The sequence below is a fragment of the Maylandia zebra genome, linkage group LG11 (assembly GCF_041146795.1).
Source record: "Maylandia zebra isolate NMK-2024a linkage group LG11, Mzebra_GT3a, whole genome shotgun sequence".
Taxonomy (NCBI): Eukaryota; Metazoa; Chordata; class Actinopteri; order Cichliformes; family Cichlidae; genus Maylandia; species Maylandia zebra.
In genome coordinates, this window is record NC_135177.1 from 10,952,784 (window position 1) to 11,096,962 (window position 144,179).

The 144,179-nt window shown below is 38.1% G+C and overlaps 5 protein-coding genes across 6 annotated transcripts in view; 1 reads left to right on the forward strand and 4 right to left on the reverse strand.

The window, feature by feature from the left end:
* Positions 1–22,005: 22,005 nt before the first annotated feature.
* nrsn1 (neurensin 1) lies at positions 22,006–29,491 on the forward strand. The gene is made up of 6 exons (XM_004565131.3): positions 22,006–22,133; positions 25,716–25,831; positions 25,995–26,087; positions 26,225–26,343; positions 26,613–26,800; positions 26,939–29,491. The coding sequence occupies exons 2-6, from the start codon at positions 25,733–25,735 to the stop codon at positions 27,040–27,042; spliced, it is 603 nt and encodes a 200-aa protein (XP_004565188.1). The 5' UTR covers positions 22,006–22,133; positions 25,716–25,732; the 3' UTR covers positions 27,043–29,491.
* A 2,255-nt stretch (positions 29,492–31,746) lies between these two features.
* Positions 31,747–53,010, reverse strand: LOC101475703 (doublecortin domain-containing protein 2). Of its 2 annotated transcripts, none has more exons than XM_004565130.4 (9): positions 52,570–53,010; positions 51,310–51,364; positions 47,470–47,546; positions 47,096–47,230; positions 46,316–46,465; positions 45,269–45,323; positions 44,665–44,842; positions 34,792–34,862; positions 31,747–33,437 (listed from the first exon to the last, which is right to left on the reverse strand). In XM_004565130.4, the coding sequence occupies exons 1-9, from the start codon at positions 52,587–52,589 to the stop codon at positions 32,733–32,735; spliced, it is 1,446 nt and encodes a 481-aa protein (XP_004565187.3). In that variant the 5' UTR covers positions 52,590–53,010; the 3' UTR covers positions 31,747–32,732. The 2 variants fall into 2 exon arrangements, with proteins under 2 accessions (XP_004565187.3, XP_004565186.3); XM_004565129.4 differs by having other exon boundaries at positions 52,229–53,010.
* A 6,378-nt stretch (positions 53,011–59,388) lies between these two features.
* slc6a3 (solute carrier family 6 member 3) lies at positions 59,389–75,254 on the reverse strand. The gene is made up of 16 exons (XM_004565128.4): positions 72,984–75,254; positions 72,232–72,339; positions 71,712–71,922; positions 70,653–70,784; positions 68,986–69,202; positions 67,460–67,598; positions 67,124–67,258; positions 65,710–65,813; positions 64,951–65,075; positions 64,588–64,700; positions 64,253–64,381; positions 63,956–64,055; positions 62,261–62,361; positions 61,438–61,605; positions 61,219–61,290; positions 59,389–61,120 (listed from the first exon to the last, which is right to left on the reverse strand). Exons 2-16 carry the CDS (start codon positions 72,286–72,288, stop codon positions 61,097–61,099), a joined length of 1,827 nt encoding a protein of 608 aa, XP_004565185.1. The 5' UTR covers positions 72,289–72,339; positions 72,984–75,254; the 3' UTR covers positions 59,389–61,096.
* A 1,587-nt stretch (positions 75,255–76,841) lies between these two features.
* LOC101475100 (lysophosphatidylcholine acyltransferase 1) lies at positions 76,842–96,016 on the reverse strand. Its single transcript, XM_004565127.4, has 14 exons — positions 95,554–96,016; positions 90,845–90,984; positions 89,536–89,750; positions 85,099–85,211; positions 84,911–84,971; positions 84,690–84,748; positions 83,299–83,333; positions 82,828–82,882; positions 82,629–82,711; positions 81,970–82,095; positions 81,478–81,631; positions 80,968–81,066; positions 80,468–80,609; positions 76,842–80,262 (listed from the first exon to the last, which is right to left on the reverse strand). The coding sequence occupies exons 1-14, from the start codon at positions 95,674–95,676 to the stop codon at positions 80,036–80,038; spliced, it is 1,632 nt and encodes a 543-aa protein (XP_004565184.1). The 5' UTR covers positions 95,677–96,016; the 3' UTR covers positions 76,842–80,035.
* A 44,659-nt stretch (positions 96,017–140,675) lies between these two features.
* Positions 140,676–144,179, reverse strand: part of irx4a (iroquois homeobox 4a) — a 6,719-nt gene continuing 3,215 nt past the window's right edge. The window contains exons 4-5 of the mRNA XM_014410793.4: positions 142,683–142,993; positions 140,676–141,836 (exon numbers count right to left, since the gene is read on the reverse strand). Coding sequence (XP_014266279.1) covers positions 141,130–141,836; positions 142,683–142,993 — 1,018 coding nt within the window. The 3' untranslated portion in view covers positions 140,676–141,129. The remainder of the gene's footprint in view (positions 141,837–142,682; positions 142,994–144,179) is intronic.

Genomic DNA, 144,179 nt, shown 5'->3' on the forward strand with positions numbered 1-144,179 from the left:
CAAATAAAACCTGGGACAGGGTGCCCGTAATCAATGGATAATTTCCACGTTACATGTCCTGTGGAGTTCTGTGGTGTCAGATGCAATCAAAAGTGTCAGAACCTGTAAAACTTCCTCTCACCTTGTGTGTATATAGGAGAGCGGGTGTGCTCAGAGGGTGTGCACATGTTGCCTTGCCACTCAATAACCACACTGTCGTGCACTGCTCTCTCAACAACAAATGGTACCAACCACTGTGTTGTGAATCCAATTTTCAACACCCAGTAGGCGTCATTCTGTACTTTATGTCAATAAAGCCGTTTCATTTGCATCATTATAAGTATTTATATTGATACTAAAATAATTTTACTTCTCAGAAGGCAGAGTGTTCCACCTGTGCTATTGTGCTATGGCTTTACCAGAACATAACTTTAACAGAGCATGCTACCTTTAAGATAACATTACATGCTGCAGGTGCATTAATGAGCATTTCAAACACGCTTACAGCTATTTGCAAAAAGCGCACATCGTAATTGCAAAGACTCTTTTATTAAAATACTGCTAGAAATTGCACAAAACCTTAACAGTAATGTCTTCTCTGACTTTTAACATTAAAACCTCTCACAGCAAAGGGTTTTTTGGTTGATTATTGACCTTAACATAGTAAGAATGTTATATTAACATAGTGCTATGTATCTGTCACTCTAAAAAACCATAATGACCAATTCTAATATTAATCATCAAGAGGTGCTATATCTCTAATAGTTATGAGGTGTATCTTTGCTTAACTCTTGGAAGACATAAGAATAAGAGAAATGATTAAACTTCTTTCCTTTTCCTGTGCTTGCTAATGGCATTACATCTCTTTGTTATGCCTTGCTGGTGCAGACAGCAGTCCCTCGGTAATTAAGTACAAATGCTAGAGAGAGAAAGAGAGCGAGGGAGGGAGAGGACGAGAAAGAGGAAGGCTCAGCTGGTTCCTTGAACATAAAAACAGGTCTAATTAACAGCGCTGGCTTCACACATGAGATTGACTCAAAGGGGAGTGAATTGCAGGCAATTACTCATACAGCAGAATATCATTTATAGACAGTTCATCTGGAAACTTCTCCCAGTTTATTAATTTTACTGCTATGATACTGGAAAATGTTAAGCATGGATGTATTGCAATTTATAAAATGATGTAACAATGTTAGAACGACCGAGAATCTTCTGTTGTGAAGACAAAAGTACAAATCTGTTTTCCGTACAATGTGGGCTAATTACCCCTCCTTATTTTGACTTCCGGATGAAGTTGTTCCCTTTTTACAATGTGGATGTTACCTGATGTGAGGATATTGCTTCGTCATCAGGTTTGTCTGACAAAAGATGGAGAAAAAAACCAACGAAAAAAACCTCTCCACTCTCCCTGTCTCTTATTTTCTTTTCACAGTGAGACATAATAAATGGCTAGTCAGCATCCCACCAGAGAATAATATAACTCCAGCTGTTGCTTTCTGTCCATGTCTTCCATGTCTACCTCCACCAGTATTTTCCTTTTCCCTCCACCTTTTTTTTTCTGAACATGTAGTCACTGGCAGACACTCCCCACCTCATCCCACATACACACATACACCTCCCACCCTTCACTCCCATCTTAACTCTATCAGTCCCCTCCGTTTGGAACACTCTCCTTTCCCTTGTACCAACCCTTTCCCCTCTCCTCCATCGTCAGCACTCAGCATCCTCCCCCACAGAACAGAGAGAAGCCAACATTATTCTAGCAGAGGAGCAGGTGAGGGTTAAAAGGCGACCATGGCCTAGTCTTTCAGGAATTAAAGGGAAAGAGCTCGGGGAAGCTGGGGATAAAGACAGGGCCTGTTTAAAATTCTGACACCTCTCTGCTATAAAGTAGGATTTCTGAGCCACTTGGGGCACAGGGAGGAGGAAAAGCGACTTAAGCAGATGCAGAGGGTAAATGCAGGGCTTTGTTATTTCTGACAAGCCCACAGAATGGAAATGTCATTAACTGACTGTAAATATTCAAACTCCATCTCTTCCATTCCCACTGTCTGATGGAGGTTTTTACAATGTTATTTTGTCTTTAGGCATTTGCATAGATAATACACATTGTGCACTGAGAAGAAATTCTCTTAAACCTACATCAATAATTCAAGCATATAGGTAAAAAAAAGGAAACAAAAAAAAAGATAGTAATATGAAAGCCTCCGTACAAGAATTATTCATTTGCATTAATTTTGTGTGAGGTTTGCTGAATTATGCAACTAAAAAAGAGGGAACAATGTCTTCCATAGTCTAGTTGCAGTGTAGGAAAATGTACAGTTTTGTGTAGGCAACCGTATTACATTTTGCTGAAACTGCTTCATAAGAATTTTATTCAATTTCTCTAGAAGACTTTTTGAGTCAAACTTTTTTCCACCAAGTGTATGTTATTTCATTTGTAATGTGTACTATTTTATTGACCTGATATGCATATATTATGTTAAATTATTTACTTTTAAAGATTCTATTTAAAACCTGCAAAAATTCAAACAACAAATCTCAAGATTCGGGGTTTGGGCAACTGTAAAGCCATTGCATTTAAGATCAGACATTGCTCTGTTCTTACATGGAGTAGAAGTGCATGTTTGCCTGTCTACCATAGCGTGTCCATATATTGCACAGGGCAACATGATAGTAATACAGATTTCCCCTAAGGATATATAACAAGATAGCAAGAAATACAGAAAGAGTGAAAAAAAGCAGCATAGAAGTGGGACTCCCAAGTCCAAACCAAGACAAGACTAGCCTAGGTAATGAACACAAACAAACTAGCCACAAAAGACAACCCAAGCAGATGACAACATTTGCAGCCAACACCTTCAAGGACAAATGGAATACTGCTGGCAGCCACAGAGCACCTCAGGGCAGCCAGTGGAATCACTCTACCACCAACAACATATATTTATCATTTAGCCCTTGGCAATTCAGCCTCCAGAGACATTTGGAATGCCTCATCAAATGATGCCGATGTTCCCTTTCAGTGGTTTTGTGTTGTTTGCCCAAAAGCTGCAAGGCACATTCATCTTTGGAATAAGGCAATCCCCTTTCTTCCTTTCTCCCCTTGTGGATATGTTGAGAAGCCTGCTGATGTGGGTTATTTGTCCCCCTCATACTGAACACAAGGAGTGAGTGTATTTGGGTTGATTTTGTTGCAATATATTCTACACTACTGCATGAGATGGTTATTGGGAGACTTAAAACAAAAAAGAAAATGAATGTTTTTCTAGCCTGTTTATTTATTTATTTGTTTACTTTGTAGAGTTAGTTAGAGATATCACTGCATCAGTCAGCAAGTGATTGCTTTGACAAGACTGAGAAATACCAGAAACTTTATCACTAGAAGGTTCTGTACAGTAATATTCAGCAGACATGAATAATCATCTGAATTTTTCTTTATCAAAACTTATTGTGTGGATTGCCATAAAATGTTATATTCAAACCCCCCAGCGAATGAATCAGTGACTTTTGTGGCTGTGACCAATGATAGACCTAGTTTTCACCTAGTTTTCAGTGAAATATCCTCATAAAATGACAGAACACTTTGACCATTCCCCTTACTATGTTTCCTCATAACTTTTGCAGTTTTGTTACTTCTAAGATTGATATTTTTGTTTTTGATGAAATAACTAATATCTAATAAATGCACTGCCTTGAAACTTGTTATACACACTCATGTTTCCCTGAAGATAACATGCATATATTAACTCATTCACTGCCATTGACGTCTATAGCCGTCAATGGCAGTGAATGAGTCAATGGGTTTAACTCATTCACTGCCAATGGCTGGCAGTGAATGAGTTAAGTGGTTCCTTAACTTAACTTACATGTCGAAACAAAAAGAAAAGAAATTGAGAATTTAGTATTTTTTAACCAAATACAAAAATTTCCACCCGACTTTGTCCTTCTTAAATAAATATCAAGTCCTACTGCCATTCAAACTCCTGCACTAACATGCTAAAGTAAGGCTTTAGCCTGTAAACTAAGATGACGAGGTTATCATTTTACCGGCTGATCAGCATGCATTTCAATACTAATGTTAAAATGTAGTACACTGAAAATTTTGATTATTAAGTATGACTCCCAATCATGACGTTACCTGCCTTTTATCTTATCTTGCCAAACCAGGAGAGTAAAAAATAGACAAATAAGGGTTAAAAAAAATCTTTATCTGCAGCAAGCAGACACAAAATTGTAATGAAATAGGCATGCTCATTACTCGTCCATTTAAAGTCCAAAGATATCCATTGTACATGCTGCAGTTCCCTGGAAGCAGCTCGTTATAAAGAATGGAAAGGTACTGAACATCAATAGCATGCATGACTTCTTTTATGAGCCTTGCACACAGTTAAATTGGTGACATTTGGCCTTTAATGGGCTGGCTGAAAACTCATATCCTTTCTAACTACTGAATGAGGACTTCTAATGAACACCCAACCAGCTAAGAGAGTTAGTGGCCAGTACTCAGTGAACTGAAAAACCAGGAAAGGCAATTATCAGTGCTCCCAAACAGCACTGATCGAGGATTGCTGCCCAGAGCAATGTTTTTAACCTTGATTTTAGAACCCTAGATTTACTGCAGCTGCTATGCAGCAATTTTTATTATTAATCATATAAAATTTAATTATACTCTTTTTGAGGACATACTAACAGCACTAAATTGAAATTTAAAAAAATATACAGCCACAGAAAAATAACTACTGCAGTATAATAATTATAATGATGATGATGATGATTAGAACTCCAGTTTGGGCTTATCGGTAGGTTTTAGCCTGTAATCATAGCATAAACAACTAAACCTCGAGATCAGCTAATTCATAAGCTGAAAGGTCACGAAACCCTAGTTTACTGACCCAGCTAAAAACTTGCTGAGGGGGAACATATACCATGTTTTATACTTCAGCATTACTTTTCATGCCTTCATTTCAAGCACAGGACTTTGCTATTGATCTATGAGCCTGAAGATTGGACGTTGCGATTAATGACCTTAGATGAAAGAAGTATTCCTCTGAGGTCCATTCCTTGAAATGCCACTAGATTACCTCCCACCTTCCACCAGAGCTTCATCATGAGTGTGAGTGATGCAGGGGCAGGAGGACTGAAAAAATGATGGCCCCTGAGTCGCAAGAGAGCTGTGTAAGTATAAGGTAAGGTAATTTTTGCGAAGAGCTATCTCCATCTCTCTTTTCGTGTCATTTACTCATTCTCTAAATTTTCCTTCTTCATCTTTCCTCTTCTTTCTGCCTTGCATCCTCACTCCCTCTTTTTACTCACCCCATCCCATTTTGCTTGGCTCAAGTCCTCAATTATTTTCAGACTGCCAGGCAAGGCAGTGCAGGGGCACAGGGGACCATTTTGACTTAGTACATTAAAGAATTCATGATTTGAAACCACCACAGCCCACGCTGACGACTCTATGATATGACTTTTCAGTGCCTGAAGCTCCTTCCTTCTTCCCCCCTTTTCCACCAGACTGGCTTTCATTCCCCCTGACGACTGACATTGATCTATCCTTGAGTCTTTTAGCTCCAGGACTCCCATACCTTAAACTTCTAAGTCTTGACCATTAAAAGAACAGAGAAGCCAATATTTATGAATCTGTCTGCAATGATTTCCTGGTCCGTTTCTTGTGTCACCATCTGTAAATTGGCTTGTTGGTATTAGGCACATACAGCGACAGACTTGACAGCAAACTGCTGAAAAAGTGATGAAATGTCTCAGGGAAACACGATGTAATGGTGTTAAAGAGAAGAAGGCATAACACAACACTGAGCAGTGTGTGCTGGACAAACAGAGTTTAACATATTTGGAAAAGGCAAAGTAAAACAATACAGGTCATATCTACTGACACATTAATGTTTTCATTTCTTTTTTTCTTTCTAATGATATAAGTTGAGTATTCAATAATAAACATTACACTCTAATAGGTTAACTTGAATGGTTTTGTATTAAGCATCCTGTACCAGTGGACTCAAACAACAACAGCTTATCAAAAAGAAAAGCAGGAGGGGGGTATTAATTTAGTCAAATTCACAAAATTGAGCTTTTTAAAGTTGAGGTTTGCTTGAAAAATGTGACTTCCTCAGGTTTATGTACACATTAGCTAAATTAGGGTTAATTATTGCACAAACAGTAGGTTTAACATTGTGTTCAGAGTGTCAACATCACAGCCAGTACCTGTTCTCTGCGGGAGAGACTTCAGATTTCGCTCTCAGTGGGACGGTGCTGACACTGCGCACATCTAATGTCGCTACTCTACTTGTAGTGACTTCATTCATAAACTGCAATGTGTGAAATAACACATTCAAAATATTTGTATTATCAGAGTCCCAACAATATCTAAATGCCACAGCTGTAAAATGTATAGTCTTTTACACACTTAGCCATTCACCCTTCACAATTTCATTCAAGCCCCACTGTGTATCCTGCTTTTAATGTTTTGTGTGTGTGTTTGAACGATCTGCTCTTCTGTGAATACAGTAAAGAGCATGGCGTGAGCAATGTGATGGGAACATAGTGCCATCTTCTGCCCAGACTTGTTACTGCTATTTTCTTGATTACACTGGTTCATGTCTGCGACATCTGGTTGCAGGGACATAATGTGATGTTAATCTCCTGAGACCTGGTCTTATTTTTACCTCAATATTCTGTTCAACCTGGTGCTTTTATTTACTTGTGTGGAATAAGAAGAACTCAGACAGACACCATCTCTGCTACGCACACCTAGTCAACATACTGAATGTCCTAACATGTGTTTCCAGACTGCAGGGGCATTCTTCCATTGCTTGGCTACAACATCCAATACCAAACAAGCCTTCCTCACTGTGGGCGGCATGCTGCTCACAGTGTGAGCTCCCTAATGGCTATAATGGAGGACAAGACCATTTATTATTACTGGCGGGATGAGGTATGTATACGGCTACAATTAAGGAGAAAAACATCCTGGTGCTTGTAAAGGGCAGTAATGTGACTCTGGGAGTGATGGATGCAGGAGGAATGAGTCTCGCAGGCCTGTGGGAGTATCTTATTATCTGAGGCAGGTGGGGGATCCGTCATTGAGGAAAATTAGAAAAGGGAGCCAGAATGAGCGGGAAAAGAAAGACATGGGGGAGAAAGAGGCTGGAAAGATAGGTATCTTGAAATTGGAGAGAAGGAAAAGGAGAGGAGCCAAGAAACAAAGTAAGAGATGTTAAAACAAGAGAAGGTAAAACACAGGTTTGCTCTGCTGGTCAGTTACATAGTGACAGTAGGCAAGATAAGTGTAGCTAAACTTGCTTTGAAGCAAATTCATCTGTTATTACAGATAATTGGAAGTCAAATTGAAGAACTGCCCTTGATGTAATGCTTTCCATGTGGAATTCACTTATTTACTATTCCAATAATTAGATTATTAGCAAAGTTACTGACGATCCTTTCAAATTGCTGGTAATAACGCCCCCTTCTTGCCATGTATGTGCTCTATGTGGAAAAGGATTTCTCTCTCTCTCTCTCTCTCTCTCTCATCATTTTTCCTATTCAGAAATCTGTTTCCTTAAAGAACAGGAAATATTGTCTATCCTGCATCCATTTGTTTATATTTTGGTATCACTGCAGATATAAAGCCATTAATCTACGCCTAAGAACACATTATTGTATGCATGAAAAGGACAGGCACCACTATCTGTGTGAATTATTACAAACACCAGGGTCCATGTTCACTACTAGCAAGCAAATCTCAATTAAACTGGCAGGTGAAAGTGAAATGCATAAAATACCGTGCTTGCAGAATTACAGCCAAATGTATTACTAACTGTAAGTGTGTTTGTTTCTGTATGCGCCTGTTCACATGGTCCCCTATTTGGGATGAACAGCCATATGCATGAATTCATTCTGTGGGGCAGCAAATGCCAATGAGCTGCCTAATAGCGCCATTAGGCTCTGACAAATGAAAAAACAAACTTACTCTAAAATGGAGATTCATACGTTTCAGTGCCTTTGGTTTCTTAACCATCACTCCTGGGTCGATCTTACAATTATCTATGGCTGTGACATTTGAACTGCAATTGATTCAAATGGAACATTCATGCCCATGGATCACTGTTATTCAAATTGTACGACAGATGAAATTGTAGAATCTAATGTGGACTGATTTCATTATCATTGGCGCTTGGAAATGTCCAGTTGGAATACTTAACATAATCAGACAATCAGGGAAGGTTAACTCTACACTGTACTTAGACTTTCAAATACCAATATTTTATTAAGCTATGATTGGCTGTTTGAGCTAAAATCAAACTGATAAAATAATGGGTGCACTGTTTCACAAATACTGCTACTCTTTTTAACTCTACATTATAGATATGTGTGAGTCAAATGCATTACAGAATTACTGCCTAATGTGAATTTTTACTAAATGTAGTAGATCGTCTGTGTATTCTTGAGGCTTAAATGCATGATGGGCAATAAAGATTATTGCATCACAGATTTTAAGAATTTTTCAATACAAATCAATTTTAAAATAACAGAAATACACACACAAAAAAGATATTTTCCAGTTGCTTATGTAAGAAAAATGCAGTTATATAATCTCAAAAAAGTAGTTTGTACACAAAAAGAAAAAGATGCATTCCTTTTTTTCCCTATCTTTTACTTATCTGGATAATCCGAAAATTCCTAAAACTGTCAATAAAATGTCAGGGTCCCCTATCTCATGTACATACTCCTGACATTTCGTGAGGATGTGCTGGAAACTTTATACAGTATATACCCCTGTCTGCGTGCACTGGGCTTGACTCTGTGTATGTGCACGAGTGTCGCCGTGCCCATGTGGACTTGTTAAATCGATTTTCTGGAAGATGTACGTGATTTGCAGTGTCAGTTGTACATATTGACAGGCAGCCTAGTCTAATGTAAAAATGGATAATCCCCAGCCTCATGGTGGATGCTCCATGATAAGAAATTTATTGTCATTTTAATGTGTTTTCATTGATATAATCATCTGCCAAAAGCAGGGAGGTGATATTGAGAGAAACAGAACAGCACAAAGAAACACATAGAAAAGCACACTGAGACAATTAGTCATAAAATAAGGCAAAGTGAACATGAGCAAGACTAAAAATCTATTTATTTATGCAGAAAGAAAAAAACTACAACAGTCAGACAGAAGGAGGAAGTGATAGAAAGAGGCAGATGGGGGACATTAAGTCAAAGTTAAGTAACCATCGTCTGCTTCTTTATCTCACCCAGATATGGTAATCCAGTGAGCCTCTGATATTTGTTTAACAGCCTGGCTTGTGTGTGTGTGTGTGTGTGTGTGTGTGTGTGTGTGTGTGTGTGTGCGTGTGTGTGTGCGTGCGCATATGTGTGAGATTGAGAATATGAGTGAGAAAAGGCCCAGTCGTGCTTTTTCATCTTGCTCCCAGTTACACCAGCTCAGCTTAGCCAATGTTGAATGAAACAGTTATAATCTCATTGTGATGGAAAAGTGAGTATAAACTACTTCTAAGGCATTCAGAAAAAACACAGCTGTGCATATGTGTGTTAAAGTAATCTCAGTAAACAGATATCTGCATATAAATTTGCAGGATCCGTAGGCAAGATACATGACTTTTTATTCCTGATGTGCTTTCTGATGTGTGGTTGCAGTGCCACTACTATTGAACAGTCAAGTCTGAGCAGATAGTAAAAATTCTACTCACTGGTCACATGATGAGTCTCTGCAGCATTTGTAAAATGATGCATGGAAATATCAGCCATTTGAACCAAAATTAGGCCATTGGTCCCAGAAGCCACATGCATGTTTTATCTAGGTTTGTTGAGTCTTCAGACACAGAGGTCTAAAGAGCTGACTGGCTTTTTTCAGCTTGCTCAGTCACCATGGTAACTTTTTTTCTAGCATTAGGCTGATAGTAATGTAAATTCTTAGCTGAGGAAAGACTTTTTGATACTGCAGACTTTATTTGTCTGCCAAGTAAACACACTCAACCTAAATTGTATCACACACATTTAGTTGTTGATGGTAGTGATTTTATGTAACTTGTACTTGATAATACATATAAATACACTGCGGTGAACACATTGCATTCTTGTCTTGTTCCTGGAAATATATGGGCATTTCCAGGAATGGTATACTGTCAATGAGTGGTTAAAAAATCTGAAAAATAAATGGAGGATGCTTAATTTTAAAATGGTACTTTTTTTGTTTGTTTGTTTGTTCTTTTCAAAACATATTCAATTTACATCCAATATATAACCAGACTTTGGTTATATTTCTTTTGAACCTAATTTTGTTTCTGTGAATCAAATTCATTTTTTATATCATAGGGCATCCATGAGAATCCTCCTTGGAACAAAAGTCAATAAAAGCATCAAAGTTAATAAACACATGTGTAATGATGTTTGATTTTCTGTTTTTAATTGCCAACTTGATTTTTCCTGTCCCAGGTCAGATAAAAAGTATGTTAAGTGTGAATGAAAAACCTACGCTTGCAGCTATAATGTATTGAGGGATTTCACAACCAATCCTGTTTTATTTCCATGCACAGATTTAACTATTTAGGAATTGCCTGAAGTCTAGAGCCCATGGACATCACCAATTGCTGATTTTTTTCCCTTTGAGATGCTCTGCTAGGCCTTTACTGCAGCCACCTTCAGCTTCTGCTCATTTGTTTGTCTCTTTGCATTTAATTTTGTATTTAATAAGAGCTATCTCTACTGGATTAAGATCAGATGAATGACTCAGAGTTTGAAGTATCATCATAGTCACAACACTACCGCCTCCTCCATGTCTCACAAATAATGTGCTACTGTCATTGTCAGGATATCGTGTTTGTTTTTTCCTCCTCTGTGCTTTGGTTTCCTTCTCTGGAGTTGGTTACAGTGGGTTCGCCTGTGGATGAGTTTGGATGCAGATACCATTCATTTCCCCTGGTCTTAAATGCAGCAGACTCACTGAGTTTGCTGTATTTAGGATTGATAATTGTCCCAAGAGCATCTTCACCCTTGTGGTGGTAGTGACTACTCTGTGATCCATAGCTCAGTAATAAAAATTCTCTTTCCGTTCCAGCTTGCCTTTTCCAAGCTTGGCTCCTCGATTCCAGCCCATTTTTGTCCGTGGTTCATCCTCAGTGCCTCCAGTGTGCTCCCCGCTGTCTCACTAGGATTCTGTAAGCTGCTTTCACTAACTGCTGTCCGCCTGCCCACTCTCCGCCACAGCTGCTCACCTAGCCTGTTGAGTAGATGTACCGAACCCCTCCCAACTTTGGATCCCCCTCACAGAAAAGTAAGAGTGTCTAAACTCACAAGGCAAACCTGTCTCTCAGAAAATTCAGCTAACTGTCTCCTCTCCTTTCCCAGCACCCCCTCGAGTCTCACTGGTTTCTATTAAAGGAGTACCTGGTACGTATCAGTCTGTTCGAGATGGTGTTCTGCTGCCAGTCTGGTAAATGGTGGAGAAGATTGGTCAGTATTATCGATGATGGGCAACAGTTTGGTCAGTAACTTTCTCTCGACCACAGCTTCAAAAATGTCTTGTTTGAAGCCAATCACAGACCCATTCCTAGTAGTTTCATTCTGTCTATTTTTGTCACCAGCGCCATCGCTGGTCTCCCGTAGACTACAGCAAAGTATGCTGCACTCGCCACAAATAAGTGATGAAAAATCACCAACATTTTGTGGACACAATGAAGCATCCCAGCTTCCTTAAGAAACAGAGCCTTCTCATCCTCTTTTCATCCACCAGTGCTCTGTACTCCTTCATAGAGTATTTCTCTAAATTGGATGACCCTAGGTTGTGCTGAACCTGAGGCATACAAGGTTGACATGAATGGAGATGGCATAGCCCCTTATGAAGCACTGCTTGTGCACATCACCAAATCAGAAGAAGATTGATCAATCTGACACTGGCCTGTCAGGAAGTCAGTAATCCATAAGAAGGTTGACATCTACACTGATATTTTCTGTAGCTTCTCTCTCAGTAGCAGGGGCTGGATGATGTTGAATGAGAAATCAATGGTGATCTTCATCATACAGCTGTTACTATCTTGATTGGAGAACAATCTCTGCAGCACATAGATTATTGGGTCATCCACTCTCATGTTTGGTCTATATGCAAACTTCAGAGGATCAAGAGATTTTTTTTTTTTACCTGAGACAGCTATGTGGGGCCAAGACTAATCTCTCCAAGTTGGTTGATAATCATTAAGTGAGGCTGACAGTGTTAACTTTTTTAACACTAGTATTTTCTCCTGTTTGAGTTAATAGTAAATGTGACAGAGGATCACAAACATTTGGCTAGCACAGGTCCTTGGAGCCTTGAGAATGATACGGTACCATGAAGCCCAGCAACCTTGCCCTTTATTCACATGTGTAGTGTGAGAGATCATTTGTTTTCTGTGACTTGTGTATTAGTGGGGACTTACAATGATTATGTGTATCCCATTATTGCATTGCCATAACAATTGGATGAATATATAACAAAGTTCAGTATAAACACAGGACCATTTCAACATGCTGTTGATGGCACACTTGCAAGTTCAGACATGGAAAAAGACCCATTCTTACTCACTGGCTTGCACATGTGATTATGGCCACACTCACCCTTTGCTGGCAAAATGACTTTTTGCAGGCCCTGATGGCTAAAGTGAATAAACCTCCATTAACTTTACCTTTTTCTTCCCTCTACAGTTCTCTCAGATTTTCTCCCATCTCTTCTGTTTATTTCTTAGTTCTTTCTTTGTCCCTTAACCCTCTTTTCTTTCTTACCACTCCCTTCTATCCATCTAACTCTCCTTCTGAGCCCTCTCTCTAATATCTCCCCTGCAGCCATTTTTGGGACCCTACAGGGAGGGAAGCAATCTTAGATTTATTTTACCTCCAATTTCCAATTTGAGAGACCCCTGCTGCTCGAGGCGAATCTTCAAAGGGCCTGATGTGAGTCGTACTGTTAAATTAAAGTCTGTAAAAAATGGCAAAAATATTTCAACCCCCCCCATGTTCCTAAATAGAGCAACAAGAACCAGAACATCATCTACACTCTGTACACAGAACAGCATGTATTACCTCCCTGAATAGTTTCTAGGGATACAATCCCTGGCAAGGAACATGACTTAAAGTGAACATGAGACAGAAATGTGCCAAAAGTGAATAATATTAATAGAAAAACATAAGTTGAACTGTAATCAGAACTTTTCATGTAAATAGTAAATCCCTTCAACAGGACAGTTAACATAACAAGAAGCATTTCAGCTACATAAATGACTTTCATGCCACTATATTAAATATCGTGTTGGGAAAATGCTATGTACTTGCAGTCAGTGCCACAGTGATACATTCAACAGTTACAGTAGGTGGCATTAAAAGACAAATTAAAGCTCTCCTGGCCTTATTTCATAGCTGATCCGACCCCATGCAAAATAAGACCCAAACTATTGCCCGAATGTCCTTTGATACGCCATCACCACTGAAAAGAATACAGTCTGCCTTGTAGTCTCCATATGTCAGTTCTCAAATCCTTCCACAAAAGAGCCACATACACGCCATTTTTGTTCTTGATCTCTCAGAAACACAAACTGTCTCTCTCCCTCCCTCTCTTTCTTTCAAAAACAAACACTCTCTCTTTGACTGGCCTATACACACACTGTACTCTTGCATTTACACTCGCGCAGCACACAGTCCTCTTCTCACAGTATAAAGCCTGAAGACAGGTGTTGGATTAGCTTTCTGGAAGAAAAGAGCTCAGCTCCTTTCATAGGAGTTGAGCTGGCCTGGAGAGCCGGGGAGGCAGGTGCACCATGAGAAGAGGGAACGGGAAAGAAGTGCGTGTATGCATGTGCGTTTGTGTGTCAGAGGATGCAGCCCAGTCATCCTATCTATTGAGAGGAAAAGAAGGGGCTTTTGGCAAAGCTGGCTCCTGTAATTGGAGATCCTGGCGTGGCCAGAAGTGAAGCGTGGTTGGCTGTTGCCACGTGGTGACAGTTGCTTGCCAGCCATCCTGTCTATACACATATACAAGCACACTTTCATACACACAGAGAGACAAATGCACACTTGGACGTTTAAACTTTTGAATGCCTTCCACTGACTAACAGTTGCTCTAATCTGTTTAGATTTTCCCCACAAAAATTGTTATGTTCATCATGAGAATCAGATCATTTCTGCATCATCTCTAAAATGAAAAACAATCTTTTTATTATTAATTGTAAATCCAACAATCATGCAATCAGGAACCTGGCCAACCTAGCAAATACTTACATTGCAGACTCACAGACTTTGCAAACATGCACAAGCTGCCAGCTTGTAACCAGGGTAACAGAGAGAGCAAAGGAGGCCTCTTCCAGATGCTTTTGTTCTTAAGGACAACCCTTGGAGACTGTCTGCCATATTACCATGGGACTCTAGCCCTCTCTCTCTCTCACTCACCCTCTCCCTCGCTCTCTCTTCTCTCTCTCTCTATCACCTTTAATCCTCCAATTTGAGGCTTTTTTCATTTAAATGACCAATTACAGAGATGCAGAGTAAAGGGGGAAGCGCAACAAAGTAGAGGGGGTTTGAGGAGGGGAGTAAACTGAAGGGCAGATGGAAAAGTACAAAAAGAGCTGAAGATAGGCAAGCATACTGTAGTGTGGTTGTGTGTGTCTGTGTGTGCATGTGTGTGTGGGTGGGTGGATGGGTGGGTTGTGTGTTGGTGTGTCATATTAAAACCCAGAGGAACCCAACCTTACCCTGCCAGCTGTGAGGCAGGTGCAAGGTTACATTCTACACTCAAGTTGCACTCCAAAAAAACTCTTGCATTTGTGTTTAGCAAATAAGTGTGTGTGCGTGTGTGTGTAGGTGTGTGTGTGTGTGTGTGTGAGGCACTTGAATTTCGTCTGAACATTCAAACAAAAAGTAAAGTAGTAGCTTTTTTTCATACATTTGCTTATCATAAAAGCAAAAGAAGTTTGGATCTTCACATTTACGGTAGCTCATGAAATAAAGTCTTCAGCATAGCGTGGCTCGTGTGATTTTTCCTGGTTTTTTTTGCATTTTGATCTTCATTTAATTGGGAATGGAAGATAAACTCAAAGTGCTTAAGGTAATAACACACAACCACACACTTATTAATTAATAACAGGTCCTCCTTTACCCCTGAATAAATAGCTGCAGATTTGAAATCATGTTTTTCCCTCCGCTGTATTTCAGCTATGGGTTGATCTTTTCATGTTTGCTTGCAGTGCTCGTTTTGCTACATGCTACGTGTTCTTCCTAAATTAAGAAACTTAATAAACCAAACCTTTCTGGGGAACTGCTCTATCCTTTTAAAAAAAAAATCTTATATTTATTATACTTTTTTGGCAGTTCTCAGTTAAATGGCTTGAAACAAGCGTGTGAGAGAGAGTGTGACCCTGTGGGGTGTGATTCAGCGTGATTAATTGTTGTTAAGTGCGCTTCTTATAAGAGATGTTGTGCCTGCAGAGGAAAGAGACTATTACAGCTGAGACCCATACATCAAGCCTGATAGACCAGTGAAAGACGACCACCATCAGCGCACATGTGCACAAATGGTACAATTAAAACAGCTAAAAATGTGGGGGTAGGTAACTACAGGGACATCAGGCTATTGACCCAGCAATCTGTGTTCATTATTAGTTTACTGAAAATGATGTGAAACTGATCCTTTTTTGGTCACAATACATTACATGGATGCCATTACTGAAGGGCCTGTGTCAGAATTACATTAGCATTTATAGATATGGGATTTCTCTCAATTACTTCTTCCCATATTACTGGCTTACAGGGCTCATGGCCCATATAAGAATGAAGCTAAAGATAAACCAATTAATTTAACCAAAGATTACTGCTCTATCTTACTTTTTTTTTCTCACCACAATTCTTTCCAACTGAATAAATGCTGCCTTGGTTTAATGTCTGTACAGCTATAACTTTGACAGCTTTCTCTCCAAAGAGAAAGATCACCTCCATCACAATGGCACTTTTGCCCCCTCCAGTCAGTGGTTTATGAAATACAGCATGGTCCAAGTCCAAGTGGAAAGTCCAAGCTTCCAGCCCTGGAATGGCAGATTGACTGAGGAATCAATAAGATGACAAATAGGCCACAACACCAAGGCTAAGGATTCAAGATGGATAAATCTGGTCTTCCTTCTCTCCATCTATCATACAATATAAGAGAGGTAGGGAGAGCAAATGCAATGCAGCTACGATCACTACTACAAAATCTTTCTTATCTTTTGTCTCACTTGAAAAAAAAATGACAAGAAAACATTAATTAGTTTCTGTGTAAGAAATCTTGAAACTTCAGTTCAGAAATGTTGAATTATGGATGCACATTTCACAATTGTAATAGCTTTTGCAAAGAATCAGCTTTCATTTCCTCTGTGCCTCCAATTCTCATCATAATATAATATAACAGGAAATAAATAAATCACATTATATCAAAGAGCTATTGCACAAGCCTTGGCATCGAGGAAAAGCTCCAGTTGCAGATTATTTTTATTTCATGAGCAGAATGTTTCAAGTTTTCATTGGCTGCACCGACATCAAATGCTGTAAAACTTTTTTAAAACTTAATTTAAGTATTAAAATCATAGTCTACCTTAAAATGACTGTCAAACAGTACACATAATAATATCAGTAAATGTTTGACGAATGTAGGTCAGTGTCTAGATAGTATGTAATGGTGCTGAGGCTAGGCTGAATTTGTTTACTGTTATTGCAGTTCCCACGAAGTCCAGTAGATGTCAGGCTTGTTAGCAGAAAGTTAATATTGACTGCAGTGTGGGTGTTGACGTCGGTAGATTGATGGCAAATAATGTATTGCCATGAGATGCTTAAATTATTTATCTGATATTTTCATTTATAACATCTCTGTCACCATGGGATTTTTTTCTTGTTAAGATTTAGTGGCTAATGGAAGATAGATTTGTATGTTGTACAGATAGCAAAGCCAATTGATTGAAATTGTGATTTTTGAGACTGGGTTATAGAAATATAACTGACTTGATTTGCTTATATTATGTCTATTAGATCAAATTATCCAGAATTATCCAATCATAATGAGCCTTACTGTGTAGTATAATTTAGAGCACACTAACAGAATAGCTTAAAGTGTCCCCCCCCCCCCCCCCCCCCCCCCCCCTCCCTACCTCTAAATAAGACTCAGTTATATGGGTGCTTAATATAGCTTTTAAGATATAGTGTATATAAATTATGGTGACATAATCAAATACACAACTCTCGAGGCAAAATAGCTTAATAAGGTGTACTTTTCTACCAATTCAATATAGATATTTATTTTAAATATGTGAAAAATATTTATTTAAGATTAGTGCCACTTGAACACTGCATCATGAAATGAATGGTTGGTAGAAAAAAAGGCTAATTGGACAACATTTTCCTATACATGACCAGTAACTTCCAGAGAAGGTTCACCATATAAATCAGAGTATAATGAAATAAATTTGCAGCGGAAGAACACAAGACCACAGACGAGAACAGGGGAAATCATAGAGCAAAGGAGAATAAAATGGCTTCTGTTGCAGCCACAACACTGAATCAGCCATGAACATCTCTGTATACCAAAGTACTCTAGAATCAAATGTGAGGCCATCTGTCCAACAGCTGAAGCTTGGTAAAAACTGAGTCATGCAACAGGACAATGATGCCAAGCACAGCAGAAAATCTACAACAGAATGGCCAAAAAGGAAAAGAATCAAGGTGATGCAGAGGCCCAAAGTCCAGACCTGAACCTTATTAAAATGCCTAGAATAAAACCTTAAGAGAGGTGCATAAACAAATGCCTGTAAACATTTAAAACAGAGGAACTGTAGCTTGCCAAGTGAAGGGACACTTCAGTAAAATCTTGTTAAAATGTTATTGTTCCACTTTCCCATGAGAAACAATACACCAGCTTATTAACAAGTGAAAGTTTATCTTGAAACATTTGATTTTTAACATGGTAACAATGACACCCTGCTAACAGCACAATATTATAGCTATGTTGCTGTTTTACTCTGTAACTAGATAATGAGAACTTTCCAAACTTTATTATTTATTTATTTATTTTTTTACATTTCATTGAAAAATTACACCCGTCAGCCGCAACATTAAAACTACTTGCCCAATATTGTACTGGTCCCTCACCATGCCTATCATGGTGTTCCGTTCAGTTTAGTTCAATTCAGTTTATAAAGCTGCCAACAGATAATATTATTGCCATGGGTTTGTGATGTGCAGCAAAATTTACATGGATGGTGGGTTTTCTCAGAGTAATATCATCATGAATGCCTGGACATACTGTAAGACTTCCAAACAGAATAATACACAGAGTATCACGCTCCATCTCCACAGCTTGTGTTCCTTCCTATCCTGCTACTATCTCAGATAAAAGAAAAAAAATAATTAAGTGTACCATGTTGCTATTAACATAATACACAGGAAAAAGTCCATACATCCTTGTTTGATTCTTTCAAGAAATGGGTGTGATGCTTGGATGCACAGTGTGAAGTAGACAAGGGTGTAACCAGTTTGCAGCTTTTCAGGCAACACACAGTAAGTGGTAATGCATATCTTAGAAAGCATTCTTCTATAACCAGCAGAAAGCACAAGAAAAAAGCACTGTCTGCTTTTGAAATTTAATGCTAATGTATATGCCATTATGCTTCCATGCAGCTTAGTTTTTTAATACAACATTTCATTGTATCTTATATCTGTGTCATGAAAATTTTACGGATAAATTTGAGCATCTAATAAAATGCACAATACAAACTTTACAAAACATAACCTCAGTTTTACTCTGCATGAGAAATGTCCACCTCAGTAGTACTTAAATCTGCATGCAAACCCCTTTTTATTTAAATAAACACAAAGTTGTACTTTTTAAAATACTGTATAATTACAGGGGATGAGGCAGTTAACCTTGAGGTGAAGGCAAACTCTGGAAGTCCCCAAAAGTAAAGAGGTTGATTTAGCAAACCTGTTATCATTACTGTCAAACCATTTCAGGGCTGCAGGATAGCTTGTGGTAAAATTGGAGTTTCCTTCATAATCAGCTGTCATACACTTATACACAAAAGGCATCTTGAGTCATAATGTACTCCGGCTGCAGCATCACTGCTAATGTAGGTCACAATGTCCTGCGGGTTGCCAGGTACCATCACCCTATATATCAGTTAACTTAAGTGATATGCCAAGAAGCAAACATGAGCAATATGAGATGCTTTCTTTCTTATATATATTTCTTATCCTATTTACTGTAGTGTTAAAAGCTATGTGCCTTCTATAGCTACACAACCTGCATCCATTTAGTAATTATTGTGCTGTATTTCACACTAAGTGTGTTGTAGGTGAACAACCTGTTAGCCAAACAAACACCAGACACACAGTATTTAAGTAGCATACCTTTAATATAAACATTTTATTATTTTATTCTACTGTGACCAATACTCGGCCCTGCTCTCTGCAGCTCAGTGCTGTCTCTCTCTAATGAGCTATGGTTTGCCATCAGTCATTACAGGAAGCCTGATTATCCAACTGGCATTCTGCACAGCTCACAGAGAACTTCCTGAAGGTGACCTTCTCAGGTTGCCATAGAAACCTCTCTCTCAGTGAGATAGAGAGAGAGAGTGAGAGAGAGGCAAAGAGAGCGAGGGACAGAGACAGAGCAATACAGAGAACAATAACAGAACATTTTGTCCAAATAAAAAAGCATTAGTATGCTGTGGTGTCATTGCACAGGCACATCATCTGGCAGTAGAGTTGTCTTGTTAACCAGTGGTAAACAGATAAAAAAAAAAATCCCCTATCATTATTCAACAGCCTTCCATTTACTTTATTTATTGCATTCATTACCTTAAAAATGTTACTGTGAAGGTTCATTATTTGTCATCAGGTTAGAAGGTGTTTTTTTTTCCTTTTTGTGTTTTTGGGGGTGACGTGTACACCTATACACCATGTTTATCAATGAGCTGCACCATAGAACTGAAAAACAAAACAGCTGCTGGAGTCTGGGGAGATGTTGTTGCCATTCTTGACTGATATATAACTTAAGCTTGTCTTCTTTGTCATATTATTTGTTTCATGATGTGCCAAAAGCTTTGATTTGATGAAGGGTTTGAACTGCACACAGGCCAGTTCAGCACCCAGACCCTTGGACTATGAACCTGACGCAAAAGATGGTTTAACATTGTCTTGCTAAAATGTGAAAGGCCTTCCCTGAAAAAGATCACATGTGCAAAGGAGCTGTGTGTTGCTTTAAATACAGGTTGCTGTTAATATACTTTTGAGCACTGATGATATCTTTTTCAAATGTGCAAGCTGCCAGTTTCATAGGCACTAATGCAACCCCATTCCATCAGAGATGCAGGCTTTTGAACAGAGCGCAGAAAAAAGACAGATGGTCCCTTTCCTTTTTTTTAGTCTGGAGGATGTGGCCTCCATGTTTTCCCAAAAAGAATTTCAAATTTCAATTAATCTGACCACAGAACAGTTTTCCACTTTGCCTCAGTCAATGATAAATGAGCTTTAACCCAAATAATCCAGAAGTGTTTCTGGTTCATGTTCACATATCATGGCTTCTTTTTGTTCATAATAGAGCTTTTACCTCCACATGTGGATTGCACAATGAACAGAGCCTGTGCATTCATTTGCATGACTGACCCAGAGTCTTTGGAACTTTATGTTGAGGAACATTATGCTGAAACTATTCCACAATTTCCATGCATTTCTTTGAGATTTGTGAACATCTGCCTATCTTTACTTCAGAGGAACTCAGCTTCTCTAAGATGCTCTTTTTATACACAGTCATTTAACTGACCTTTTGCCAGTTAACCTTATTAGTTTCAAAATGTTCCTCCAGGTGTTTCTTTTTGCTACCATCTACTTTTCCAGTTTTTGCTGTCTCTATCCAAACTTTTTTGATGTATTGCTGCCAGCAAATTCTAGGGGTTTTTTTTTTCAGTTTAAAAAACTGATGCGGTTCCAAGTCACTGGATTCTATTTTAATAATGCTGTGCACAGCAACATTTTTGCGATGCTGGTTGTACATGTAATACTTTGATCTTACATTATTACATTTCCAGTGCAACAAAAGCATGAAGGCAACTTTACTTTCCTAATACAGGTAAAAGAAAACATGTTGATTTGAAGCATAAGGTAACTTGACCTCTTTTTCAAGACATTACAGCATCACTTCATATATATCCAATGACTTTCATAGTGGATATTTCACTACCTTTCCACTAGAAAAACTTAAGAATTCCTTTACTGTGATTTGACTGCGGCACAGAGACTTTTCAGCGTGCACTATCAGTCATTCAAAATAAAGAGATTAACTTTCTCAGTTACCTTTCTGCCAAATCACTCTTTAAAATTTGAATGGTCCAGCCCTTGTTTGTTCTCCTGTTGTTTTTCTGCTCCAGTCACTTACAATTACGCCTTTTGACCAATAAAAGACAAATTTTATTAAACCTGTTCTGTCTTTCTCCACAACCAAGTCAACAAAACAAACAGTGACAGGTTTTCTTTATACAACTTAAATTCCAAAGCCTGTATCAAAAAAAGCTAACATTTTTCTAAAAGCTGAAATAAAAATGTCAATTACATTATTAAAGCAAGGCATGAGCAAGGCAAATGGGGAACTAAGTCTGCCATTCTTATTCTTTCTTTATTCCGCATGGACTTTATTTCTGAGGCGCAATATAGTTTGCTCTTTTAGATTCCACCTCCTTCATGATGATTGCTGATATGGTGACTAACACTTCCTTCAGCCATTTATGTCACCAAGTGAGCTAAAAATAGAGAGCTCTGGAATGTGACCAGAAAAAAATATATGTTTTACGTCACTCTGTACCATTGCATGTTCTCTGACTTTGTTCTGACTTGTTCCCCTTGAAATCTATCTATCTATCTATCTATCTATCTGTAAAATTATGAATGAAATTCTTTTTTTCTAATCCTTCCATCCCTCCTGCCTGGTTATTTATAATCGTTACTGAATCATATACTGTCATGGATGGAACGCCTGCGCAGTAGACAGCGTGAAAATGTGAATCATCGACAGAGAGAGAGGGGTGACTGTAGAGTGATGGGACCCGGCTAAGGGAAGAGCAGCGAATGATCACTCTCCGAGCTGGTAATGACAGGTAAATGGCGATTTATCATCATCATTATTATTATTATTTGGAAATATGGGGATAGTGCTGTAGCATCGGTGCGGGTTGTTGTTTTTGTTAGTAGCACACCGAGAACTCACATTTTCTAAGAAGACTCCTTCAGTCGTGTCCTCCATGCACCGCTGCACATCTGGAAGAAGCTTCCGTGTTGACAATGTCAAAGTAATGTTTGTTTTAATCACCGTGCATTCATTTGTATCTCATTTTTTCTATGTCGAGTATTTCTGTCTTACTTTAAACTCGTTTCGGGCGTTGCTGTCTTAATGACATGGAACAACGTTTCTCCAATACGTTTCTTCGGCGTATGTCATTTCATGCTAAAGGATTAGCTACTTTTTCTCAAGTGGTTACAATATCAGCCAACTTGATTTGGACGTTTTTTGTGTTGTTTTTTTACGTGAAGTCCACATTTGCAAGGTTAAGCTTCAACGGTGCAGTGGGTCTCAATCTCATAGGGGGTTGGGAGGGCGAGTGGATGAAGTCTATTTTCAGACTGGCGTCACATATTACGTCTGTGTGTTTTCCTGCTGGGTTAAGGCTGAATGATTTTCAGCACCACGGTCAGTGGTGCTGATATGTTTGGACCGTTATATCAAGACATTCCGGTTTGATTTGTCCTAACAGCTCTGATTTTTAACCGAGATGGGTTAAAATGTTTGTGTTTGATTTACTTTTATTTTTATGTCTTGTTTTATCTGTTGTAGAAAGGAAACACACAACAGCTGATTGAAGATTAGTTAAAGATTGGATGTTGTTTAAAGTTATTCAAGCCATTCTAATTAAAAATGTTTGTTTTCTTAAAAGCTATTATAACAAGTTCCCATTAAAGTTAACAGACTGAATTAAATTTGAATTACACCTTGTTGTTGACTCAACAACTAAAAAAACAGAAAATTAAAACTAACAGTCAGTCAGCAAACTCAAGCTTTCATTGTTCATTTTTCAGGTACATGATATATGAGTACAATATAAATATTCTTCTGTACTTTGTACAATTAAGCTGTGTGTGACAAAGGTAAACGTACTAGGGAAGAGTGTGCCTCATCTGTATGCAGCATTTCAGATAAGAGGCACTGGCTGGGTAGAGTAGCAACATGAGAGCTGTTGTTTGCACAGAGAGAGAATGTGTCCTTTATCTACTTACTTATAATTACATCAATGAAGACAAAGTGAACTAACCCTTTGTTGGTATTTGTCATATGGTTAGTTTACGCCAATTAAAAACTTTTTGAACTATTTTGTGACTATGGAGTACATAAATAAAACAGACAAAAGTATAAACATCATCAGGTCCACTGATTATGTAATGGTAACTATAAAAGCTAAGTAAAAATAAGCAAACCGACAGTTTAAACTAGAGTTGTGTAACCATATTAATAGCACTGTGGGTTGGAGGTTAAAAAATACTTGACATGTCCACTCAAATTTCCTCCTGTAGGACTCTTTCATATTGCACTATCACTGTACACTTTGCATTAGTAAATTGATTTAATATGATTTACTCTACAACTCATCCACATATAATTTGGCTGTAGAACTTTCATTTAAAAATGTTGTTTAGATATTAACAGTAAAGCTTCAGATTATGACTGATAATATTGTTTACTGCCTCTATTAACATTATTTGAATGACTATTACAAAGGTGAACATCAGGTTTATAATATATGTGAAGTGTAACAGGAGTTTGAACATTAAGATCACAATCTGTTTCAATTACTGTTAACGTTTTCTTCGCTAGATGGTTAGGTTTGGGCAGCTTAATGTTGTGGTTTACACCATTAACCCTGCATATTATAAATGTCCAGTGCATGCAAATGTGAGCAAGAGGTCTTTCATAAGAGGTTTGGATCACTGATCAGCAAATAAACCATTATTACCTTAGAATGATAGTGTCTAGGAATGATTAAAACCAAACTAGCAAACAAACAACCAATATGTTTTATAAAATGCAATGTGTGCTGATGTGTGTGAGGTGTTATCGTCTGACATTGACTATGATGTAATGCACAATACTATATTATTAATGATTTTTTAAATTTGATATCATAGAAACTGATGGAAAAAAAACATATTATATAAGATTACTAATTAGTTAAAAGTGAAGTTATTTAGTAATTTAGTTATTTAGTAATGTGTAATTAACTATGAATTTATATAGATGATTATTATATATTATTATATACTATTATTATTGTCATTATTATTTTATAGTATTGTTCTGTTTATTTATATCCTGCTGCTAAACTAAACTAATTTCCCCTTGTGGGACAATAAAGAAATTGAATTTAATTAAAAAAAATAATGTTTTTCTTTTAATAATAATATTGTAAATAATTTACTCGCTAGTTTGGTATAATGTGGTTCCAGCTACAAGAGGTATGTAATTTCATGTACTATTATGTCTGACATCTAACTGATGAGTTTTACAATATCAGGCCAGTGGTTTTCTTATGAGGTTAGACACTTAGTTTTTTTTTTCATTATTCCAACCACAATGCATTGTATACCAGTGTCTTACTGGAAAGAGCATGATCACATTTTAACATATATGGACTCAATATTTCCTTCCCACAATTAAACCCTTTTCTTATTGTAATTCAGTCCAGCAGAAATAGTCGATTTAGTATTAGCTAACAAAAACATGAAGCATAATTGGTTTGTACAGAGCAGAACTGTGCAATGCAGTTAGCTCTCAGTCAGTAGGGGATTAATGTTCATAAAATCTATTCACATATGGTCACAGATATTATTAGTTTTTAACTAACACCTAATAGTTACATATTTCACATATTTCACTGTTGAGGCAAAGTCCAATATGCAGTTATGTTTGTTAATAGTTTTTCTTTAAACATTACAAAAAAGATTTTTCTATGTATGTCAGCACCCTCTGCATTTAGCTGAAACATTATTGGATCCAAAGAGTAATATGTCACGCTTTATTTTATAACAGCAGACAAGCAGAATGCATCATTAAACTCAATGCCCTATGGCACCCATTCCTTCAGTACATTGTTACATAACAACAGTGACTACATGCTTATGTGTACAAAAGCATAAATGTACTGCACATGTGTATGCAATTATGCGTTTAAACAGTTTGTCCAGAAACTGTGTATGCAAACAACAACAAAAAATAAAATAAACAAACTGCCTTTTTTAACTCCTACTGCAAGTATGATGTATAAAAACAGAAATAGCCTCACCCATGCGGCTTTGGCTGTGGTGAGCAGAAGGCTGTACTATTAGGCTTTAGTAATGCCACTGATATCAGGCTGCTTTCACAGTAAGTCTAAATCTTTGAATATGAAGATACATCCCATTATATTTAAACCCACACTTTCCTTTTGACTGTCATTTTTTTTTCTTGCCTTGCTGAATCGAGAAGTTTTTGAGCTAGATTTTCCCCCATTGAAATGAGGTTTCCAATATTGGGAGATATGTACATTATATAATTAAGAAGAGGTGCAAGAGTTTAGTTTCCTCCCAGATCTCTTGAATTAAATCAGGCTTAAAGGTTATTGGAGATGTGTGTTTTTTATGTGTGTTCTCAGGTAGACAGATGTGAAGGATGACTTCTTGCTCAGAGATCTGTGGGTCAGAATATAGTGAGCAAGTTCAAACCGGTGGGAACTACCAGCAGTATGGCGTCCGCTCCTACCTACACCAGGTAACAGTGTAACCAGACTCAGCACCCACACAAAGTAAGACGTCTCCTATGAAACTCACAAACGGATAAAAGCACAAAATCACCAAACCTTCATTTCTTGTAGGTTTAGGTTCAAGATGTGAATTTTAAGAATGCCTGTACTTTTCTTTGATTCCTTATCCAGTTTTATGAGGACTGCACAGCTTCTATCTGGGAACGTGATGAAGATTTTCAGATTCAGAGATTGCCTAGCAGGTGGAGCTCTTTACTCTGGAAGGTCAGATTAACCCTTAGCTTGTTCAAAACGACACCAATATAATGGAACTGAAAATAAACCAAATTAACCAAATTATTTACAACTATAACAATATATGTTTTTGACTTTCGTTGTTTTTTGACTTTTTCTTTTCACAGGTCTGTCTCGCGTTCGGTACCTTGATCTTGTTTGCGGGCCTCATTGTTGTTTTGGTAGGTTATGCCACTCCAGCCAAGATTGAAGCATTTGGTGAAGATGATCTACTCTTTGTTGACAGGTATAGAAACAGTACAACGTACGAGTGGGAAAGAATTTAGGTAACCTTTGCTATTCTGAAATAGTAAAGGTTACATAGACTTACAATTAACAGATCATGAACTTTATTTGAAGTGTTACTTCTTAGTCTTGACAATAATGTCCAAGAACAGTGTTCTAGTAGGACATGCATATGTTTAAATTTAGAAATAACTCTAAATAGTTGTATAAATATTGAACAAAAAGACTTGGTGGCAAATAAATGATTGCTTTGAACTGTTCTTGTAACAGCCATGCCGTCAGTTTCAACCGTGCACTGGATGTTTGTAAGCTGACTGGTGCAGTGCTGTTCTGTGTGGGAGGCACCTCCATGGCTGTGGGTCTCCTGCTGTCTGCCTTTGCCAAAAGCTACTCCAAAGAAGAATTGTTTCTGCAACAGAAGTTTAAGGAGAGGTTGGCAGATCTGCAAGCAACAGTTGGTAAGTTTTCATTCTCTTCTTTCCCAGTATAACACGTTCAAATTAATGTAAGCAGAATAAATGTAAAGGTTGTTGAAATGGCTCTGCGTTTGTATATGAATATGAATATCTAAATCACAGTAACTGCTTATGCCACAGGTACTCCAATAATGAGAGCACCAACTCCCGGAGAAGGAAAGGTGCCAGTCACACTTACCAAAGTTCAGAACATCCAGCCAGTGACCACAAAGTCAGAGCCCTGATCAAGGCTAAGATCAAGGCATAAAGTGAAAGTTGTAAGAGGACCGGTGTGTGTATGTCGATCCATGTGTGCAGTTTATCTTTTTAAAAGGTCAGCTTACATAACAAATAGTATTGCTTCCTCATCTTATTTTGTTTGACATTAAAATGAGATTTTAAAAACTTAGAAAGGATGAACAAAATATAGGGGATTTATTTATCAGATGTTATGAAACTTTAATATTAAGAAAACATTTTTTTTTAATTTCACTGGAAAAGACATCTGCAGAATAGTGACACAGTGCAGTAATTTCCACAGAGCGTGTTTTCTGTTTGTTTACTGTTGAGAGAATTCTTACTTTTGTAAAAGGCAATGATGTTACTGCTGGAGGGCGATGGGCAGCAAGTGGCATATTTGAAATTTTTGTCCCCCATTCCCAGAAATGATCAAATGTACCACTTAACACTCATTACCTCTGACTAGTGACCATCAGGATGAGTGCATGTTTGGAATTATTAGCTGTTAAAAGTGTAAATGTACTATATTTACCTGAAACGTTCATCCAGGCTGACAAAGCACGACATCGTTTTATAATACCTTTTTTTTCCCTTTCTGATAAAGTAGTAACTCAAAGGTCTTAACCTTTCTAAAGGTTCACAGTGTCCTAACAGATTAGACATAAATGCAGATTAGAAGAGACAGTATGGGGAGATTCTGTGTCTATCTTCTGTCTTATTAGGCCAGTGACCTTGTTTCCTTCAGTAAATCTTCAGACAGAATCAATACACAAGAGCAGACAGGCTGATGAAAGTTACATTGAACCAGACAGAGCATGCAGAACAGCAATGATATGTCAGATTACTTCCAACATACAGCAAATAAGACATTCATCATGTCTTCTATCTTTATTTTTAAGTTTTTAATACCTAAACACTGGCTTAACCACCTTTTCCTTTCCATTGTTTCCTTTTCACCCTGTGACAAAAGGCTCATAGACACACACAGATCCATCAGAGCAGACGCTGTTTTGAATCAAAATGCTAATAGCTACCAGACATGAGTCAGTGCTACTCATGAAAATGAAGATGGGTGCATCGAGAGAGACAATGTGACACACAGGTTACATAACGGAGGGAAGATGAGAGCACGTTCAGCTCTCCAATGGGATCGCAGCAACATTGTATCTGACAGCACTAATGGATGAATTAAAGAGATTCAATAAATGCCTTCCTACTATCACACACAAAATTTGAAACTCAATAATTTATATCACAGTCAGCAATGTTTAACACCGGAGAGCTGTTAAATTCCAGGACCACATTTTTTACACTATAGAGAATTTGCTTATGTACTGGATGTGAAACTGAAGGAGTGATTATTAAGACGGTTCCTGTTTTATTCATTCCTTTATGCTATACAAGAATTCACACTGTAACTGTAACTTAGAAGCACAATAAGCTGGTAACGGCCATGTTTTTCTGCTTTTTAACACACTGTGTCCTCATGTGTTGTACATATATTTATTACAATTACTGTAATCCTACCCTATCACTTTAAAAGCTTGTTTTTGTTTGTTTTTCTTAACATGTATCTTTTGTTTCATCATTATAAACAAACCTGTACTGTAAAAAAAATCTGTACTTGGTTAGAACAATTCTACTGTCCAAGATACAAGCTTCAGTTTTTTTTAAACCATATCTCATCATCAAATTCTTGCAGCACAGCTTGTATATTTACTCTATAAGATGTTGATTTGCTATGCTGACTACTATTGTCAATGTAAGTTGACCTTTTCAATATTATTCTAATTACCTCCAATCTTCTTTCTACTAAGTCCTGGTGTCATTTTAACACATTTACTCTCAGATGCAACACAGAAGCATAGCTGTAACTACAAAAAAAACCAACCTAGTAATAAGCAAGGCATTTCATTTTCAAGATACACAGCCACTGAGCTGCGGGCCTTCAGTACATGAAGAAAAGCCAAGCTGTTAAACAAGCCATTACGGACAAACCTTCTAGTGCGGCCAGGACTTTAACAGGCAGTGCTGGTTTGTAATGTTATGCTGTTTCCTGCTGCATTACAAACTCTAATCCATAATGGATATTTTTTTTCTGCTATATATCAAACTTGAAGTCTTTCCTGATGTAACAGTGGATCATCCCACTAAATAAAAAACGATGCTACCCTTATTTGCGAACAGATCGGATAAAGAACACATATAAATCAGTGTCTACATGCAGTATGTCTATTTTTCGAACAGCACAATAAAACTGACATATCGGTGGATCGGAAATGTGTGAAAACTGTATTGCAGCACACTGTGCAGTAAACTGACAGCCTGGTGGCTTAACTGTTGATAAAACTTTATACCTCCCAACAGAAGTGAGAGGTATAAAGTGGTATAAAGTGGGAGTATAAAGTGGCATAGTTTATGTCTCCCTACAGAAATAAAAAATACTTCACTGTTGTCACAAGGGTCAAATGTTTTTGATCTTATTTTAATCTTTAATCTTCCCTGCTGTTTTCCTTTAATATCTCACAGTTGCCATCTATGTGTGCCAAACAACTGACACTTTTACTTCCTAAATTCCCTGCAGGGTTATTTAAATATACTGTACAATACTAGCTAAGCAGGACTTTGTGTTCTTTAAAATCTGGTGCCTTCCCTTTTTTTCTTAATCAAGAAAAAATTATAATTTTTGATTATTGATTCAAACCAATGTTTAAATAATTATAGATTTAAATTAATTCAAACAATATGTTAATAATGTTCATTTTTACATTGTAGAAGCCCCCCTTGTAATCAGTCTGGAGGGTGTGTTATTTAGGGCCTTACTGAACACACCCACATGCATACACACTCAGAAAACAGAGTAGCTGGTGGAGGAGATAACACAGAATTAATGGTGACGCCAGAAATAGCATCTTGAGGATCATCACCTCAACCAGGCAGGCCTTATGACTCACACACTTCTGCCCCCACCTCCTTTGCTTTCTGCGTCTCCTGCTCTTTGCTCTCTCGTTCTTCCTCCTCCCTCTCAGCCAGGTTCCTTATCTCTCTTGGGATGGTGACTCACAAACACATCGACTGCATGAATCCCAATTTGAACAGCTGCGGGGATGAGCGGGCAGTGGGGCCATCATACATACTGAATTAGATCAGAGTTCATATTTCCTGCCTGCAGCTGGTGGTTTATAGTGGATTTATGGAACTTTGTTTCAGGAAAAAAATGACAAATTAAAATCACTGAATGAGAGTGAGAAGAGTGGCTCTCCAAAAATATCACTTTTCTTCCTGTCAGGATGAAAGCAGCTAAAGACCAAAGTGCAGTTTCACTAAGACAGACTGAAGATCTAGATCTAATGCATCATGAGACATTAGTTATAGTAGGTCTCTAAGTCCATATTAGTCCATCTAAGTCTTCATAACAACAACATAATGACCTATGCCTAGAGTTTTAAGGGTTTTAAGAATGTTCTGTTTGGAAAATTCAACCAAGAGCGTCCCACAAAAAGTTGGGACGCTGTAAATAAAAACAGAATCTGATGACTTGAAAATCTCATAAACCGATATTTTATTCACCAAAGAGAAAAGAAAACATAGTTGTTTTACTATTTCAGGAAAAATTGTATTTTGAGTTTGGCAGCAACACATCTCAAAAAGTTGTGATGGGGTTGGAAATATAAATGCTACTGAAAAAGAAACAGCAGGAGGAACATTTTGCAACTAAGTAGGTTAACTGGCAACAGGTCAGTAAAATGACTGAGCATTTTACAGAGGCAGTGACAAATTGTCCAATTTGTAAAAAAAAAAAACATCTGAATAATGTCCCTGAATGTAAAATTGCAAAGACTTTAAATATCACATCTACTACACAGAGTCTGGTGAAATCTCTGTGCGGAAGGGACAGGAATGTGATATTTGAGACCTCAGGCAGCACTGCATTAAAAACAGGATGGATTCTGCATGGGCTCAGGAAAACTTCCAGAACGTGTTGGTGATCCACAGAAAAATCTACATCTGTGAACATGATCCAAATACACTGAGTCAAAGTGGAAAGCTGTTCCACCATGAAAAGAATTGAAATTTGAGATTCTTTTTGAAAAGCATGGACATCACATCCTCCAGAGTATAGAGGAGAGGGACCATCCAGGTTGTTACTGATACTTAGTTACAAAGCCTATATCACTGATGGTGTGGAGGTGCATTAGTGCCCATGCTTCTATGCAGATGGAATCTTTTTCAGATTGTATAAGACACTAAACTGCATACTGCATCTACTACAACAAGGCCTTCTAATAGAAAAGTCCAGGTGCTAAACATTTGGCCCATCATGAAAAGAAAAGTGAGGAAAGTAGGACTGAAAACTACTGAGCAGTTAGAATCCTGACCTTTTTTTTTCTTCTTCTTTTGCAAAATAGTTTTCTCAGTTTAAATATTTGATATCATTCTATGTTCTAAAGTGAATGAAAAACGGGCTTATGGGACATTAAAACGTTTAAATCTCTTGTATTTACATTTTACACGTACATCTCAACTCTTGTGGAATGGAGAGTGTAGTTCCATCTCAGTGAACTTTTTAAAAAAGCTTTACGCCTGCTGTGAAATTAATTTCCAATATCATACATCATCATCACTTTTTTAAATGATTTTATTTTTACTATTCCATTGACTAATGCATTTCATCACTGAAGTATCAGTTACAGAAGACCAAAAAACTGTCTTTTTTTCCCTCAGTTTAATTTTTCTGGAAGCAGATGGACATTGGCATAGCAGCAACATTACAAAATAATATGACATGAAACTGCCTTTAAAAATTAGACATTGAAAATATGGTTCAGTGACAGAAATCAACATTAGGCGTAACAGTAAGGTTCTGGGCCTCCACTTGCACTTGTAGACTGGGAATAATTCTGTAAGTCTCTGGAACTGCATTACAGGGATGAAACATCATTGTTATAAAAGATATTGACTATTGTGATGTGTTGATCCTGCCGTTAGAGGGGACTAAAAATATAATGGACAAAAATCTTGCACGAGTGTTCTGGGTATGTTAAATTTATATGATGCACATCACTTTGATGCTAACCGAATCATTCAGTAACAACTTTAGCCCTACAGATGGAAGCACTCATTTAGGAAGAAGATCTGAATTTTTTATAAATTAGCTTACCATTCAAAAACAAACAATAATATATGTCTCGTTAAATACATTTGTATGAGTTTCTATGAGAGGCATAACCATTCTTTCGAAAAATTTCAAAGGATATTATTATATTATCATTTCTCTGCATCACTCACAACAGTGCTCACAGACAGTGTGTAAAGAAACAATAAAGCAACCTATTAGTTAAGAACATTTTTAATGCAAAAATAAGAATATATATGGATTTTATATGTGTATTCTGTTTCAAACATGAAAGTTATAAAGTTTTGATCCATATGGTGTTTCTGTAGTTTAGCAGACAACCATTTAAAGATTTAGGTTACATGCTCAGCATTGCAAAACTGCTTTTATATTGCTTTGTTTTCTATAAATTTCTATAAATTTTCATCTGTCACTTTCATTATATAAATAGATTTTGTAATTTCATATTTTCAGTATAAAGAACTTGGTGTTTTTTCCTATCCTTTAAATTTTTCACTTTCGTCTTGCCTCTCTTGATCACCATCTTCCCCTGTGTGTGCACTCGGCATCTTTGCTGGTTCATTTTTTCTCATCTGTGTTGAGCTCTGCTTCACCTTCTACCTCATTATCTTCTCCACTGACCTCAGCATTCACCTTGCTCTCTTCTTCTTCACCTGACTCTTTGGTAGTGCCCTCTTTTGTTTCGTTTTCATCCTCTTCTTGATTACTGTTGCCTCTGCTACTTCTACTGCTATCGTTCTCTTTAGTCTCGTTATCTAACTGAGTCGTCTCTGGATCGTTGCCGTTTCCCGTCTTTTTCTGTTCCTCCACTGTGTCTACATCATTAGTGTGATCCGTAGTGCTTTTTTCCACCTCAGTGTGGTCTTTATCTTCCTTCTCATCTTCCACAATTTTCCTCCTTTCACCTTGAAAAGACATATTGTTTCCATCCTCAGTCTCCTTACTGTCTAGAGCCTTATCACTGCTAGATCCATACTCTTCACCATTAAACACCTTCTTATTCTTTTCTGGATCCTCCTTCTTTTCCTCCACTTTCTTCTCATTTTCTGCTATGTCTTCTCCTTTTCCATCTTTTTGTCCATCGATTTCTGTTTTTCCTCCACCTCCCCCCTCTTTTTCACCGTTTGTCTCCTGGTTATTCATCTTGTTTTCACTGCTAGGTAAATCACCTTCTTCTCTGCCATTTTCAGTGGCAACCTCCTCTTTTTCTTCTGGCTTTTCAACATTCTCCTCTGTTTCATTTGTATCAGTAGCATCAAGTTTCTGTAATGCAGTATAACCACAGAAGCAATTAATATCTCTAAATATTTTAACAGATGCAGTATGTTGAATTCTTTCTGTGATTTACACTGTTCTGTTGATGCTATGGTTCGTTGGTGCTATCTGCCTCTGTACACCCGCACAGTAGATTTTAAATCAAACATCAAGAATCAAGAAACGATAAACAGCAATCAATTATTGCCATACTGTAACTGTTTAGGAATTACAGTCATTTTTATACATAGTTTTCAGACGCCTGAAGTAATTGAACAGTTAACTGACAAGCAGTTTCATGCCCAGGTGAAACCAGTCCGTCCCCTCATAATCTTATCAAAAATTAAGCAGAAAAAGATCTGGAGATGAATCCAAGTATTTGGTATCTTTCCCCCCGAATTCTCAATGTGATGTCCCAAAGACATGAAAAAAAACAAAAACCTATGAGACCTATGCACTGGCCAGCTCAGCAAAACCAAAAGGGCTGGAACACCATCGTTTGTTGGTTACGAAAAAAGCCTTCACGACTTCTAGACCAGTCAAGAAAACTATCAAGGAGTTTAGTCTAAAATGAAGAGATGCTTTCATAAATGGAAAGAGAAGGTGCAAATCAGTGGTTCCACTGAAGAATGGGAAGAACATAGCAAATATCTAAAAGAGCCTACACAGTTCTGGAACAACGTTTTCATCTGTTCTTTGGTCAGATGAAATCAAGAATCATGGAAAGGAGCATGGAGAAGAAAAGGAATAGCCCATGTTCCGAAGCATACCACATCATCTGTCAAACATGATGGACATATGGGAATGTATGGCTACTGAAACCAGGTCACTAGTGTTTATTTATGATGTGAATGACAAAGTAGCAGGATAAACTGTGAAGTGTACAGGGTTGTACTCTCTGCTCCGATTCAGCCAAATGCTGCAAAACTGATCAGACAGTGCTTCACAGTGCAAACTGCAAAAGCAACCCAAGAATATGTCAAGACAAAAAAAATCTGATATTTTTCAATGACCAAGTGAGTCACCTGACCCCAATCAAATAAAGCATGTTTTTCAGTTAACTGAAGAAAAAGCAGAGAGACCCACAAACAAGCAACTACTGAATGTGGCTGGAGTAAAAACCTGCCACCTCAAGAAGGAGGAAGAACAGCATTTGGTGATGTCCATGGGTTCTAGACTTCAGGCTGTCAGTCAGGTAGACTAGACTACCACCACTGACTTTCATTATTAGTATTAAGAACAATCCTATTTAAAAATGCTTTGTTTAATAACTTGTGAGTCTGAAAATGAGGGATTATGTATAAAAATGACTGTAAATATATATGTAAAATAAAAAGAGCGAGTGAGTAGTGCATGTTTATACCGCTTCAGGTCCATTGTCTTCTAGTTTTTGGCAATCAGCATTTCCTTCATCAAACTTCTGTTCCAGTTCATCTAGAAAAACAGACAATATTAGCTCTGCATGCAAAATCAGAAGCTCATTTTACAGAGAGGTATTTGATTCCTTAAAGTACCGAAAAAAACAAAAAGCATGTTTTCCAGTTGTGTTCCATCCTAATGTGCAATATTGAATACTGAAAAGGCTTGTTGTGGCCAGTACAACATAAAGGAAAGGTAAATAAAGAGTGTCCTACTATCCTGGTATAGATGCAGTAGACTTAACTGGACTCATTCAGAAAAAAACATGTAAAATACAGTAAAATAATAATAATTGACAATGTTAATGAATACATGTTAAAAAAAAAAAAAAAAAAAAAGCAGATGAATATAGTGTCACACCTGTAAAAACTTGCCCTCAAATCTTGTCATTCTTTGGGCATAAAAGAGCCAAAGTGTTCCTTTATGTGCCCACTGCTCATCTTTTCAAGACCCTGAAACCAAAATTTTCACACTCACTGCAAATTAATTCATTTTACAAACCCAAAAAATCTGTCCCATAAATATGGGTGCTTTTATTCGTCCTTCAGTCGAAGTCTTGTTGAAATTATTCAGCTTTTATTCAGCAGATGTTGCCAAATTTGAATACATGCAGCACAAGAGTGACACCTGCTGGTCTAAAGGAAAAGCACCCAAGATAATTTGTTGCAAGTAAACAACTTTCCCTAGACAATGGAAGTGTGCAGGAGAGAGCCAGTAAGCATTTTATAAGCTCATTTAGTGATCTAAATTTTACACTGAATGTTTAACATTGTCTTCATCTTTATTATCACCACTGCAGCAATCATCCTAATCATCACCACAGGCATGCAAAGTAGATGGTTTTCTCCTTTAACCATTGCTTTTGTATGATATCACAAAACAAATATGATGACCCATGATAATCATCCAACAGACTAGAGGCCTGTAGAAGAAATCCTCCAGTTCCCCCCGAGGAAACACAAACAACTGTAAAGTGAGACTGGGAGTCCAGGAATTTAAATGAAGACATCGTACTACAACTCCAAACAAGCTCAGCTCAGCAAGGCAGTTCTGTTGGAGTGTGAAAATGGATACGGGGCTTTTCTATTTTCATGTGAGCATGTGCATCAAAGACCTTGGAGTAATTAACCCTAAACATAAGAGGAAGACAAGTATACGCTCTGATAAACAACATAATTACACACTTGTTTTGAAACATTGGATGAGACTGAAATTTCTAATCAGGAATGAAAAAAAGAACAGTGCAATTAATATCTTTAATATTAGTTTTCCTTTCTACACATACCGGTTAAGGAAGAAAAATGACTCCGGTAGAGATTAGAAGAGTTTATGGAGACATTTAATGCATTTCAAATGCAAAACTGATTGAAGTTTAGCCATGGTGGGAGATGAAACGTTATGGTAATAATAACAGACCTCTTTAAGAATATTTTATGGAAATCACCCCGCATTCATTAGGAGTGAGGGCCAAGCGATTCAGTGTAAGCAGTAAGCAGAGGAGGAGCTGCTATGACTCTAAACATCTTAACATGATTTAAGGATGAGGAACAGGCTCATGAAAATGCTAAATCAAATTAAATATGATATTTAGAATCTCCCCCTTCTTTCTCATTCCAGTATATCCGGAGAGTCTGGCTTTGCAAATGGTTGGACTGCTTTATGTATGTGTGTGCAACTGAGTGTAAAATGTGTCTGACTTTTCCTTTCATAATCAGGCAAACACACACACACACACTCCCTCCTCCACAAGGCATAAGCAGACAGAGCACACCCACATTTCAGATGATGTGCTGCATCCATTAGTAAGAAGTAAAATTGTATGCAACTGCAAGCAGATATAATTACTCATATAAACGACTCTTGCTGGCATTATCTTGGAAGGTAAAGTTACAGATGATTGTCGCTCCAGAGAAATGCAATAAAACACAACTCAAGATGAAGTGATAGGCTGGATAGATTGCACACGTGCACACACAAATACAGTCTGCTTTTAGCGATGCAGGGTTTTTTTGCTGATCTAAATCCTGAAATGCATTGTTAAAAAGTTGCCAAAGGACATTTCACCAAATTCAAGTCTTAGCACAGTAGCAAAGCAGGTATTTTATCATTTTGCCTACCAGATGTAAAGGATTGCTGAAATCATGTGATGTTCTTAGAAGGTGTAGTGAAGAGGTTAATACAGAACTTAATAATCAAACATGAGCAAAGAGATGCATTCTACAAGAATGTTTCAAAGATTTTCCACTCCTTCAGGAAGCACTTTAAAGTCCAATAAACTTCTCCACAGGACATTTTTAACCACTATTGCAAAGGAATCTGTGAGTGAGTGGTATAATCTACACTGTTCTTTTTGTTGTTCTGCAAATTTGCAAATTATTCTCTAATTTGTGTTGGGACTTTTTAGAAAACCATTAACCCAGGTAAAACTCTTCTTTACCTTGTTTTTTTAACCAGATCTTCCTTACAGAAAAAATAACTACTGTGCTCTGTCTAGTATCTGTGGATACTAGGTAGGATAGACATTTGTTATTGCAACATTTTCAGTGCTGATGATCACCAGGCATAATAACCTCTGACAGGGTGACACTTGCAGTAGGTTGTAACTCAGAGCAAAACAAATCACTGCTTTACACAGTAAAGCCAGTTTCTGCTGATCCCTTATTCACAAGGGGGTCACTCTGCATGTTTGATTTAGCAAGATGCCCTTCCTGACACAACCCTCGAGGGACTCGTGTCTCCTCTCAGGATCAAGCTGGAGCGCTTTTGTTAAGCGAGTGTGTAAACTACTACACTGTGGATGCACCACACTACATCACACACATGTGTGCTTTTATTTATTTATTTGCTTGGCCTCCACAAGCCTGGTCTACTTTAGCATTAACTGTACTGCAGCTAATAAATTCTCAAGTCTTGAAATACTACTTAATGGACCTGAATCACTTCACACATCACTCCTTGTATTTCACTGGACAGTACAGTAAATTGCATATTTACACCCAGATGATTTAATCCACTCAGCCTGTACCTGAGTTATAGTTGGGTGTAAAACAACATGCACAGTGATTTGGAATGCTGCCACTCTGCATGTGCGCTCCGGTCACTGACCAGGGTCCTGTTAAAACATGCAATGACTGTATGGCTACATGGGAGACCCAGCTGCTGCTGGCTTTACATAAATCTGAAACACAGAAAAGCTGAACAGCTGAGAATAAAAATGGTTGACTGGTCTAACTCTTTCATTCTGTGATACCACACTAACATGACTTGATACTTATAATGCTAATGATTTGTAAATGAAGATTTGGTGACTCATATGTCACTTACTCCAAATCAACCCTAAGGACTTTACTCATAAAGACAGCTGGAATCTCCCTTTGTTGGTATTATTAGAATGGTAAGATCCACCAGTTTCGGAGCTTGACTCAATACAATGGATCACTATCTTGGCATTTGTTGCCATTGCTAAATATTATTGTTATATAATGGAAGTGCAAAACCTTGCCATGTCCTTTTAAAAGATATGGTATATTGAAATGTCTAGCATTAAGAATAGACACAAGCTGTCTACACTGTGGCATTAAGTATTTCTTATGTATAGCCTTTATCTTTGAGATTTGTTTCCAAGATACATCTGGAAAAAAAAATGCCATGCACTTTTGCGTAGAAAATTCCTCATATGCTCTGTGCTTAGATAGCTTTGACATTAAATCAAAGAAAACCTTTGCTTAACAATGTTGCAACCAGACAGCCAAAGTAATATTTATAAAGGTCACAGCTTCTGTTAAATGTTTAAATAATTCATGGAGCTTTTTCCCCTGCACTGTTCTCAAAGTTGCCTGAAATCTTGCCATTGACCGTTTTCATTAAACAAAGGTTTTAATCTGAATGAATGTCTAAGTGCAATATGAACACATATTAAAATCTGATTTCTTTTCCTTTCTACATAACTGAAAAAAAACATGAGAGCATGACCATTTTATTCCAAGTTCAAGTACTTATGCTGTTGAGTTGTAATCATCAAATCTAAGAAAACACTGAACGCAATTCCTTTCTCTAATAATTCAAGCACTGATAGTCTTCTGTATATTTATTTAATTACTAATTGATTTATATCTTTTCTGATAGTTGTTCATGTTCTCTTTATCCTCTAAACTACATTATATGGACTAAAACTAGAAGAAAAGAAAGAAAAACACATTTTAAAATGCATCGTTGATGCCATTTGCTTGCATTCCTAAACCTCTCTTTAACAAATAATATAAACTTTAGATGGCCAAATGAAGAGAAATGCTAAAAAAAAGACAAGCCTGAAAAGTAGAGATTGAACCTGATAGACATGAGGAATATTTGTGTCAATAAGAGTGTCACACATCACCTTAACACATCACCATCACAGCCGGTGCTGTTGTATGTCACAGCCAAAACACTTGTTACCAGATGAATGTGGCAGATTAGTACAGCTTCCCTGCTCTTTAATCCAGTAATCCTGCATCAATGGGTCATGAAGAACCCTTTTCTGCTGTAGTGAAAAGGAAGGAGATGAAAGGAATAGAAGAATCCACGAAGAACAGACAAGCATGGCGGTGATGTCGGAAATTTGACATATGAGCGTGTGCACAAATGCACATAAAAACAGACATGTGTGCGCACACACACACACAGCACACGTTGTCAGAACTTAGCAAATGAAAAAAAAAAAAGTGGTGCCATCATTCATCCCTCACTGCTTAGCCTCTTTTTTGACACAGGCACACGATTTGAGATGCACACTCTCTTTGTGTACATGTCTCCTGCCTCCTAACACTGGGTTGAACCCTATTTCACTCTGACAAGCATTATAGATACATATGCTAACAGGGCTAATTCCCCCCAGCAGAATCACATTTTATGACACCAGAGGCTGAGGTTTGATCTGGTTGGTTGGCTTGTGCATACGCAAAGGCATGCAGAGACAAGCATAATCACACAAACACACATGCACACAAGCTCACTCACTCATGTCCAGCAATTTTTATTTCTCTCACATTCAACTTTCAAATAATACAAAGAATGGTTTTTGTTCCCTTTCTTATTTAAAACTGACTTCAAATCAAAGCCCTTTTGAGAAAATGTATGCTGTACATCCTTCATAAAACATACTTAAAATACAACAGAAATTCAACTGGCTTCTGCTACCTTCAAAAAGATAAAGTACAAGAAAAGAAGGGAGCCATGCTATTCAGACATGAAGGTTCTGTGTAAAGTGAATGCCCTTGAAGTATTAATGCAAGTGCAGAAATCATGTGTGTGAAATTCAACATCTCTAGATTTATATTTTTAAATAAAAGGCATGATGAACCATGTTGGAATATTGGCTGCTCTGTAAGTAAATAGAAGTAGAAATAGAAAGCCCATTTTTAGCTAAGCTGATGCATTTTTTTTTACCCTATTTCTGAGGGTTTCAAGCTGCAAAGAATCCAGATTTTCCACAAATTTTCCTGTAGTAACTTCCTATAGTAACTAACTACAAAGTGGAAAACAATGTTTGGCTTCCACTTCTAATCATTATTTGTACTGTAGCTTGCATTACATCCACTATTTATTGCATTGTGTGCTATTATTTCTTCCTACAAGAAAAAGCATCCTGGATTAAAAGTATTCCACAAATTTAATCACACAAAAAGTTCTTTAGGGAACAAAATAAACCTGACCCTTTAATTAGTGTCTCATCCACCCCCCACCAACAGTGTTAATGTAATAAGTAGGCATGTACACAGCCTGTAAAAGTTCAGATAATCAGTAGAACCCTGCTCTGCCTTTACCTTTCCTCTCTCTCCTCTTGTGCATACCTTTTTATCAGTAATTTCTTCTTGAAGTACAAGGCTCTTTTGTTGATTTTCAGAGCAGCAATTTGGCGCCAGCGAGGGGCCCAGGCAACTAAAAATCTGCTTTGATGACTCTAAATGGAGAGATTATCCAAATGAAAGGCAATTATCCAAACCCCACCCATCCCTCTACCCGTTAATATCTCTCTGAGCGTTTTTTTTTATTCCATCCAGTACTCATGCTTCATCATCCCTTGGTTATTCATCAAATTCACTGTTTGATTCCACCTGTTTTCCCTTTTCCTCCCTTCTCCACCTCCATAATGTTCTACTCACTTCATCATCTCAGCTTTTTATTCCCTCTTCTCTCCTTCTTTATCCCCAATCACCTGTCTAAACACATCCTTTTCTCCTTTTTCGGTTACGCTTTTCTTTGTCTCCCCTTTTGGTTCTGCTGCATTCCCCTTCTTTTCCCAGGAGAGCCATTAACTGAATTGGCCACAGAGGCCATTTAAGAAAGAGAACACTGATAAACATCCCATTTCTATTTTGAGGCTAGCAACAACTGCTAATTGCTTCCATTCAAGCTGTTTTTGAAAGAAAAGGCTAACACTGACTAAATTGGACCAATAAGTTTAAAAGAATAATAAAGACCAAACAACAAGCCATGTGTCTTTCTGGTTAAGTCTTTTAACCCACAGATACTGGTTATGTTTCATGCCTTCACAGTATAGTCTGGGTTAATTCCCCTCATATTAAGTGTGTTTTGAACTACAGGTCAATTTAGAATGTCTAAATAGCATCTCTGAAATTAACAATAATGTTAATAATCCTTAATTAATGTTTCAGAGAGCAGGAAGAATGTATCGTTTAGGCTACTGGATGGTATCTACCATCACACAGTAGCATGCCCTGTTTTACTCAACACATGAAAACATAACAAATATAATGAATTTAAACATATTTTATCAAAAGCGGAAATCACGAGAACATTCTGGAACTGTTGGGAGTTGTTATGCCTAACCACTAAAACCTTACGTATGTGGCATTTTCACATATGCTTCCCACATACTACATAACTGCATGATGCTTGATTTAAATATCCTCCTCTTTATATTTTATGACTTGAGAAAGGAAATCCCAGAAATACGACACAACAGGTTCTGGTGCAAAAATCTTTGAGCTCCCACCTCTTCCAAACAATCTTATCACTGCACTCTCAATGCCAAGAGTACTTTTTTAATGCCAAAACCCAGATGGCACTGGCATAAGACATTAGCAAATTTGACCTTAAGTCTCTTGGCTGGCTGGGAATACTTTGGTGAATATTGATATATATCCAAAATCAATTGCAATTGTATGGGTCAAATTTGACCCTGAACAGCCTCAGGGTACAACAATTTATATTATACAATACAATTTTTAAATACATCTTGTGTATTTTGGGTCACTTTATAAAAAGTCTTAAAATCCAGGTCAAAAGCATGACATTTAGGGTACGTTTTCTGCTGTCAAATGTCAAAAAAGGCTACATTTGACCTGAACAGGATGCAAGGGTTAAGCTGGGTCTCTTTGTTATATTAAGGTCAAATTCATGTCATTCATTCCAAGTTTGCTGCATGAGATGTCACACCTCCTCTCCCTTCTCTCTGCTCTCACTCAGCATTGTGTTCCCTAATGAAACAGCAAAGGTAAAGGCTTTACAATAGACGGTGAGTAACGGGGACTGGTGAACACACACACATAGACACACGCACTCAAAAACTAAACTCCATGTTGTAAACACAGTGAGTGCACTGCAGAGGGAGAATCTCCGGTTACAGGGTCACTCGGTCTCGTTTGTCTTTTTTTCCCGCTGTCATCGGCTTGCTTGTCCTTACAGTCTCATCCCTCATTCCAAAGCCATCTTTGACAAATACATTTATAATGAATTGATGCTTTTATAATCATATAATATCTTTTGTCTTGGTTCCAATGTTCCAACACATCAGAGATCTGAAGTGTGGGTTTCATGCTTTGTACTTTCCACAGCCTCTGCCAGTCTGGCAACCTTTTGGCTGTGTTCCTTTTGGCACCAGAGCGGGGTGTATTTACCTCATGCCCGGCCAGGGCAGGATTTCCCAAAGGGAAAATAACACCAAACACCTCTGTGCTGCTTACAATCACCATAAAAGGTGATATGAACACTGTGTTCCTGTTGCAAAGCCAAATACTAACACAACACTGAATTTAACCTACCTAAGATGGTAGGCTAAAGGGACATTTTTATTGTTGTTGTCGTTGTTGTGTAAGCCAGTATTTGTTCATGTTTCATTTGAGAACCAAAAAAACAAAACAAAACAAAAAAAAAAAAGCAATAAATAAAAAGAATAAAGATGTCTTTGGGAATTAAATACACTGCTTAGAGTGAAATCAGGACCATGGACAGAGACAAACACTCCGTCTTTCTATGAAACCAAACAAATAAGGAAAATATTGTGTCTCACTAACATGAAAGGACTAAGAAAGCATTGTACAGGTCAAACGGTGAGGACTGCATGAGAAAGTGAAATGTCCTCAAAGCCATTTAAAGATGTCTTATGTCAGATTTTGTTTTCTGAGATGTCTGTCTGTTAATGTAATTTTTGCTCAATGTCATCCAAGGGGACCAACAATGCAGTATGCTTTTCTGTGCCTGTAATATGACGTGCCACACAATCTGATACAGGCAATTTTGAGGGTGACATTACAGGCTGCAAATGCAGACATGAACATACCAACACAGAGAACACACACACACACACACACACACACACACACACACACACATTCCTCAGTTCTCTCGTTTGATGCAAAAAGCCACCTCCTCTGAACCACAGTCACAAATTCTCCATGCTCTTTTGGGGGTTCTGCTGTCAAATCCCCTGCCAGAGAGCCAACAGGCAAAATCTATTAAGAGCCACAACATGACGTAATGTGGTTCATACCACAGAATCAGTTATAACAAGGTCAGCAGCAGTCTGCAGAAGATTTGCTTCCCTTTGACTTTAAAACTGATAATCATAAAGACAATGGATGAATGGATAGATGGATGAATAATAATAATAATGAGATTAAGAGTCCCAGAGCAGCAAAACCTCCTAATTTCCAAAAAAAAAAAAAAAGGATGGCAGGTGCCAAACTTTCTGTAGGACATTATTATATACGTATCACAAGAAGATGACGTAATGTGTTTGTTGTAATAAAGGTTAATGTCATCATGTTAGACCTACTTTTAATATTTCATGGCAAATATTTTGCAGAGCAACAGTGCCACTGTGTGGACATTTATGAATGCAGCAGGTTACATAAGATTCCAGTGACAAAGCATTACATCATATTTTTGTGTATGTTAAACTCTCAGCAGCACATAAACACCACTTGTGAAACATGGGATGGCAAATTCTTAAAGAAGTAGATTATTCTGATACCTTCCACTTGCACACATCTACCATACTCTATAGATGAAAAATGAATACAGAAAGTGGTGATGATGATGACAGAATCACAGGAGCATGAGTGTTGCTAACTATTGGTTATTGGGTATATTATTATCCATGAACTAAACTATTTTAGTTCTTGGGTAATAATATGTCAAACAAACTTTGATTAGATTCCTTTTGTATGATTTTCCTTCACTAGCTCATTTTTATTAAAATGTGACTTTTTTGACGGTGTTGAAACAAGTAAATACTACTGATTATAACTCTATGTTTAAATATATATTACAAACAAACTACTTAAGGATATAATTACAAATGCAAGCCCCAGAATAATATGAGCAAGAGCATGTCACTGCTATATTGTTTATCCAGTGTAGTCAAAGTAACCCTTAAATATAAACCTATACTATATACAGTAGCAATGCTTTCCTTTCTTTGACTTCGGGATGAATACAGCCCCGCTGAGCTTAATAGCCACCATGAAAACAAACAGGTGTAGATATTAAAATTTCACTTCTATTCACGGTGATCTTTTTCGTGTTTTTGCATTACCATTGTCAGATGCACCAGGAGTCAAGCTCTGTCTGCTCTTAATCTTCTTTAAGGAGAGCAGTCTGGCCTGAGAAATCTCTCTTACAATGGAGGACAGGTGTTCCTTGTTGTGGCTTGGAGGCGAGGCCTTAGGAGACTCTCCATCTCCACTGTCACTGCTCTGGACCATCGACTTACCCTGCAGAAAGTAGCAGTCAGATTTAGTTAGTAAGAAACTTCTCATAATCATGATGATGGAGAGTAAAAAAAGACTTACATCTTGGGTTTGCTGCATCAGTTTATCCAAAGGTGGGATTTTGAAATGAACCATAACGTTTTGTTTTTTTTTTTTAGAAACATGACTAAATATTTTATATTCACAATGAAATACAATTCTGCAAGTCCACTTGATCCTAAATTTAATTCAGGCTTAAAATTTAGGACTGGGGAGTCTAGACCACCATGTTTTTACATCATTATTTGCTAGCCATCCCTAAATAATTAAACCAGCAGAATTTTTCAGAGAAAATCTTTTCTCTGTGCTTTGCATGTTAAAGAATCCTGGAAAAGTTTTGGATTATAAAATATAAATAAATAACAGCTCACAAAATATTGGACTACTGACATTTTCACTCTGTTTTGAGAACCTGTAGATGGGCGGCAAAGAATAAGATTTCATTCTGTGAAAAAAAGAAAACAGACAAAAAGTGTTGACATATATATTTGATACTGCAAAAATGATTAATGAATATTGACTTACATACATGAAACCCATACATAAAGGATTGAAGTGTAATACATTTGAACATGACATGTGCAGGTATATTTAGTGTGTACGTGTGTGTGCATGTACATGTCTATGCATAGGAATAGTAGTGGTAGAAAAGTTATTTTAAGCTATATAGTTTATGTCTTGCATATTTCCACAACCATATCCATAATCACATACTGTGTATGCTACCATTGTATATAGTGCATTATCTTACTTCTTTTTTATTTGTTTGTATTTTATTTGTATTTTTTGTATTTTCCTTCTGATATCTGTACTTGAGCTGAGGTAACGCAAAAATCTCCCCATCGTGGAATCAATAAAGTCTTGTCTTATCTTATCTTAAATAACATCTGTTCACAAACTTCCTAATATCTATGTTTGTTTTTTAGTCCGTCTATAATTAAGCTCTTCATAGTTGTGTGTACGTGCCTATAATATCTATCTGTAATCATAATCATTTCAAACAGAACACCTTCATACAGATGGAACATGCGTGAGGATTGTAGTTTTCAAGGGAATTAAAAGCAGCTTTGTAGCCCTAAAGGAGTAATTAGTTGCCCCAGTGGAAAAGATCTAAACACAAACTGTACGGTTTCCAAGAAGCATCCCTGGTCACCATAGTATTCTATTTTTAAAGTTCCACAGCTCTTCATGAATGACTCAAGACTACACATAGTGATGGATATTAACGGTGTTCATGACTCACTGCTATTCGTGTGCAATTCTATTGTAGAAATGCTTGTGTTTATTTTTAATGCAGGCTAAATCAAATGCAAAATTTCAAACCTAATGACATCATTTTGCAGATCTTAGATGTGTGACAGTTTGGTAAATGTCAAGTCTTCATTTTTGTTTTTAAATCAAGCACTCAGTGTTAAGATAAAGTGTTACTTTCTTTACCCTCTGACTCGCCTCGTCCCTCTGGGTTTGGTGAAGAGCAGATCACTGTAAGGAAGCTTCTTAAACTTTTCTCTTCCCACAGCCACATAAAGCTGACCACTCTCTAGCTGATTCCCCTCAGTCACCTGTTGGCCTTCATAGGTAAAGAGACTAGAACACACAAAGAGAATCAAAAGCCTTATTGTTTACATCATGTGCTGGCTCCATGTGATCGTTTATTGAGCTGGTTGAAAAATGAAGCATACCGACTTTTGTTGTGCCAGTAGAATGTATGTTTCATATAGTGTCAGAGCAGATAGACTACCAGTTAAAAGTTTAGACACAGCTTCACATTTAATGGTTTTTCTTTATTTTTCTGACTATTTACATTATAGATTCACACTGAAGGCATCAACACTATGAATGAACACATATGGAATTGTATAGTAAACAAAAAAGTTAAATAACTCAAAACATGTTTTATATTTTAAATTCTTATATTTGGTGTCTTTAGCATATGCCTACAATATAACTGAATGAGAAGGTGTGTCCAAATTTTTGACTGGTAGTGTATATTTTTACTTAACAAAAGAAAATCCGTTTTAGCATCGGTAGTAAATACATTTTGAGATCAAAAATCAAATCAAAATTCAATAATGCAAATATATGAAATTGGGAATAATGTGCTGTAACGGAAGTGCATGTGTTGAAAGTCTGATGCAAATTAGTTTATATAATAAAGTTTGCAAAGAAATGCAGTACATTTATGCAGTTTTTTGTTTTTTGAAATTGTCCACCTACCTTCTAACTCCCCCGAGGACTCTTAAACCCATCTTCTCTGTAATCATTTCTAGTATCTTGTCAAACTGGCCCAGTATCCTCTGGTGGACCAACAGCCTCACTGCGGAGTTCAATATATCACCATTTGCCACCACACTATGGAAGGGAAATGCACAGTTAAAAAAAAAAAAGGCAGAACTTTGGTGCAAACTGCTTCAGTTTCCATTGTCAAGTCCAGTTTTTCTTACACTACCTATCTACTACATCTACTTCTTTTCTATGTCCAAATTGGTCATATATTTATATTGTGTATTTAATCCAAAATAATGGGACAATTTAAGAAGATTTTTTCCCAAAGTGAAGTTAAAAACTTGAAAAATGAAAATTCAGCTTACAATATGGTGCATGGCTCCTTGATGGGTTTCAGGAATCGAGCTGACACAATGAATCTATTTGGTGGAAATGGTTTAATCTAAAAAAAAAGAGAAAAAAAGAAACAGTCAAAAAGTGTCAATAAGTCTATATCAAACATACAGCTGTTAATTAAATTTATCTGGAAGAAAAAACCTATTAGTGCAGTTTTTAATAATGCATTAAGCTGAATGAGTAATGTTGATGTTTTGTGATAACAGGACTAAGTTAAAAGCTTATTGGTGAATCACCTTGTCCACATGGGATCTGGAGGCTCAAAACAACAGACCTGTATAAACTTTAGGGACTTTGCAGACCAATGCTCATACTGTAGTCCAAACAAAATGGGCACTTTACTAACCCTTCATCCTAAATACTGGATACAAAAGACTCATCAGGGTTAATAATAGCATGCAAGCTCTAGAGTCAAAACTAGCAACAACAGTTTGACAGTAATTAAATGGCTTTGTAAAATCATTTTAACCATACAGGGAGTGCAGAATTATTAGGCAAATGAGTATTTTGTCCACATCATCCTCTTTATGCATGTTGTCTTACTCCAAGCTGTATAGGCTCGAAAGCCTACTACCAATTAAGCATATTAGGTGATGTGCATCTCTGTAATGAGAAGGGGTGTGGTCTAATGACATCAACACCCTATATCAGGTGTGCATAATTATTAGGCAACGTCCTTTCCTTTGGCAAAATGGGTCAAAAGAAGGACTTGACAGGCTCAGAAAAGTCAAAAATTGTGAGATATCTTGCAGAGGGATGCAGCAGTCTCAAAATTGCAAAGCTTCTGAAGCGTGATCATCGAACAATCGAGCGTTTCATTCAAAATAGTCAACAGGGTCGCAAGAAACGTGTGGAAAAACCAAGGCGCAAAATAACTGCCCATGAACTGAGAAAAGTCAAGCGTGCAGCTGCCAAGATGCCACTTGCCACCATTTTAGCCATATTTCAGAGCTGCAACATCACTGGAGTGCCCAAAAGCACAAGGTGTGCAATACTCAGAGACATGGCCAAGGTAAGAAAGGCTGAAAGACGACCACCACTGAACGAGACACACAAGCTGAAACGTCAGGACTGGGCCAAGAAATATCTCAAGACTGATTTTTCTAAGGTTTTATGGACTGATGAAATGAGAGTGAGTCTTGATGGGCCAGATGGATGGGCCCGTGGCTGGATTGGTAAAGGGCAGAGAGCTCCAGTCCGACTCAGACGCCAGCAAGGTGGAGGTGGAGTACTGGTTTGGGCTGGTATCATCAAAGATGAGCTTGTGGGGCCTTTTCGGGTTGAGGATGGAGTCAAGCTCAACTCCCAGTCCTACTGCCAGTTTCCGGAAAACACTTTCTTCAAGCAGTGGTACAGGAAGAAGTCTGCATCCTTCAAGAAAAACATGATTTCCATGCAGGACAATGCTCCATCACACGCGTCCAAGTACTCCACAGCGTGGCTGGCAAGAAAGGGTATAAAAGAAGAAAAACTAATGACATGGCCTCCTTGTTCACCTGATCTGAACCCCATTGAGAACCTGTGGTCCATCATCAAATGTGAGATTTACAAGGAGGGAAAACAGTACACCTCTCTGAACAGTGTCTGGGAGGCTGTGGTTGCTGCTGCACGCAATGTTGATGGTGAACAGATCAAAACACTGACAGAATCCATGGATGGCAGGCTTTTGAGTGTCCTTGCAAAGAAAGGTGGCTATATTGGTCGCTGATTTGTTTTTGTTTTGTTTTTGAATGTCAGAAATGTATATTTGTGAATGTGGAGATGTTATATTGGTGTCACTGGTAAAAATAAATAATTGAAATGGGTATATATTTGTTTTTTTGTTAAGTTGCCTAATAATTATGCACAGTAATAGTCACCTGCACACACAGATATCCCCCTAAAATAGCTAAAACTAAAAACAAACTAAAAACTACTTCCAAAAACATTCAGCTTTGATATTAATGAGTTTTTTGGGTTCATTGAGAACATGGTTGTTGTTCAATAATAAAATTATTCCTCAAAAATACAACTTGCCTAATAATTATGCACTCCCTGTATTTTTAGTACACGAAAGTACAAAATAAAGAAAGAGCAACATCAAAGCTTTTACTTATAAAGAAAATCCGCTATTGTCCACACTAAAATCATCCGTGATGTCCATGACAGCAAAAGAATGAGCTCCCCTGTGATGTGAGGCTGCAGAGAGTAAGCTCTGCAGGTTTTGTCCCACAACACCTGTAACCTACTGTGAGACTTGCATCCTAGGGGAGAATGGGATGAGGGAGGAGTTATATTAAAAGTCTTCTGGTGTGTGTGAGTGCAACCTGGCAACTGAGGTGTGAAGGTCAGAAGTAAAATTAAAAAATCTTAGATAAATAAAGGGCGGTGCATGTTCAGTGGTACACCAGTTTTCAACAACAAGCCAACTGCACACTGCACACCGGGAGAAAATGCTACAACATACTACAGAGAGAGGCTTTGGAAACCACAGAAGATGATAAAACACCACAATCAAAAATCCTGAAATCTGCTGTTTGCTAGAGAATAGAATTATTTTTATTTATTTTATGTTTTTTGTTAGACCTAGCTAACCAATCCAAATCAGGAAGAAACCAAGCAAGGCAAGGCATGCATCAGTCTCTAGGGACATCGCACAAGTTTTTATTATCTATCGATTTGTTTATCAGTATCTGATCTTTCATTCTATAGTGGGCAAAAAGTCCCCACGGCTCGTTTTAGCGTCCTTGTACATAGTCCACTTGGCAGAAAAAAAAACAAAACAAAGGAAACTCCTTGTTCTTTCAGTGCATCATTTAAATGGAACCTCTGCCACATCACACACCTACTCAGTTATATCTTGAGTGTGCACTCGCTAGATACCAGTGAAGTAAACAACAATTAACAAGGTCATCTATAATGAAAGTTCTTGCAGCGGGTGATGAGACATAATCAAGAGCACGTTCTCTTTGAACGATAAACACGTTACAGTCAAGAGGAGCAGATGATGACAGCTAGTGTCTTTAAAGTTGTGGTCATAAGTTAAAAAAAATAAATTACAATAATTTTAAAAATGGGCTGCACACTTTTTAGAATACCCTGACAAAATTTGGAGTGCCCCATTATTTGCTCTGACAGCAATTAGCATGTCAAATTCTGCACCTCTTTATTTTCTGACATCTTGTCCATAATGCAAATGAAGTCAGCAAAATTTGTTATTTTGGGTTCTACTAGACCATTCTGTGCTTTCGCCAGGATACATTTTATATTAGTTTAAAAAAAAAATAAGGAGGTCATGAACCTGTGGGCTACCTGACTTTAAGCTCCTTTGGCTCTGACTTCATTGATGCATTAAAGATGTATTAAAAGGAGGGATGATTATGATCCATAAATCAATAATGCATGGAAACTGAGACGACAACACAGTGATTCCTCACAGAGAACAATTAGGGGGAATGCTAAACATAACACCTTTCTTCAAGGATCTTCATAAAATCTTTATGCTGTGAGTGTTCCCAAATATATTTTTCATTTTGAAGCAGTTTTGGATGTTAAAAACTGGACATAACAACTTTGTAGTTGAAATGTAGCCACTTCAACACACTAAAGTGTCTGAAACTAAATCTAATGCAACCTGTGGACTTGATGTAGTAAGAGAGCATTTGAGGAGTCTAGCTGGATTATTGGAACTGTAAATTATATAAACCATCTCTTCTAATTGCTAGTTTAAAGCCAGCTATAAAAAAAAAATCCTGGGAATTCCAGGCTGTTAACACTGTTACCCTATAACAGCGTGGATCTTACTGACTTTTGAAGCCGCTTTGCCATACCTGCATTGGAACGGTCTGCATCATTTTCTTCTTCCTGGAGCCAATCTGTAGATAACTAAAAACAAGAGATAACGTGACGTAAAGGTTAGGTTTCCTGTTCTGTAAGGTATTCTGCACCCCACACATGCAGAATAACGTTTTCAGTAGTTAGCAAATTCTCATCCCTAACTGCTGAAAGCTGTACCAAGAGTTAAACAACTAGAATTTAGCCACTTGTCGCATAAAGTCAATTACCAAATGTGCAGCTTTTTACTGCACAAAATTTAATAAGTTGTTATACAGAGAGTGTTAATTTCAATTGTTCCTGCATCATCACAGCTGATATTCCAAACATTTTTATCTGAATATTTAAAGAAAATAAATCTGCATGCACTTTCTCTGGTTTTTACTGTAAAAATAAAGGAGGATGGAGACAGTATGCAATCTTTTTGCATCTGGGATACATTAACTTCCCCTCTGCTGCTTCTCCATTGCATTCTATGAATAAGTGGCTGCTCAAATCTCATTATCTGCTGCATGAGGCCACTTATTTTTAGGCTAGGACAGAGTACACTTCTCTACAGTGCTGATCTCATTTATCACTGCCGTGAGTCAGCACTGGTGCAAAACTTTAAAGCCACGACTCAGCTCCGTGTCTGACAATTGGCTCGATTTGCGTACATATATATTTGCTAATGTCAGCTACAATGATTATGAAACAGTAGGGATATTTCAAAAGAAATTTGCATGAGTCTCGATTAACAATGATTGCTAAGGGCCAGCTTTCCCTCTTGAATGCATCCGCAACTGGTAGATGGTTTATTCCTGGTCATCTACAGCTGTATGCATCTAATGCTTATTGACGTCTGTATAATGACACAGCGTGAAAGCCTTATAAAAGTAGGCTAGCTTATTTGCCTAAACCACAATTTATGCTTACTCTAGCTTTTTGAATTTTTCCCTCCCAGCAGCGACGTACTGCTCCCCGCTCCTCAGGCTCTCCAAGCAGTCAACTTTATGACCTCCTCTCGGTGTGTAAATGTTTCTCACGGCTCCAAACGGGGCTTGTATGCCGCCCGTCACCTCTCTTAGCAAGGTTTCAAAGTTGCACATCCTCTTTTGGTTTATCACTATCCGCCGAGCATCGTAGTATGGATCGCCGTTTCGAAACATGAAAACGTTCTTCACCACGGGTTGAGAGAGAAAGTTTGGCCTCTCCGAACTCATCTTTGTGCGTAAAAGCGGGCGGAGAGGAAAAAAAACACGTTACAACAAACTCACGGTTCAGAGGTACGGGCCATTATAACGTCATTAGAGCTGTTCCATTCTCGTCAAATGTTCTGGGTTGAGTAAAAATGGGTAATGGAGGCAAATCTTCAACCAGCAGACTGGACAGAGAAAAATCCAGAGGAGGAAAAAACTGCTTTCTGCACTTAAGAAAGTTGCTGATTAAAAGTATGATGGAGCGTATAAAAGTGCTGACGTTTCCCTGCGTTACAAATGTCAGCTGTCTGCAGAATTCCCGCTCCTCTGCACAGGAGTGTGTGGAGTAACCGCTACAGCGTGTGCACCGCTATAAACCGCAGGTGATGGTAAAAAGCCCAGCGAGTCTAAGTAGTTCCCTACTCTATGTAGACTGGGTATCATGGGAGCTCAACTGTTGGGATGTATCTATGGGAACAAGCCGTCGTCCCCTGGCCGATTAGAAGGGACCTTGCACAGCCATAATCACCAGGTAGTCAATCATTAGCTGATGAGATGGAGACCTAAGTGTTCAAATGCGCCCCGTCAGTGTGTGGGGTAAGATAACAGCATAGGCCCAAAGAAGTCCGTGATCAGAGAAAAATAATAATAATTAAAAAAAAATTGTAACCAAATACTCCTGGTGGGCAGGTGAGAACGTTAATGAGGCACCATGAGACCAGGTCGAAGCCGGGTTGCTGGTGACATCCTGAAAGCGGGGCGAAAAACATGTTTGTCTTGTGAACTGTAATTATTCTGGAAACGCAGCTTCTAGATATGTGTACCTTATGTACTTTTGCTCAAAAGTGAAACGCCAAATGTATTCATACAAGTCAAAAGACCCTGATTCATTTTAATTAATGAATGCAATGTTTCCATTAGAACCAATACTGATACTACTAATAACAAGAAGAAGAAGAAGACGACGAACAACAACTATTACTACTAATGCACTGTCTGTGGTTGATTTCTGTGAAGTTCTAAGCTTTCCACCTTATTTTTTATAATTTTGCTGAGCAATCCGCTTGTTAGAGGTCCGTCAGATAATTCAGAGCAAAAGTTCTACACAAGTAATTATAATAAATATAACTAAATGTAATAAATATAGCCACTGTGGTGTACTTTTTTGGAGCCATTTCGGTGACATTATGAGCGTCTGTAAGTGCGTGAATTACCTAGAAGATGATGCATAAAGTGTAATTCATTTACAAAGAGAATTCACGCCTGGGCCAATAATAGCTTACACTAGTATGATTATTATCCGAATACTGAAATTTGAAGTGGAACAAAAAACCACCAAGTTTTGCATCATATTTTTAAACACACCATAGTAGACAGGATATGAGGTCAGTTATATTAAAATGGGTTAGGTTCTTTATTTGAACTCTTCATAATGAGTAAGCTCTGTGCTCTCTTCTTTTTTTTTTTTTTTTGGCAACCGAACTGTATATACAAGTAACCTTGCATTGATGGGCTGCTTATAGTGGCATATAGTGCCCTTTTCCAACCAGTAGAGGGCAGTGGACACCAAATAACGGATCATAAACACACACCTGCAAGATAAGAAGCCAAAAGAAAGTATTTTTATGCAATAAAAAGTAATTTGTGTACTTATCCATTCACAGAGGGTTGCCTCTGTTGGTTCCGTGATGTCATAGTAGTACAATAGTATGGTGCATGAAAACGTGATGCATTTAGCAATACTCTCATGACATAAGAAGTTATAGAGTATTGTCTCAAATGTACAATTAACTACAGGCAGTGACCGCTTTGTTTATTTGTTTTCTGTATGCTATGAAATTAAATTGATTCGTTTATTCTTTGAACATAAAAGACCTCCAGTTTGAGACTGGGAGGAGATGCAAACCCAGCCTCAGGTGGTCACAAGCTAGTATACTCCTAATGCTGGTTCCAAATGAGAGGGCTGCATCAGGAAATGACAAACCTTTGGAAATAAGGGAGCAGCTAAAAGTACCTCTTTTTTAATTTGGAAAAATGATTATGTTCCTAGCATTTTTTTTTTCAAAAGACATGTTTATTTAATACTTTCAGTGCACAAGGTTTACACAGTTTCAGTTAAAGTGACTGGAAAGTTGCAGAATGTGTATATCCCATTAGACACAATATCAAGAATAAGCCCAAATAATATAAGCACAGTGCACATCAAAACAACAAAATTCCATTTTCTTCCACCTTTCCTTGTGTATATGTATGTCTTTTTTCAATCTCAACATCAGTGGCAAGACATGAAATTATACATAATTGCTGTTGTTTATCGGATGTGATAATGGCACCTTTTAAACCCTATCCCTGCACAGCCAAAATTGCTTTGCAATTGCCCTTGCTTGACAACATTTGGAAGAAACTTGATGGCAAATATCTGTCATTGCCTGATAACACTAGCGAGAAACTGAAGTCGGGTGGCATCATGAAAACGTAGAAATTCAGGTATATTAAGGATCTACGTCCATATCAAATAAAATGTAAATGTACAAAAGTGCTTGTTTGGCTAAAAAGGATCAGTAGAGATAGCAGTTGATACAAAAACAGTTAAGTGCTGTAACTAAGAAAAATGTGTGCTTTTATTTTGTAAACCTGGCACATTAAGGAATCATAATAAAATGATAAATAAGTGAAGGCTTTTATTTTTGAAAATCTGAACAATTTCTGAGGATAACATTAAATTTTTTTTAAGTTAATGGGAGTTTTAACAGCTGGGATAAGATCCAGTAACGTATGAAAGACAGTCCTGTTCTTGTATTAATCACCAGGGTATGTCACATAGAAAGAGACGAAAGAGGCAAAACTGTGTACTACAGATAGGAATACAAACTTTATTTTACTCTATCTAATAATATTACATTACTATTACATTAATGTAGCAAAAGGTTCAGCTAACTTTGCATAAAAATAGGTGGTAGAAATATTCTTCAAGGAGCTATTTCTACTTTCTTATTTTAAGTATGTTTCAGAGCCTGTACTTTTTCACTTCACTTGCTGTAAAAATCTGAAATCTTTGGATTGTAATGATATTGATATGATAGTGGTTAAAAGAGTCATTGAGGCTATTATAAAACCATACATCTGTAATTTATCATTTCAAACTGGTCGATTTCCAGACAGAATGAAAATAGCAAAAGTTATACTTCTATACAAATCTGGAAACAAACACCATTTCACCAACTACAGGCCTGTCTCTTTACTACCTCAATTCTCAAAAGTTCTTGAAAAACTGTTTAAAAACCGACAGTAAAAATTTATAGATAAACAAAAACTACTCACTGAGAGTCAGTACGGATTCAGATCAAGCAGATCAACATCATTGGCACTATTAGATTCAATAGAATACATCACAAATTCCATAGACAAAAAGCAATATGTGGCTGAGTTATTCATAGACTTGACAAAGGCATTTGACACTATAGATCATGATATATTAATAAGAAAACTGGAACGTTATGGTGTCAGAGGGGTAGTTTCAGATTGGGTCCGGAGTTATTTAAGTGACAGAAAGCAGTTTGTGAAAATAAATGGTTGTTCCTTATGTATGGACATTGCTTGTGGTGTACCCCAAGGGTCAGTTTTGGGTCCAAAATTCTCCAACTTGTACATTAACGACATCTGTAAAGTGTCCAAAGTATTAAAAATGGTTGTCTTTGCTGACGACAAACATTTTTTGCTCTGGTGATGATCTGCAGAATTTATTGGAGGATATGACTAATGAAATAAGTAAAGTGAAGTTCTGGCTTGATAAAAATAAATTATCATTAAATTTGAATAAATCTAAACTTATGTTATTTGGAAATAGTAGTTTAAATACAAATGCAAAGATTCAAATAAATGGTGTTGATATTGAAAGAGTCAGTGAAAATAAATTTCTGGGGGTAATAATAGATGAAAAACTTAACTGGAGAGCTCACGTAAGATATATTCATTCCAAAGTATCACGAAGCATTGCAGTACTAAACAAGGCAAAACAGGTATTCGACAGAACATCACTTCATATTCTATACTGTTCACTGGTTTCACCATACTTAAGCTATTGTGCAGAGGTCTGGGGCAATAACTATAAAACCACATTACATTCACTTTTTACTCTTCAAATAAAAAGCAATTCGAATCATCCACAATGCAGGTTATAGGGAACATACAAACTCACTATTTTTGCAGTCTGAAATATTGAAAATTGACGATATAGTGAAATTCCAAACAGCACAAATTCTATTCAAAGCAAAAAATAAAGACCTGCCAGGTAATATTCAGAGTATGTTTTTTTTGAAAGAAGGAAGTTGTAATTTAAGGGGTTTTTGTAACTTCAAAACAATGAAGGTACGTACTACAAGAAAAGGTTTTTGTGTTTCTGTTCATGGAGTGAAACTATGGAACAGTCTGAATATGGAATTAAAGCAATGTCCAAACATAAAACTGTTCAAAAAGAGTTATAAAAATATGATCTTCTCGAACTATAAAGAAAAGGAAAATATTTAAATTAAGTGAATGTTGCTATTTAAAAAACAAACAAACAAACAGACAAAAAAACTCATGATGTGATATTATAGTATATAGTATATCAGAAATCTGTTCACTATTTTTATTACAAATTATATCAGTAAGGAAGCTGACTAAATATTAACTGATCATTTATGGCAAAGGGGTGGGATTAAATAAGTGTTTACTTCTTCCCACTCCCTTTCAACATGTAAATTAATCAGAACTTTTTTTTATGTAATTTGTATAGTATTTTTTTCTTTCTTATTTTCTTTTCTAAATGTACTTGTATATTGTTCACATGTTGGAATAAATTACCAAATTACCCAAATTACCAATTACTTGAATCAGCACTTCAGCTTTTATTGTAGTGTTTTTTGACACTGGTATCAAAAGTACAGATATTCTTTACTTAGTTCTACTCAAATAAAGAACATCTGTACTTTTGCCACTTCTGTCTACTACTCAGCCACTGACAGCACTTCAGCATGTCTTAAATACTCTTGAAACTGAGGAAGAATCAAGAACAATGTAAACGTCCTCCTTTTATGAGATGGTTAGCATGAGGGTCTGTGCAGACCTCCTTTTGCTCTACAGGTCCATATTGCCCTGCCCATACAGATGGTGCTCTCAAGAACCTAAATATCTGCTCTGGCTGGAGGTGTGGCTGAATCATTTGCCACCTGGGTTCAGTTACTACACCTGTTTCCCATCTTCAAATTACCACTGTGGATTTGAGGACCAGTTCTTACCTCAATTTTGCTGTCATACCTGCTAGTTGTCATTTACCGCCTTGTGTTCCCATGGATAGATGGCAATGTCATGAATATATAGTACCTGCTAGTATTTTATATTTTATTATTATCATTATTAGTAGTAGTAGTTTTCAGTTTATCCAGCTATAATGTGTAGAAGTTAATTAATACCAGTGATAGTGCTATTGATCACTACTTTCTTATGGACAGCAATGGATGATGATCTAGTTTCTTCATGAGCAAAAGCTGTTTGGTGCAAGTTTCAGGTCTGTGGTGAAATTGCTTAATGAACAGGACTTCTCTACATGCCTGAGAAAATAACCTTGAAGGCAAACTAGCCAAATTTAAATATTTAAAGATACATATTCTGATTCCCAGAACTTCTTCATTATGCTCAGTGTCCCATACATATTTATATATACACTCAGGGTAAGAATAAAGTGTACCCATTGTCGATTCTAAGATTTTACATATCTGGAATCATAAAAAGATCATCTGTCCTTTAGCAGGGTCTAAAATTGCATAATAACAATACATAACAACGGCATCATTTATTTAACAAAAACTAAGCTAAAATGCAAAATTATTGCATGAAAAACTGAGGTGCTTAGCTTTCACATGCTGTTTTTGCATTTTGACTTAGATTTTTTAAATAAATAATGACACATTGTAAAATGTCATGTACTCTCGTGATCTATTTCCTCATTTAAATGAATTGAATAATTTTAAAACATGCTAAGCTTTGATAAAACTATGATATATGATGCCTTAGAAATGAGGACAGATGCACTGAACACTAATGAAACATTTATTTTAAAACAACAACATTTGGGAATCTTTAACAAATGCAGAATGTAGAATGTTACATTAGTGCTTCCCATCATTAGTACACATCAATTAGCAAACTGTAAGTAACTAAGTAAAGTCTAATAAACAATGAAATTGCAGTGAATTAATCATCTTTTCATTCTGAATGACAAATCAACCCTTACAGTGTCATTTAATAACCAGGAAGTTAAACTTTTGATTTCTTTTGAGAGATCGTGCTTTTTAATCATCAATTGTACCCAAATGTTTGTCTTGGTGGATAAGGAATATTATGTTTCTGTGGACTGCCTCTGAAACCATTTGTCTAACGCACTTGTTACAGTAATGAACACCACAGAGTCTGGGTCACGCTGACCAATCTTGAAAGAGCTCAATTATCGGTGCTTTTCACAACATGCGGGCTGTGTTTATGTTTTTCAGTTTAGTGGTTATCTGTTTAGTTAGAATAAATCACTTGAATACAGACATGCCTGGAGGGTAGATGGCTAAAATGTCTCTTTTGGAATACCGAAGACAACGTTATGAGGGATCAATAAACCTTCTGGTTTTTGTACACAAAATTGTTCGAGTGGAACCCTGACATTTGTGCTCCTAATGATCATACCAGATTACATCATTTTTATTTAATATTAAAGTAATAGCTTCACTGATCAGCAGTTACTTAAAAAAATTATTTAGGTGCTAACTTCTATAAAGCCATCACAGTGCCATAAAGAAAGGAAAAGAAAGTATTATCGTTATTGTTGTTGCTGTTGGTTAAAAGAGAAAACAATGAGGTATATTTAAATTGAATTAATTATACTTTATTTGACAGTACAAAACAAAATTATACAGTTGTAAACACCACAAGGCACAGTACAGCAGCACAGGCATACAATTTGGGACATAGTGTTACATGTACCATAAGGAGTGATAACAAGTCATTATTGACCTGTTTGGGAAGGATTACTTGTTTTCTGATTAAACAGAAAGAGTTTGCAAGAGGAAGAAAATGTATGTAAATCTTATATGAATATATGTGCGTTTGTGTGTTTGCAGTTATTTAATATCATACAGTACAATACAAGGCTCTCTACATTACATTTACTTACACAGATATACCAGTTTGTTACATTACACACTATTTATTTGCAGTTCAATAAAAAGCAGCTTTCAAACTGTCTTGAAATACTGGTTAAGACTGTGTAAACTGTGAAATTAAAGCTTTATGCTTTCTGGAGGAAATGTGACAGTCATTGTCGCCAAATCACAACCTGAAACTTTTGAGGAAGGGGTGGGGACACGATTTGTTACAATGTGTAAAGAGTTAATGATCTTCTAAGATGAGCTGTGTACAGTTTAAAAGAAAGTACATCCCTTGGCAAAATATTCTCATTAGATGACGAGATATCTGAATTTTTTTTTTAACTCACTGTGCTCTTTGGTCGATTAAATCAGCAGCGTGGCTAATGCTTTTTTTTTTTTTTGTCTATCGGTACGTTCTTTTAAACTTTAGAATTGGCATTGAGCTCATGTGACTCCAGGGCAGCTGTAATAAATGACAGTTTTATCTTCAGCGTATTTTGTGATTTTTAACCTAAAGAATTACGTTGTGATGCGAAGTGAATGAGCTCAGAGTAAAAGCTCCTTTTTACTCTCATGTCATTTTAGTTTAATGAAATATTGGAATTGGAAATAAAGTAAAAACCTGGTGAAATATGCTCTGCAGGAATCCTAACTTCATAACAGTCTTTTAACAGAAACAGCAAACAGATATATAGCGACATTAACATAATATGGACTGGGATTCAGTAAAACTTTGAGCGCTCAGCATTTCAATTATTTCTGAGCGCTGAATATTTGAAGATTTTTCACCCAGAACAATAACAACAATAAAAACATAAAGGTAATGAAAATAAAGGCCACATGCTGTTTGAACTTTATCAGCTAACTGAAAATGAAACAAACCAACATAAATAAAACGTGACATTGTTTGTGTGTAGCACCTCAACATCTTCCACAGTTGTCATGTTGACAAATGTCCATGGGCATCTAAACATACAGCATTCATTTTCTTGGAGCTTTCATTGGTCGTTATTGGGAATGGCTAATGCAAAAATATCCAAGAACATTTCTCACACTGCTACTTCGCAAGCTGCATTCAGGGACCTTTGCATTTATGGAAAAGAACAGGCTGAACACCACATGAACTGTTTAACTGAATCCCATTCACTAGCAGTAATTAAATGGTGGAGATGTCCAATGCACAGCTTCACACAAAATTAAAGAACACTACGATTTCATTGTGTGTGTGTGTGTGTGTGTGTGGTTTTTTTTCTTGGCACTTTTAAACTTCCCACCACCATTATCATTGTTTTTAAATAAACTGCTCTCCTCTTCTTTGTTCCTTGGACACTTACTGTGCATGCATTCACTCAGTGTCCATGCAGTCATCCTCTCTCTTTTTCTCTCTCGCACTCTCTCTCTTTCTTTCTTTCCCACTCTCTCTGTAGCCCTCAGACCACCAACCAGTGATGCAACTGTGGGGGGGGGGAAAAGTGCAATGCGTCAAAGAAATAAATTACAGTACTGTGCTCCCGTACAAATTACCATAAAGTATGATTGAATTAACTCTTACAGTGAACTGCCGGACCTCCCCGTTGTCTACCAGATGATGCTCTGTCTCTGGGGTGATGGCATAAGCCAATCTCTGTTCAAGGGAAAAGAGTAATTAACTCTTGTCATACACTCCACTTAATTAATCAAGAAAGAGCTCCATCATGACAAAGGCAGCTAAAGATGGAAGATTAGTATGGATAAGAATCATCTGAAAAGATTTTGGAGCTTATAGACTTACGTCGCAAAACTTTCCAGGCAGTGTGCACAGTTTGTAGATGGCATAGAGAGGCACCATGGTCATTGATGACATGGCCAGACACCACCCAAGCATGTTAGCCCATGCAGGAAACATGTAGGAGCCATAGTTTGGGGGGTTAAATGTGGCAAAGCTCACCACAACCATGAACTATGGGAAAGAGATTTATGAACACACATGACCTGAAAAACCACTGATTAAAAGGAGGTAAGATTATTGCAAGACAACACTTGTGGCTGATGTTAAAATGGAAAGCATAGTAAGAAATGAACTCAATCATTCATTCTCATGATGAGTGAATCACATGCCTTAGCCACCCCAGGAAAGATGAGAGACTAGGGAATAATAATATCCAGTAAAGTTGTTTCCTTTGTGTACGTATTTGGAAGAAGATGCTGTAGTAACAGTGTTTTGCTGCTGACATATAGTTGTGTGAGTGTACTGCAAGACATAAGCAGAGGATATGAACAATCTGATTTATACTCAGTGTGAATGTGAATCAAAAGCTAAGCAGTGAGATAATGATAGGGTTAATGTATGGGGGTTGAAAAGCTACTTTATTCATTCAGCAGGTCTGTTGATTTTTTTAGATGCAAAATTAAACATGCTTTTTTATTTCTGGTATTGAGGTCACATGTTGTCTGTGGAAAACTAAATTCTCTGTTTAAAAGTCAAACTTTGTTTGGTTATCATGATAAAAAAAACACTGATGAGAGGAGAATCAGATCAAACTACAGTCTAAGTTTTATGCATCTTTTGATTTCACATTTTTTAACTTTCACTTGCTGGGGTTTGTATAACTCACCAGGAGGAAGCAGGGACTGACAAACTTCCAGCATAGCCTCCAGTACCTGCCTGGTCGGTGGCCAATCATCTCCTCAATGTCATCGCTGAAACGGTCCACTCCTAAAACACACAGAAATACTCAATATTACCATGACATGGTTAAAGAAAAGCAGAGTTACAGTACTGTATATTAGCTTGGAGCATAAGAAGAACAATCTCTCTGTCTTTCTCTCTGCACAATTCCAAGAGAAATTTTGGTATGAGCATTATCAACGCAGGGTGTGTGTTCATGCTCCATGTGTATACATTTAAATTGAAAGTTAAGTCTAATACAAAAAAAACTGTAATACCAGAGGTTATCAGGTATCAGTAAAAATAGCAAAAATACAGCATACCATTAAACTATTTGCATTAACCAACGTCATTCTGCAACGCTAACCATTATGAGCTGCTGCACCATTTTTCACCTTTGTCATGATTTTGCTTCTCTTATTCCTTGGCTGTATTTTGCCTTTTTGCCTTCCTGTCCTGAAGGCATCTCTCACCGCAGAGGAATAGATCCGGAACGACTGCCAGGTATTCCGCACTGCTAGATGTACTTATGCAGTGGAGTGCAGATCAAAAGACCACAGTGGCCGGGGTCAAGCATTTCTGTCAGCAGTCAAGAGTATTGGGGGGAAAAGAGCCAGAAAAAGGCCCCCTAAAGCCTTAGGCTTGATTTATCTGACTTGCCAAGGTCAGGACCCACCAAAGTGGGGCAATATGTTGACCTCATTGCCTGGGGCCTGCTTAGTATTTAGTCCTTTATGCACCTCTTCATAGTCATACTTATTAGACATTAGACAAGAAACTCAGTCTCTGACCTTTAAATTGTTTTTCTGTCTGCTGGTGTTTCCGGATAGGGTCTAGAATTTCCACTCAATTATTGTTTTTTGTTTTTTTTAATTTGCTTGTTTTTCTTTTAAGCTGTTATTGCTGTCGGTGAAAATCCATGAAAAAAAATCAAACACACATAGACTTACCCCTTCCCTCTGGGGGGGGGGGGGGGGGGGGGGGGGACCCAGATGGCTATCATTACTGCAATTATCTACAGAACCACAAGAGGTCACTAAAGAGCACACAGGGGTCTAATATTTGTCTTCATGAGCTCCTACCAAAACTAGAGGTGTCTTTCTATACAGTGCCTCTTACCCTGTAAATATAATATTTTTTTTTTTTTATTTTCTTCCTCTGTCTGATGTCATTCACAAATAATTTAATTTGTTATTGACAAAAATTATGTTAAATGGAGTATCATAAGAATCTGGCCACATGGAGAGAGTTTGACTTGCACACAAGAGCCTGCGATCTAGATATGAGGCAGCTGATTCCTGCCGGTTCCCAAGATACAATTTTCTTTACATAGTTCTTCATCACTGCTGATTGAGCACAAAGATTCACACGGGCAATGATTAGAATTCGTCTTCATCTTGCAAGCACCACAGGTACTGTATATGCTTGTGACTTGGGTAGAGATTTGGTCAGAGAGTGAAGTGGCCAGTAGGAATGGATTGTCTGGCAGCAATATTCTTACATCTAATAGAAATATGTTGCATTGAGGCACAGATGACTTATGCGAAAAGATTTCTCATCAAACCCTTAATAAAGCATCAGCTTTGTTGGCCATGAAAAAAAATCATCCCCCTGCCTCTTTTCTTTAGTCCATCTTTCTCACCATAGAACCACGCTATACCGATGGCTTCAATAAGCACTCCAAACAGAATCGATGTTCCTGCTGCAAAGTGGTCCAGCAGAGTAAACACATACATCCCTCCCTGGAGAGGAAGAGGAGAGAAAGAAAATAATGCCTGTAAGTTTTCTACTGTTACCTTGTTTTTAGACAGTTTTGCAGATATTATGTCTGTACGTATGCAAACACTAGAGTTTAACCACAGCGCAAGGATAAATTCTAACTAGCACACTAACGTGATGTGCATGCCATTAAACACAGACTCCTCAATAAGAGACTTACATTTGTAACACAGAAGAGGGAGATGAGAAAAGTGGAAACAACAATAAAGAGGGTGAACAGCTCTCTGTGCTTGTGGAGGAATTTGAATTCATCAATTAGTCCCGTGATCACTGATTCCATGCCACCCATCTACAACAAAAAACACAGCAGTTAGAAAGAAAGAAAAAGTCAGTCCTGAGCTGTTAAGTCACTGAAGAGGCCCGTCGATGCTTGGATAGTTACTGCTCCTAGACTATATATTTGAGAGTAATGAAAAACAGTAATTTGGCACAGAAAAGGTATGCTATTTGGCTGACCAAAGGGATGTAACTGTGAGTGTCTGTGTGGATACTCACTGCACTGTCAATGCCCAGAGTCAACAGCATGATGAAGAAGATAACTGCCCAAATTGATGACCCGGGTAGTGTTGCAATGGCTTCGGGGTAAATGACAAACACTAATCCAGCGCCTAAAAGAGCACAAAAACCATGAAAAAAAGAGCAAAGGTGAACAGCAGCGCAAAACAAAATGTAGTGCTCAAACTATTTCCCCTTCTAGCAAATATAAAATAAAAGTAAAAGAGGAGATAGAACAAAAATGGATGTTGTAGATTAGCCAAAATCAACAGCCTTATAGCCTTCCCGTCAGTTTTATGACATTTTAAACTCAAAATTAAACAGTTTAAAAAGCTTTGCATAATCAACAATAAACAATCATACCGTCTCTTGCAACTTTGTCTAGAGCCACGTTGTGCTTTTGGGACATGTACCCAAGGAAGGAGAAAACCACAAAGCCAGAGAAGAAACTTGTTAAAGAGTTGATGGAGCTGGTAATGATGGCGTCCCTGGATCAATAAAAGAAGGCAGAAACACGATAGTCCATAATAAGAATGTAAAACACTTTGTCAATATATCATCAGCCAGCAAACAGTCAATATCCACATAACTGACCAGACCAGCTGTGAATCAGGGATGCACTTAAAAAAAAATTATGTACAGGCTTGACATCAGCTTAGGAAACCTTTGACTGATCTAGATCTAGATAGATTGCTCTGTCAGATTTTCAGTATCTTGCATCATGTGACAAACTAGTGAGTTGTTCTTTTCATTAAAAAAAAAAAAAAGAACAAAACAGCAATAACCTTTTTAAGGTTAAATGGTACGTTAAAAGCGAGTTTATGCTTTTATGGAATCCTCGAAGTGTTAGTTATCAGAAGCATTTTTTTAAAGGGCAAAACGGGGGAGATAAAAGCCACCTGTGGGTCGCAGATGATTTTCAAAGAGTGCAACAGTTTTGATTGGTGTAACATCTAAAGTAGTCTGCTGCGCAGCTTGGTGTCAAAGACATAGAGGGTTTCAAGGAGCTTCAAAGGTTATTGTAATTCACCTGCTTATGTTGCATGTGTGCTTGCAGAATCAGCTTCCCCACCTCCGTGTGCCTCCGTGAATTCCCACCTGCCTCTCCCCGTGTATCCGTACCTGTAACAGTTGTTGCTGAATTTGTTGTAGCTGGAAAAGGCAATTAGCACACCAAACCCCACTCCCAGCGAGAAACAGATCTGCGTTGCTGCCTCAATCCAGACCTGGGGAGAGAAAGAACAAGCGCACTTGTGTGAAGCGGCAAACAAAAGGCACAGGAGAGGAAAAAAGCCATTATTAGAGATAATTGCAGGAAACTCATTCAACAGCAGCAGATGAAAGACGCTTGTGAATACGGGGGGTAATTTTGCAAATTACTGCTCCATGCATCTATCTAATCTAATTCTCCAATTGCTCCCGTGCATCTCTCAATCTCTGTCCTTGCTTTCGCTATCATAAATGAATCCTTTAGTCACGCATGTGGATTTATTGGGACCCTCAACACCTAGTGTTAAGTTAAATTAGATATTTATATTGTGATAGGAGGTTTCATGGATAAGAAAAATATTTGAAATGAGTGACACAAGTAGTTTTCTCAAATTTCTTTATTGCCTCCAGGGAAGGTAGCAATTAAAACAATGCTGTGTTTACTTGCACTAAAATAATTCCACATTCAGGCTTTTGGCACAATAAAATTAAAGGGTTAATTTAACAGTAGACATAGAGGATAGCAATAGTAGAGCCCAATGCTCTTGTTATGCTTCTTGTTTGTTAAGCAAATAAAACTTCATTATGCTTTTTTTCTGTTATCGCTGTTTCAGGTTCTCTTAATCTGTGGACTTGAGCTCAGAATTTTATGTGTCAACATTTTTTGTGTGTGAGCAGGTCTGTTGTCTAAATCACTCTTTGTGGAACCATAATTAAACTAAACTAGACTAAAATAAAATAAACTAAGATAAAACACAGATTTAGACTTTCTTTTATTGATGGCCACTTCCATCTTTTATATACAGCCTGTATTTTCTACCCTTTTTTCTGAGTTGTTGTTTTGTTTTTTTCTGTTTTGGTTATTTATCTCAGAAAATCCATAACTATGCCAACAAATCTACAGCTATAAAATACTTTCTTGGATTATGTTATATCACATTTTGGGTTGATAAGAATATCATTCATCAAGATCTAGGACTTTAAATGCTAAATTTATCAGCGTTAGTTGTTGCAGTATGTGTTGGTTTTGACCTATACACTGGCTTTGCATTGGATGTCAAGCAACAGGTACAAGTTACAATTCCCTGCCATGAGAACTCCTGTTAAGCACAGTAGTATGATATGTTAAAAAAATTGTTGTAGTTGTGCATTCTTCATTTTTTAGTATTGGAGTCTCTTTACATGCAAGTGTAAAAATTAAATACAGGAAATACAAGTGAAAATGTAAATAAAGCCACAGTATTTCCCCTCATACTATATCTTCTTCTTGTGGAACACTGTCACTCTCACTTCACTTGTGTCTCCTCTTTCTTCTTTTGGCGCTCACCTTGGCATCACAGAGTCTTAGGAAGTCCACGGAGAGGTAGGCCTTAATGCCATCAATGGCTCCAGGCAGGGTGACTCCGCGGAGCAGCAGCACAGTTAAGACCACATAGGGCATTGTGGCTGTGATCCACACAACCTGAAAGAGTCACACAAGGTACACACACACACTCACATGATACACACAAGAAAAAGATACATGCATGCAGAACAATCATGCATTTAAAGATGGTGCTGCATTTGACTGCTATGCTGTTAAAGTCACTGTGCACCATGACTCACTTAGATTTTTAGTTTTGCAAATATAACAGTAATTAATGTCTGCTATCTTATATGTTACCTTGCCAGAAGTCTTGACTCCCTTCCAGAGACTGAAGTAGAGCAGAACAATAACCACAGCTAGACAGGAAGTCAGCTGCCAACGTGGACGACCCAGGTTATCAATGCCGTTACTGTCCTGGATATGGAGTACTGCCCTTCTGAGAAAGGAGAACATTCAAGCAAGAGGCATGGTGACTCCTAAATCACCATTTAGTGTACACTGACTGTCTTGTATGTATGAGCACATTCAAATTTAGAAAGACTTCGCTTAACAGAGGTGTGAAGAGACAGGATGAGCTCAAGAATACTGGCCTAAAAAGCTGTCACCAGAATTTCATGTCACACATTGTTGACACCAATCCATCGTCTGCACTGGGCTTAACATTGTAGCTAATTTCTGAGTTTTTTAGTTACCATAGTTACTGCACTAAATCCAAAGGGTTCCCTTTTTTTCTGACGAGAGCTTAGCGTCTTAAAAAAAAGAATAAAAAGAACATATGCAACAGAAGGTAAAGCAACACCTCTGTTGACTTCTCTCCAGACATTTAAAAAGAAAAAAAATAACCTATTTTATTATTTCTGTCATGAAAATGTATCAACACCAATTAAATATATGTTTAAATATGTTCCATATGAACTACAGGACGTAAAATACCATTACTAAAACACACACATCTAAAGTACATACAGTACTGTATGTACTGAGTAGGATATTCAGGGTTCACTGATTCCAGATGTAATCATAATAACTGCTGCAATCAAGATAAAAATGACTAAAGTTCATTATAATATTATTATTCATATCAGAAACTGAAGTATAAACTAGGCTCCAGATACCCTTCATAAGATTGGCTTTACATCCAGTCCCTGTTTCTGAAAGATGATACTTGAGCTTCACCTAAAGGGAGATTTGAGACCTCAGGCTGTCTGACCAGATGCTGCACCAATTGTCGCTACATCTGTTGCAAGTGCTGAAAATAATGCATTATAATGAATTACATTATCACAAATGGCAGCTAAGATGGGAAAACTGCCTAAAGGTGACAACGTTCAAAGTCTACTTTATTCTAGATAGTTACCAAGCATGTGTCACGTTAAAGACTAAATTCAGTGGACATTGTTTTTGCCTTGATCCATAAATTTAGAGGCAGCCTAACAGATGAGACTAAATAAGATCAGCCAATTTTCAGCTGATATAGTCAAATTGTCTGCAGGTGGTTGTGCATAAATAGCCCACTGCCATTTTATCTAACGTGGATGAAATACTGCATCTGTCACAGCAGAACAACCCCTTTCACTTGCTGAAATAGGAGACACCTGGTCAGCTTCATAAAGGAAGGCAATATTGGCTAAATGCAGCCAAACTGTGCATTTCTGATTCTCTGTTATAATATATCTCAGCTATTTAGGCTGCAAAGGCATTCCATTACTGCACTCCAACCAAACACATCATACCTCATGCAGTAGACATGTGCAGGACTATCTAAGCAACCTTTTTTACTCCTTACAAATAGTGTGCTAAAGCTGAAGATCAGGCCAACTTACTCAAAATACTCCTGAGCCGGGGTGGCTTTGTAAATGTCACTGACTGAGCCGTTGTCAGCCCAGTCGGAGCAGTTTGGACTGTTCCACGTGTTGTTGCAATGAACCCACGGTAGCTCGCCGGTGAAAGAGGAGAAGAGGTAGAACATTGCCCATGAGATGATGACGTTATAGTAGAAACCAACATAGAGGGAGATGAGGATCACTGTAAAGCCTACACCTGTTGAGGGAAACATAAGTTATGAATATCATAGACACTAAGGATACAATACTGAAGAATATTACTACTAATACTAATAATATTACTGTCTTTCTCGTGACCAGACATAACATATTGTTAGTGCACACCATAAAGCACACTGTGAGTATACAGTAGCCAGAGTAGCCAGTGCTACATGCCTGCAGTCTCACAAAAAAAGAAACAACCTTCAAACGCTGCCTCTTTATGCCTTAATTATCAATCCATCTACCCTTTCTGTAAATCAGAAACAATGTCCACTCTTCTAAGGCTGTATTTAAATGTTAACCTTTGCTAGGAAGCATAACTGCAACTGTGCCTTATTGATTTCTTTGTAATGTGGATGTGATATTTGTCCAGGGAGCCACGTCTCTTATTAGCGCCACATGCGGCCGTGCTATCTCTCAATCTCCCTTCACCAACCCTTTCCAAGTCCTTTTTTCTTCAAATGGATTGATCCTGGGAGGAAACCAGCTTTTTGATCAGAATAATTACTGTCAATACGGGCATGTGTACGTGTATTTGAATAATTACTGTTATCCCCCTGCTGAGAGACAGAGAGAGAGTGAAGCGTGTGATTAGAACGTCAACGTACTCTGTGTGGTCCCTGACAGACGGCACATGCTCCAAGGAACACACATAGACGAAAAACACGAAGCAACACGTACACACTGCGGGCCACCTTCAGACCAACAAGGGCACGATGCCACACAAGACAGCCTTATGGCTTCTCACTGTGGAGCAACAGATGGTCTGCTGTTATCAGAGGTAACTTCTTCTAAAAAATCAAAGGGAATTCAGAGAAAGCGACGGATGAATGCACACAAATTAAAGCTTGTTTAAAAAGCGTAAAAAACAGAGCCAAGTAAAGTGTATCATTATATTTTCAACTCATGACTTTGCTTAGAAACGTGAGTCGGACTTCATGTTTGTTTCTCCATTAGTGTATGTTTGGATGGCATTTCTCCTGAACTGCGCTTTGCTTAACGGTGTGTTGAAAAGTACCCAGAACAAGCATCAGCCAGTGTTACCTGCCACTGGGTGACACAAAAGGATGCGGACAATCAGAATAAAAGTCTAAAAGCCCAATTTTCATTTGCTTTCCATGTGAGTGCCAGCAGAACCTGATGTTCCGGGAGGGATAAACAATGCCTGTCGCTGCTCAGCTCAGAGACAAGCAGACAAAAGAGACTGGCATGTGGACAGGCAGGCATGTGGGCAGGCAAGCAGACAGAAAGACACGTAGGGATTAAAGGGAGAATGTTAGCAGACAGACAGCCATGTAGGCAGATGGACATACAGAAAAATGTAACTCGTCCCATGATACATTTATTATATTCCTAAGAGGGTGTGCGTATATCCTCGAGTGTTTGCATATGTGAGCAAGGGTCTGTCACATTGGATTTTACCTTCATACATTTTACTTTCCTACCTTTAAATATGGGACATATCTTCCAGACTCCTGCTGCCCCCTCTCTGTTATACTGACCCAGAGCCAGCTCCATGTAGAAGAGTGGCATGCCTGCTATCACCATGAAAAACAGGTACGGCACCAGAAATGCACCTACACACACACACACACACACACACACACACACACACACACACACACACACACAATTTTAAAAATAAATACATTTATTTACTTATGTCTTGCAGACATGTTCACACATGTAAATTCAAAGAACAGCATCAGTTTAGTGCCAGTTTACAGGATCATATGCAGTGTCAACGCAGATTATGAAAATGTAGTATTTAGTATTTTTACATTTTTCTTTCTATGTCAAACTGCCACTGTACGATAGACAGCCCTCTTTACTCCAATAATTGACTATTCTAATAAAATGAAAACACAATTTTCAAAAGAGGGGGCTCATATATAAAAGTGTAGTTTGTCTTTGAAGATAAAGTTTATGCCTCTGACAGAACTTTTGTCATATTTCCTTACATACATATTAGACTTAGCGACGTGAAAGGCTGTGTGTTAGCCTTGACCATAGCTGCAGCATCATTTACAGCTCTTAAACATAATGAGAGCTCTATGTTAAACAGCCATAATTAGTGACACTGATTGTTAGAGCTAATCTATTCAGAACAGCTGTGGTGGTTTTTCCCCTATTTTGATCTCTGTAAAGGATTGAAATAAGACGAAAACAACGGCCATCATACACACAGATCTGAAGCACACACAAACATGTGCATGTAGTACATGCATGCATAAAGTACTCTAGCCTGTAACTAATTCCTCCTTTTCTCTGCCTTCTTCTCTCTCTGTTTCATTATTTTTCTTATTTGCCTTTGCTCAACACAGTCACCATGTTTATGCCCTCCTACCCCTCTCAATGTGGCAGACTAATCCCCTGGACTGGGGCAAAAGAAAGAAAGAAAGAAAGAAAGAAAGAAAGAAAGAAAGAAAGAAAGAAAGAAAGAAAGAAAGAAAGAAAGAAAGAAAGACACAGTTTCCTCACATCAGTCTCTTCATCAATCTCACCTCCTCCATTTTTGTAGCAGAGATAAGGGAACCTCCAGACATTTGCCAGGTCCACAGCAAATCCAATCACGGACAGGAGGAAGTCAATTTTCTTTCCCCAGGTCTCCCTCTCTTCCTCCCCACTGGGGTTAGTCTGAGTCGGAGTTGGAGTCACTAAGGTGGTCGATGTGAACTGAACCCCATTCTGTTCCTTTACAAGTATCAGCTCCACCTGAAGGGTCACCAAGTTTAAAATCAATCATGCATAATGCAGAATGGAATATTACAAACACATTCACCTTAAGAAATGTTATTCATGGTGATGTATTAAAAATGTACTGTAAAATACTATTATTTGTACTATTTTTACCATTTTTGTCATTCTTTAAAAAAAGCATCATATTTGTATAATGCTGATCTTTAGCACTTTATAGTTTAGTACAATATAATGAGTCACACAGATGAGAGAGCAAATGCAGTCATTTCATAAATTGAGACCTTTGCACAGTAACAGCCTTGTGTGTCTTAGATCTGTACCGACCTCTTTTGGACCCATCGTGTTGGAGGTGGGTTTTTCTGGGGCTACAACTGAGGACATCACGGTGCAAAATGGTAATAGTTGAAATCTCGGTAGGTAAAGCTGACAAGTCTTGAGCACAAAATGAGACAGAAAAAAATGAGTTTGTTTTTTTTTATTCCGTTTGTGAAGAATAAGGTTTTTGATTCAAGTATAAAAATCATCAAAAGGATCACTGGGATGAAAATTAAGGATTAAGAACAATATGAGATGCTTTTAAACACTGAAACTGTAGCAAAGATATACATATTTTTAAAAAAAATTAAATGTGGCATAAGAGAGAGAAAGAGAAAACACAACAGAGTCATTTGATTCAGACTGAGGGTAACAAGAAGGGATGGGGGAGCATGTCTACAAGGTCATCACAGCATGCTCGTTTTATTTCACAAGTGCTGATAACCATTTTACTTGCAGAATGGCCTAGTATGTTGATGATGCACACTATCTACCAACATGTTGTACTCCAGATTTAATTTTGGTTTAAAATTATGTCACAAAAATACTTTTTATGTGAAAGTGTATGTGTTTTTTTGTTTTTGTTTTTCTCTAAATCTTTTCAAAAGGATCACATCAAATTATTGTAATTAAATTGCAATTAATTAATTTTTCTTTTTTACTAACAACACAGGATATAATGGATATATAATGCTATTAATACAGGGAAATACAGAGTTACAAAGCACAAAACATTTTAAACTACAAAATGATATTCTTACCTTTTAGAAATAATAGCTGAACTCCGATGTCAGTTTGGATTCAATTCCAGTGCTGATGTTCTCTAGTGTGCTGTAAACTGATGCTGATCATATTTACGCAGACCTTCCTTGATAAGTTAGACTCAAAGCAAGAGATGTTAAGCACAAACAGAAGGGGGAAAAAAGATGATAATTAAGAGAGAAAAAGATGAGGAACTGGCAATCTATGAGTTATAGAAAGCCCTCCCACCCTCCTTGGCTCCACTGACAGACACACAGAGCCCCGAGCACCCTGTGGGTTTGTATGGAGATCTGTCTGCGGGACCACTCTTGAAATATGAGAAACAATCAACAACACCCCCCCATCACCGTCACTCTCCTCCCTCCCTCCTCGATCAAGCTTCATGTCTTCCTCCTCCTCTCTCACCCATCATATATCCATGTAAGTGTGAGGGGATAAAAAGCAAATACAATATTGCAACACTTATTCCCAGATGCATGCAGTTTCAGCATCGTTATCATCCTCTTGATTCAGATACATTATAGCTGTATAACATAAGCACCTAATCTTTTCTGGCCCACGGATAAGACAGCAGTGAGAGCTTAAAGCTTAAAGATTTCTAAAATAAAGTGCAATAAAATTTTTAAAAAACATAAATAAATTTAAATAATAATTTTATTAATTACATTGAAAAGCCTTAATTTTGCATCTAACCTACAGCTGTATTGGTAAATGGACTGATTCTTATATAGCGCTTTCCTACTCTCCCAGAGAACTCAAAGCACTTTATACGACATGCCACATTCACCATTTCACACTTTTATTCTTTCTATCCACTATTCACACCTTCATACTCCAATGGATGCATAGTTAGTATCTTGCCCAAGGATATTTGGCATGCAGACTGAAGGAAACAGGGATCAAACCACCAACCTTCCAATCAGTAGATGACCTGCTCTACCTCCTGAGCTACAGCCACCCTTTATATAAGGTAGAGTGGATTTGGTGAAAGCTGTTCATAGACTTTCTTGGTTTTATGTTCAGGGAACTCACCTTTAACAGCAATACAGTTGGCAGCAATTCATTGCAATCTCAATACCCAAAGTAATAAGGTGATAGAAGAAAGACGGTGGTAGAAAAAAGAGAAAACCATACAGCTCCTTCAACCTCCAAAATAAAACTATTCAGTAAATTAATTTGCAGTGGGTCTGAGGCATTATCACCAATATATGATTTGCATAAGCTGCCATAACAAGAACAATTTTAATATATAATTAGAAAAAATGTATTTTAATTTGTCTTAAAAAATGTCTAAAAAACCAAAATAAATACGCAAAAGGGTTGGCTTGGCCGAATCAGCATGAACACAGAATACCATTATGCAACAAACTGCAATGATTCAGTCTCTCAAAATCAAATCTCTAACTTGGTTTCACCTGAGATTCAAACTAGCTTATAACAATACCTGTCTCCTGGAGCAGCTAGCATTAGCGAAAACCCTCAAAAGAAATGAAACATTGTGAGCAGCAGCAAGAAAAGACAACCGTATCTAATAATAATATGCATCGAACCCTATCCCACTTGAAATCAGTGTCAGTCGCACAAAGAACAACACACACACAAACAAAATACTAATTGAACTAAATGAAACTTTGCTTTGGGGTTTAATAGTAAGAAGTAGAAGTAAGGTGTTCTGGGAGGTTTTAATAATTTTGCCTCTTATGTGTAAAACCCAAGGTTAACATCAAAGGTCTTTCTTAGTTGATCCCCCCCCCCCCTTCTACCTTTAAAACGATCTCAGTGACCAAGTGACACACCGTGTCCAAGCAAAAATGTCATTACCTGTAATGTTCAGCAGGCAAAACAGAATCAGCACTGACACTTAGACCCCTTCCATTTCAGATTTAACCACAGCAGGACCAGGGCATTGAATAACCCAATCAGCCTGCTCCCCTTGGACGGACGTATAACTCATGTTTAGAATGGCAACTTGTTGTTTGCAAGCCAATCGTGGTGATCAATTGTCCACCAACCCCAGCTCAACTGACACAATACACAACGCACACACCTTTAAAGTGCAATCATCCTTCAAGCCTCGTATCAGAAGTTGTTGGGTCGATGTAAGCCGTGCTGGAATTATGAGGTTTCCGACAGAGCTTGGACAACGATGAGTTGAACATAATCGAGTGTCTTGTTTTCATAAATGCAACAGCTGAGACCCAGAGGAGAAGGGTCACGAGGAGGAGGAGGGGAGCAAGCAGGAGCAGAAGATAGGCAAGGGTGAGGAAAGAATGGCAGAGGAGGAAGTGAAAGGCAATGCAAAAGGAAAAGAAAATGAGAAAAATGTTAAAATGGGAAGAAGTACAGTACAGTACCAGCCAGTAATACAGTATTACTGGCTGGTAACTACTACAACCTGAAACTTTCCTTTTCGTTCTAATGAGTTTTCTCCTTTGAATAAGCAGTTACATCTAGATGATGATTTGAGAGGGTTAGTAGATGCACAAGCCCGTTTTCTCCTTGTGAGTGCCGTCTGCTTGATCATGAAAGGAGGGAAAAAGAAACACAGGAGAAGGAATGAGGACAAATTCTTAACCCATTGAGTCATGAGCATAAGCACTCATTTCAGACAATAAGAACATTCCTCCCCTCCACAGACTAACCTATTTAACCTCCTGAGCATCACAGGGGGGGTTCCTGAAAGTCTAATTCAATAATAAATTATTTTTGAAACAGTTTTTTTTTTTTACTTACTTGTGTTCTCTAATTGGGAAAATGCCATTAACACTTTTCAGTTACATACAAAGCCTCTGGTAACCACAAAGGAACAATAATAACTCTTACATACAGTTATTGAGCAATTGGTTTCAACTGACTGAAGAATCTTCAGCCATGGTAATTGCTCAGGGAGTACATACACACTGAGGTTTTGTACTAAATGTTTATGCAAGCATGGTAGCATATTGTTGCTGGATGTTTTACAGAATGGCAGAGAGAATTGCCTAGTTTTGCTACACACTAGAGGTCACACTATAGAGGCCCCTAAGTAACAAGAGTGCATGGAAAATAAATTCATTGAATTACACACTTCTGGAACTAAAGGAAAAGTCAAGGGATGACCAGTATTGTTAGCATCCATCCCCTGTGAACTCTGAATGTCTGTGAGTAACCCATTATGTACATGGATAGTGTGTCACATGCACATAATTTATGTCAAAACATTTCACTGTGGCTCAAAGTGGTGGAACTGGGTGAACAGAACAGAGATTAACGTCTATAGAGAGGTGACCAAAGTATACCTGACAAAAAACAGAGCTGGAAGGAAATTAAATGGCTGAATATACTTGTGCAAATCATTTCATAAACATGACCTCAACGTATTGTGAGTCACATAATTTGCTAGATATTTAACTTAAATTGTACCATTATGGATTTCTCCTACCCCAGTCTCCGTCATGCAGCCTACTGCAGCTCAACATACTGGACTTGACTTAAAAGAAAAAAAAACAAACAAAAAAAAAAACACTGCATTTTCTCTGTGTTTCCTCAAGAGGGAGGCATTTCTGCAATAACAGGTCAAGAAAATAGATGACTGTATGAACATGTGGCCTGACTACGTTTCTATCAACCTTATAATTCATGGTTATAGATGTAAGGCATATATGGAAGATTAAAACAATTTAAGAATTGATACTGCAATTACACTTTCCTCAATATCTTTAACATGCGTTATACAGTAAAGCTAAATTCATAATTACAAATAGAATTTTTTTCACTGCAAAGGCTTTCTTGTACTGATGTAGAAGTCATTGCACCCCAACCTCACATAATAAAACCTCTGTTACAGAATGACCCAATAACACTGTGACAGACAGGAGGAGTGTTGATGCTTCTTTAATTCCATCGGCGAGTCACATTAACAAGTTATATCATAGCAGTCCTGAACAAATTCAAAACTCTCAATCATCAAAATGCATTAACAAAATAAAAACAAAAACTTATTCAGAAAAAAGTTTGAAGTAAAGCTACAGGAGAAAAGTAGTTCAGTTTCATGGTCCATATACAGTGAGCCATCAGAAAGTTAATATCGCTCTTTCAGAGTACACAAGTCTTTCGTCTTAGGCTCACTGTTAGATAAACTGTTTAAGCAGGCAGTAATAGCATACAAGTTCTCTCATAGGTTTACATTTTCTCAGACTGATACAAAGTCAGGAAAAACACTGCCTCTACTGAGGTACCTGAAATGAAAATATGTGAGTGGAGGGAGACAAAAAAGTCATGAAAGGAAATTTAAATAGTATTTTCATATAGCCCCAATGCAGAATTGTTCTGAATATAAATACTGACTATATAAAAAGCAGATCTTTGACTTGAATACATATCATAGTACATCATCATCCTCTGACCATCCAGTGGAGCTTTCCATTTAAAATAAAACTGCAGGAGGGGTTACTGTGGCTCAATAAATCGCATTCTGTCAGGTGCTGAAATATTGACTTCCTGTTTCAGCCGTAATTCAAAATAAGATTCCCCATTTATATACAAAAACAGTATGGTTTCAAACATACAGAGTGAACTGTTAACTATGCATTAGAAAAATCACATCACTAAGAAGTACATTTAATACTTATCCATTTCACGGTGCAAACAGGTTTAAGTCATTCAAATCTTTACACTGATGCCAAGTCCCAGAAGTTCACAAATTCAATTTCAGGCTACAAAATTTCCACAATCCTGAGATGTTGCAGAAAAGTAGGGCTAAAAAGGGAAGGGAGGGCAGCTTTCTTTGTGATCTATACTTTTCTCTGTGCTCCCTTTACTGTAACAAATACATGAGAAAAAAAGAATCACATTAAAATGACCTACAATACTGTTGTCTACAAATGCAACATGCTTTAGAGCAATGGGAAATATTTAAGAAGGAAAAGCTACTAAAGTGCAAGCACAAATCGATAAAACTTCAATGACAAAGTATGGAGACAATACCAAAAGATTGTCATGACATGTGTGCAGTCTGGAGTGTCTGTATGATGTGGCCCGTCATGTGGCGGTTCTTCACCTCAGGGCTCGACATATGTACACACTCACACTTTACTTAGTTCAACCTGCACACATCACACATTAGTAAAACAAGGAGGAAGGGGGGTGTGTGTGTGAAAAAGACAGAAAACAAAACTTTTGAAACCTTAATTCCTTAGGAAAATGTCCACTGGAGATCAGTGCCGAGTGGCTTCCAATTGTGACAAGATTGTCTATACATTCTTGATTTTCGCATAAAAATTCTACAGATTCAAGGCTATCATCACGAGTAGTAATAATATAGCAATAAACCTTTCATAGTGTAAGAGGAATACAGCACAAAAACAACTGCATTATTACACAAAGAAAAATAAAATGTGGCTCATTTATCAACAATAAAATCTGCAGAGAAGATCACAGATCTTTGTCATGGCAGTGAAAATAAAAATCAGTCATATACGTATATCAAAAATTCACAAAATGTCCTGCATTTGGAATATTCAAAATGCATATAAGAACTCTTCAAAAGCATACATCTTGAGAAGGCTTAAGAGATGTGAAATATTGCTTCACTGAAAGCCATAATGGGATACACATATACACTATGAATGATCACAGATGAGATGGAAATGTGATTTAAAATAATCTCCCAAAATCCCTCATTTTATTTGTTTCCAAAATAAAAAAATAAATAAAATAAAAATCTGACCAAAGAACTAAATGAGGAACTACTTAACCTTAATTTTTTATTAAATCCCTTCACTGTCATTAAAATTGAAATCACAACCTCACCCCCTTACTGAGTGACTAAATCAGACCCCCTGGAGGGAAGGGGGGGGGGAAGAATCCAAAAGTAAAATTACAGGCGAACATTTCAAACAACAGACTGGTCCCTCAAATGGGGTGTATGAAGCACAATGTTACAGATGACTAAGGAGCAAACTCCATCCTGGAAGTCATTAGGGAAGATTAATTGACAATAATATGGTCCTACAAGGATAACAGTGTAATGCAGAAAATACACTTTTGCCTTTAAAATATCCAACTAAGCTACTTAACTGAATGTGCTTTCAGTGGTCACGTACAGTGATGTTTTTCCACTCTTTTCAACATTACACAACTAGCTCAAAAGGACAGTAACAAACCTAGAAGGTGACGTGAAATCATCAAGTGCATTTTTGGTCCAAGTGTAATTTCTTTTAAAACATAAAAAAAAAAAACTTATGCGGGTGAGAAATGACCAAACTGTGGAATGTACATGCATGTGATCCATTGAACGCCAAAAATTGTGACATCATACAAGTTTTTCAATTTTGTCTCTGAACCCTGAGCGAAATCAAATATTATATTTATGTACAAATACATCCACACACACCAGGCTCATAGCAAGTACGACCACAAACTTGCAGAGACCCTAGTTAACCTCAAATGTGGCTATTGAAGCTAAATGCTTCAAGTAGTCCAACAGTTGTCACTGGTACCCTCAGGCCTTCCTTTTTCAGCACTTAATCCTCAATCCTGCTTAAATTAACTTGAGCCCATCCTTTCTGCACTTTCTACTCAAAAGGCAGCTATCATAAAGAGAGGAAATGGATAAAAGTTACAAATCAATGATAACCAAATACAGATGACTGGGGGCTCATTTTGTTCAGTTTCCCCTCATTTATATATTTAAAAAATAATAAAAAAAAATATCAAACAAAAGGACAGTCCATACTCTGTTAGAGGGAAAAGAATTTGCCCTAGAAATTTTAATATGTGCCTGCGCTTCAAGTATTCAAGTATTGTAACCCTAACAGCCATTGTTTGGCATTCTGACAAATCTTACTATGGAAGAGGAAAAAAAAGTAACAAAATAAACCTTTTAGAGGCTGAAAATCTCATAAATTTCACGGATACAATGGTAATAAAAGGTTATGGTAAACTTGATTTTTGTATTTGTGATTAATGAAAGATAGTCCCTTCTTATTCAGCAATTTACAGCTCTCCTTACACAACACTCCTCTCACCAGGAGAGGGGTTTGCTTTCCCCATCCAATTTCTCTAAACTCTTTTAGTTGTGTTTCTTGAGTCCATCTATTGTGCCATCGTGGTCGCTGAATTCGGGACAGATACCATTAGCCGTTTTGCTGGTGGCGGCGGCTCCTTTCACTTTCAGTGTCGACAGGCTGGGTTGGGTTTGGTGATCATTGTAGGGAGCACTGTGGAGGTCTGTGTTTTCTGTGTACAGGTAGTCGTCAGCAAAGTCTTGGTGGTGCTCCACAAAGTTTCTGAACTTGTCTGCGAAAAGACCACATGGGGGTGCCAGACACAAAGGCAGCATTAGGAAAAACTGCCAAGAGACTGAGGGCATCTTAAAATAAAGTGTCCTGGTTGTCAAATCTAATCCAATGCATGAGGGGGAAAAAAACTCACTTTGATAACTAATTATAGCTCAAAAGAATTCAGTGAAATATTTTTATGGCCGTTTTATTCGATCTCTTACCAAATGTGATCTTCCCTGTGTTGTCCACGTCAATGGCGGTAAACAGATGTGACACGCTGATGTGACTCACGCCTAAAGCTGTCTTAAGTATAACTGCTAACTCGCTTTCTGTGATGGCACCATCCTCCTCTGCCTCAAACATCTGGGGAAGAGGAAATATGATAAGATTAAAACATTCTCCTTGGCTTTGCTTTAGGGCCACTTGAACAGCATATAAGGTGACAGCCCTTGCTCAACTCAAATATCAAGCAAGTAAGAAGAGAAGATTATCATGCTCTTCTCACCTTACTTCATCAAGCTGATTTATAGATACCCAGAGTAACTGATCGGCTTCAGTGAAACCCTAAATGCACACTTCATCAAGCATTTTGAAAGGTTTTGAAATATGGGACAAATATAAATGTACTACCCAGAAGATGCGTTAATGGAGCAAATGTTATGCTGGTGCTTATGAAGCACAAAACTATTCTGCCAGTTGGTCAGATAAGCATAAATCTTACCTTAAAGGCCAATTTCATTGTTTCCAGAGTTTTGGCAGGCCTGCATACAACAGATAAGGCTATCACATATTCTCTAATATCCATTCTGTTATCTTCATGCTGAAAAGACAAGAGACCACAATAAAAATAAAATCAGACTGTGAGCAAGACTGCTATGTTTCACAGAAGCATCTGGCCGATAGCCATTTAGGTCAAAAACACATTGCAGCAACAAATCTTTTCTTGTTTAGGTTCCATTATGCAAATATGCACACTGAGTTTAGTTTAAAGAAAGCGCATACAATCCAGTTTTCTAGAAGCACTTTCTCATCAGACTACTTCAATCACGCCCCAAACTAGAACGAATATTGCTTCAGTTGTGCATTTTTCTAAAACTGCTGTTCTGTATCTGCATAATAAAAACTAAACGTGAAAATAATAAAACAAAATGCATTCAAGTAGCAGCAGTAACCACTGTGAAAGACTGCAGAGCAATCATGGTTATCAGTAAAAGGTCGCTGCAGTTTTTACCTCGTCAAAAAGACCAAACATGTCTCGCAGCATATCTGAAACTGGCACATCAAGGAAGTGTGCAAAGCCTTCCAGTCCCAGCTTCTGCCCCTCAAGCTTCCTGGCTCTGTTCCCATACTCCTGCAAAACCTTCTCGGAGTTCTGTGGTTTCAATCTGGGACAGCGATGACATAATAACATAAGAATAACAGTGTAAGCAAAGAGAGAGGAGAAAAAAATGAGAAGACTTGTGCTCCTGAGAATGAGCAAGCTATGACAACTCTATAGACTTTACAGTTATACTGTATAATATTTATGTGCTCCGTTCTACTCATTTGCATTTTCCCCCCCAACAAGCTACATGTTTTTCATTGTTTCGACTCTTTCATTCTCTGCTAGGCAAAACGCTAAATCCCTGCAGTGTTGGGAGAATATTTTGCCTTCCTCCCCCTTGTGCCCCTTACTTAGTCATCTTTGATAGGTTTATTGCCTTGGAAAGTTTGAATGACTCACCCCAGTCTCCTGACAAGCTTGGCAAACTCCAGCAGACAGGTGTCGACTGGCAGCCTCAGCTGGCCTTCTGCCATGGCCAGCTGGCAGTCTTCAAATGAATAATCTGTGATGGGTACCCCCAGGGCTCTGTGCACCACACAGGAGAGATAATGATGGGACATCAGTTTGTGCAAATCAATATGAACTTTGCTTAAGGCCAATAACGCAGAGAAAGTATCTGATACATCTACTTTGAAGTTGGGAACAATGTTCCAAGTTTTCTCCATGAATCTGCAGAGCTGAAGTTTCCCCATGTGTAGCTCAAAGCAATAATGCACAAAATGTAGTAATCTAATAGGCAAGTATAGCCCTTACACAGCATAAGACAATGATAACTAGGTGGTTCACATTCATTTAGGATTGTATTTTATATATAATTATTATACTTCTAAAGAAAAATGCAAAGTTTCTAAACAGTGTATACTTTATTTAATAATTAGATGACAATGGAAATCTAAAAGATGTGGATTAATACAACTTTACAGCTAGAGACATTCACTGCATTCACCGTTTTTAAATGAAGAGGCAAAATTGGAATTGGAATAATAACCTCAGTCAACTTTGTGTTGTGTACATAAATTGTTGAAATGTATATAATATGATCAATTATTTCAACATACTTAGCCATGATACGTCTCACATTGATGGCAAAGAGTGCAGGATTCTTCTTCTCCTCCTCTGAGGGTGTATAGATGGGAAGAAACTGTAGAAAGCCCCCCCAAAAATATCTTTTTTAAAATCATTAGCATCTCTCTCAGAGTCATATTTTTCATACGGGTAGATATGCAATTATCTATATTGACAGTAATGCACACTTACCTCTATCACAAACTCATTGTGTAACTGGCAGAGTGTCAGCCATAAAATTTGGAATCTGGATAATAACAGGACATCAACAACAACAACAAATTACAAACAAACAAACAAAAAAAAAAAAAAAAAAAAAAAAAAAAAAAAAGGAGAGCCCTGCACAGACAACACGTCAACTGAAAACCTCTTACATTTTTCTTGTTGTTTATTTAATTTTCTTAATGCACAAATTTTCAAACCCTTTAATATTTAAGTTCCAGCTGGGAAAGCTTAAGGTAACATGCGAGAATAAATTAATTAAAACACTGTCAAATTATCAAGTCATGTGAGATTGTGTGTAAATACTATGCAATTTCCATATTTGTCATTTTGAGTTTAGTTCTTTATTTATGTCTGATTTTGACTTAAAACAATGTTAGTTACAGTATGTAAAGAATGCACAAAGTGTTAAATTAAGAAAGTGTGAAATTCTGTACTTACGCTCCTGGGCCTTGCCATGTCCATGTGATTGAGTCCTGTTAAAAATAAATAAATAAACAAACAAACCACATGAAGAAGAGACAAATTATTAGTCTCTCAAACACACTTTTACTTTTTATTTCTTGGTTCAAGTGATAACTTTGCTCCAGCTTTCTTTCTCACAGGCAGCTTATTTTCAATCAGTTTAAAAATGATTACAGTGTAATTAGTTTATGGTAAGTTAAGTGTGCAATTAAATACTCAACTCTAGCACATTAAAATTCAGTTTGGACAAACATTTTTCAGACACCCCCAACAAGCATTTCATACAGGTTTCAATATGTTACAGTTTTGATGCGTTTACTCAGAGCGAAAACATGTATTAGCTTTAGACTTCACCTGGATACGTGCTTAGGTTTCCAAAGCTAAGAGATTCATTGTGCTAATGATTATTTATTCTTTTAAATTTTGGAAGGCTTCTATCCTTTTATGGACATTTCCAAAATAAGGTTGCTCCAAAAAAATGGAAATGCTATGTTTAATCCCTTAAATGTAAACACAGTAAGATAATGTGTGTCAATAAAATTCAAAATCCATTATGCTTCATGGCAGACTGAACTTTTTTTTTTATTACCATTATATTAAAAAGTCTACTGTTCTCACGCAATGACACCTATTAAATGCAAATGAGGCAGCCCAGGAATTAATATTCACACAGACTAGCTAGAAGTTATTAAAAATTGGTTTCTGTACTTCGTTCTAATGCTTTGCGGCTGAATACAGATGGGCAAAATGGGCATCACTAGCGTTTTTTCTCAGCTAGGAGTGATTTCATATGGCTGAAAAACTAAGTTCTTCTGGAATCGCTTTTAACTCTTTAAAGCTGTGGAACCCACCCCCTTTCTTTCCTCTAGCTGTGGACACCGACTTCATTTTCATCAGATATAATTTTCATATGTAAAATTATGTCTCAGAAAGCTGTTATGCTTTTGAATGACTAAATTCTGCAGTCATAGTAAGATAATTTGCTGTGATATCAGCAGATAACAGCCTTGCTGTGCATCATTGCACAGTTATTATCATTGTGCATGAATTTCGGCATCATAAAAGTAAAGCCAATAGTGCCATCATGAGGAAAAAAAATGGCAAAACAAATTGGCATCAATCAACAAAACATTTTGGGTATTTGAAAATTCCATAACAAAAGCATCATGGTTAACCAGTCAATTGGTTTGAGGAACAAAAAGGGCGATGAGTGCTTTTCCAAATAAAATGAATTAATGCCACAGGACACGATTCTAGATTTGTTTTGTTTTTTTTCTACATTTCACAGCTCCTATTTCTAATCTATCACCTAATGACAAAAAGGCTAAGGGGGGAAAAAAAAAACAACTTTTTGCCAATTTACTTACCAGTTTATTAGGGTAACGAATGACCACAGGCTGCACTGGTACAGCTGGGATGAAGGCCCCTACGAGGATTTAAAAACAACAACAAAAACAAGACAGGAGACTAGTTTTCATCTGTTATATTTGTAAAGGAAACATGCTGGTCTAAGAAAAAATTAGAATAGCAATTACACAGTTAAAAAAAGAAAACAAAAAAAAAAAAAAGAAAAAACATGGGTACTTACCTGGCTTAAAGGTGATTAGGCAGGATCTATTGGTGCACGTTCCCTCTGGAAAAATCATGATCTGTATGTATGAGAGGGAAACTAGTTAGTGGTTGATGTTTACTGCAATGTCTGGTAAAAACAGATCATGGCATTCATGCATTTAATTGGTGCAACATGGTGACTCTTGCATAACTTCACCAACTTACCTGAGGCCATTCTCCTCCAGAGCGGGCTCTGCGTTTGATCTCCTCCACAGTCTTCTTCCTGGAGTCCTGGTCTGACCGGGAAACGAACACCGGCCTGATGTACTTAATCAAAGCTTGAAGCAGAAGGAAGACAGTGGAGGAAATTCAGATAGAAATTACTTGAGAAGCCATTGCTGCAAACAACAAATACTTCTATTTCTGCAATAAATATCCCAATCGTAAATGTAGAACTGTCAAACATCAAAAGCACAAACGCTTCACTACACAGAATAATTTAATTGAGCAGAGATCTAATCTTTTGCAGGCACAAAACTCAATCAAAAGTCTAAAGTTTTTAACACAAAGGAAAAACCGTATCCAATAATGACTGGGATTAGATACATTTCAAGCAAAAACGCATAATTTTATGAAAATCTGTAAGATCCACAAAAAGTTTGCAGGATTAAATCATTGTTAAATATATCTTACATTGTACTTGCATTTCCTTTTGCTGTAAAAAAAAAAAAAAATTTAATGGTGTACTTTATTCAGTGAGTATAACTCATAAATATACAGAAGGAGATACACAAATACAAGGAACACAGCTATTAAGGAACAAAAACTGTCACACATTTAATGTCAACTTCCTCTTTTGATGACAGATTAGGAAACCAATTCTGTACAATAACCCCCACCCACTCAGTGACATGCTGGCCAGTCACGGGAGCACAGTCGGTGACAGACTGAGATTACCCAAATCCACCACTGAATGACACAAGAAATCATTGCTGCCTGTGGTCATCTTTATGTACAGTTCCTCCATCTAAAGCACACATACACAATGCAGTAGTTGCACACCTTTAAGATCTGCACATACTGTACAGAGACAATAACAAAATAAGTATGATAAGAGAGGGACCTCAATTAAAACTTTATCCATATTCAATTTTGTTTGATATATTGGGATATCTATATATTAGAGCTATTTGTATTTATAAGAACCATTTTGTAGTATATTGTTTTTTAACTAGTTAATTTTCTTACTGCCTTGAGCAACTGTTTCCCCTGGGATTAATAAAGTATTCTGATTCTGATTCATCTAATGTTTAAATATAAGCCACGTTTCCATTGTAGGAACTCTGAGCAGGCAGAAGGTGGCACTAAAACACACAGGACATAACATACAGCCCTCTAATCATCATTGTTTTCATGACCATGAGACCATCGTCAGATGATGGGATAACTGATTTGAAACACCTCCGGCTGCGATTTCAATTCAGAGCACAACAAAACAACAGTAATGGTCAGCGCAACTATCGATCTGTGAAAAACAACCAGGGACAACAGGTGTAATGGTGGCTGTATGACTATTTGTTATGTCCGTCTATATGATATGATTCTTTTTATTTTGTTGACAGTGATACAGTTTTTGTGCTGGCAGTAGTTACACGCTGGAGCTTTTGTCAGTCCACTGCTGCTGGCTTGGTTGATGATAATCACCTGCATTTGAAACAAACTTTAACCTTTACATACTGACACAATCTACAACAACAGTGCTGAACCAGTTAACTGTGTGCATATTATCAGGTACAGAGCAACTGCCCAATGTAATGCTAGACCATTTATTTATTTGTTTGTTTTTCTAAGCCCTATCACTAAAATGTAAGGTGTAATGAGAACATTAACACTTGTTGCCACCCACTCCACCTTGCCTGCACTCTCTTCTTCACATCTATAGAGAACTGTCTATTGCTTTGGCTGGTTAACCCCTGGAGTGTAAATTTATCTACCCTCATAGCTTCACTGTTACACCCATCTCCCTCTCATTCACTGAATTTCATTCCTCTTCTCTCCAGGCTCTTTACCACCTGCTCTCCTCAACTCACTATAGATCACAATGTCACCTGTGAACACCATAGTCCATGGAGACTCCTATCTGATGACCTGTCAACCTGTCCATCATAACTGCAAACAAAAAGGGGCTCAGAGCCGATCCCCGATGTAATCCCACCCCCCCACTTTGAACCCGTCTGCCACGTCTACTACACACTTCACCACTGTTTTGCTGTCCTCATACACTTTCTGCACCATCCTCATATACTACTACAGTTCCTCTCTTGGCACCTTATATGCTTTCTCCAGTTCCACAAAGACACAATGCAGCTCCTTCTGACCTTCTCTACTGCATCTACAGCGCTCTTTGTGCCGTAACAACAAAACTGCTCATTTCACAGCCAAAAAAGTACTCTTGAGTAATGCAGTGAAATTATTGTTGGTGCATAATAACTGAAAGAACAAATTTAAATATTTTGATTTTGATTTGATTTTTATTGATTAGCATTCAAATATCTCAGTGAAAACAGAACAAAGATCTACCACAAAGCAAGAAAGCATGAGACAAGGCTAATCAAAAGGTATTGGCTGAAGCATTTGCTTATTACGCCTACCCTTTTCACAAAATATCTTTTTGCATGCAGCTCGAAGCAAATAATAAAACAAAGCAAAAACCAAACAAACAAACAAACAAGAAAAAAAAACAAAAAAAAAAACTTTCCACCTTAGATAAGTAACTACATCAAAGCAAAAGAATCAAGAGGTTTTGTTTTTTTTGGGTTTTTTTTTTTTTTTTTGCTCTTTTCATTCTTGATTTATATATTTTTCTAATACTCTATTTTTAAACATATTTTTAAACAAGGAAAATGAACTACACCTTTTTAAATCACTGTCATAACTATTCCACAGGTTAACTCCTCTAACAGAAACACATCTCTGCTTTATATTTGTCCTCATCTTGTTTTTTTTTTAAAGAAATCTGTTCCCCTTAAGTCATACTGACTCTCTCTGACTTTGAACAGTCCAATATATGTGCAATCTGTGCACTAGTAGACGTGCAAAGGGACATGTGCAATGACAAACAGGAAACTGAGTAGGCAAAGACTAGGGTTAAAGACTTTGTAGAGCAGAAGCATCTTTCGTTTTACCGAGACCAAAAAAAAAAAAAAAAAAAAAAAAGCCTCTCTTTGCTCATACAGAAAGTCAACAGAAAGAGAGAAGTTTGAGAGTAGTAAGGGAACAAAATGAAGAAAGAAGAAGGTGAGACCATGACAAGAAGAAGAAGAAATGATTTCAACTGTGAGCTGTCTGCTGACAGGAAGGGATTACATCTCTCGCAAGAACCCTACAAGTCGCTCTGCACACGTCATTCTGGCTGATCAGGTCTTAATGCTTATTCTGGATTCCACGTGGCCATGCCCTTGTGCTTGGTTCCTACTGCAAGTCCAAAAGGACTTGTCACCCTAAAGAACATTAGAGGCCCTTTAAGATTTTAGGGAAAGCCAATATTGAGATAGTAGAAACAATAGAATAACAGCATAAAATTCAATATATTTTTACAATTTCAAATGCATTCATTTGCATCTTTTACACTTTAGCCCAGCTAATCCAAATCATAATAGCTGACTGCATATTGTTTAAACAGACAATTTGCCAATAAACAAATATGCTGAAATATGGTCGTAATCCTGCAACACAAGTAAAGCTGCTTTAACTTGGCCGAGCTTCACTCAGCCTGGAACTAACAATGTGGCTAATTACTGACTCAGCAGGCAGAGCAGGAGGAGAAAGGAAGGCAAAAATAACACATAAACACCTTCACAGCATGTTCTGCTTACGGGGACATAAGAACCGGTGACTGAACTGGTAATTGAGAAGACTGTTGAACTTGCAGCCTAGTTGATAGGATTTGACTTATATTATTGTACTGAGTGCGTCTAAGCAAGTCCTGCCTGTCCTCTGGATGTTACTCTGAGTTGTGCAAAGACAAGGCCACACAGCTAGCTAAATAAGCATTTGGCTTTGTGGGATCTATGTCTGGCTATGAATAAAATTTAAAAAAAATCATTAGTCTGAGTGTCTTTTATCCAGACACTTATATTTTGTATTTTGACTTGGCTCCTTTTGACATGTTTGTGGGTTAAAGAATGTTGTGAGTACAGTGTAACACTGAGCATTCAAGTTTGACTTTTTTTTCTTTTTAACAAAATTACCTTGTTTAGTCACAGTTGAAAACTCAAACGTGTTGTTCTGGAGTATAATATCTGCTTTCATTACAGCATAGCATCTGTATTTTCTTTGTCTTTTTTTTTTGAGGTATAGCACTGCTATACCAAGCTACACAAGGCTGAACAAAAACCAAGCTACACTTGCTTTTAACTTATCAAAATTAAATGCAAATCAGAGTGGGCAATCCCCTGTTGACTGTAACGGCAGCAAAGTCATGGGAACTGTCTTACTGATGCTGTACTGATAATCTTCCCCTTTGTACAAGCCACATACCACAAATATCATCTTTCCCTCACGTGCTGCTGAAATGCATCTAGTAACTCACTGTCATGAGCAATGAGATTTTGTTTTTGTGTGTGCCTGTGTGTTCGTGTGTGTGGTGGTGGGGTTACTTACTTCCCCAGAGAGGTATATCCTTGCTCTCAGCCTTCATGACAATTGAGGACATTGTCATGGTGACTGGGATGGCATCAAAGTAAGAAGAGTGGGGTGCCAGGGTAAGGATAGGTGCTTCTGTAGGCAATGCCCTTCGCCCTTTCACAGTCATCCAATGGAACCCTCCCGCAAACCACATGACTCGCATGATTATTCTCAGAATGATGTCCACCAGTCTGGAAAACAAGATCATCCATGTGTGAGAAGCACTTTTCACTTCTTGCAAATAAAAGAAAACACTTTAAATGATATAGCATAATTTATTAAAACAGCAGTACCAATATTCACAATAGAGTCATAAGGGACACAGGATTAGTGTTGTAAGTTGCTATGGAAAATAAACTGCGTCAATAATTGGTGACCAGAAGCGAACTGACACCATAACCACCTGTAATGCACAGTGTGGGGTCTAGTTCTTCAAATGTATTCCTTCTCACGCTGTTTCTTCACTAACATTACCGGTGAGATCTCACAACTTAAGACAGAATTATATCCGTCATCTTTCCAGTCAAGGCCAATCAAGAAACTAGCTATAATTTAAGTTTCACTAAAAAACACCTTTTACCAGAAGTATCACAAAATTTCTATTTGACACACAGCACTTTAAGTACATCAGAGCTTTAAATTCAACAAAAAGTGCTTGGTTGGTATCATCATAAAGTGAGTAAGACAGCAAAGACTAGCTGGAGAACTGTGTGCTTTAACCCTACAGGGCCTGCTGTCAACAGCCAAACTAAACTTGATATTAACGATGCTCATGATTATGCAATTGTTTCTTGTCTTAAAAATCAATAAATTCCTCAATTTATACTGGCTACTGTCAGGAGGAAGTAGGCACCACCTCCACAACTAAATTATAGAAAGACTGTGCTGGATTGGCAAAAACATGTTTGAACATGGATGCTATCGTACAAACTCAACAAACATAGGAAGTCACATACTTTGACAAATTTCATTGTGCAGTTCCTTCGAAAACATAAAATGAGTAATGCAAGGGAAGCACATCACAAATCTACCATAACAATGCACATTAGTTTAACAGTACTAGACTCTGCATTCTAAACTCCCTCATTCAAGAGGGGTCGCCATAGCTCCATGTTTGAATGCCCACAACTCCAAAGGGAAACCAGGGATCTTTCATTTCTTAGGCCGATGTGCAAATCATTACACTATGGAGCCACTCGAGCTTAATTACTGAACTTTGAGCCAGTTCTACCAGTTGTTTTTTTTTTTTTTAATTATCGAAAGCTATACATTAAAAAACACCCACCTTCTCCAGAGGCACTGGGGTTCAACGGTGGTCTCGGAGCGCCCCACTGAGGCAATGAAGGCAAAAGGCCAGGCCAGCAACATCATGAATGCAGCTATGAGTAGACGGATGGGGAATAGCGTGACTGTCATTAACGCAATCTGTGAAATAGAGAAAAAGCAAAAAGATCAGTTATTTTCTATACTGCTACAGTTCTTATTTGTAAAAGGATGACTTCAGCCTACAGAATGAATCCATGACTGAAGTGATCTCTTACAGGATGGGTATGTCAGCAACTTCATAGCTGTTCAGGTTGCCAAACTGGAGCTTTAATGGTCGAACAACAATGGTCTCAGGCTGCAGTTCAAACAAGTAAAATGACTGTGTGTTTGTAAAATAAGCAACACACACAAACAAGTGCCTAATATGTGTGTCCTACACAGTATAAATGGCAGCGAGTTTGCAGCATGGCCTCTAAACATAGCTCCTATAATTTAAGACTACGCAATACAAATTTGTCTTATGGGTTTACTTCCTATACTCACAAGCAATATCCTTTAAAGCTGACATGTTATATACCAAGTTGTGCATTCTTAGAGGCTCTGATAATCCTTGCAACTCTAAAGATTCAGTTATGACTGTTTATTTAAAAGCTATTCATGACCCTGATAGCACACCTTATCTTTTGTCAATATTTGTCCTGATAGCAAGCACTGCTGTTAAACATCAAGTCTAAGTGGCCTACCTTATCAGGAGAGAGTTCTTATCTAACAGCAAATTCAGTTTAAACTGCATTTTAAAATGCCAAACACATTCTCAAAAAAGGGGGCTGGGGGTTCCTGTTGTTAAGAATGTCTTAACCCAGCGGTCCCCAACCTGTTTTGCGCCACGGACTGGTTTATGCCCGACAATATTTTCACGTACCGGCCTTTAAGGTGTCGCGGATAAATACAACAAAATAAAACTAGTACCGGTACCGAAAAAAAGAAGATTTATTCATAACACACGTGAAAAGACCCAGGGACACCGAGTTAACGATAAAAACAATAACAAAAGAACGCTGAAAACCGATAAAAACCCTGAAAACTATACATTTCACACCTGAGCCTCAACTCTCGCGGCCCGGTACCAAACGACTCACGGACCGGTACTGGTCCGAGGCCCAGGGGTTGGGGACCGCTGTCTTAACCTGTGCAATGTTGAAAGATCAATTCAAAGCACAGGAATACATGAATGTCAACAGGCAATGCTAGTAAAGGGACTCTTTGGAATTTAAGAGGTATAGCAATATGCTAAAAAAAACTTTATTTTAGGGCTTATAATGTAATCAAATATAAAAATGTTATCTAACAGACTGTATAAATCTTTTTTCTGTCCTAATTAAAGTCCCAAGAGGCTGAAAACAATGTGCACTGTTAAACCACATAATCATACATATGTAACAGAAGGCTAAGTTAGAAAGTGAGCTCTGTGTTAAACATCAGCTATACACGCAGTTCCACACTAACCTCAAAGATGATTTTTTGTGCATTTGGGGTTTTTTTTCCCTTCCATTTTTAAATATCAGCAAAAATACAAAAACAATAGAGTGATTTTAGCCTGTGTTTAAGGAGATGCCAACAAATTAATAGTAAAACACTTCTCTGAATTAGCAGCATTGACAAATAAAAATCCAAGCGAATTGCATATGCCCAGAGGGTTTTTGTTTAACCACTCCCTCTCGTTTTAGCGCTGATGAGTTAGAAAAGAAAGAAAACCCTTAATGTTCACTTGATTTGGAAATACTAACGTGCAAAAGTATAAGAAAAAGACAGTGCTTCTGGGAGTGGACTTTCAAACGAAAAAAAAAAAAAAAAATGAAGCTGAGATTTAGTTTAGAGAACAGTGATGGTTCTTCACAATGCTAATGCCAACAGTAATACAGTACGCAGTGGTCTGCCAATCAATCTATGCTCTATCAGACCTGCAGTCTGCAATCTTTTCTGTGTCATTTCATGTTCAACATTTATAAACTACAACTTTTACATGAGCAGGATCATACCCCTCATACTATTATTCAGTGTGGATGTAGATGCTGGATACTATAGAGCAAATGCTGAAGGCCATTTAGTTATGAAGGGGCAGGAGGTATTGTTTTCCAAAGCACTATACACAACTGATGTGCCCACTCTTGATGTCAGACCACATAAAACTTCTAATTATACTAAAAAGTTACCACAATATCATCGCTCATCGAGTAGTGAATCACAGCGATTATCATATACAGGACAGCATTTTGCTAGCGAACCCTGTGTTCTGGCATTCATGTAGGAAATATTATTTAATGGTACGGTTTTGTGCAATTATGAGAAGTTGTAAATGTTTCCACTTTCACTACACAAAGACAGATTTGGGCCTTTAGGTTAGGCTTGTCAAAATCAGACTCCTAAGATTAGCAGAATGCATTGTGACACCTCACCAGCTTTTGAAGCTTCTCAGGAACAGTTCTTTGAAATAGAATATTGGCTGACCACAATCTAATCAAGAACATCACAAAATATTGCCATAAAGTCACCCTACTGATCAGCTCTCAGTCAATTAACTTGACTAAAGTTTACAGACATTGCATGAGCAACTTTATGTGGATTGAATGGGTAAGTATTGAATTACAAAGCCTCTAAAGTTGATCCAAGATTTAGCCACATTAGTCATTTGCCCCATTAGTAAGAATTATCTACCTTATTACGATTGCCTCTTTTTATAGAAATCCACTTTGAGCATCAGCAAAGCAGTGAAAAGAATTTATTCCTTTTAAAAATATGCAAAAGCAGAATAATTCTCAATTCATTAACAGCCTATCAGTTCCCAAGCCGTTAGCCTGCAAAACTATATAAAGTTAAAGCTTTATGGTTTGACAGCAACTCCTCTGATCCTGCTATTATTGTCCATTACTTAATTAAATTATCACCACACAACTGAGGCAGTCTTTCGCATTTGTGAAACACCAATGCAACACAAACTTCTTCAGTTTCACTAGAAAGACTGTGACAATGTCCGGTTTTACAATAAACAGAACATACTGCAGTTCCCTTTCTCTCTGAAGTGAAAACAGACTCTGTGGGTTGATCATTTGGATGTGAAAGCAAGACCTGAGCACGATGCTCTCTGTAGCCTCTTTGAGTGTCACTTATCAGTTGTCCAGTTGTTAGACTCAAAGTCTCATGAACAAGTTTTTATTTCTTCCCCTTTTGTTTATATATTAAACTTGCTGGAGAAACCACACTTTTGTTTTAGTCTTGAGGAACGGCTAATAAATGTAAGCCTATTCTCTTGGCTTTGATCCACCTATCTACCACACATTCTCAATTCTCCCTCCAGTCTCTATGGGGAAAAAAGCAACAAATAAAGAGATGTGCTTGACCTTCACCTAGTCACTATGTGTATCTGTAACACCATACTCTATTACAGAATGGCAGAGCTGCCTCATTCATAAACTCTGGCCTTCCCATTCTACTGTGCTGTGTTACTGAAAATACCTAGCACATAGCTGTGCTGCAATTCCACATTGTTTACTAACACAGCACATATTACATTATCTATGTTAAGAATAAGCAGTCAATTGCAAGTAATTGTTTAGAATGAACGCACAGGTGCACACACATCTCTGTGTCAGCTATTTCGAGAGATCATATGAGGTTAACTACACATGGGCCATGTGTGCCTTTAATTCGCATGCAGTCCCAGTTTTCAAGAACATGACAGTCTAATACTCAAGCTTACAGATGATGACTGCAGGTTCTCATTATCTGTGCCTAATGCAACACGTAGCAAAAGTGGACAAGACAATACTGAAGGAGGTAAATCTGTGTAGGGTTCAAATTTCCGCTGAACGATGTCTGTACTTCTCACTTAAACAGTTTCATGACTTTAAAGTGAAACTGATCAGTGTAAGCCTAGTGGCTGCAAACCTGACTTGCTCTCCAATTAACTCCTTTTGCAGAGAAGCCCGAAAGCCCCAAAATCTGATTACGTGCAGCAGCAGTGACGAATAGCTGCTATAAAGTTTTGCTCCATCTTCAACGAGAAAGGCAAATTGTTTGAACATTAAGAGCTGTGGGGAAATCCATTTTATTTGTAGACAGGAGGAGGGTTGGAAAAAACGTGTCTGCCGGTTTACAACCCCCCTTCTCCAAATCCTCACGTGTTAATTGAACCGCGATAACCAACGAAGCCAGAGCAAAAAAGAAGAGAAGCATGTTTAAATAAACGACGTACACAAATGTTGTCATCCAATATAGTGAAACCCACCAGAAAACCTTTCTAATAGCCGGATTAACAATTAAACAGCAACAAGCTAGGCCCCTCTTGGACAGGCAGCCATGCTCAAATAACTGACTTTCGTTCTCCTATTATAGAGACAGGGTGATTTACAAGCTTTACATCAGGTAGTCGTGTGTAAAATGGGACATTCTTTCTACAGTTAAGGCGATTGTTTTAAAGACCCCCCGCGCTTTCAATGGGGATTCAAGTAAGGCAGTAGAACCGACAAGATAGCGGAGAAAAAGCAACATGTATGTAGCTAATGTTAGCTGACTAGCTAATACTAGCTCAACTGAATGCATGCAATCAAGGGAATCAGTTAAATAACTGCCAGTATGACTCTGTGTCGCACTAAAGTGATAGTGTTCCACGGGCAGCTAAAACTGCATGAATAGGTTAAAAAATGCGTGCAAACACATACACAAAATTACCTTTGCTTTTTCCAGTGGGGTGAATTTCAAGACGTGCACAAAAGGGTTTCTGACCGGTGGAGCTTGATCCATTTTCTTTCCATCTCCTTCCATCACACATTGTCTGTTACTCGGCAACCTCATTTTTTATAGAGGTAATATTAGTCGTGGCTGCAGCTGTATTTCTTAATACTTCAGTCAGAAAACTGATTCTGCTTGAAAGGAAGGCTCTTCACGCAAAACGTAGCGTCCCTTATCTGTCTTGGACAGTGGCTAATTGAGCTGGCAGTGCAGGGCTATTAACGCTATCTCCCTTTCTTGGACAGCATGGAGGGATGATGACTGGCTCGAGGATTAGCTGGGGATGTCTGAAGTCGCCGATATCGCAGGAGTCCTTCCTCCACACCGTGCTCCCCAATCAAACCAGTCCGCTAGCTTTGGATGCTAACGGAGCCGCTGTTCCACTCGTCATGCATCACGCATGCGCAAGACAATCTTTCTTACCCATGTCGATCCCCTGTGCCCAGCATGGTGTGATGCTGCGTTCACATTTAACAAAAATGTCGTAATTTTAATAATTTGATCAATTTGCTCTACGTTTTGTTTGTATATTTGTATTTGGGAGGATATTTATTAATTTAGTTTCACTTTTTAAAAAATGAATATTTATAACACAAGCACACATAAATACGGTGTGCTTGTGGGTTAAAATTTATAGAATAGAATAGAATAGAATAGAATACCTTTATTGTCACTATACAGTTGTACTATGAGATACAGAGCATCTCCTACTCAGTGCAAACATGCTGGGGGGGCACAGTTCTGCAGCGGCTGTTGGGGGCGGCTGTGTTATCGGTGCATGTGTGAGTTCAGGGTGGTTATGGCTTTGGGGAAGAAACTGTTTTTGAGTCTGTGGGTTTTTGTGTTGATGCACCTGTAGCAGGCTGAACATGTTGAAACCCCAGGGTGGGAGCTGTCCTTGATAATGTTTGCTGCTCTGCTGAGGCAGCGGGAGGAATAAATGTCCATCAGGGAGGGGAGAGGGCAGCCGATGATCTTTTGTGCTGTCTTGACCACACTCTGAAGCCTCACTCTATCCGCCATGGTGCAGCTGCCGTACCATACCGTGATGCAGTAGGTTAGCAGGCTCTCAATGGATGAGCGGTAGAAGGTCAGCAGCAGGTTGGAGTTCAGCTTATACTTCTTGAGGACTCTCAGGAAGTGCAGCCACTGTTGGGCCTTCTTGACGACTGCTGAGATGTTGTCTGTCCAGGAGATGTCAGCAGAGATGAGGACACCAAGGAACCGGAAGGTGTGGACTCTCTCCACACACTCCCCGTTGATGTAAAGGGGGGCCAAGTCAGTGCTGTGTCTCCTGAAGTCAACAATGAGCTCTTTGGTTTTCTTAGTGTTCAGTGCCAGGTTGTTTTCTGAACACCAGGCTGCCAGCTTCAGAACTTCCTCTCTATAGTCTAATGACATCTATGTGTGTGTGTGTATATATATGTATATATATATATATATATTTATATATATATAAACACCCAGCACGCCCCTGCGGGCGGTTTATCCTTCAAGCTCGGGTCCTCTACCAGAGGCCTGGGAGCTTGAGGGTCCTGCGCAGTATCTTAGCTGTTCCCAGGACTGCGCTCTTCTGGACAGACATCTCCGATGTTGTTCCCGGGATCTGCTGGAGCCATATATATATATATATATATATATAATCCCAACACTGTTCATGATGTGAATGTTTTCGAAACGTCCTCAGTGTTCTGTAGAATGGTAGAGTAGCGTGCATGTAGAGTTTCCCGTGACTGCAAAAGTACAGCAGAAGTGGAAAGGGAAACTACCAAGAAGGAATTCGATGTATCCTCTGGGCAGAGGAAAAGGGACACTTGGTGGCGGAACGAGGAAGTACAGGAAAGTATTCAAAGCAAGAGGTCAACAAAGAAAAAGTGGGGAGATGAAGGAAATAGACACGAATACTGGGAATGTAGGTGTACAGCAAAGAGGGATGTGGCAAGGGAAAAGGGCTTGACTCTAAGGAAGGATAAAGGGTCTTGTATCAATTGGCTAGGCAGAAAGATCGATCTGGAAAGGATGTGCAACAGGTCAGGGTGATTAAGGACAGAGTACTGAAGAGCGTGTTGAGAATTTGGAAGGAGTACTTTCAGGAGCTGATGAATGAAGAGGGAGGATGGATGAAGGACAGCTATTGAATCATTAAATGCAGAAGATTACTAAGAGTGAGGGAGGCCAGCTATGAAGAATATCAGAATCAGAATACTTTATTGATCCCTAGGGGAAATTATGTAGGGTGAATATGAAGGGTGAATGACAGACCTGTGTCGGTGTGGACCTGTCTAAAAATGCCTGAGGACCGAGAAGAATTGTTGTAAAGGTCAGGAGGAGTTGCACTGTGTCTTTGTGGATCTAGAGAAAGCATATGACAAAGTACCAAGAGAAGAACTGTGGTACTGCATAAGGAAGTCAAAAGTACGTAAGGGGTGGTGCAGGGTATGTATAAAGAGAGTCAGACAATGGCGAGGACAGTATACAATGAAGATTCATGGATGTAGTTGTGGCGTGGGTGTGGTCTCTGGCCAGCTGCAGAGGAGGGGTGACTCAGTGAGCTCCCGGGGCGGCGCAGGGGCGGGGTGAACAGGTGTGCTGGGGATCTGTCAGTGATTGTCTCTCTTTATATGTTGGCAGTGACAGTCGGAGGAGGAGAGCGGACGTGACAGCAGTGAGAGAGAGCGGGAGTGTCTGTGTCCCAGTACAAAACCACAGTATTAAATAAAAGTTCTGCTGTCGTAATATTCGCTCCGGCTTATGTTTCTTGGGGCCAACATTACAGTAGTAAAATAGGACATGCAAAGGGTTTGCGTGACAGAGGAAGATGCTAGGGATAGGGTGAGATTGTGGCAGATGGTGCGTTGTGGCAAACCCTAAAAGGAGGAGCCAGAAGAAGAATAAGAGAGTGAATTTGAACAGAGCTTAACTTAACTTAACTTAACTAAACGATAAACTCTAAAGTATGAGATAGCAGTCTTTTCTGCTTTGCAAAGAGACCAATTGCAGAACTGTAAATATGTAGCTTAAACAGATTTGAATTTAAATGAATAAGGTGACATAGGCCTGAACATACAGACAACATATCCTATCAGTTCAATAAGCAATCAGTAATCAATAACAGGCAAAAAACAAAAACAAAAAAAACAACCCAACAAAAAAAACCCCAAACAAACACACATTTCATTTGTCCCAAACGTAGTTCATCACACAGTGGCTCTTTGTTAGTCAACTAACCAAGTATGAAACAACGAAATCTAGGACTAATGGTTTGCATTGTGACTATTCTCAAATAAACAAACAAAATAAGTATTTTCCATCCATTTTTTTAGGCTTTAGTTCATTTGGAGATTCATTTGTTTGTTTCCATAACTTGTCCAAAATCTGCATTGAGGTGTTTTGCTATTTATGTTTCTTTTTGTATTTTGTGTTTAAATGGCTAATTTAAGAATCCCACAGGGGAAGTTTCACAGAATTGTCATTAATGAATTAATTCCTATTTATTTATTATTTCCCTTCTCATTTTTGTCAGAATAAAAAGAGATGTGCAGAAAACGTTATCTACTGAGCCGCTTTTTGTTATGGCTTTAAAGAGTTCTGTTCCAGAAAGTATCTAAATCAGACATGTTTAGATGCATATTCTTTCATGTGCATATGTAAATATCAAGTTTGAGAAACGTTATAATATAGGAATTATTGGTCCTAATGTTTGTATCATCTGGAGTACTTTTATGGTGATATATATTTACACTGTTTACCCTATTTAATGGCTTGCCTTAATGCCAGTTTATAACCGATTATATGCTTCCCTCTAGTGGTGAAAACCTCACAGTGCCATCAGAAGTACAGTAATTCTGACTTACACTCAATGATATGTGTAAAGATGCTTACGTATACACACAGCTGTTGATGCCCATGTAGTTCATAATACACGTCACTTTCAACATAAAGAGCTAATTTTAGTGGAAGATTATATTTCCTTTGATTCTCAACAGTCATCATGCTCTCCTGATTAATTGCCAAAGATATTTTAGACAAAGATTTGACAAATGACATTAAACCATTAAACTGAAATCAGTCAGCAGAAAAAAAGAAGAAAAAATATAAATACATGTTATTTAATTCAGTTTTTATTGCTTGCTTTATTGGTTAAAAATGAATAAAAGTTTGAGTTATAACACCAGTTGCTTCACTAACTCCTTTCCATCCCATGTCAAATGATGTAAAAGGCCGCTAGTGAGAGCAGAATGTGAGAGGGTGTGTATATGTATGTCTTAAGTACCTACATGAAAATATGTTCATTTCATTTCAACACATTCATTTCAGATAAAAGGTGTGAACAGGGCAGTTGACACGTTTAAGACACATTTATTTGGAAATAACTTTTATTTAGAAATACCTTTTATTTAGTTATTTATTTTTCATAATAAAAGACGCGACACAAATAGACTACGCTGTGCAGAAAACTCAAAGTAATCGCATTTATATTTGCCAGAGTGTTGAACTGCATTGCATTGTGTGTGCACAGCAGTTTTTAAAGTTTCCCTTTTGCAAGCCTATTGATTCAAGTACATGCTTGTATAGGTACTCAAGCATAGTGTGAAAAATGATGATGCATGTTGGAGGCTTTACTTTTATTGTGACACTTGATTTCTCCTCATTCTCATAGCAGTCATGTTTCTCTGTTTTCTTTTTTTTCCTTTTTTTTTTTGCTTATGGCTTTTCCAATTGCAGATATGTCAAGGACAACCAGTCAAACACGTACACACAAACACATACACACAACGCTCATTTTGCAGGCACAGACAGACTAGCACACACCATTAAACTTCATATTGTAATTTGGGTATGGACTAGCATGTAGCCAAAGTGCCCTGTGGGCTGACCGTATCAGGTCGTGACATTTGCATTTGACAGGAATCATATAAGACAGGGTTAATACTGGATAGGATGGAGAGATAGAAGAAGGGGGAAAGAAATAGGGGAAAAGGTTTCCCCCATTTCTGCGACAGCTCATTCCCTCTCTTTCCATCCTTCAATCCCATAGCTGAGGTGCTTAAATTAAAAAGGAAGAAATCCAATTTAAAGACATGGGGTAAACAATCACAAAACACTTGTTTCTAGAAGAGAGACAATTTCCCGGTGCCTTGTCCAATTTCTTATGGCCTGGAGGGCTGCCGCATGCGTTTTAACAACTGGTTCTACACCACTGATTAAAATTGTAATGCCGGTGTTGAATCAATCCATATGACATTTTAAAAATACACAGCTATCAGGACATTTTATATATACAGCATTTTTTCTATTGTTTTCATTTGGAAACAGAAAGGTGCAAGGTGGTGACTTGCACTGGGTGTCAGAACTCTGCCTTGCAACTGTTTGAAGGGGAGAGAAAAAATGAAGTTTCAACATCTTAAACAAGTATAAATATGTCACTATAATTGCATATGGTGTTTACTCAAAAGCCACGTGTAAGGTATGCACAGTGAAACCTGTAACAGGACAATTATCACTCTGTTTCTGCTGTTTTGTGAACAATCAACATAATTTGGAACCAGTTAAGTTTACTATTTTTTTTTGTCTCCAACAGGATTCTGATGGGATCTTAAATTCTTCCATTTCTAAACAGGCGTTTCAGTGGCTTTAGTTGTCATCACCACCATCACATTTCAACCCAGATTCAAAACGGAGGCAGCTTCATGCATTTGTGAATTAAAGTGCAGTAAAGCTGACTATCAGTTTCTGAAGGCAAACTCTGTCAAATGTGAAATGAAAGAAGGTTGAGTCTGTGCTGATGAAGTCCAACGGTGGATAAGTTCGAATACCAGTTAGCAGAAAATTTAGAGAACAAAAATACAAATGAACAGCTATGATGAATGAATGAGGTGGAAATTAAATAGAGGGAATAAGAATAAGAACAAAAGAAGAAAATCCAGATTTCTATAGCACTGTTATATAGTATCCCCCCCACCCCCCAGGCCAAACATCTGAGGCAGAGTGACAGATGGACCGTTGTTTGCTTCACAACACAGAAATGTTTTACCAGCCCTTGCGCCCATGTCAATCAATGGCCGGCATGTTCCAAAACATACTCAACACACAAAGAGAACACTTTGGCTTGAGGAAATGGATTGTGCCCGAGATTGGCAGGGGACTCTGCAAGTGTCAATCACCAAAGGCCCTTTGTTTTATCCCTCTTCTATTGCTTCTATGACAAAGACCTGTCTTTTTACTTTCATTCGTCTTTGCATGAGTAATACGCATTCATATGACTTTTCTTTGTTTGTTGTTGGTTTGTTTTACATTTGGTTCCAAGACAAAAAGTGGTAAAGAAAAGAACCTCAAACAAAAGTGTAATGCTGTAGGTTTATCCCAGAGAGAGGATTTTATCAGAACCTACAGGTAAGAGAGGAATTCACAACCGTCCATTTCTGTGCAGCAGGCTTTTGTGAAACCACTAATCTACACATTGCATGATATGCTGATGATGAGTGCAGGATGAAGCGGGTAGGGAGGGGAAGGCGGTCTGATCGCTACAGTTTGAAACCGCAATTTCACACAACGAATGTTTGAAATCTGAGAAAGCTGCCGGTGCCTTCTCTGGCATTGCATCTAAGCGGCTTCTCGCTGTTTTCTTTTTTTTTTTCCTCATCTCTTTCCTCTCATCTCGTGTCCTTTCTTCCTGTCTGGCCTCTCCAGGTGCTGTGCTATCTCAGAGCTAACACAGGAATCCATGAGCCGTGTACATCGACGGCCCTTTGAAAAAGGAAGCCACTTTGCCGCTCATCTTGGAAAGCACCTTCCATCGTCCTCTGTGTTCCTCGCTGAGATGAAGGGAGTTCCTGAGAGAAGAGCGGGTTTTGTAACCAAAGCCACATGTTGGGCAAGACAGCCAGTTGTAGGACAAGAAAGATCTTTGTGGTGAACACAAGTGCTTGGCTGTCCTCTGGCATGCCTGTCTGTCAGCGTTGCTTTGCCGACTGGACACCTGTACAACTGTAATATTACACATGCAAAAACAAAAGGGAGAGTGGGGAGTTATAAGGGGAGATTATACAGACAGTGCTTGTGCATGTGTTTACTTTGTAATATATCACTAAATGGTGCTGAGTGCCCACTCCTGTTTGATGGGGAAACAACCTCCCTTTGTCTCAAAAGGATCTCTCAGGAAATGAGAGTATATTTTTAACACTCAAAAAAATGTTGCTGGGATATTTCAGAGACAGTATTTGACCTTGAAAGGCACAACGAGTGTGACCATGGCGTGACTGAATCACTGATCATTTTTTGGACTTTGGTTATGCTTTGATCTTTTTGTTGTAATCTTCATATTAAATAATTTTCTCAAGCCGTGTAGAATGAAGTCAAAGGAACAAAGAGATAAAAAACCCCCCACTAAAATAAGAAAAAAAACCCCCATACACTTGAATAATCAAAGAAAGAAGAAAAAATAGAGACACAAGCCAGTATGGAAATCAAATGGGTGTCAGTGATTTGGAATGTGACTGCATCATACTAAGCAGGAAGGGGAAACAGATAAAACCTGAATGCTGCTCTTTCGCACAGACACATACACACACAATACACATATCTTGTGGTGCTATCATCAGAGGGGAAGTGTCAGGTGACAGAAAACACGGATCAACCTCAGTGGTAAAACCACGAGTGTGTGTGTGTGTGCATTTGTGTCTCTGAATAGGAATGAGAAAGAAATGTACTTCTAAAATTAGTCTTTACTTTATTAGCCAAAGCAGGGTCTTCAGATTGTTACAATTATTTTCAAGAACAAGATCAACAAGTGTATCTCTGCTTTCTGAACTATACAGCTTTATGGTTTTGGATACCTGCTAAATTATGGCATAATTGATTATGTATATGATATGGTTCAAGTGACACTTGCTAAAAGACACGTCTATCTGTGCAGTGGTGCACATTTCTTGATACATACACGTTACTTTCAGATGAAGCCCATAAGACAGTCCTTGCTTTGTATCAACCCAATTTACCCTGCATTTGGTGTGTGTGTGCCAAATATGATTTTGTTTCACACTGACCACTGATAACAAAGGGAAGTCGAAACTCGTGGAATTAAATTCCAAAAAATTCCTGAATATTAAATTAATATTCAGTCTACATGTTGAGTGGGGACAGATGATGGTTTTGTTCTATAGCCTAACATGTCGTTTTATCTGTGGAAGACAGGTTTGTGGTTTCAAGGACAGTTTACTGTAAATCACTTACATTATCAGGTAGAATAAGCTTGAGCATTATGTTTGTTTGAATTAAATATGCTAATATTACTTTCTTCCAAAGGGTTGATGAGGTTGAACAAGAAAATGTTAGCCAGATCATTTTAATGCTGTGGCTGACAGTTTAACATTAAATCTTCAGTAATTTAAAGTTCATCACCACTCATTCAAAAGCAACAACACAAACCCAGACTCTTAAAATGTATTAGAGGGCACCACAAACAAAATTAAAACAGTTGAGACAGATTCAAAAAGATAATGCTTGGGAGAGGAGAGTGGAAGAAACAGAGGGTTAATTCTTCTCTTGACAAGCAGGTTGGAAAGATTAGACAGAAACAAAATTACTCTACTTGGATTGGTACAAGTGTCCAGGCAAAGTGGGAATGGAAGTGTGGGTGGCTTGCTGATGAAAGGCAGATGTCACATTTCATGTGTCAAATGTCCTTGTTAGGTTTTTTTTCCTTCTTTTTTTTTCTTGGTTCTTCCCTGTCTCCAAATCTGCCAACACTTCAACAAATGTACCCCATTTTCTCTCTCTCGTCCTCTCTCTGATTACTTTCTATGTTCTCTTCTGCAAGAGGGATAGTGTTTAGTCTAATTGACCAACTATGGCGATGACAAAGGTATCAAAGCAAAGTGATTTTGATTTTTCCTTTTGAGACATGCCTGCTTTTTCATTTTGTCAGTTCCTCATCTTTTTCAAACCATCCAGTTAAGATCTTTATGTAGGTGGCAAAGATATAAAGGTTAGAGTTTCTGCTTAAAGTTTAGTATTTTATCCTAAGACTTGCAAATCTAAACTATGCTAGAGGTTGAAATACTTAATTTATTTGGATAAAATAAGCAACTTGTTTCAAGGTTATTTATATCCATATGTCTATGCACTTATCGGACTACAGTATGTACAATGTGGACTTTTTTTCTTTTGCTGCAGTACTAACTGTGAGCAATTGGAGGAGCTCTAGTGATATTGTTTTGATCACTCGGAAAGACCACTGGAAGGACCAAATCTGCATCTGTATACATGTGCATGCAAACCTTGACTGTGTACCTATTTTTGTATGTTTGCTACTTCTGCTGCTGTGCTGACGATGCATGCATTTGTGGATTAAAGTTATGTTAGTGCATGTGTTCAATGTGCACAGCCTTATACATATTTTTTGTATACACAGAGCCATGTGTGTCATATGGGTAACAAACGTGTGTAAATTCAAGTACAGCAATGAAAATAAACAACACTTATTTGTGCTTTGATTATAAGTGAACTTTGACTCCATTTGCTTTATTGACTATTTTCTTAACTCGTCTAGTTTAACCACTTTAACCAATTTGCATAGCTACACTTATTAAATGTTGTTGTAAATGTGATAAAAAAAATTCTTAAGTTATGGAAAAAGTTTGTTTTTTGTGAGGTCATATGATCGTAACCTTTGAGCATCGGTTCATCAGCTCATACTTCAGTTAAGTGAACTTTTATGCCATATTGAATTCAATTTCCTTTGTGTGTCATGTATTGTATTCTAGAAATGATAGATGTGATAATAGAAATGATGTGAGGTCACAGTGACCCTGACCTGACATCTAACAAGTCTATTCTAAGTAAATAAATATGATAATAAAAAAAAAGGTCCTATAAAATTCTCAGATATCAAATTTGAAGTAAACACATATTAAACCTGGATAATATCAGTTGTGTTACAGAACTTAAACCAGAGTAAAAAGACAAAAAAGTGATTCACATTAAACATAAATTTCATGTAAATTATCTTTGAAACAGAAAAAAAAAAAACAGAATCAGAAACGGAAAAAGAAAAGAAAGTGTCTTTCTTGATAACAAGAACAAAAAATAACATGTTCTAAAAACTAATAATGTACACAAAATACAAAGCTATAAATTGAAGATGCTGCACAATCAAAAGCATATGCCAAAAACTGAATGCCGCAGGAACCTCAATGACCTGCCACTAACATTTTTTTTACATCAGAATTGACCTCCAAAACAAACAACATACAGTAGAATACAACAGCCTGTGAGGCAATTTAATCCAGGAGACTGAATAAAACCATGACTGAACTGACACTTACTTTTATGCATTTTTTTTTACATTTTTAATTTTGTTTTACTTAATTAATTTTTTGGGTGAAAAAAAGTGTGCCAGGCATAAATGTAATGAAAGCTAAGTTTTATAAAGTATTACATGAAATACATTTAAAAAATGGTATTAGTGTTTAAATGAAGGAAAGGGTACATCTGACAGTCAGCGTGTATTTAAGATTACAAAAACAGATTATCACTACCAAATCTCTCAGTTAGTATTTTGCAAGAGAAATATGTCTCTTTGTACATCTAAAGCTCAGCTGTCTTGTAGCTCTTACATGCTGTTGAAACGGTCTCAGCACAGTGGTTGATATTGGCCTTGCAGCAAAGAAAACAATGCCCCTACATGGTCCTATCAAATTCTTACTTAAATCCCCTCTTTTAACCCGCTTTCATTCTGTGTCATTCTGCCTTGTAGCTGGCCTAGACTTACAAGTCTCTGACTGTGACATAAGGGATTCTGCGTCGTCCAGTCCTAACCGATTACACAAAGATGCAAGACAAAAGGACAGCAAAGTGGCCTGCACATTTATTTGCCTCTGTAAAGTGAGACGGAAAGAAGGACAGAAATTCAAAGAGTGATGGGACGGAGAGAGAAAAAGAGACAGAAAATGGAAAAGAGTGGAACACAAACAGGAAGAAATGATTATTTATGATTATGGGTGTTAATAAAGTCAAATATACAATAAAAAAAAAATACTTAAAAAAAAAGGAGGAAAAAAAAGGCGAGAAAAGGGATGCCTTTCTTTGTAGTCACTCTTGTTATCGCTGGTCCAGGCCAGCATCTTTATTCTACCAGTAGAAAATGCTAATCATCAATCTCAGGCTGCGTGCTACGTCTCTGTTTAATAGCTGATAGGGAGTCTCCACAGGCTGCTTTGCTTCTTTGTTTAAAATGACATATAACGGGACTGAGCCTTATCAGTGTCTCTATGCATTCTCTCTCTCTCTCGCCAGTGTAAAAAAGCAAGCTGCAATTGATTTTGAGCCAGGGATAACTTAATTCATCAATTTAACATGAAATGAATATGCCCAAGTAAGGATGTGGGGACATTAGGCAACCTTTTCAACAATAACAAAAGAAGAGGAGAGACAGAGAGAAAGGGAGCGAAAGAGAGCAAGGGGATAAAGGATTGAAATTTTCTGGTATTATTATCACCTTTAGAACCCATATTTTCATCTTCATAGCAAATCCATCAGCAAGGGAGAGGTACTAGAGCCAAAATCACAATGTATTGTTAAACATATCAATAAATCTAGCGTACTGATAAAAATGACCACTGGAACATAATTTAAAAAGTGACTAAAACTATAAGAGGAGGGGGCGGCATATTATCGCCAGGTTGTGGTGCCGGTGTTCACCTCTACTGTATGAATAAAAAGGAAACACACTTCTTCTTGCAAAGTAGTTGGGTCCTTTTCTCCTGGTAAAAGTCGGAAAACCTATCATACTTTTTATACTGATGATGATATTATTAGATTTTATATTACTTTGTAGTGCCAACCATAGCTTTTTTCTTGCAAGACGCTTAGGATATAACTATCAGATCTATCAGATAACAATTTATCAATTTCTATCAAATTAGAAAGCATGTCAATAGCATTGCGGAGTTGGCTACCTTACAAGCTATCAGCAGATATACTAATCATAAGAAGCTTTGCAGGTTCAGTAGCAGATTGAAGTCTTGCACTCACAAAGCGCCATCTGGAGTTTTTGTCCACTGTCGACATGGCAGTGGACAACATGGTACAACTGATCGTCAACAATGACATGATGGCAAATCCTTATGCTCAGATTTGTGTGTATGCACTGTTAGTAAATAAGGTCCAAATGATCTCAAACACACTACCAATGTAGTAAAAGCAGGATAGAAAAACACACAGTGCTTAACATTGTCTCAGTCATGGCCTCCGCAGACCACAAACCTCAACATTACTGAAGTGTGGGATCATCTTGACAGAGGGTGGAAACCTGTAGAACTGTTTATGAAGGCCACTTAAAGAAATTATGAGAAAGTTTGCCTAAGATAATTCAAGATGTGCTGAATAAAAGTGGTCATAATAAATAGTGATTTTCAAGCTCATGAGAACTGTACAAACTCTATGTTTGCATGTTTCAATAATTTGGTGCACTGATTTGAAAAAAAAGAATAAATACAGAAAGTGGTCAAAATTGGAGCTCAGAACTAATCTATATAATGAAATCCTAGCTTTTCTGGATGTTTAATGTATTGTGTCCTGTGATGATAAGCCTTTGGGCAGTTTTGTATCTCTCTATTTTTTAACGTTTACATAGGGATGTATTTTAATTAATACTTTTGTATACTTTCTAAAATTTGTGCCAGTGTTATGTAGTGGTCCCACAAATTAACTAACTGATGTATACAACAAAGTTCAAATATAATTCAATAAAATATCAACCATTTCATATTAATGCCTGGCTATTTCAGAAATTGATCTATTACACTTAAGTAAGTGTACACTTAAGTTTGATAACTTGTGCACTGACTCTACCTAGATAATGATTTTGGATCCAAATCAAATATTCTAGCTTCCTATTTCCTCACTGTCTTGCACTTACAGGATGCCACTGTTTATGATGGTTTCAGGTCAGCTGCTTGTCTGTCACATGATCAAGAAGGAAGGAAAACATTAACGCTGAACATGGGCTGGAGCAGGTGGAAGCTCTTGGCCTTACTGTCAGTACTGAGAGATGTCATTACTTATTCATGAGTCCTAAATGCAGAGCAAATTAGATGGCCATGGCAGACCCTAAGCCATGGGTTGGGTTACAATTCCTTGTGTGTAGTAGGGGATATTAGATAAAAGCAGTCTTGTTGAAACAAACTTAGTGAGTAGCTGTGATATTCGCCAAAAGTTGATTCTCTTCATCTGGATGTAGCATTTTAGATGCGATATTGACTTCATCTACATAGCCATTTAAAAGAAACAAAAAGGATACCCAATTGTTATTAATAAAAATGTTTCTTTCCTCTTGTACGAACACATATGGAGTAGGGATGGGTGAGGATGGAGTTTTGTCTCTGGCTTTGTTTAGGATAAACTGCAAATTGCTCTTTACACAGTGAGAATTCAAACATTTGTGCTAAAATTCAGTAAAATTCAGTAAACCTTTGTTTAGCAAATTGCAAATTTTATTTAACAACCTGCAAAAGATGGAGACTAAATTATTACCACTTGTTTATTGAGTTTATTATGTTTAATGTCATTCGAGACCATTATCATTATTGTCTAATGATTATAGCTTTCCTTGAACAAATGAGGCAGTAAAGTGAAGTTACAGAGCCACAAAGTACCCATAAGGAGGAGGAGGAGGTGAGGGTGGATTGTCATGGTAAGCAAACTCTTCTTGGCAGAATTGGTAGAGTTCATTTAAAATGATTGGTTTCTGAACCAGCTTTTAAGTGTGGTTCACAAATTTTCGATATTGTTGGAGTTGGGGCTTTCCCGAAGTTTAATGTTATCCTGCTTTATCCATTCCAAAACCAATTTTGATGTGTGTTTGGGATCACTGTCCTGTTGGAACACCCAACTGTGTTTCAAGTCTCCAGCTATTATGATAAAGTTTAAGAATTCGGAGCTAGCCATCTTTTTACGTTATTCCATCAACTTTGTGCAATGTACCAATACAAGTGGCAGCAAAACAGTCCTAGAGCATGATGCTACCGCCACCATAATTGACAGCTGAAACAATGTTGTTAGGTTTGAAATCCTAACCTTTATTCCAAACATACCTCTTGTAATTATGGCTAAATTCTTCATTCTGTGTCTCATCTAACTATGTATAGGATTTGGCTTGTTCATATGGGGAACTACAAATTTCAGTAGAGTTTTTAATGTTTTGGATTTTGGGGCAGGGGCTTCTTTCTTGTCTGGCACCCTCTCAGTCCATGGCCATGTAAAACTTGCTTCGCAGGACAGTGACACTGTTCCTAAACTTTCTAATCATTTTCCTCTCATTTGAGGGTGATAGTTTGGGTCTTCTTCCTGACTTTGGGAAATTGATGACACATCCAAGAGACCAAAATTGTGTAAATCTAAATCTCCTTCTTAGAGCTTCACTGAATTTCTTGGACTCTCCAAATTCTTTGGAGTAATGTATAATCCAGCAAGTACTGTCAAACAAATCCCTTTTATGATGTCAAAGAGACACTACTGACCTAGTCAAACATGATCAATAGTGATAAATTAATAGGTCTTGGTCTTTTTTTCTGCTGACATGTTGTCGTCTGTAGGACCTCCGTGTACAGGGTCTTTATAGTCCAAATGCAGATCCAAATGGTCGTTGTGGGTGGCTTTTCAACGTCAAACAAACGACTAATTTTAGACATCATTTTTATACTGCTTCAATAGGCTCTGTAGTCCCATGTCTCCAGAGGGTGGAGGGCATGTTTTATGTACAGAAAACATGAAGGAATGCAGGGTGATCAGTGGACATCTCCAAGATGGCGCAGGCTCTTGACGCTAAAACAAAAATGAGCAGCTGCACGGTGGATTTCGAGCAGAAATGTCCCCAGTTTCTCACAGGTAGCTTGCAAAATGTGCGCACCAACAAAGACTGCCGAGTAGATAGCCCAGAAGATACAGACTTCCACAACCTTTTTAATCCTGCTATTGAACACAACCACATTCACTTCCTCTTACAATCAGCTCTTCACAATAAAACAGGTTACTTGTAAAAACCTGAAAAAATACTTCCTCTGCTAAGTGCATTAATGGTATGTATTTGATCAGACATGAGACATTTTGAGTGAACTGTGTCTTTCGTGATCCAGTATTTCAGTTTCTCAATTTCCCACTGAATACAGCTCTTGTGTGATCAGAGGTCTGTACACAGCAGAGGGTGCTACTGTTTCAAAGCAGCTGGAAATGATCTGTCATCAGAAGGGAGAGATGAAGATAATAACTGGGTATTATGGGATGTATCTGAAAGCTTAGGGACATCATACACGCTCAACACATGCACATTCTGTGTGCTTAACCGTGATACTTGAAGACCATGGCTTGGAAACGAGCCAGATGGCTGAACTGGTATAATATTACTTCATTAAGACAAACCAAAAAATACAATAATCATGTTAACTCTGCATGACAGCCATGAATAACCACTATGAAGCAACTGCCCTCTCTTACCCTTGCAAGAACAGAGAGCAGTTGTCGGCACTGATATAGTTGGCCATGGATAAAAATGTAAACGTAGTTTCAGCCTTGTAGCTAGACAGATGATAGCTGGTAAAAAACATTGTTGCTCCATGTACCCAACCTGATTTACAAATTCTCCGCTCTGTTTTCCATCTACCAGACTCCCAAGCAAACAGGCCAGAGAGGTTACACTACAGGAAATGAACTGCATATCACGTTACTATTTCTATTTGATAGAGGCAGGTGTAAAATATGCATGGCTGGACTCCGTGGGACAACCCCACCATGCTATTATTGACTATTCATTTTTCTTTGGTTGTCATTGATGTATGTTGGCAAAAGAGTAAGTAATGCATATGTAACCCACACATATATACACCTTTTTAAATATACATTGGCCAAGAACGAAAAATACTGCCCCAGTGATTTTTCCACAGTCCTTATCTGCATTTGCAGGTTGCCCAGATCCATCACTGTTTATGAAGCTAAGGCAAGTGTAATTCTAGCACATTTATCCACCTGGAACACACACGTGCATGTAGACATGCACATGGAATTTGGGATTTTTTTCCCTTTTCTTATTATCCAGCCAAGACAAAAATCTTGAATTATTTTTAGAGGAAAAATTCCCAAATATTTTATGCTAGATAAGAAGAAGATATGGCTTGGGGAGGCTCCTGGCTGGACATCATGGGAAGATAACTAGGATTTATTAATGACCTGACACTGGAAGAGTCTAAAGTAATTACGCTCTTCCCTCTCTCTTTCTGGTCTGCCCGCTTTCCCGTTTTCTGCTTTGGTAGATGGGGAAGCAAATTTTGGTGATAGTTTGATAACCAAAGCAACAAGAGCACCCAGTGGACAACAGGGAAAAAAACAAAAACAAAAAAACAAAAACCGATGAGAATGAATGAGTATAGAAAAAAGAGGGATGCCACTGATGTTATCAAAGTTCTTTCAATTTGTCCCACAGAAAGCAAAGCGCCTATCAGCTGCATTCACCTGTGAATGGTTAATTGTCCAGCACATGCATATGGGTGAGTCATTAATAACATTTGATTAATGGTTTAATTCTCTCGCCCATTCTTTTTCACTCTCTCACAGACACAGCTTAAAGACAAATAAGCTCACAATGTCTGTATTATATTGAATGAATATACATTCAATTGCTATACAAATAGACAAAATAGCCTTTTTCTGACATGTATATTATGTAGATGTAAGAGTTTTTTTCATTTGTTTTTTGTTTTTTGTTCATGTGATGTGTGACACACAACCTATATAAATGGTAATGGACTGAATTTGAACCAATTTTCAGAATCCAAGATTTTTGGACTCTGAAAATTCCAAACTTTAATGTTTATAAAATAATGTTTTCAGACTCTGTGACTGTGATGTGGGAGAGAGTCACTGTAGTTTCAGGTTTATGGTTTTCCTACCGAGAGAAAGAAGAGTTTTCAAATTTAGCAAGTCACTAAAGTATAATAATGAATGTGCATTGCTAACATAAGTTACAGAGTGGATGCTCTCTTTTTATGGCTGTTTACGATGACAGCCAACTATGACAAAATCACTCGGTAAAGAAAATGTCATAAAACATGTGCTATACACTGTGATACATTGCACTCCTACAGTTTCAGAATAAATTTTCAAAGGAGCTAATAAAAAAGGCAATGGATAAATATCGCTAGACAAAGAATATGTCATATAATTATCTCCTCTGTGCACACTCCTGCGCACTATCCCCCTTAAAGCCCCATTTGTCTCTTGATCCATTAGCAGAACCGTCTTGAATATCTTTCTATCTCTCACAGCTGCTCTAGGATGGAGAGAAAGCATCTGAGATACATTACAACAGTCAGTTGGTGTGTAAATTGTTCACATGTGATGCTATCCATCCCCTGGGTGCTCAGCTATCCTCCAGAATATATGTGTGTACATGCATGTTAGAATGTTTGTGTCTGTAAGCAAGAGAAAGTAGAACATTGTCCATCGATGGTGAAAACCCAAAGATGAATTTGAGATCTTGACAGCTATGTATGCGCATATGTACATATGCTTTTGGTCAAACTTTGTGTACCCCACTAAATGAGTGTGTGTGCAAGTGTGAGTGAGTGAGTGTGTGTGTGTGTCACACAAGGCACCTCACAAATAGAGAGCAACAGCAAGTCAATGTCCACTTATCACAAAGAAGAGGATAAGAAGATTATCTGAAAATCAAAGGCTGACAGTATCTGAACTGGTGAAGTGAGATGGACTGGCAGCTTTTCCTTCTGTCAGTCTTTTTATTTTTAATGCTCCTAAGGTCTGTTGTTGGTCTCTTCACTCATCCTGACTTTTGTCTCTTTCCCTCCGAGTGTTTTGATGTTTTTAAAATAATAATCATGTTCAGAAATATGAATTCTTCATGATGAGCTGAAACTTTGTTTTAATGGATCAAGTTAATGCTTGCTCAATGTGGGACTTAGTGAAATGTTGAGATTAGGACTTTATGACTGTGTGGTATGATGTTTTTCTGATGATAAATGTATCTACTCAAAAATAACTAAAAAAGGCAACCTAGGTTAAACAATAGGGTTAAACAGAACTTATCAAGATTAAAAATAGGATTTACAAGTTTTCAACAGTATATGATTCAGTGCCAACACAGGAAGGTGTGAGCAAAATTTGTTTGATGTTGACACTGTAAGCAAAGGTTTGTGTCTTTAGAAAATCAATCAGTGTTCTTTTCCTCAGTGTTTTTTTATATCTTAACAATCGAACAGTAACTGCATTAATAGTAAATGTCTAAGAGTACACATCGATTTAAAAAAAAAAAAACACTAGCAGCTTCTTTGTTAGTTTTTATGCATCTATTATTGTGCTATCAGTGAATGTGTATTTCTGTACTGTATAAAAACCTGTTTTCTGAAAATAAGAGTGGGGAGCCGTGTTACAATATACATACTTTCATCTTTCATACTTTTATCTGTGTAATTAGGTCACTAAGCATCGGTGTGTGACACAAATTAAGCCAATATAATCAAGCCAAAGAAAAAATTCCTAAGCCTCTATACTTGCGTGTTGTAATCCACAAAGCCATAATTGCCTCAATTTGCTGTCTTAGGTTTGTAACAAGACAGACTAGATGTTCTTCCCCCAGTACAATGATGGACCTGTGATTTAAGATGTCGTACAGCAGTTTAGCTGTAGTGTGTGTGTTAGACAGACAAGATGTTCTACAGCCTTTACAATGACAGATCTGTGGTCAGAGCTTCACAGCTAGAGTGTGTGCATGTCTGAGCGTGATGGATCAGCTCTGGGTTGACATGATGTCCAACAGGAGTGTAGTACAAGCTCCAACAAACCACGTTGCTTCTGGTCTACATGCTCTGTGCATTTGCAAAGCTAACTAGTGCTTCTCTCGTGGTAAGCATTACTTCCTACCATTATGCAGGTTTTGTTTATTTCCCTAGCATGCTTCCTAAGTTTTTCTTTGGTGCTTACTCTTCATTGATTTGTTTTATTTTAAAAGACATGCAACTATTTGTTTTTGCTTCTATCACAATCTGTCTTCGCTGACTTGGTGCAGTGCTAATATAATCTCATAAAGATTTGAAATCTTCTCATTATGAAGCCTTTTAATTGACCTTTAATTTAAACTGATGTGGCACTTTTTGATGTCTACTTCCCCATAAAATTACCACATTTGTGCATATGTGGGTGGATGGATGCCTTTATGTGGATGAGTAGTGTTTTACTAGGGAGAAATGTGTCTGGATAACAGACATCTCTCTTGTACTGACCCGATTCAGCTTATTGTCATCACAACTTAAACCCCCACAGAAAAACATTGTCTGTCTACCTTCTCAGTTTAGTTAGTCTGCAAGGACTGGAGTGTCCCTGCAGACCATAACCAGAGTCCAAACAACACACTCTCAGATACACACACACACACACACACACACACACACACACACACACACACACACACACACACACACACACACACATACTCACACACAAAAGGCCATTATAAAATGCCAATTTATATTTAATATGTTCCTGTTTGAATCTGTTTGGGCCACAGTGTTACAAATGGAGGCGACGTGGTTAAAGTATTTATGCTATGCAACCCAACAGTCTATCTATTAGTAATATGGGTGTAGTGAAGGGAAACATATTCTTTGTCTCATATCCCATTTGTTGTCAGGATGGATTCACTCACTGAGCGAGATGCCATACGGGGATAACAAGAGGATCACGAGGGGCAGAGAAGAATCTGTGGCTGTTTGTGTGTGCATGAGTACACTCAGTAATTCAAATGGGTTGACTTAGTTTTTATATTTGAATGTGTGAGTGAATGTGTTTGTTGGAGACTAAACTGAAATATAAGTTACTGTGTTGCAATAACATTGTTTGCTTCTTTTTTTCATTCTATTTACTTTGTATTTACTTTGTATCTTTTTGCCCAGTAGTGAAAAGCAGTGGAAAGCATGAACGTCCATCCATTTGCAGGACCCTTTTCAAGATTGCGGGGGGCGCTGGAGCCTATCCCAGCTATCTTAGGGCGAGAGGCAGGGTACATCCTGGACAGGTTGCCAGTCTGTCGCAGGGCTTACACATAGACAAAGAGAACCAATTGAACTTAAATTCACACCTATGGGCGATTTAGAGTTTCCAATTAACCTAAGTGCATGTCTTTGGACCTTCTTGCAGTGGTAACCACCGTGCCACCATGCTGCTGGAAAGTATGAAAGTTAATACCTAAAATCCAAACTGGATATCATTTTGATGTGTCTTTAGCATTTCATTTATTTATTGTAATCTTATGTGAAAGTTTTGTAGACTGCAGCACACAAGTGAAGCAACTTGTGGGAAACACAGCAAAAAGTTTGTGTATAGCCTGAAATCATGATCATATTAACCTTTAAAAACAAAAGCCACAGTTAGATGGGATACAGTGTTGTTCTTCTTGTAAAGACACAGAAGTACTGTAGGTACTGTTGTAACATTGGCTCTATTTGTTGAATCACTTTAGGAAACAGACAAACAGTGGTAGTTGTAGGCAAACATCATATAAACAAGAGGAACTGGATGCCGCATTAGGCTAAATGACAGTTAAATTTAAGGCATGCAGTGCTGGTAGCGATATGCTACGGAGCAGACAGCAAAACAAAAGGAGAGATGTTTACAGTGGTGTGACAATGAGCCATGCCGGGGAGAAAGGTAAGAATTAATAGCAACAAAATGAAATCCTGCTTAGGATGCATGTTTACCTCTGGTTAAATGCATATTAGATGACTGGGTAGAACTTTAAAATAAAAGCAAATAAAATTTCAAAGCCACGCTGAGGTGCACAGGGGCATATTGTAATCACAACATGGTGGAACATAAGTTAAAAGTCTTTCAGAATTTATATAACATAGAAGTGACATTACTTTGGATGTAAGTGAAGAGGAGAATTTGCATGAGGTATAAATTACTTATCAGGGCACAACATAAGTTTCTCAGTACTGTTGGCACCAATCAAAATTAATTATTTCTGTTGTTAATTTTTTATTGTCTCAACACACAACTGAAAAAGTCCATTAGTCACTTAGCATCCATTTAATGTTTCATGGCAAGCTGCTTGGAAGGACAAAATATAGTCACCAAAGAGAAAACAACTAAATGGAACCACATGATGCTTCTACATACAGATGTCACACATCGAGGAGGACAACTGTACTGGTAGTAACGTGAAAGAATTCAGTGCTTTGGCACAATTTCTATTCATTCATGTTCTGTATTGGACTAAAACAGGAAATATATAGTAGCTTTGGGGAGAGTAAATTTAAGATTTCTCTCCTTGGGAACTTTTATGAAAAACTGCTGCTGTCATCTTTTTTCCATTACTGCTGACTGCTACTTATGGAAGCCATATTGTGGAAAATTCTGTAGATAAGAATTCAAGTAGTTCATGAAAAAAACCTTAATTTTATTTTTAAAAGAATATATTCTGAAAATAGTTAGTGAGTGTATACTTCCTCCCAGGTGAATCTTCATATCTTATAAGTATTTCATCACAACTTTCTTGACCTCGTCCACAGTACAAGGCTAACAGTGTATGACAGGCCCTACTGATATTAAAGATATTTCCTTTCATGTTAAGCCACTGAAAGTATGTTCAGTTAACTATCAATTCTTGACTTTGTACAGTTATCATTCTTTATGGAAGAAATGTTCAGGGTGTCTGGCTATAACAGTTTGGTTCCTGGGGAACTGCAGCTTTTTAGTCTTGTCAATAATACAGGCCTTGATGAGGCACAACCTGTCCCCAACTGTGAAGGTTTCATCCAAAATTAATTAATTCCCTGTTTTATTAATCTGAAACCACAAGCTGAGATGTTCAAAGCTGCAGGAAATCCAGGACCTGTGGTTCAGAGGAAGAGGGCAAATAAGAGAGAGGGAGAGAAATGATGTTTGCCAGCACATTGGCTCCTACCATCGTAGTCTTCAAAGTTATTAGGAAAGTCATCAAACTCTAAAGAAGTGTATACAATACATACAACCTGGACTGGAAATGTTCATAAACGAATGAAAGATCTATAAAAGGTAACACATACTTTAGGTACATGCATAACACGCACATCTAATGCAAATGACACACCTTGTGCTGTTTTAGACTCTTCACAATTGAATGGCCCAAGAGTAATATATATTCATCAGCGTCATTTTTCACACCCACACGTTGAGGAATGAAAACAACCCATCCATGCACGTATATAGACACACTCACAGCTTTGATGTATATTTCCATTAATTTATCGGGCAGGGGTGTGGGATGCCGGGAAGGTCACGGGACGTCATGTTTTTAAACTGACAGTGTTTTTTAAGGTACTTGTCAGTCTGGGACGACTGAGCAGAAAAGCTGCTACCCTACATCCACACTGTGTGGAAGAGGGAGTGTAGGGAGGGGAATGGGCAGGCATACAAGTGAGAAAGCCAAGGGGAAACGTCAGTGGGATGATAGAGAGGAAAGAAATTGGAAGAAACTGTGGGCATGGATTGAGAGCAGGAGGAGAAGTGGGCTACAGAAAGCAATGTGAAGGGAGCAAAGATGGAGTGAAGGGTGGAGCACGTTTTTCCACGGAAGTGAAGAAAAAGTTTTAAAAAGACTGCATGCTTGGTAAAAACATAATGGCTAATAATAATGATAATAATATGATATTACTTTGGATTCATCTCTCAAAGGCCTCTACTGTTAATAGAGCATTGAAAATGTATGTGCCCACTCACTGCAGAAGTGATTCCACTGCATCATCTGATCTGTGTGATAAATTCCAGGGTAAATTAATTGTAGCACTCAGCTTCTGCTGGAAATTTGATGTGTATTATCTGCTTAAATAAAGGAGAACATATTAAGATGTGACCACGCCTTGTATTTAGAAATTTGATGTTCATGAAAATGACAGAGTAAGTTGGTATGCTTATTCCAATTATTCATTCGATTCAAGTAAAGGTTAGGCCTCTTTGCTCTTTGAACAGATCTTTTTAAACTACATCCTTCTCCATGCTCCTGGACCTCCCATGGCTGCCTTTGCCTCCATTTGCATTCATTTTCATGATTGCTCCATGCCTGTCTCCTTTTCCCCACCTCTCCCTCCTATTACCTGCCTGTCCACTTGACTTTGCATCACTCTGCAGACAGAATTCACCATACTCGCCTCCTTTTCAAAACCACAGGCATGGTTGAGGGGAGCTGTAGTTGAAATCGTTCAAGTGTGCTCATTCGCGTTTTTTAAGGCTTGTCATTTCACAATTCTACCTTTTCCAACGCTGCTGTCGAATAGACGGGGATTAATAGGCATCACCTCAGTGCTCCTCAGAGTGGATTTTTGCCTTGCCTTTGAAATTATTAAAAGAAAATTCAATTTTCTGTGGAATACATGTATTTTAAAACATATTTTCTAACTGACAGGATATCTTATCTATGACATTTAAAAATCAAGGCAACTAAGGTTTTTTTTTTCCTTTTTACTACACATGTGAGCTTGACACAAATGTTTTTGCTTTTCATCTACAACAACTTTTTTCTCCCCAGCGCAACTGATGTAAAATAGAGCAGCAATCAGACAAGCTGAAAATCTAAATATCCATAACTATTTCCACATACTGCTAATGTTTCAGTAGAATACATGTTCTGCGATAGTCAGAATATGAAAACAGGGTGGGGGTGTCTATAAAAATTGCTTATATAATGTAGTTTAAAATGCAGATTCCAAAATTACTATAGATACTCATTTGCAGCAGTATCAGTATTAACAGCGCCGTCTTGGCCTCCTCCAGCTGTCACACAGGTAGAATCACAGCCTGTTGCCTCACCAGCAAATGAACACATGAACAAGAGTTCACTCAACACTGAGCGTTCAGTGTCAATTTGAGAGGTCAGTATTAATCATTTATCATATATCTCAGCCTGACTGGTGGACAAGTCAACATAAGCCTTTTAGCTATTAGCGGTAACCAGATAGCTATGTTAGCTGTCTGTTTAGCTATCGTTAGGGTAGTGACTAGCTATAGTTAATTTGATTCAATTCAACAACCATTTTGCTACTGGCATTCTTCTATTCTTTCATCTGTACTAATAAATTTCACTTGCTGACTCCAAATCTAAAAAACCTTTTCATCTAGCATGTCTCATTTTTTAGTTATGAAGTTTTAAGTATTGGATCATGTGACAGAAATGGCAATGTGTTTTATCATTTAAGAAAAAAGGTGTTCATGTTTGTCCCTGAATCCATCAATACATGCTTGACGGTGAGTTCAAAAGGAAAACTGAAGCCAGCTGAATCATCAGCATGGGAACCATTACTGTGGGTTCTCCAAAATTGTATTAGCAATGAAAGAACAGAGAATTATGCTGAACGTGTGGATAACATGCTAAAAGCAACATTTTATCAGGTAATAATTACAGTAATGTCACTGAGGAAGCACTTTTTACATTCTCATCTTGACTTTTTTTCCACCAAATCTTTGCGATGTCAGCGATGAACATTTAAAGATATTTCATCACGATATAAAAGTGACAGAAAACCAACTTAATTTTGTTGGTTCTTACAAAGAGAGATGGATGAGGAGCACAAGTGTAAAAGTACATTCCTCAAAAAATTGTTTTATTTTGAGCTAAATTGACAGAAACGTGCTTTAATCTATCTATGGCATCATCTTAGGTTTGTTTTCAGAATAAACATTTACAATTTCAGACATTGTGTTTATATATTATATTTATTTTCAAAAATGTCAAGACATCAGTGATATATAGCTCAAACATATAGCTTAAACTGGATTCCATTATCTGAAATCAGTAAAGCAGTAGATAAAGAGCTCATATGTTCTCAGTAGCACACAAAAATTATGTTTTGAAGACCAGTGTTATAAAACAATAACGTTAAATTTGGAGATGGGCAGCAAATGTTATCAGTCTCGCCTCTCTAGAACGTTCATAGAAAGGGTCAGTTGAAGAGGATAACATAATTATTTGCTTCTCAAAAACCCCAGATTAAAGCTGTAAAAATTCTACCAATAGCTAGACAGAAACGGTGGCAACCTACTTTACTAACTCTATTTGCTCTGTTTGATCTTGACTGTGTTGTAGACCAGTCAAGATCAAACTCCTTGTAATGCCAGCCATAGTGTGTATTCAGGCCCTCTAGTTTGGATCCCAAGTGAGAGTAACATAAATGGTAATCAAAATGTTAATGGCTCACACAGTGTCATAGTGTTATATACACAAACCTCCCCTAAAACCTAAATTGTGAATAAAACATAAAAGCACTTGCTCCATAATGTTCTTCTGCCCTTTATTCGATCCCCTCAGCTTCTCTCTTCCCCTCTTCTTTCTTGAATGCCAGATAACAACTTACGTTTCACTTCTTTACAGGTCTTAAATAGAGAAAAGGTTAATTTCTTCAGTGTGTATAGACCTCATTTCAACTGCCAGGGTTATGTCCCTGCCCCCATCGTTAAAGACAACATTTAAATGTTTTAAAACCTACACGTCCTAACCAATTTAAATCCAGCTGATCATTCTACAAAAGCACATGGTGCAATGAAAAATGCATTGCAACCAAGTTTTTAATGGTTGGGAGAAACAGATGCTGGATGAGCAGATGTGTAATGAGGAGAACTTACAAATTTGGGGTCTAAGAAAACTTCTGAGATTTTGTTAAAATTGTGTCAAGTAACATATCCAGGCTGTCTTTGTGAACTTGCAAAGCAGTGTGCTAATCATTTACCCTCCACTCAAAATTGCCTTTTCTTTGTGACAGATCATTTTCAGCTAGGCGTTCTCTATCAGTTGTTTGTGGGGTCTCCACTCCTTCAGTTGAGTTAGTGCCTTTGAGACTTTTATCTGATGCCAGTATTGACAGTATTGCTCCATTAAACACCTTAAACACATCCAGTTAGGTTTTTAGGTAAGAATTGGGTGCTAAATTAACATAATGAATAATTACCACTGGTAACACTTGTCAAATTTGCTTTGACAACAAGGGTTTTGTCAATTAAATGTACAAATCGTTTATGGGACATTTGCTGTGTTTTGGCTGTAGTTGTAGACTCAAGTTATACACATATAAAATTAAGGATAGGGTGTATCTAAAAAAACCATCTGGTTTCAGAGTGCTTTAATTCCACAGTTGTTCATGAGAAATAATCAAAACATATTGTTAGAAAGAGGGGATTTGTGAGTTTCACGTGGTTGCCTCCAGACAAGTTTGTGACAGTTTGGGAAGAGTTAGACTATCATATGGACGTACACATTAAATTTTGCCAACTGTATTTATTTATTTTTACGTCATCATACAGCACTATATTCTATGTGCTGTGCAGTGTTTTATCCACCCTGAATCACCAATTAACCTAACAAAGGAAAACTGGATATTCGCAGTGAGAATCTGCCAATCATCTCTTTAAATTTCCAGAGAATGAATGAAAGAATCAGAAGAGCCAAGAGAGTGGGAGGAGAGGAAGCAGAAACTCATTCTCTTATTTTGAGACCGACGGAAACCTGTCTAACTTTTTGACTATTATAAATGGAATCAAATATAAAGGTGGTGTAATTGATGTTATTTCTTTTCCTGCTTAACGCATCTTTGCATTAGAAATGTTTCTAAATCCAATAGTAAAATGGTCAAATAGTTGCATGTGTTTAAACTTGAACTTAAACGTGAAATGCATTCAATTACTGTTTATGTCTGGCAGTGTGCCATATTCCATACATTTGTCTGCATGTGGAAGTTATTGAACATGTAGTGTAGTATCCTGTATGCTCACTAATTTTACATGTAACTGCATGTGCCTGGCTAGTTCTGGCTAGTTGTAGTTGACCACGAAATAATAAAGAGAAATTTCCTCAAGGCCATCAGATTCGGTTTTCTAGGGCTTGCCATAATACTACATGTTGCTCTGTTTTCTATAGGCATTGTCATTCTCATAGTCTTTCAGTCCCTTTGTATCACACACTTGTGCATACACAGGTATACTCACTTACCTATGTATCTCACTTTCCTTTTCTCACTCCTTATCTCTGGCTTTCTAGCAAATATACAACAAGCAGAAAAGTCTGCAGGACATACAAACATATGCGCACAGTGCCTTCACCCAGTCACCCTTACTGCCGCATCTGCACCGCAAACAAGCGTATGGTTGTTATCGCTCTTCGCCATGCTCGCTGAGGGAAGTTTAAGCTGATTCGGTGACAACCCAAACTGAGCCACCCCGGCATTTCCTTACAACGAGGGCTCTAATCTGCTAGACTCGGGGAGAAACAGAGTGGTCTGCTCTCTAATTCAACAGAGAAGCAAGGCTTGAAACAGCACAATTAAAAAGATACTGCTGTGTTTACACTCGCCGCCCTGTGTAACTGCTGAATGGGGGACATAAACAGCTTAGCTGCAGCCAGTGTAAGTGGCCTGCGCGGGCCTCCTCCTGCTGAATACGAGGAAGAGCTAGTGTATTCTGTCACACCGCATTTGACAGGAATTTGAAATCTGCTGTATTATGCACTGCCCACAATAAACCTTGTGTTGTTTGAAAAGCCGGCATTAGACAGCAGAAAACTGGCATCACAGAAGGGAAATAATTTGATCTTGTCTAATCTGGCTGAGGGGGAAAAATATTGTAATCCCTTCCATGCTCTGTGATTGCATGTGATGTGCATGTGCCTGCTGTCTGTTTGTGCAAGTTTGTGTAGCTTTACTGATGTGGTGCTGTGCATACGCATTTGTTTTCATCCAACACAGAGGTTTTTGAGCACGTAATTCTTTTATTTGGTCCTTTGTGTGAAATTGTTGATATTGCCTTTTCTGTTGATGTTCCCATAGGTTTTTCTCACATAGCAAATAATAACAGGAGAGTGATTTGGAGCTGGAAATCCATCGCGCACACATACACACTCACGTATTTCTGCTCAGTCCACAAGGGGCCCATTGGAGCTCCATTGTAAATGCTTCTGTTTTTTGAGGAGTGCAGATGTAAATCCTCACATTCTCTGTGATATGTCTTTGGCATCCTGTTGTCTCTATCTTTGATCACCTATCTTGTGGGAAATGATGAGTGCTGAGAGCCAGAAATCTCAAACAACAGACACATTCGGCCACTTGAATTTATACCCATCCAGAAACAAAGGACCTGCGTCAGGGCGATTGTTCACCCCCCCCCCCCCCCCCCCCCCCCAAAAAAAAAAAAAAAAAACAACTCAGGGAAGGCTTTGAAAAATCCCCAAAAAACAAAAACTTGTGTTTCATGCAAGCCTGTCCCATCTTTCGCCACCATTGTTGTTCTTCTTTGATAACAGGCTTGAACAAAACCCCACGCTAATCTCACATGCTCTCATTCATTACAATCCTGGATCATAAAAATGGACATTTTTGCATTGTTATTCGACTGAACTCGTGCTTTTCTCGTGCCAGAAAATTTGGTGTTCATTCTTTGCTGTTTGCTGTATGGTTATCACTGCACAGTAGGTAATAGGTGTTGTGAGAAAGGGGCCTTTTCTCACTTTGTCCTTGGAGGGATCAGTAAAATGATCTGTAGGACGCACTCACCCAGGGAGAGGAGACAATGAACAGAGTAGATTGTCTTGTGTACAACGATAAACTAAGAGGCTCATTATTATCTGCAGAGTGATAAACCACATGGATAGTTCAGATATAATGCTTATACATCTGCAGTGCGGTTTGGTCTCATCCTTCAGTCGGAACATATTCCGGTGGATTAAACATGAACTTTTCTTCTGAAATAACTATAATAATTTTCATTGTATGCACATAACAAGCAGAAAAAGGACTTTTAATATAGCTTTACAACATTTTTGTTTTTTATTCCTTTTAAGGTAAAAGTAAAAAAATATCCCACCCCTATGACTTGTGCTTGATTTTTGTCTTCCTTTTACCCTATGGGGCCTACAATGTTTTATTTTAACACCTATAATGGTGTTTCACTTATTAAAACTTTGCCTATTTTTTAAAAAATACCACAAATAATGGGCACACATTCTTTCAGGCACACAGAAAAATCCCCCAAACAATAAAACATATTTCCTCTCGTCTTGTTAATCCTACATTTTTTGGAAACACTCCAACTGATCTGAAGAGTTGTGTGACTTATTTACCTGTTCAGCCTCTCTGTGTACAGCGTTGTCAACAAGATGTTAGCACTCAAAGGGGAAAATAACTGCAAATATAAACATGCTGAGGTACATCTTGAGCTGGAACAAACCTGCTTTTCTGACAGCTTGACAGTCACCTGAGGGTGAAACAGATTCTGAAATCACTGTCCAACCCAACACACATTGTCTTGCTTTGTCTAACTTATACACACACACTCACACAAACACACACACACAGCTGTCCGCACAGGGGCCAAGCCGGAAAAGAGGCCATCTCTGGCTGGGCAGCTGTACGGTCAAGCAGAAATATCTAGATGTTTCCCCTCCAGCAAACTGCTAGTATCACTGGTGACAGATAGACAGTCTGACAGGCAGTTTCTTTCTCTCTCTGTGCCTCATACACACACAGAAACATGCACAAATAAAGCACGGTGATTGACAGAGAGATGGTCAAACTGACAGACAAAGAGGCAGATTCTATAGATTGAATGTCGGATGGGAGATGGACACGAAGACACAGATTTCCTTGAGACACACACATGCACATGCACAAACAGGGAAACACAAGAATTAAGCTTCCTCCTACTTTTTATCCTTTAAGGCACAGACTTCAATATAAAAATCTGGGTGCTATTAAACCAGTTTGCATATACATTTGTCAAATGGTTTGGATATTCCAAAAAATAATAGTAGATGTTAAAAAGTTTACGCTACAATTATGGCACTTTGACCAGCTTGGACACCTAATGCCAGGTTTTAATTCAGATTGTCCAACTTCCAATTATGTAATTCTATTTTCAAACCACAGAGGTCACTGTTGCTTTATATACTACTTAGATTTGATAGGGTCAATGTAAACCTCTTCCCATCCCATTAGAGGTATCTGAGGTATTTTAGGTTTCAAATTCACTCTGGAAAGAGACTGAATTGCAAGGTGGCATTAGTACACAAAGCCTAACTTTAAACTAAACCCAACCACTTTATACTGACTTTGTGTGGTTCAACCTACTACTAGGAATACTGCTGTTTTCCAGGAATACCAATCAAAAAGAAAAATATAAGTTTTAACATTAATTTTCTTTTGCAGCTAAATGCAAGAAGTCCAAATTACAAAAACTGCAAAACAGCAGGCAAAGCAAATAGATTTAATAAAAATATTACAGTAGCAGCTACTTTAGCAAATGGCGAGTAGCTTACACTCAGTAAAGACTGCTGAAGCCCTTGCAATTAACTATTATCAGATCATGTGTACAAAAAATGCATAAGCTGCTTTAATGATATCAAATAAAAGGGACCATGGTATTATAAAATATTTTCCTATCTAGCTGACAAATATAACATGCTCACAAAAATGTTTTTTACTGTAAGTTTTTGGGGGTTTTTTTGCTACTGCTTAGCTGAACAAAAAGAAAAAAAAGAGCTGATCCAGTGAGATCAAACACAACCTTTGAAAGACATAAACACAAAACCACTTCCCAGTATGCTTTGCTTAGACTGAAGCAATGGGACACACAAGTGTGTGTGTGTGTGTGTCTGTGTGCGAGGCCTCCATAACTCAGACATGCTGTTTAAAAGTATACAAAGTGTGCAAGTGTCCATGGGACATGCTAAGCAAGTTCAACACACCTCTATACACGCTGACAACCATGCCCACATTTAACACATGAACTGCTAGTGCCAAATGTTCAGGCTCTGCTGGCTTGTTCTGGGGGTTTGCGCCCACATGGGCGCACACACACACACACACACATACAAGTGTACACACACAGTGTCTCATGGAGAAACTCACTAGAGACTCTGTGGCTTGGCATTCGGCCTATCAACATTCTATTTCCTTTCTGCCCCTTTATCCTGAAGTCTCATTTCCATCGCCTGACAAACACAAAGGCAGTATCCTCCCTGCCCAGTGAATCTGTTTATATAAATAAATAAATCTCCAGTCTGCTGTACATCAATTAATTATCTGTTTCACTGAGTGGCAGACTGTCTCTACCTTACTTTATGTCTGCACGTTTCCTTGCTCATGCACAGACCCATAGAACACACACAGACACACACAGAAACAGTGTCATAGAAAGGGAGGAAAGCAAAAGAGATGGCAGACTGCCACAGTGGCTTTCATTGTGAACTTGTTTAGTCAAAATAACGAGTCGGAGGATTATAAAAGTCTGTAATTAGAAGTTGCAGAGCAGTTGTGCAAAGGAGTGAGTGACTGCATGGCACACTCCTGACTTACCTTGTTAAAAATCCTTAGGGTTAGTTGGCATGTCATTCAGGCTGCAATGCCTTACACCTAGCAGGGGAGTTTTAAGTCATTTTGGCATGTAATTATCAAAGGAACACTTTGTGATAGATGGCAGAGTCTGCGACAGAGAGATCAAGGGAGCAGGAGGAAAAGTAAGCTTGAGACACCTAGTCTGAACCTCATCACAATTAGAGGATTTCTCTGACTTTGATCCAAAGGAAAAGGGTTTTCTTAGCCTTTCCGAAATGATATATTCTAACTGTAACTTGGACACATATGCGCACCTGTCAAATAAACAATTCTAATGAGATGTCAAAGGAAAAACTGAACGCTAACCTTTGGTGATGACAAATGATGGCGTGCTTATGTCAGTGTGCACGGAAAAGGCACAAATAAAGCTTGTAATAGCGGTAATCCTTTACTATGCCGCAATGAGTTATTTACCCAAAGTGTAAAGTTGAGCAATTCCAACAAGTGCTACATGTAAAAATCATATTTTCAGCATGTGTTTACTCAAAATTCATGATTTCTAAAATTCCATGATTTCTTACTGAGAAGGTTGAAAACTTTAGAGCGAAAGTAAAGTTCATTTGTGTCTCTTTGATAAATGTAGTTCTAGAAGATCAGTGACATAGATTTGCCTGTCAATTAAGTCAGTTTAAGGAATAAAGTTCCAACTTTTTGAAAAGACATTATCTGTCTCATAAGTGCCAAGAAACTACTCACTTTTGTGTAGCTCTTAAATACAGTTTTGGCTCCAGATAAATCACGATAACATTGTAAAATAAAACAGTTTGAACACATGACAAGATTTCACAATAATCTTTCAGGGAAAGTTTTTTTCACAGTCAAAGAAATTCTAAATCTTTAGCCCTTGTTTCTACTACAAGTGAATCACTGCATTTCTGCATGTAACACACTTTTGAGCCATCTGTAAATTGCAGCTACCAAAAATACGGGATACATTCTCCCTGACTGCGCATTGCACTGATATTATAAAACCCACACTTTAGTTGATTGTCAATCAGACATATACAGAAAGTCTGCTTTATTCCTGTTAGACTCTTCAATCCAAGTTACAGTTCCAGCTGACAGCCTTTTTCAGAGTGTTGTTTTGTGTTTTTGAGCTCTTTGTCGTCTATAACAGCAGCTTGGCAGATGGTCTGTTTTGGACTAATTTTTGCTTGTCACGAATTTCTCTCTTCTATTGAAGCACAGCATGTTTCATGAGCTAGTTTAAGTAATGCTATTAATACTAAAAACACAAAAAACTAGCATAGAAGCTAGGGTGCTGTTCTGGCATTACAGTAATATTGTTTCCAAGAATACGTGATATCTTATGTGCTGTCAAATGAAATGCTCTTCAGTAAAAATTTCCATCAAATTTGAAGTTGGTGTCTTTTCAAGCATAACCATGATCAAGGCAAATCACTAGCAATGAACTGATATAGCAATGTTAGTTTTCAATGCTTTAGTCACCCTTCTTTTACAAGCAACAATATTTCAACACTGTTGGTTCCCTGCACACATATTTCAACTCAATCAGCATCTCTGCATTGTTATATGCCCCTTACTTCCTGTTGTGGTGCTATCATTGAATTGCTGCCATGCAGAGGAAAGGGCATAATGATTCAACTCAGAGATGCCAGCCAAATCTGTTCTGTACATATGCATGGCATTCCTGTTTAGAGGATGAGTAAATATAGGACAGAGGTTAGTGCAAACACAGACCCTGTGCAACCTTTTGCTCTGATCTGCAACATTTTCACTGAGCGAGCGAGAGCGTTGACAATTCAGTTCAGTTAATACAAATCAGCCTGGGTTGTAATATGTTGCTCCACAAGAGCCCATAACTGGAACTTGTACAGCCAAATATTTTTACCTTTACCTTATAATGTAAACAGAGATTGCTTCCTTTATGAATTGGCTCCATATAAATAAAATGTATTTTAAGAGAATTCCTTCAGTGCAGTTTCCTTTCCTTTCCCTTCCTTTCCTGTTTTATCCTCAAACAGATAAATCCTCAAATTCTGTTTAGAGGAAATAGCCATTTAATGTCAGGATTTATTTAGAATTAAATACAACAAAGACTTTTCTGGGAACATCCCTTTAACAATGCAGGAGAAATGCCAAGCCACACAGAAATACAATACATTACGTTCTCTGAAAGCGATGTGCCAAGGGACAAACACTTACTACTTTTTTCTTCATCCAAGTCATATTTATTTTATTAGGTGTATTCTCCATAGGCTTCATGGTGGAAGGATAGCCATGCACTCAGACACTCACTCACATGCACACACATACACAGACGCACACAACAAGACCCCAGATCTCCACTGGTGCATGTAGTGATTCTATTTTTTTCCTTTTGGAGTTTTTCTTTCTTTCTTCCAAGCAGGGAAGATAACAACCACCAGTAGCCAGACATAATTAGTATTGGAGAGGACACAAAGAGGAGCTCCTAATGACTACAAACATCTAGGTGGTTGACTTTTGTGTATGTAATTGAAAGGGGTTAAAAATCAATAGTATTCAATGAAAACTAATTGCAAGAGGAGAGAGTGGCGAGCTATGAGGCGTCTATTAGGACAGGCAGCAGCACACCACTGTGATTCGTCAGTTGGTTAGAAAAGCGCTCTGAGCAAAAATTGGGGTGAAACTGTGTGTAAAAAATGGCTGAATAAAATACACATAATTCTTCTATTATTTAGTAACTTTCAGGCGACGTGGAGTGATGGGAAGCAGATGGAAAAATAATGTGAAGCAAAAGTCATTGTATCTGAATTTCTGCAGTTAGTGTTGAAAAAGAAGTGATGTCGAACAGGAAATTATTTAAACTTGAACTCTGTTTTTAAAATAAAAAGTAGGAGGCATTGCTATTATAGGAATGTCAGCTAAAGGTGATTTTAAAAATCGTTATCCTGCAGTAAGAGATTTGCATCATCAGATTAGAAGCCTTTTTGTTTAGTTCATTAGTAAAACAAACAGATTGGAGAAGAACCCTTTACATCCATTGCATCCTTTGCACATTCTTTGTATGCATGCGCAAACTTCTTGTAGTGTTTTTGAAAGTGAGCGTGTTAAAATTATATAGAATTACACACCAACAAAGTGTTGGAAAACTCTTCCGACCTACAAACCTACAAATCCTGCAGAATATCAGACATTTACTGAAGTGATTATTCCTATGCAGACTGAATAAACAGGATATCGATGTAGTCACAGTCAAACACTCGGGCCATCAGGAGGATAGATACTAGCTACAGACATCTGCCAAGTTCACAGGGCTGCGTGTTTACACTATGACTGAGTTTAAAGTCTGGAGTAACAAAGGGCTACCACTGGCAAGCAAATTAATGCACTCCTAATCATGGAAATCTGCCATTTTTCTTTCACGCGTGTGTTTACATCAGTAATTGTATTCTTATTAGGTGTTAAATTATGACAAACAAAACTATATTGGCTAATTGTATTCATTTTTTTCAGAGACTCCATATTTTCATTACTTGGTATCCTGGCTCTGTTACACTTCAAACATCACCTGTGGACCTGTACACACATACGGATACATGCAGAGATTATAGGGAGGCCACTGCACAAGAACCATGGCCAGCTCACACTGACCCACTAACATGCACACACAAAATGTCAGTTGGCCATGGTTGTTGGCAGTGGCGTTGCCATAATCTCTCTCTAATTATATACACAGCCAGGCTTACTGTTTTAATGCAGAGACCTGAGAAAATACAACCTGCTAATCTTATTTGCACATAGCGGCAATAACCTGCTGGGAGAGGAGAGGAGAGGAATGGCGATGATTGATTACTGAGTTTATGTCATTATAGTCGGATTGGAACAGTAACGATTAAACCATGAATTTTGGAATTTAAACTGTATATGTATATTTTCTAATTATTTCCCATCTTTTCTTGTTAACCTTTTGAACAGCAATTTGGCATTTCGGAGGATCTTACAAGATCATAAATTCTGCAGCACTTTGTCAATATGTTATGTTTTTATTTCTATTTCAACATAGTTTAGTTATAAACACTAGAGGGCTACATACAACATCAAATCTAGCATAAGAGAAAGGGGAACAGGTCTTAGGTGACAGGCTTCAAGATGGACATTTATATATATATTTTTTGATCTCATATCTCCATACATCTCTCCCTTTAATCTGAAACACTGTAAATATAAAATATCTGCAGTTTTCTCTATACTTTCATCTTAAATGCTATCAACTGTTTTGACCCTTGTTCCTAAGACTTGATTTCTGTTTGACTGCAAGTGTGCATTAGTATGCACGCAGTACAAAAACACTGTTGATGTCCACTAATTAAGTTGCATGTTACTGGTTAAAAGTAAGTAAAGTAAATTTCTCCTGCACATGTCAGACATAAAATATGATTGAGTATCTCTTCTTTATTTACAAAAAAACTTGTCCTTGCCTCTTTACCTAAATTCTGTAAGGTACGCTAATTACTTTTAACAATATTATGAATTAAAGTGAACTTAACTGCACTCTGTCTGCTATTGGTAGCTTAGCAATGCACAGCTAAAGTACCAGAGTACTTGTAATTCCTTTCTTTCCAGTCCTAGTTAAGTATAGTGTCAATGACAATATTTCCATTTCGACCGTTCTATATGGAGAATGGATGAGTCTTTGTTTCCACTTGAATGCTTTGTGATAGAATATATTCCTTCTCCAAAGGAGGTGCATTACAGACAGGGTGTCTCTCTGTCTCTCTCTCTCACACACACACACACACACACACACACACACACACACACACACACACACACACACACACACACACACACACACACACACACACACACACATGTAAATAATGCATGTGTCTTAAAGGGTTTCACCCCACCACAGCTGGCCCACTTCAATTAGAATGCTTTGCACTCATCTCCCCCTCCTCCTGTCTTATGTGTCCTTTCCTCTGCGTTCCTTGCTCATTCCAGTATATTTGTTTTTCTTCAGTTTGTACAGTATAATTGATTTTCTCTATATGAGTTCTCCATTGTACAGTATCTGTTTTAATTCTATGTTGTGGGGGTCATACATGTAATAATATTTACAGTTGAGAGCATTGTTACAGTAACATTAATTTTCTAATGTTATAAAGTGTTATAAATGATGTTAATGACCTGACCGAAGCACGTGCCTGACCGTGCTGGTATGTGTTTCACTCAAGTTCATTAGTCCTATGTACCTTAGAAGTAAAACAATATTTAAAATTAAATTACTTTCTTCCTTGATCTATTTCTGCTTCTTCTTTTTGCCAGAGCTCCTAAATTTAGCAGCAGCCTTGTGTGATCCTTGTTACTCAGTCACACCACCCTCCTCTTTGACTGTCCCCCTTCCTCCGTCTTTACTTTCACTTATCATACGTGGAGACCTTGGCCTGGTCTAGATTCTTCCAAACACATCTAATTACGCCAATGCCAAGCATTTCCCATCCATCACATAATCTTTCAGAGACAAGGTATTAGCGCTCCCCGTCCCGTCAGCCAATTACTTTCTGCCTTCTGCTTGAGTCACCTGCATTGCAAATGTGACCTTTACTTAGAGGGCTGATTGCATGTTTCCTTGAGTGTGTAAGAGAACGCAGGCTTTTGAAGTGTGTGTGTGTATGATCTTTGAAAAAATGTGTTAAGAGAATGAAATTGTGCTAGTGCATGTGTGTGCATATGCATGCATATGTTAATACATAATAGCCAGCATAGGCTGCAATTGCATGACTTCAGGTGTATTAAGGTGAGTGTAATGTGCAATGTGCATCATGTTTGCATGTTTGTGCAGGTCTGAAAGGTACAGCTACTTTGTATAGCCGTCTGTTTGCATGTGTGTACCCTGATGCGTTTATGTGTGTGTGCGTTTGTGCGTATGTGTGTGTGTGTGTGGGAGTGAGTGGGCTCGGGCAGTGAGCAGACCCTCTCAGACACCCTTCTGACCCCCCTCACCCGCCCTCATGTGATGGGCTGTCGTGAATGTTAATGTTCTGTGATGGCTGTGGAGCAAATAAGTGTTTCTGACACAGTACAGGCTCCCATTACAGGACCAGGCCAAATGGGCTCGCCAGTGCCTTAATGAGCAGACAGATCAGTCAGCCGCAGCCGCTGTACCAGTCCAACACACTGCTTATGCAGGGACGGACCTCAACACCCTTGACCAGACCCAAGGAAAAACTGACTTTAGCTTCTGCCATCTGAAAACCTCCTCAGTTCAGTGTGTTTCTTTAAAACTGCTCACTTAGAGGCCAGAAAAAGTTCTCTGACTTGAGACGAGTTTGAGATGATAAAGGCCTACTTTGTGGAAACAAATACCAGCATTCACTGATAAGTATACTTCTTATTAGTCAGTAGCCCATATTGTAAGAAGTGTACTCATCACTGCTTGGGAGTTGGAGTTGAGAGAACTGCTGCTTTGCTTCTACCTTTATGGGAGCTGTGGCTCAACAAATAAATTCAATTTTGGGATTTAGAAAACACTCCTAGATAATCTGATCCATCTCTAGTTTTGCGCTAATTGCTCTATCTAATTTTGCTCTATTTAAATAACTAATGTTTGGATTGGTTGTTCAAAAAGTTTACAGCTGATGTGTACAATCAGGTACACTCCATGTGTTGTACACATTAAAACAGTCACAAAGATCCAAAGATTCCCAGTACTTCTGTGTCCTATAACAGACACAAAATTCTTACTGAACCAGTCTTCCACTTACTTTCTGTCACAAATGTTATTTACAGATTTTATGTCATCTGTATTCCTTTAAAAATATTTATGTATATTAATCTTCAAAGGTTATCCATGCATTTTGGTACGGAGGAAATTTTGATGTCAGTAGTGTCAAATTTATAGAACAGGGTACAAAAACAGAAATTGGGAATACTTGCAAAATATTCCACTGAAAGGAAAACTAGGACTCTTGTCCATTGTGAAGTCCCAGTTAGCTGGGCAGCCTATGGACACAGTCACAACCAGTCCACTGCAGTTACAAGCTTGTGAACAAAGACACTGTCTCTCTCTTCTCCCTCTGGGTTGTCAGGAGAAAGTACATCTTGTAAGTTGAGTCAAACAGTTATTTCAGAGGAAGGTGGAAAACACATCGCTTGGCTGACTCATCACAATTTGGATAGAAAATGAATCTACCCTTCTTGCACTTGAGGAAAGATCATAAAAAAAAAGAAATGCTTAGAGGAAAGAAGGAGCAAAGGGTAAAGATGGAGAAGCCAGGAAGCAGACATTACACTTGATTGAGACGCATGGCAGATAAAGAATCACGTAGCGCGTCAGAGCACATCCTCACAGTTGGCCGGGCTGTCTCTCAAAACTCTCCAAATAGTCTAAAGTCGACCTGTTGGAGTTACTGAGTCGTCACACTACATGTTGTAGCCCAGGAGCAATGGGCCCGCAAAGGTGTCTCTTTTCCTCTCTCTGTGGGACTTGTTAGAGGAGCTATTTTGGAATCCACCTGCCTTACTCTAAGTGCTGGAAACACATTGTGAGATTTAGCACACACAGTACTTCATACAAGCCTAGTTTCCAGTGAAAAGCAAAAAGAAACATTGGATTTGAATGTTAAACATTTAAATGCTTTTTCAAAGCAGCAAGTGCAAGAGTAACAACTGGTTTTCATTCATAGCCACAAAGTTACACTTTGTATTGGTGTTCATACAGCTCAGACCTATGCTGTCTTCAACATGTACGTCAGAAATGGCTCCCTCAGATATCTACAATGATAAGATGCGTGTGGTTTGCATGTGAAACGCTGTTGCTTAATGTACACACTTATTGCTCACACACAGAAAAAGCTGGAGCTACTAAAGGATTGTTTGGAGATTTGTGATGGAAATGGAGTGAGAATTTGAAGAAATCTTACTCTGTAAATGGGCCGATGAATTGTTTATGCTTTCCTGCCTGTACCTTAGCCTTGAGGTAGAGGCAGACCTTGAAAGATTCTTCTTGAACTTCTGTAGAACATTTAACTTTCTTCTTCTTGAGAACAACAGCTTCTGCTGAGTGTCAGACAACACTCTCTTTTTGCAATACATGCAGACAGCTGTATACGTTACATACCGGGTGCAGTAGGTCTTGCAGAAAACTCTTCAAATGTTAGCGTAAGAGAAAACAATTCTGAAATGTTCAAACAGAGACAGACCAGCAAAACAGTACTTCACAGTCTGGTCTTAAGTTACTTCTGTTTGGGAAAAGCTCATGATTAAGGCACAAAAATTATTGGTAAGGTTGGGCAAATGAAAGTTTGTAGTTGGAATTGCTGATAAGGCAAGCAGTATCCAGAGGTCTCTGACAGCTGATGAACTCCATGCTATAATGGATAATATGTAATAACAATGTATATTTCCCAACATGCCAGTCTGACTTATGGGGCACTTATAGTAGCACTTAAATACAGGTGTCAGGTGTGCACATTCCCATACTGTAGCCAGACATTCAAGTTAAGATATGTGTGTTCACCAGTAATACTGTAGCAGATATGCATTGGGTTAACTTATTTTCAGCTGCAGTCTACACACCATTTGTTTAAACAATGTGTAAACACTAAGATGGCTTTGGACTCCTGCAGGTGTAGATATAATAATGCATTATACATTACTAGTGAAATTATACTGAAAGATTGTATTGTTTGAGATGAAAAAGAGAAAATTAACAACATATATTCAGAGTGAACATCATTGTGACTTGCTAAATGTATTTAGTTAACTACTGTGTGTTACCTCAAACTGCATAGTAAACATGGTGATGATAATAAGCAGTAGATGTTGGTCAGTCTGTAATAACAACAACGGCCCAGCAGAGCGGAGAAATAATGAGATATAAAAATATCCCACACTTTCCACAGCTAACACTGGCCCGTTACTTAAAAAACAAAGAAAGAAACTTTTCTTTCCAGAGAAACCTGAGGGCCTCATTTATATGTTTTGTATGACCTCCTGAACACGATGGAAAATGGAACCAAAGGTCAGTGTTAAGTCTCCCCTGGCTTTTGTTCTTTAAAACAACAATATTGTATTGATCTGTCCTGAATGATAAACACAAATGTCTTGGTAAAACACAGCCTCTTTTGACCTTTAGCAATTACTTCTACATGGCTTTAGTGGTACTGTAGATGAAAAAAATAACAATGTCCAACTCATTTTCTTTTGTTTTTGTGTGCAACTACACCTACACCTTACCAGAGTGGTAAATTTCACAGAAGCTGCTACTTCCATTATACATGAGAAATGATTGAGATGTTGCAGGATATTTACATTTAAGTCGATTAAATATTAGAGCTCTACTTACTGCTCACCACAACATTGTCACAGCAACAGGATTCCTGGTTCTCAGCTGGGGGAGCAATGTGTGAAGTTTTTATGTTCTCTATGCACTTCAGCTTCCTCCCACAGTTTCGAGACATGCATGTCGGGTTATAAGTGATATCAAAGTGGTTGTGAATATGAAGCACAGAAAATGCTTGAAGTTTAGAGAATACAGTGCTGCATGAACATTTTGTAAAAATGTAACTTCTATTCTTGGGGGCTTTGAGCAAGACTTATTTCAATGCAGTGACACAAAAAACCAACCTATGTGTATATAAGTTTGATTACTTTTTAACTTGTGCTTAGTAAAAATATAAAATATACATGCATGTTCATGGTGACTGGTGACTCTTTCTCGATTAAACTAAGAAAGCTGCCTTAGTAGCTTGACTTTTATGAACAAGATTTCCACTATAGAGATATTGGACATCTCATGAAACTGAGATCTGTTATAACTAAAAATTGTGATTCATCCTCAAGAACTCAGGTGCTTGCATGTAAAATATCTGTTATCTAGTGGTGAGCCTAACTGAGTCTCACTTGTCTGACAGAGTCAAAGTGTGTTGCAGTGACCCACGATTAGATCCTCTTAACCTTTCCTCTGACCTTAACGAGTGTGAGATTACACCCCTGGACTTTTCTGTGGGCGGCTGCAACCATTGCTAAGAATGGTAATGCAACCAGGTAAACCTCCAAATCAGCTCTGTACAATTTATATACTTATAAATAAATATATATCTCTATATGTAGATATACTGTATAGTGATTCTAAAATACATTGAAGAGTAGAGAGTATTATATACCATGATTAGTATTTTTTCATTCATAAAAGTAGTGAATATGAATTTGGGAAAGACAGTTCACCCGTGTCGTCACAGACAGACAGCAGAGATGATGATGAAAAGCAATGCACCTCAGGCTGGAACCTCTTGACCTGTGGAAAGACTGCAGGGAGGTGATGGCAGCAAGGGGCTGATAAAGGGCAGTCACTGGGGCCTAAAGGCACATCCTGGACATGTCGTTTTGGCAGTAGGGGTCTTGCCACAAATACACAAACAATCACACACAGACCATATCTCCAAGCAGTGAAGAAAGAATAGTAGGTGGCACTTCAGCTCCTAAAACAGTGGAGCGTGTGTGTGTTGGGGGGTGGGGGGTGGGGGGGGGGGTGGGGGGGGTGGGGGGGTATTCTGCACCTCACCCTTGTGGCAAGTGAGAGATGACAAGACAAACAACTCTTGGATTTAGTCCTGTCATTCACCACCAAACATGGAGCTTCTGGATCCAAACTAATTTCTGCACTACTCTGACTCAATAAACTTCTTCAGTGCATAGCTCTGTTCTCTATCAATATATTAATTTGCTAAGATCAACCATGCCAAGCGTTCACACCAACTGACATTTAGATGTAATTTAATCCTAATAAAAAATGTGTTTTTTGGAATCATATGATTACACACCGACAGGCTGTTTTGTTTATCGTGGCTTTGAGAGTACCGCTTTAATATTCTTCATTATAATTGGAATTAAAGGCCATTGCATTGATTCTTAAAAGGGCTGCTAAGGCAAAGTCCCATACTGCTCATATTTGTATGTGTGTGTGTATGTGTGTGTGTGTGTGCACGTGTGCCATTTCTCCACGCTACCCTTTGTGTGTGGTCATGCTTCACATTTTCATTTAAGCTTTGATCACATTAAAGCTATTCTCACCATATTAATGTTAGTCAATGAATAGATTAAATATTCAATTAAGCCTGATGCAGGCATGTGTGGCAGAGGTTTTGAGACTGACTGTGTGTGTATATGTGCGTGTGTGTGCTTGTGTGTATGAGATACAGAGAGAGAAAGAGCGACAGTGAAAGAGAGAGAGTGTGTTTAAATGTGTATGTTGATGTGTAATGATGTGTAAATATATTTATGGCTCAGGGTCACAGTGGTATTAACCTGACCCAGGCTGGTTTTCTCTCTGGGGAAACTCCACAACTGCTGATTGTTCCGAGTTTCTGTTAGCTTTTGTGGGCCTTCTAGCACTGTGGACAGAGCAAGAAGCCCCTTTGAGCTATGCAGGAAGGAAGATCATACAAAGATGAGTAAAAAATGAAAATAAAATAAACAACAGATGCTTCCACAACTTTTATTTTGTTCTGTTTTTCATTCGTAGCTTTGGGGAGGGGGGGCAATATCTTACAACTATCCAGTTGTTTAAGACTCATGGGCATTTTTTTTTCTCATAAAGTGAGATAAAGCTTATCCCTTGACTCGCCCGCCTCACAGGACGACTACATACTGTGCCCAGTTAAGTGCTGCTTTTACCAAGTGGAGAAGGCATTCAGTAAAATGTCCCATCAGCCAGGCATATGCCAAAGGCCTACATCTTATTCAAGTTTTAAACCTCTAATTGGAAACGTTTAAAAGGCGTTTAAGAGTGCCCTTTCTTCCCTCTTTTCTCATTTCCCATTTAATGTGTTGTGTCAAAGTCTATTACCTCAGTTGGACGTTTCTGTCCCTTAAGTTGAAAAAAAGGGAAAGGAGAGAGGGGGAGGGGGGAGTTGGGGGAAAAAAAGAGAAGCCATCAGCTGAGGTTTGCCAGGTCGATAAAGCTTTTTAGATTTGGAGATGTTTTCAGGGGGAGCCCATTTCCTGCGGCTAAGAGTTGTTAATGGAGCTTAAGGAATTATCTTATGACTCTCGGGTTGAGAGCAGTTTATTTCAGCCCGGGCCCTGCTCCTGTGTCGGAGTGGCTGAATATGCTGCTGTCAGAGCCGCTTAATGAAAAGTAACGCGTCGCTGATTACAGTTTTATTTGGTCTCTATGTAAAAAGCTCCTGTTAATTTACCATCCCGCTCCCTCTGTGCGTTCGTATTTGCCATGGCTGAATGATTTAGTTATAGGTGGCCCCTCTCTCTCACTCTCTTTTTCTCTGTCTCTCTCTCTTTGAGTGCACTGTGCGCACTGGTCTCTCTCCCAGGACACCCCCCCCTCCCTTCTCTCTCTCTCTTCTGTCTTACTTCATGTCTCTTTCTGTCAAATAAAAAGCCAGTTGGTTCAGAGGTCTAATAAAATCTGTCTTCATGGTAAATTAATTAAATGTCGGGGCTATCTGATCTTCGGGGATTTTAACTATGCGCTAATTTTCTATCAGAGGCCATGAAAATTTAAATGCACCATTTTGTATGTAGGTTAAACAGGTGTACGTCAAGTCAAATAGGAAAGCATTTTTTTCTCCCCTCCCTCCCAAGTAAAAAATAAGCACCCTCACAACATGTATGCCTTTCCTTGATTTTTATTCTGAGGTTATGTCAACGTTGCTACTCGAAATGCTGCAGGCAAGGTTTTTTTTTTCGGCCCAAGAAAGAAAATAAATAAAAAATACAAGCGGTATATAGAAAATTTCTTTTGTCCGCCGTTGCACTTTCTTTTAAAGGGGCGCGTGGAGGGCGGGGTGATCTCGATCGTTGGTGCTTTTCCCATTAAAATTCATCACCGAAGCCCCTCCACACCACCACCACACCCCACTCCCTCCTCACAGGACAGAGTCCCCGGAGAGCTCCTCTTTCGCCATTACTGTCAAGTACCCTTGACTCCTTTCTTTTTGCCCTTTTATCTACAACAACTAATTCGAGTTCCTTTGCCCTTTTCACTTCCAGACGACGTGAGTGCCTCTTTCGTAAAAGCCCTTTCACTTTTCAGCGGAGGAATCAGCATCCGCGCTGTTTTTCTGCCGGATCCCCCACCCCCGTCTCCAGGAAAATCGAGGGGTTAGTGTCAAAGCGAAAACTCCTCACTTCAAAATTATTTTACGGGCCTCCGTTTTGAACCCATTAAAGGACGTATGGCGAATAACTTACCCTTCTGACAGCCGCATCATGGAAGATGTTGAAATATTTCGATAATATTATCAGAGAGCAGAGAGGGGAAATCAATAGCTCGACATGAGATATGACTGTGAACATCCCAATTACAGCCTGTTTAGAGGGAATTAATGAGGCAGATCTTAGATACTGATATTGTTCTGTCTTGTGGGGATGAGCTGCCTCATTTTCTTCCCGTCATTGCACAAGAGTGAGTGTTTTCTGGGGGGGGGGGGGGAAGAGGGTGTGAGATGTTAGATCGTGAGAGTATTTTATGGTTTAGGAGTGATGGGAGTGCTGTTTTAAACTGCAGGATGCTTTTTAAAAGGTTTTCTCCCCTCAGCCTTGCAGCAGGCCCCATATTGCGGGGGAAGGGTTAAGTCATTGTTTTAGATAAAAGCAAACGCAAAAGTAGAGCAGAAGGGGGAACGGCCTGGTTCAGCACCATAGACAGCAACTCTCACCATTAACCCGACATCACAAGCGCTCTTCAGAAACCGACTGTTTTTATTTTTCAGTGAACAAAGTTGAAACGCTCTCATCCACTCCCAAGGAGAGCAGTGCATTAGTGAGACTTATTTTTCTTTTATTGGTGATACTCAGCTGCTGAAACCTAAATAATATTCAATTACATTAGCATGCGCATATATTAAAGAAAAAAAATTAAAAGGAAAAGGCTTAGGCCTACATTTTTTTGTTGTTGTTTTTTTCCCAAGATGTAAACTTTGTTATACATTTTTGTGCGTGCGTTGAATCGAAATGTTTCCCTTCTGTAACTCGAGTGTAACAGTTTATGGCTACAACTGTTTTAATAAAGAATAAAACATAACAAGGGAATCATAGACACGCAATAGTTCTCTCTCTCTTTTCTTTTTTCTTCCATCCGAGTTTTAGTCACAAAAAGTCTTCCACTCTCTTTGCAAGAAAGGATCATTTGGTTTTGTTAGGAGCAGAAAAGTTTATTGATAGTTTTTGGAAAACTCATGGCACTGTCTTTGGAGGAGTTTTGATGCTGCTGCAAGGCCGACGTGCTTCTCTCAGCCTCCAGAATTGTGCCTTTGGTGTTCGTGGTCCAAGAGACGGTGGTGTTGGTCAGGGCTTGGCTCAAAGTGCTGTGCCTGAACAAGGGGTCGTGAAAAACCCCGTCCACCCAGTTTCTCAGGGTTGTGACCGGCGAGTCCTGCCTGTCCAGGCCGGTCACGGGGGAGGTAGCGGCGGGGGACGGGGTGAGGGAGGAGGGCGGGGGCTGGCACCTCAGCATACAGGATGGGTACTCTGTTTGGTTCAGAGACGTCGCGGTCTGCGCCAAAGACCAGATCCGAGGTTTGCCGTCTAATATCTGGTGCCCTTGCTGCTGATTATAGCACGCCTTTTCCTGCTGTCTGCTGTCCGACTGGAAGCCGTCGTTATGATTCGTTTTGAGACAACTCTTGCTCAAGTCCTGCTCCTCACCGAGAGAAACGGGGATGGAGAGTTTCAGAGACGCGTCCTTGAGGAGGTGTTCGCCTGGGCAGTCGGTTGTCGTTGTGGTCATATGTGTGTTCATGTGATATCGGTGCTTCAGCTCACACTCAGAGCTTTCAGACTCCAGCGTGTCGAAATCGTCCAAGTCGCTCAACTGGAGGTCCTTGTCGGGCCGGCTTCTGGTCTCTGGAGAACAAGAACAGAAAAGAAACGAGGGGCGTGTCAGTCAGTGTCACACAGCAGGACAGAAAATAGGCTTCCAATCAAAGGTGTAAATTAATGTTTCACACCTGCAAATTATAATGTTTGGGGAAAATAAAGGTTCCCTTAAGCTAAAAAAACCAAACAGAGTTTTAATTCCAATGTATTCAACTCTATCACAATTAACTGCTTAATCTGATATCAAAACTCCAGGAGTCTAAACTTATTTATATATCTGACTCTTTTTTAACTCTGACTGAGGCCTGTCTCATGTTCCTCCATTAGTAAGTTCTTAGTGTTGGCCCAGTCTGATGGCAGGCCTGTGCAGCATAGTTCAAAAATAATGTTGCTGCTGACAGGTTTCACGTGTCATATAGTAAACGTGATTAAGCCTATAATGTGGCACAGATCATTGGTAAACCTTTCAGTCAAACAAATTATTTATTATCAGGATGTAGTGTCTATCTATAATTACAGTATAAAACCTTCTATTAAAAATATATTTCTTTGTAAGAGATGTCAGAGTAAACTAAAATATGAGTGTGGTCAGGTTTTATAGGACTATCTGTACAGTCTGGTATGGAATTCAAAATGCTGCAGAATGCTACAATTTGTAATTTAAGGAAAAGTCTATTTATTAAGTGTCTGTCTATAGCTGTAAAGGAGCAAATTATTTATTTAGTCTTTATAAAAAAACTAAATAAAAAAAAAACATAAATCTCATCTTTGTTATTGTGAACTATATGAAAAGTCAAAAACTTCCCTTAGAAAGAGTTCAGCTTTGGAGTTTTACAGCTTTACTTTATCCTTGCAAAGCACTCTGACACTAACCATCGTCATTGTTCTCGCTTTTTATCTGCTCCTCTTGAGATCCATCCTCATCATCGTCATATCTTTTCTCCTCTGAGCCCTTGTTTCTCGGCGGCCATGTCATCTTGTTCTCCTTCTTGAGCCTCCTTCTAGCATTTGCGAACCAGGTGGAGACCTGCGTCAGGGTCATTTTAGTGATAATGGCCAGCATGATCTTCTCTCCTTTAGTCGGATATGGGTTCTTCCTGTGCTCCTGTAGCCAGGCCTTCAGCGTGCTGGTTGTCTCTCGTGTAGCATTCTTTCGTCTTGTTCCCCCATCCATGGAGCCATATCTGTTAATGAGAAGAAGGCAAGCAAAATACTAATGAGAGAGTAAATATAGTATGTAACGCTTGTTGCTTGACAATTTTTAAAGCACTGTCCTGGCAGTTTCTCTCCTTACAGCCATGACAGAGCCATCTGCATCTTGGAATTTTTCTGAGCTGATGCGTATCATGTTTTATAAGCCTTGGAGTCACACTCCTGCCTTCGTCAGCGCAAATAAAATTTAAAACTGAATATCAGAAGCATGTTTCACTTAAGAGATATAATTCCGAAGCTGTAGCGAAAGGCATGCAAGCAGAAGATCATTACCCTGTCAAAGGTTACATACTGTACACGCTAATATTTCTTAGAAAGCTGCAAAGTCATGTGAAGTCCACAGAAAATGCTTTATAAGACTGAAGGCATCAAAAGCAACAGAAACTCTGACAACGTCCCTAAAACCCCCTCAGATAATGCAAAGCTCTCACAAAGTTAATATGCTATTACTGTCATTTAAAAAAATATAAGCTTAGTAAAGATGAAGAGTGTAAATTATGGTAAGCATTCTTTTTTTCTGGTCATTTTTGTTGTGCCACCTATTAAAACCATTCTTAGCACAGGCTACAGCTCTTTCCCTACCCTCACCTCTCCCACAAATATCAACCATAAGCCTACATTTAAAATGCATGCTGTTGATTTTCAGTCCGCAGTGAGCTGTAAAAGTCCTCTTGGGAGGCTTTTATGAGGCCTTTATTGCTCCGTATAGCTTAGAGCAGGTCATGCACTGAAAAGGGAATCAAAAGGAGACAAGTGCTGCACCTTTCCTTAGCCTGTGTTGTTCTCAGATAAAATAGACTGTAAAATTGCTTTATTGAGTGTAATGATGAGCCCTCAGGTAAAAGATGAGTGCAGACAGTATGGTGCTGCTGTTGGCCTGCTTGCTCATCTGGGTGACACAGGTTATTTAGCTTTTTGCAGTGTGTGCACTTTCGAGCATCTTTTGCCCTTTATGCGGTATTAAAAGTGATTGGCAAAAGCACTTGTCGCTTAGGTTTTGGGCTACATGTTGAAAAGCTCGAAGTCTGCATAAGACATCGAGTACCGCCAATACAATATCGAGTGTGATCAACGAATGTGCAATAATAATAAAAGCAAGCATGTGGTATCACAATGCAGTTCTGATACCGCTGCTAGGTTCTGTTTTAAGGTAAATGC

Excerpts from the sequence above, each read along its gene's own strand:
- slc6a3 (XM_004565128.4), bottom strand. The coding sequence starts at position 72,288 with ATGTCCTCAGTTGTAGCCCCAGAAAAACCCACCTCCAACACGATGGGT. Across the intron at positions 70,785-71,711 it reads CTGCTACAAAAATGGAGGAG|GTGCATTTCTGGTGCCGTAC; the intron begins GTGAGATTGATG and ends GTGTGTGTGTAG. Across the intron at positions 64,056-64,252 it reads CCCTCTTCTGTGTTACAAAT|GGAGGGATGTATGTGTTTAC; the intron begins GTAAGTCTCTTA and ends CTTCCTCTCCAG.
- nrsn1 (XM_004565131.3), top strand. The coding sequence starts at position 25,733 with ATGACTTCTTGCTCAGAGATCTGTGGGTCAGAATATAGTGAGCAAGTT. Across the intron at positions 25,832-25,994 it reads TCCGCTCCTACCTACACCAG|TTTTATGAGGACTGCACAGC; the intron begins GTAACAGTGTAA and ends TTCCTTATCCAG. Across the intron at positions 26,088-26,224 it reads GGAGCTCTTTACTCTGGAAG|GTCTGTCTCGCGTTCGGTAC; the intron begins GTCAGATTAACC and ends TTCTTTTCACAG.
- LOC101475100 (XM_004565127.4), bottom strand. The coding sequence starts at position 95,676 with ATGAGGTTGCCGAGTAACAGACAATGTGTGATGGAAGGAGATGGAAAG. Across the intron at positions 84,749-84,910 it reads CCTAATCACCTTTAAGCCAG|GGGCCTTCATCCCAGCTGTA; the intron begins GTAAGTACCCAT and ends AAATCCTCGTAG. Across the intron at positions 80,610-80,967 it reads CAATGAAATTGGCCTTTAAG|ATGTTTGAGGCAGAGGAGGA; the intron begins GTAAGATTTATG and ends CCTCTTCCCCAG.
- LOC101475703 (XM_004565129.4), bottom strand. The coding sequence starts at position 52,515 with ATGAGTTCGGAGAGGCCAAACTTTCTCTCTCAACCCGTGGTGAAGAAC. Across the intron at positions 51,365-52,228 it reads GAAAAATTCAAAAAGCTAGA|TTATCTACAGATTGGCTCCA; the intron begins GTAAGCATAAAT and ends TCTTGTTTTTAG. Across the intron at positions 47,547-51,309 it reads TGCAGACCGTTCCAATGCAG|ATTAAACCATTTCCACCAAA; the intron begins GTATGGCAAAGC and ends CTTTTTTTTTAG.